The sequence below is a fragment of the Lithobates pipiens genome, unplaced genomic scaffold (genome assembly GCF_037356315.1).
Source record: "Lithobates pipiens isolate NorthernLeopardFrog02 unplaced genomic scaffold, aLitPip1_a1.2 Scaffold_16, whole genome shotgun sequence".
Lineage (NCBI taxonomy): Eukaryota > Metazoa > Chordata > Amphibia > Anura > Ranidae > Lithobates > Lithobates pipiens.
Genome location: NW_027507748.1, coordinates 41,945,066 through 42,084,330, shown reverse-complemented (window position 1 = coordinate 42,084,330; position 139,265 = coordinate 41,945,066). Strand labels below are relative to the sequence as shown.

Here is a 139,265-nt window from a genome sequence, read left to right as displayed (position 1 = left end):
GCGCAGTCCATTGTGGGCCGTTCTTATCACACGAATTTGATGCGAACGGCTCACAAAGTTCTGGTTTTTCGACGAACGGACGAACGGCCGATGTTCGATTCGAACATGGGTTCGAATCGAACACCGGGCTCATCCCTAATTGCTATATTGATGATATCTTCATGATAAGGACTGAAGGAGAAGAAAATCTAAACCAATTCTTTTCATTGATCAACACTTTTCACCCATCTATCAAACTAAAAATGGATTATTCAAACACACATGTCAACTTCCTAGACACTACAGTATACATCAGGGATCACAAGCTTCATACGTCGATATACAAAAAACCGACTGACCGATGCAGCTATCTTCACAGTTCCAGTTTTAACCCCCAACACACTAAACGGGCCATCATACACAGCCAGGCTATCAGATACCACCGAATTTGTTCAGACCCAGAAGACAGAGATAAACATCTCAGAACACTGGCAGACTTCTTCCACAAGAAAGGTTACAAAGACAAAACCATCAACAACAGCATAAACACAGCCTTGAAAACCCGAAGAGAAAATCTCCTCCAATACACAGAGAAAAAAACAAATAACCGAGTACCTCTAGTCACCAACCCAGCACTAGAAGGGATCAATAAGATAATCAAAGATTTACAACCCATTATAACAGAGGATGAAAGTCTAAGCCCTTGTACACACGGTCAGACATTCCGACAACCAAATCCGTTGGATTTTGTCCGACTGATTTTGTCCGACGGATTTTGGCCGAAACTGTTGCATACACACAGTCGGTCAAAGTTGTCAGAAAATCCCATCATACTTAACGTGATGGCGTTATTTCGTTAGGACGGGACTACGTTCAGGCTAGTAGCCAATAGCTTTGGTCTAGGAATTTGATCTGAGCATGCGTGGCACTTTGTCCGATCGGAATTCTCTACACATGATCGGACAAAGTCCGATCGGATCATGTTGTCGGAAAATTTTATAGCCCAGCTGAAAAACTTGGTCCGTCGGAAACTCAGACGGAAACAGTCCGATGGAGCCCACACACAGTCGGATTATCTGACAACATGGTCCGATCGGACATTGTCCATCGGAATGTCTGACCGTGTGTACAAGGGCTTAAAGGAATATTCCAACAACCCCCATTATTGGCTTTCAGACAACCACCCAACCTCAGACACAAACCAATCAGCAGGAAACTTCACTCTGATTATGAAGTCACAAATAATGGAAGCAAACCCTGCAATAAAAAGCGCTGCAAACTATGCAACCAGATGAATCTATCCAAAAGTGTCACACACACACACATGGGACCTTCAATATCATGGGATATTACAACTGTACCTCCAGTAATGTTGTGTACCTCATCCAATGCAAGAGGTGCAGCAAAGGATCTTATGTTGGTGAAACAGGACAGAAGTTGCAAGCGAGGGTGAATTTACACAGACATACCATCAAGGAACATAAAGAAGACAATTTATAGACACCTGTGGGACATTACTTCTCACTTCTCACAACCGAACCACACTATAGAAGACCTCAATGTTTTAGTTCTTGAAGGGAATTTCAGAACTATCCAGGAAAGGAAAATCTTTGAACTAAAGGCCCATACACACGATCAGACTTTTTGACAACAAACATGCAAATTAGCTGTTTTGGAGCAACATCCGACCGTGTGTACGCTCCATCGGACAAACTTTTTTGGTTTTCATCTGACTTTTGTTGGCTGTGCGAACGGACAAACTTTCTGGCAACAAAAGTCCGATGGAGCAAAGTCTGATCATGTGTAGAGAAAACCATAGGACTTTTGTACAAAGTGCAAACAGGCATGCTCAGAACCAATGCAAAAGATCAGACAACAATACAGAAGTTGACCAAAGGTGGCAGTAAAGAGCAGAAAAACCACGTGATTTGGTGAAAGTTGGCTGAAAAAGTCCTGCTGTGTGTATGCAATACAAGTTCAGGGCCGACGCCCTTTGTACAAAAATCCAAGGGAAAGTTTGTACAAAGTCCTATCGTGTGTATGAGGCTTAAGAATGATAATTCTTTTTGACACAAAAAATAATGGCCTGAATGTAGATATAGGTTTCCTTACCCATTATACTAAAGTTTTACAACCCCCTTTGTGACTAGCACCCCCTCTCCATTCCATAGCTCTCCCTCTGTCTTATCTCATTAACTCTGCTGTTATCTTTATAACCATTGATTTGTATGTATTTTTTTTCTCTCCTTTCCCTCAGAGGTGGTTTTTTTTTTGTTTGTTTGTTTTTTGTGTTTTGTTTTATACATTATGCTTAAAAATGTGTAAATCAGTACTGCTTTGACCTTGAAGAAGGGGACATACCCCGCAAGCTTGTCCTGAAAAATTGTATGTTAGTGCAAATAAAAAAAGTATCACGGACAGTACTCAATTTTCTCTGAGCTTTGCATCTAAAATTTGGAATTTGGGAAACCCCCACTCTATGTTTGTTATGTATTCCCATTACAGGCATACCCCACTTTTAGATACGCCAATGGGGTTTATTTACTAAAGCTGGAAAGTGCAAAATCAGGGTCACTTCTGAATGGAAACCAATGAGCTTCTAACCCCAGCTTGTTCAATTAAGCTTTGGTAATAAAACCTGGGCGTTCATTGGTTTCTATGCAGAAGGAAGCCTGATTTTGCACTTTACAGCTTTAATAAATAAACCCCCATTGTTTACTTAAAAGTGGGGTATACTGTTATTATTATTCAGGATTTATATAGCGCCAACAGTTTGCGCAGAGCTTTACAACATGGGGGAAGACAGTACAGTTACAATACAAATCAATACAGGAGGGATCAGAGGGCCCTGCTCATTAGAGCTTACAATCTAGAAGGAGGAGTCAAGTGGAAGAAAAGGTAATAGCTGTGGGGGGCTATCAGATGGAGAAACTGAAAATACAGTTGTTAGGTGTGGGTAGGACAGGCTTCTCCGAAGAGAAGGGTTTTCAGGGATCGTCTAAAAGCTAATAGAGTAGGAGATAATCGGACAGTTTGGGGTAAGGAGTTCCATAGGATTGGAGATGCTCTTGAAAAGACCTGGGGTATGTCTCTATCAGTTTTGCACATCGAGAGACTGAAATTCTTGCCCGTTCTTCCTTGCAAAACAGCTCGAGTTCAGTGAGGTTGGATGGAGAGCGTTTGTGAACAGCAGTTTTCAGCTCTTTCCACAGATTCTCGATTGGATTCAGGTCTGGACTTTGACTTGGCCATTCTAACACCTGGATATGTTTATTTGTGAACCATTCCTTTGTAGATTTTGCTGTATGTTTGGGATCATTGTCTTGTTGGAAGATAAATCTCCGTCCCAGTTTTAGGTCTTTTGCAGACTCCAACAGGTTTTCATCCAGAATGGTCCTGTATTTGGCTGCATCCATCTTCCCCTCAATTCTAACCATCTTCCCTGTCCCTGCTGAAGAAAAGCAGGCCCAAACCATGATGCTGCCACCACCATGTTTGACAGTGGGGATGGTGCGTTGAGGGTGATGAGCTGTGTTGCTTTTACGCCAAACATATCGTTTTGCATTGTGGGCAAAAAGTTCGATTTTGGTTTCATCTGACCAGAACACCTTCTTCCACGTTTGGTGTGTCTCCCAGGTGGCTTGTGGCAAACTTTAGACGAGACTTTTTATGGATATCTTTGAGAAATGGCTTTCTTCTTGCCACTCTTCCATAAAGGCCAGATTTGTGCAGTGTACTACTGATTGTTGTCCTATGGACAGACTCTCCCACCTCAGCTGTAGTTCTCTGCAATTCATCCAGAGTGATCATGGGCCTCTTGGCTGCATCTCTGATCAGTCTTCTCCTTGTCTGAGCTGAAAGTTTAGAGGGACGGCCAGGTCTTGGTAGATTTGCAGTGGTCTGATACTCCTTCCCTTTCAAAATGATCGCTTGCACAGTGCTCCTTGGGATGTTTAAAGCTTGGGAAATCTTTTTGTATCCAAATCCGGCTTTAAACTTCTCCACAACAGTATTACGGATCTGCCTGGTGTGTTCCTTGGTCTTCATGATGCTCTCTGCGCTTTCAACAGAACCCTGAGACTATCACAAAGCAGGTGCATTTATACAAAGACTTGATTACACACAGGTGGATTCTATTTATCACCATCAGTCATTTAGGACAACATTGGATCATTCAGAGATCCTCGCTGAACTTCTGGAGTGAGTTTGCTGCACTGAAAGTAAAGGGGCCGAATAATTTTGCACGCACCACTTTTCTGTTTTTTATTTGCTAAAAAAGTTTAAAATATCCAATAGATTTCGTTCCACTTCACAATTGTGTCCCACTTGTTGGTGATTCTTCACAAAAAATTAAAATTTTATATCTTTATGTTTGAAGCCTGAAATGTGGCAAAAGGTTGAAAAGTTCAAGGGGGCCGAATACTTTCGCAAGGCACTGTATATATATATATATATTTAAAAAAAAACAGGTGATCAAATACCACCAAAAGAAAGCTTTATTTGTGGGGAAAAAATTATAAAAATGTAATTTGGGTACAGTGTTGTAAGACGGCGCAATTGTCATTCAAAGTGCATCAGCGCTGAAAGCTGAAAATTGGTCTGGATAGGAGGGGGGTTTAAGTGCCCGGTAAACAAGTGGTTAAGGAGGGAGCTGGGCAGTTATGTTTACCATAATTAACCTTGTCTGTACTGTGCTGGCAGATGTTCAAAACAGGACAGGGGTGTGTCTACCCATGCACCAACAGCCACTAGGTTAAATTTAACCTTTATTAAAAATGTACAGTGGGTATAGAAACGAATCACTCCCTTTAAAATAATCACATTTTGTTGCTCTGCAGCCTGAAATGAAGACAGACACTTTTCTGTTTTATACAGTTGTATTTACTCTGCAACTTATAACATCCAAGTGAAAGATATAACACCAACATATCAGAAACAAATTCAAAAACACAGAAACAGTTGAAAAAAGGATCTCCCCCTCCTAACAATGACTAATAAACTCAACCAGGTGCAGCTAATAAACTTCTCAATGGCACACAAAGCCATTTGACTTTCAACTGTGATCAGCTGTGGTCATTTTGAGTAGCTCAGCATGAAAAGAGCTTTCCTGGAGCATGTCAGGTAGTGCAACTGAAGCAAACAATCAACTAAGGGTGGCAAGACACTGTCACCGGGATCGAGTTGTGGACAGTCACAAGTAAGGAGATGGTTACAAAAAAAAAATTCAAAGGCTTTATCCATGCCTAGAAGCAGAGTGAAAGGGGTTGTAAAGGTAAATGTTTTTTCACCTTAATGCATTCTATGCATTAAGGTGAAAAAACATCTGACAGTCCCCGCGCCCCCAGCCCCCCCCCCGTTTTACTTACCTCACCCCTCGAAAGTCCCGCGCTCATCCCCTGATGTCCTTTCCACCGTTCAGCCTGGCCGCTGATTGGCTGGAGTGGATGGATGGAAAGCAGCGCAGCCATTGGCTTGCGCTGCTGTCAATCACATCCACTGACGCGGAGCGCCGGGGGCGGGGCCGTGTGATACAGAGAGCGGCTATAGCCATCAGCTGTATCACGGGAGCGCACCCGCAGATGCTTCTTACCATGTGAGGGAGCTCGCATGAACGTGAGAAAAACCTGCAGCCGCCGAGGGACCCCAGAAGAGCAGGTTCGGGGCCACTCTGTGCAAAACGAGCTGCACAGTGGAGGTAAGTATAACATGTTTGTTATTTATATTTATTTTTTTAAATTCACTTTACAATCACTTGAAGTCTATTATTAAGAAGTGGAAGGTATTTGGTAGAACACAGACCTTCCCTGGATCAGGACGTCACTCCAAACTGGATGAAAGAGCCGGGAGGAAACTGGTCAGAGAGGCCACCAAGAGGCCTACAGCAACTCTGTGAGTAATCACAGCAGAATTGGCACCCCCCCAGGGGGAAGTGGGGAATCACATATATATATATATATATATATATATATATATATATATATATACATGATTCTGCACAGGTGGGCCACTCTGTAGCAGCAAATCTTCTATAGGGTGGTCCTTAATTGGTTAAAGTGTAATTTAAGCATACCTCCCAGCAGTCCCGGATTTGCAGGGATCATCCCGAGATTTCAAGTAAATCCAGATGTCCCGCGAATCTGAGCTGAATACCACAGCGGAGCCCGGTGCCAGAGCATGTTCTAGCACTAGACTCCACAAATCCACCTGGGAGGCGTGCAGCTGTCAAGGCTGAGAATCGGTGACATGCTCAATGCCCACCCAGCACAGCCCCCCTCCCCCCACCCTCGCCTACCTGCTCACTTGCTACACAGCCTGCATGAATGGAAGAGAAGGAAGGCTAGACATGCTCCACCTCCTCCTCATGTCACCCTGTTTCCACCTACACTCCAACCCCCAGCATGCAGCTAGTGCTGTGCCTGTGAAGGGGTTGTGTGAGTGCAGGGGTGGACTGACAATTCGTGGGGCCCCCGGGCAACAGGAGAAGATTATGGATCCCCCGGGCAACAGGAGAAGATTATGGATCCCCCGGGCAACAGGAGAAGATTATGGATCCCCCGGGCAATAGGAGAAGATTATGGGGCCCCCGGGCAATAGGAGAAGTTTATGGGGCCCCCGGGCAAAAGGAGATTATGGGGCCACACAGTATACACACACACATACATACAGCAGGGGTGGACTGACCAGTCGGTCACTTGTGCGCCGCCGAGGGCCTGAGGACATTAGGGGCCCGGACTTGGCCACATGAGAGGCCACTTGCAGCGGCTGAATTACATGCCGCGATGCCGAAAATAACACAGCTAACTGTGCGCTGCTCTCCGCCGGCCCCTCCTTTCCTCCCGTCCGTCCCAGGTGCTTGTACTGTATGCGTCGTGACATCACCTGGGACGGACGAGAAGAGTGGAGCGGCTGGCGGGGAGCAGCGCGCTGTTAGAAGTACTATTATCGGCATCCGGTGACTCGGTGAGTGAAGCCGAGACACCAGGGCCGCTACACGTGATGGGGGGGACACGGGGAGTGTCCCCCTGTGTGCGTGTCCCCCTGTGTGCGTGTCCCCCTGTGTGCGTGTCCCCCTGTGTGCATGTCCTATTGTGTGAGTGTCCCCTGTGTGCATGTCCCCCTGTGTGCGTGTCCCCCCTGTGTGCGTATCCTCCTGTATGCGTGTCCCCCTGTGTGTGCGTTCTCCCTCCAGTGTCCCCCTGTGTGTGCGTTTTCCCTCCAGTGTCCCCCTGTGTGTGCGTTTTCCCTCCAGTGTCCCCTGTGTGTGCGTTTTCCCTCCAGTGTCCCCCTGTGTGTGTGTGCGTTTTCCCTCCAGTGTCCCCCTGTGTGTGTGTGTGTGTGCTTTCTCCCTCCAGTGTCCCCCCGTGTGTGTGTGTGTGTGTGTGTGTGTGTGTGTGTGTGTGTGTGTGTATGTGTGTGTGTGTGTGTGCATTCTCCCTCCAGTGTCCCCCTGTGTGTGTGTGTGTGCGTTCTCCCTCCAGTGTCCCCCTGTGTGTATTCTCCCTCCAGTGTCCCCCTGTTTGTGCGTTCTCCCTCTAGTGTCCCCTTGTGTGTGCGTTCTCCCTCCAATGTCCCCCTGTAAGTGTGTTCTCCCTCCAATGTCCCCCTGTGTGTGCGTTCTCCCTTCAGTGTCCCCCTGTGTGTGCGTTTTCTCCCCCCAGTGTCCCCCTGTGTGTGTGTGTGCTTTCTCCCTCCAGTGTCCCCCTGTGTATGTGTGTGTGTGTGTGTGTGTGTGTGTGTGTGTGTGTGTGTGTGTGTGTGTGCGTTCTCCCTCCAGTGTCCCCCTGTGTGTGCGTTCTCCCCCCAGTGTCCCCCTGTGTGTGCGCGTTCTCCCTCCAGTGTCCCCCTGTGTGTGCGTTCTCCCTCCAGTGTCCCCCTGTGTGTGCGTTCTCCTTCCAGTGTCTCCCTGTGTGTGCGTTCTCCCTCCAGTGTCCCCCTGTGTGTGTGTTCTCCCTCCAGTGTCCCCCTGTGTGTGCGTTCTCCCCCCAGTGTTCCCCTGTGTGTGCGTTCTCCCTCCAGTGTCCCCCTGTGTGTGCGTTCTCCCCCCAGTGTCCCCCTGCGTGTGCGTTTTCCCTCCAGTGTCCCCCTGTGTGTGTGTGCGTTTTCCCTCCAGTGTCCCCCTGTGTGTGTGTGTGTGTGTGCGTTTTCCCTCCAGTGTCCCCCTGTGTGTGTGTGTGTGTGTGCTTTCTCCCTCCAGTGTCCCCGTGTGTGTGTGTGTGTGTGTATGTGTGTGTGTGTGTGCATTCTCCCTCCAGTGTCCCCCTGTGTGTGTGTGTGTGTGTGCTTTCTCCCTCCAGTGTCCCCGTGTGTGTGTGTGTGTGTGTATGTGTGTGTGCATTCTCCCTCCAGTGTCCCCCTGTGTGTGTGTGTGTGTGCGTTCTCCCTCCAGTGTCCCCCTGTGTGTATTCTCCCTCCAGTGTCCCCCTGTTTGTGCGTTCTCCCTCTAGTGTCCCCTTGTGTGTGCGTTCTCCCTCCAATGTCCCCCTGTAAGTACGTTCTCCCTCCAATGTCCCCCTGTGTGTGCGTTCTCCCTTCAGTGTCCCCCTGTGTGTGCGTTTTCTCCCCCCAGTGTCCCCCTGTGTGCGTGTGTGTGCTTTCTCCCTCCAGTGTCCCCCTGTGTATGTGTGTGTGTGTGTGTGTGTGTGTGTTCTCCCTCCAGTGTCCCCCTGTGTGTGCGTTCTCCCCCCAGTGTCCCCCTGTGTGTGCGCGTTCTCCCTCCAGTGTCCCCCTGTGTGTGCGTTCTCCCTCCAGTGTCCCCCTGTGTGTGCGTTCTCCTTCCAGTGTCTCCCTGTGTGTGCGTTCTCCCTCCAGTGTCCCCCTGTGTGTGTGTTCTCCCTCCAGTGTCCCCCTGTGTGTGCGTTCTCCCCCCAGTGTTCCCCTGTGTGTGCGTTCTCCCTCCAGTGTCCCCCTGTGTGTGCGTTCTCCCTCCAGTGTCCCCCTGTGTGTGCGTTCTCCCCCCAGTGTCCCCCTGCGTGTGCGTTCTCCCCCCAGTGTCCCCCTGCGTGTGCGTTCTCCCCCCAGTGTCCCCCTGTGTGTGTGTTCTCCCAGTGTCCCCCTGTGTGTGCGTTCTCCCCCCAGTGTCCCCCTGTGTGTGCGCGTTCTCCCTCCAGTGTCCCCCTGTGTGTGCGTTCTCCCTCCAGGGTCCCCCTGTGTGTGTGTGTGTGTGCGTTCTCCCTCCAGTGTCCCCCTGTGTGTGCGTTCTCCTTCCAGTGTCTCCCTGTGTGTGCGTTCTCCCTCCAGTGTCCCCCTGTGTGTGTGTTCTCCCTCCAGTGTCCCCCTGTGTGTGCGTTCTCCCCCCAGTGTTCCCCTGTGTGTGCGTTCTCCCTCCAGTGTCCCCCTGTGTGTGCGTTCTCCCTCCAGTGTCCCCCTGTGTGTGCGTTCTCCCCCCAGTGTCCCCCTGCGTGTGCGTTCTCCCCCCAGTGTCCCCCTGTGTGTGTGTTCTCCCAGTGTCCCCCTGTGTGTGCGTTCTCCCTCCAGTGCCCCCTATGTGTGTGTGTGCGTTCTCCCTCCAGTGTTCCTGTGTGTGTGCGTTCTCCCTCCAGTGTCCCCCTGTGTGTGTGCGTTCTCCCTCCAGTGTCCCCCTGTGTGTGGGCGTTCTCCCTCCAGTGTCCCCTTGTGTGTGCATTTTCTCCCCCCAGTGTCCCCCTGTGTGTGCGTTCTCCCTCCAGAGTCCCCCTGTGTGTGTGTGTGTATTCTCCCTCCAGTGTTCCTGTGTGTGTGCATTCTCCCTCCAGTGTCCCCCTGTGTGTGTGTTCTCCCTCCAGTGTCCCCCTGTGTGTGCGTTCTCCCCCCAGTGTCCCCCTGTGTGTGCGTTCTCCCCCCAGTGTCCCCCTGTGTGTGCGTTCTCCCCCCGGTGTCCCCCTGTGTGTGTGTTCTCCCCCCGGTGTCCCCCTGTGTGTGCGTTCTCCCCCCAGTGTCCCCCTGTGTGTGTGTTCTCCCAGTGTCCCCCTGTGTGTGCGTTCTCCCTCCAGTGTCCCCCTGTGTGTGTGCGTTTTCTCCCCCCAGTGTCCCCCTGTGTGTGCGTTCTCCCCCCAGTGTCCCCCTATGTGTGTGTGTGCGTTCTCCCTCCAGTGTTCCTGTGTGTGTGTGCGTTCTCCCTCCAGTGTCCCCCTGTGTGTGCGTGTTCTCCCTCCAGTGTCCCCATGTGTGTGCGTTTTCTCCCCCCAGTGTCCCCCTGTGTGTGCGTTCTCCCTCCAGAGTCCCCCTGTGTGTGTGTGTGTGCATTCTCCCTCCAGTGTTCCTGTGTGTATGCATTCTCCCTCCAGTGTCCCCCTGGGTGTGCGTTCTCCCCCCAGTGTCCCCCTGTGTGTGCGTTCTCCCCCCAGTGTCCCCCTGTGTGTGTGTTCTCCCCCTAGTGTCCCCCTGTGTGTGCGTTCTCCCCCCAGTGTCCCCCTGTGTGTGCATTCTCCCCCAAGTGTCCCCCTGTGTGTGCGTTCTCCCCCCCAGTGTCCCCCTGTGTGTGCGTTCTCCCCCCCAGTGTCCCCCTGTGTGTGCGTTCTCCCCCCCAGTGTCCCCCTGTGTGTGCGTTCTCCCCCCAGTGTCCCCCTGTGTGTGCGTTCTCCCCCCCAGTGTCCCCCTGTGTGTGCGTTCTCCCTCCAGTGTCCCCCTGTGTGTGTGCGTTTTCTCCCCCCAGTGTCCCCCTGTGTGTGCGTTCTCCCCCCAGTGTCCCCCTATGTGTGTGTGTGCGTTCTCCCTCCAGTGTTCCTGTGTGTGTGTGCGTTCTCCCTCCAGTGTCCCCCTGTGTGTGCGTGTTCTCCCTCCAGTGTCCCCATGTGTGTGCGTTTTCTCCCCCCAGTGTCCCCCTGTGTGTGCGTTCTCCCTCCAGAGTCCCCCTGTGTGTGTGTGTGTGCATTCTCCCTCCAGTGTTCCTGTGTGTATGCATTCTCCCTCCAGTGTCCCCCTGGGTGTGCGTTCTCCCCCCAGTGTCCCCCTGTGTGTGCGTTCTCCCCCCAGTGTCCCCCTGTGTGTGCGTTCTCCCCCTAGTGTCCACCTGTGTGTGCGTTCTCCCCCCAGTGTCCCCCTGTGTGTGCATTCTCCCCCCAGTGTCCCCCTGTGTGTGCGTTCTCCCCCCCAGTGTCCCCCTGTGTGTGCGTTCTCCCCCCCAGTGTCCCCCTGTGTGTGCGTTCTCTCCCCCCCCCCAGTGTACCCCTGTGCAGGTGTAGCTTGAGTGTTGGGATCAAGGGGGCCCCCATGATCTTCTATTGCCCGGGGGCCCCTTGAGTTGTCAGTCCGCCCCTGACATACAGTATACACACACACACAATATACACACACAGTATACACACACAGAATACACATACACACACTGAAAAGGTACTGGAGAGGTGGGGCAGCTATAATCTTGGGATTTTTTTAAAAACACAGATTTTTACATAATGTTCCTGGTTTTATTGAGGCTGGCAACCCTGATGGGGCCCCTTAGTGGCATGGGGCCCTCGAACAGTGCCCAAATGGTCTATCCACCCCGTGTGGGTGGGAAATTTTGAAACAATGAGCATGTCGCTGCCTGAGCCTCTGGAGACAGTCAGACTTGGGTGAGTGAACAATCTATGACTGATCTCCCCCCCCCTCTCTCTCTTCCTACCATATAACATAATGATTGATCCTTCCTGTCTTCCATGTACCATAGTGATCCTTCCTGCCTTCCATGTGTAACATTGTGTATTGTTAATGTGAATGCAGATTTATATTTAACCACAAGATGGCAGTGCTTAGCATTTCTATTCATCACAGCCTCGATACAGGTGCTCAGAGACTGCCAGTGTTCTGCCGAGAAAGTTCCCCCTGGGTGAATATGACCCCCCTGTACCGCGCAGGCACAGCGCTTGCGCAGTACTGACCACAACGGAGCCACCAAAAATAGCCAAAGCTGAACACCTGTGAGTCAGCTGTACACGGTGCCTGTAACAGGGCCCCACTCGGGCTCACTTCACTGGCCGTGCTTTGGGCACGGCCTCGCTGTGCATGGCATATTAATATTCTAACTCTATGTCCACTTGGATGGTGGGGCTTGAACCTGGACATAGGAATAGAATGTAGTGCGCAGGCACCGTGTAGAGCTGATAATCAGCTGTTCGTCTTCAGAGAGTTTCGGTGGCTCCGTAGTCGTTCGTAACTGCGCAAGCGCATGCGCAGTACAGGGGGATCCTTATCTGCCGGGGGAACTTTCTCGGCAAGACACCGGAAGTTGTATGCTGGAAGCTGAATTTTAGCTACACAGTAAAGCTGAAACTAAACTACATAGCCCAGGAGCAATTACTGGGGGGGGGGGGGCAGGATCATATAAAAAAAAGCCCAGGAAGGCAGCAAGAGTTGGAGAGAGACTTTGTAAGAGGAAGGAGTATATGAGAGTTCATACTAAGCCCGCTGTCCTGGACAGAACCGGATTGGGCTGAAGCATACAGAGCTGTTGGGGAAGCCGAAGACATCACTGTTAAGCCAAGCATCAAGTGTAATAGGCTGCTCTGTGGAGACCCATCAGCTGAGAAGTGAAGAAGTCGCTGCCATCGGAGCCGCCTCTCCAAAGAAAAAAGGGGCCCCCCCATCGCCAGAGGCTCATTGCTTCGCTGATTGCTACATAAGGACCACTTGAGAGGGTCCCTGAGGACCCTGACCCACACATCGCCATATTCAGGTACAAACAGTTGCTGCCATTCAGGTTCGAATACATTATTGTCACATTACTAGTGACACATTTGTCAGTGCCTTTTATTGTTGCAGACTGGAATCCTTCATCTACCATCATGCTCACTGCTTGCAGGTTACTAAACTGGGTTAACCCCTCTGCTCCCTGCTAGGCAGAACCATGTCTCTGTAGCTGCATCCATTTTTGTCCATCTAAAGCCGCATACACACGGGCGGACTGTCTGGCCAACTTAGTCCGTCGAAACACATTTCAGCGGACAGTCCGCTCGTGTGTGGGCTTCAGCGGACTTTTTCAGCATGCAGTCTGGCGGACTAAGTATTTCGGAATTTCCGTAATATTGTCCGTCATACTTTGGTTTCAGTGGACAATCCGCTCGTGAGTAGGCTAGTTGGAAGGACTAAGTATGGCGCATGCTCAGAAAGGATTTACACGGCGGAAGGTTGCATTGCTGTGTATTGGACTTCCTATTTCTAGTCCCGTCGTACGTGCTGTACACATCATCACGCAAGCTTTCAACGGACTGTTTGTGCATCCGTGTGTGGTCAAGTCCGTTCATTCGAAAGTATGAGGGACTGTCCGTCGGATTGTCTGACGGACTAAGTTGGCCAGACAGTCCGCCCGTGTGTACGCGGCTTAAGAAGGGTGTTTTGCCACTTAGAGAAGTATGGCCAAAGCTATTTTGGCTATACTTTTCGTATGGATCACAGGAGTGCAGTTCGTTCTGCAGTCCTGTGACTAGGGATGAGCCGAACACTCCCCGGGTCGGTTCGCACCAGAACTTTCGAACGGACCCCAAATTCGTACGAACATTAGAACCCCATTGAAGTCTATGGGACTCGAACGTTCGAAATGAAAAGTGTTAATTTTAACGGCTAATATGCAAGATACTGTCCTAAAAAGGGTTTGGGGACCTGGCTCCTGCCCCAGGGGACATGGGTCAATGCAAAAAAAACGTTTAAAAACAGCCGTTTTGGCGGGAGCACTGATTTTAATGACGATTAAAGTGAAAAAAAAAAGTGAAATATTCCTTTAAATATGGTGCCTGGGGGGTGTCTGTAGTATGTCTGTGAAGTTTCCCGTGTTTAGAACAGTCCCTGCACAAAATGACATTTAACGGAAATAACGTAATTTAAAGCTGCTTGCGGTTTTAATGTTATATCTGGTTCCTGCAATATGGTTTAAAATCATTGAGAAAAATGGCATGGGTAGCCCTCCCTGCCCATTACCAGCCCCTTTGGGTCTTGTACGCATATTAAGGGGAACCCCGTACCCATATTAAAAAAAGGAAATACGTGTGGCCCCCAGGCCCTATATACTCAGAACAGCAGCATACAGGCGGTGCAAACAAGACAGGGACTGTGTAGGTTTGTTGTGTTAAGTTGAATCTGTTTGTAATTTTCAACTGGTACATTTTTAAAGTGTAGCTCCAGTCAAAAAAAACGATTTTTAAGCTTTTTGGAAAACATAGGGAAGGGTTATCACCCCTGTATAATTTGTTTTGCCGTCCGTCTTTTTTAGAGCATGCAGACAGCACGCACAATCTCCTACCGCTGACTGAAAGCTCTATTTAAAATGAGCAAGATATTTAGCTATATAGGTGGATATAGCGGTGTATACTGCGTTCAGAGCACGCAGACAGCATGCACAATCTCCTAACAGTGACTGAAAGCTCTATTTAAAACGAGCAAGATATTTAGCTATATAGGTGGATATAGCGGTGTATACTGCGTTCAGAGCACGCAGACAGCACGCACAATCTCCTAACACTGACTGACAGCTCTATTATAAAAGATAGATCTATCGCTATATATATAGGTGAATATAGCGGTGTATACTGCGGTCAGGGCACGCAGACAACAACCACTACAGAAGAGCAAGAACGAAAAATCGGCTGATAACGATCGGTGTATACTGTGTTGAAGGTACACAGAACACCCACTAACTGCTACAGATGCCAACACACTACACAAGGCCGCCACGCTGGTGGCCTTATATAGTGTGGGGCGTGTACTACACAGCCTGAGCTATGATTGGCCACAGGCATCCTGCCTGTGGCCAATCATGGCTCTCCTCGCTGCCGGCACTGTGATTGGCCAAGCATGTGGGGTCACAGTGCATGCTTGGCCAATCATGAGCCAGCAATGCACTGCGCCATCGCAGTGCACACGAATTTGGTGCGAACGGCCCATAACGTTCGGAATTCGCCGAACGGGCGAACAGCCGATGTTCGAGTCGAACGTATGTTCGACTCGAACACGAAGCTCATCCCCCCTACCTGTGACCCATTTTCATTCAACAGTGAGCTGAAGCCCGCTGTCTGCTGAGGTCACAGAGCCTGGATCGGCACCTGGCTCAGCCTCTCAGTAATCCTACAGACCTTCTAGTCCCCTCCATAGCCCAGCATTCCAGTGAGCGCTGGATGGCATACTTGCCAACTGTCCCAAATTTCTCGGGACATTCCCAGGATTTAGACCCTTTTTCCCAATTTTATTGTGTCCCGGGAAATCCGTTTTTTTCGGCCCCGCTAGGGGTCCGCAGCCAGCAGAGACAATGTCTCCAATGGCAACCATTTTTAAGAAGACCAGAAGAAGAACACGGGTGGCTACAATAGAAATTAAGCTGCGGCGCCACCGACCCCCGCCCAGCTGCCGGTCCATCTCTGACCTGTTATGGAAAGCTTAATTTCTATTGTAGTCACGTGGCCAGATCCACTTCTATTTTGTTCCCCCTCTGGGAACAGGGAAGCAATAATGGCGGCGGAGACACCGCTTTACCTGATGTAAGGGGGCTCCAATGGGGGGACACCCAATGTAAGGGGGCTCCAATTGGGGGATGCCTGATTAAGGGGGGCTCCAATGGGGGGACACCCAATGTAAGGGGGCTCATATGGGAGGACGCCTGATGTAAGGGGGCTCCAATGGGGGACACCTGATGTAAGGGGGGCTCCAATAGGGGGATGCCGTATGTAAGGGGGGCTCCAATAGGGGGGTGCCTGATTAAGGGGGGCTCCAATGGGGGGACACCCGATGTAAGGGGGCTCCAATGGGGGGACATCTGATATAAGGAGGGACTCCTCTGGGGATGCCTGATATAAGGAGGGACTCCACTGGGGACGCCTGATGTAAGGGGGGACTCTGCTGAGAACACCTGATGTAAGGAGGGACTCCGCTGGGAACACCTGATGTAAGGAGGGACTCCGTTGGGAACACCTGATGTAAGGAGGGACTCCGCTGGGGACGCCTGATGTAAGAAGGGACTCTGCTGGGAATGCCTGATACAAGGGGGGACTTTGCTGGGCGCACCTGTTGTAAGGACGGACTCTGCTGGGGGCACCTGATGCAAGGATGTACAATGCTGGGGGCACCTGATGCAAGGATGTACAATGCTGGGGGCACCTGATGCAAGGACGGACTCTGTTGGGGGCACCTGATGGCATCTGGTGGCAGGCAACGTGGCAGGTGACACGCTCAGGGGTTCCACTGATTCTGAATTATGGTGAATTGAATGACTTCATTCTATATTACAATGTAATAATAGTAATAATGCACTTTAATCATCCTGACACCACAACAACCATGGTGCTGGGATGATTGAAGCGCTAACACCAGGTGTTTGGAGTATCTTTATCTGCTGATTTGTTAAACGCTAGAATACACATTTCTATTGTGGTGTAGGATCTGGGGCTGCTGTCCCTCCATCCCTCTTTCCTTCCTTCAATCTTCTTCCCTCCTTCTTGCCTTCTTTCTCTCTCCCTCTCTCATTCATCTCAGACTCTAACCACACCCCCATTTGAACCACGCTCATATAAACCAACCTCACATACTGATCCTTCCTGCCTTCCATGTGCAATAGTAATCCTTTCTTGCAGCTTTCCGTGCACCACAGTGACCCTTCCTTGTTGCTTTCCATGTACCACAATGGTCCTTCCTTGCTGCTTTCCATTTACCACAGTGATCCTTCCTTGCTGCCTTCCATGTATTAGTGATACTTTCTTTCTGCCTTCCATATACCATAGTGATCCCTCCTTCCATGTGCCATAATTAGCCTTCCTTCCTGCTTTCCATGTACCATAGTGATCCTTTCTGCCTTCCATGTATGCTAGTGACCGTTGCTGTCTTCCATGTACCATAGTGATCCTTCTTGCCTTTCATATTTCATAGTGATCCCTTTTTCCTGCCTTCCATGTACCATAGTGATTCTTCCTTCCTGCTTTTCATGTACCATAGTGATCCTTCCTGCCTTTAATGTACCAGAGTAATACTTCCTTCCTGCCTTCCATATACAATAGTGATTCTTCCTTCCTTTCTTCCATACACCATAGTGACCCTTCCTGCCTTCTTTGAACTATAGCCTTCCATGTGCCATAGTGGTCCTCCCTGCCTTCCATGTGCCATAGCGATCCTTCCTGTCTTTCATGTACCATAGGGATCATTCCTGCCCTATCCCATTGGAACACAGTGCAGGAAAGGCATGGTCCATGTGCATTTCCCACACCACATGCAACCATGCTTCCCGTGTGAGATGCAAGTGGGTGCCATAAACTGTTATGCCCCATACACACGGTCGGAAATTCTGACGGAAAAAGTCAGATTGGATTATTTTGTCGGAAAATCTGATCGTGTGTGGGCTCTATCGGAAAAAGTTTGAGAGCTGGATCTAAAATTTTCTGACAACAAAATCCGATCTGACTTTTTCCGATCATGTGTAGAGAATTCCAAGGCACAAAGTGCCACGAAAAAATTTGGAGATGAAATCTATTGGCTACTGGCCTCTACATAGTCCCATCATACGTTTTATACGTCACCTCATTCCGAACGATTGGATTTTCCGACAACTTTGTGTGACCGTGTGTATGCAACACAAGTTTCGGCCAAAATCCATCAGAAAAAATCTGATGGATTTTGTGGTCGAAAAGTCTGATCGTGTGTACAGGGCATAAGCCATTCATGACAGCTAAAACTATTGCTTATAACAGTGATCATCGCTGTTATAAGCAATAATAATGTAAAAAAAAATCCCTGATCACCCTCCCAAAGTAGTACAGTGTCACTATGGTGACACTGAACTACTCTGATTAGATTTAAAAAATCTTAAAAAAGTAAAACGAATCTTAAAAAAAAAGACAGAAATGTTTAAAAACTCCCAGAACCGTGCCCCCAACATGGCCATTGTGGCGTGCATCTGGTGCGCTCTACGATCGCTATGTCCGAAGGACACAGCTGATCACAGATCAGGGTAATGGCCAATCACAGCAGCCCTTTAGCATGTGATCAGCTGTGTCCAATCACAGCTGATCACAATGTAAACACACTTGCTGGTTATCAGTATTCCTTTCCTCACGTGCTGCCACAGCGTTGGGAAAGGAGAGCCGATAACTGGCAAGTGTGACAGGGGAAATCTACACTCATAATCAGGGCACTGATCATCAGTGTGCTGATCATCAGTGCAGCCAAAACAGTGCCCATCAGTGCTGTCTATCAGTGCCTATCATTGCTGCCTATCAGTGCCCATTAGTGCTGCAAATCAGTGCCACCTATCATTGCACATCAGTGCCGCATATCAGAGCAGCCTCATCCATGCCCATCAGTGCCGCCTCATCAATGTTTATCAGGACAAGAAAAAGCGGCTCCCACTGTGTCAGAAATAGCAGTATGGCAGTCCCAGACTTTGGCAGACCACCAACACATGCAATGAAAACTGTTAAATGTAATGTTTATTGATACAAAAAAGTAAAAACAGACAACTAGCATCTGAGCAACATACAATACAATGCAGGAAAAAATTAGAACATCACAACAACACTGTGCTCTCATAGGGGTAGGACACCCCGAAATCCGACGCGTTTCCAGTTTTGCTTGAAAACATTCATCAGGGGTAGAGAGTAGGATGAGATGCAGTGTAGTTAAAGCTCATGATGGAGCTGATCCTAAATGGGATGTGAATGTATAAAATGTAGCTGCAGCTGGGCCCCCGGATACAAGGTCCTTAGTGAATCGCACCGAGAACGGGTTATGGGGGTGGTAAAGTAAAACCCCCGCCAACGTGGATCCACACCAAAAATATGGCTCCCAGGAGGTCTCCTGTTTGTTTGGATCCCTAGTCGGAAGCACCAGAAAGGAGGTCCTATAAAGCGTCAAATGCAGCTCAAATGCATATCAGAGCAGCCTCATCAGTGCACATCGGAGTGAAGGAAAGAAAAATGACATATTTGCAAAATTTTATAACTAAAACTAAGAAAAACATTTGTTTTTGTTCATTAAATGTTTGGCCTTTGTTTCATTTGTTTAAGAAAAAAAAGAAAAAACCCAGTGGTTATTAAATAACACCAAAACAAAAGTCCTATTTGTGTAAAAAAAAAAATCAAAAAAGTTCAAATGGATACAGCGATGCATGACCGCGCATTTGTCATTCGACATCACTAAAAGCTGAAAAAAAAATTGGCCTGGGCAGGAAGGGGGTTAAAGTACCCAGTAGGAAAGTGGTTAAAGTCATGTAGTGCCGAATAGCAAAAAATACCTTGGTCATGAAGGGGGTAAAACCTTCTGGAGGTAAGTGTAATAAAATCATAATTTATCAATAAATATACTTGTGTCTTTTGAAGCAGCCACGTCCTTCGTGCTTGGCTGATTTCAGTCGAAACTTCATTATTGAATTTGATCCCTCAGTTGTGAAATGTGATATATACAGCAGTAGCGCACTACAGGACTCGCCTTGTTTGCTCGTCACTTTTTTTTTTTAATCTTCATTTGAAGTTAAGGATCCTATGGAGCCACCCTTGTGCCTTGTTGTCATGGTGCGGGCAGGGGTGAGGGCATACGTGGGATGAGATTAAGGTGCGCACTCTTTAACCGCTTACCGACCAAGCTTTTTCTGGCACTTTTTGTTTAGCAGCTTTCATCAGTATTTCTTGCTAGAAAATCGCTTATACTGTAACCCCCAAACATGATATGTTTTTTTTTTTTTTTTAGCAGAGACCCTAGGGAATAAAATGGCAATTGTTGTAACTTTTTATATCACATGGTATTTACGCATGCCGTTTTGCAAACTCAATTTATTTGGAAAAAAATACACTTTAATGAATTTAAAAAGAATAAAACGCAACATGTACCTCACTTTTTAGTTAAATGTGAAAGATGATGTTACGCCGAGTAAATAGATATCTAACTTGTCACGCTTTAAAATTGCGCACGCTCGTGGAATGGCTACAAACTACGATACTCAAAAATCTCCATAAATGCTTTTATTACCTGTTTAGAGTTACAGAAGAGGTCTAGTGCAAGAATTATTGCTCTCGCTATAACGTTCGCAACGATACCTCACATGTGTGGTACGAGTACCGTTTACATATGCGTGCCCGACTTACGTATGCGTTCGCTTCTGCGTTCTGTATCAATCCAGCGCTGTGCCCGTCTGCAGTTCTCTCCTCTCTCTCTCTCTCTCTCTCTCTCTCTCTCTCTCTCTCTCTGCTCTCCCAAGCTTGGCTGAGAGCAAGGGGAGACATTAGTTCCTGCTGCTGTCAATCAAAACCATTGAGATGGGGGGGGGGGGGGGGGCAAGGCTGCAAGAATGCCCCCAGAGGATGCAGCTTCCTTTGTTGGCACACAGAGAAGAGGAGAAGCGGAGATAGCCAGCGGAGGATCCTGGGAGAGGAGGTTCGGGGGCCACTCTACTAATACCCATGCACAAAGCAGGTTAGTAGATATAAAAAAAACTTTAACCCTATACTGTCATACTACTGTGCTGCAATGGCATGCCATGCATGCGGTTGTGCTACAGCCCCATTGAACTCAGTGGGTGAGTTTGACAATCAGTGCCACTTATCAAACTCTGCATAGCAAGTTGAACAAGGATGTTCGCAAAATTTCTGGCAGGATCAAGTATTTTTGAACATAACAAACAAATGCAGTACTACCATACCTTCCAACTTTTTGAGATGGGAATGAGGGACACCTATCAGCAAAAGTATGCAGGCATAGGACACACCCCTGGCCACGCCCCCCTTAAAGGAGAATCGTACAAAATAAAAATTGGTCAAACCCACAAGTGCTTTTTATTTTACCACTACTATTCCTATATATTGGCTTTTGTAATTTCCAAATACAGCAATTTAGAAATCAGATGAAAGGTTTAGCGCTGGGAAACACTTTTTGATAGATTAAAAGTGCATTTTATATTCATCTATAATGATCAGACCAAAATGAGGGACAAATGAGGAGGAATGAGGGACAGGGGGACATTGCTCCAAATCAGGGACAGTCCCTTCAAATCAGGGACAGTTGGGAGCTATGGCACTACCCCCGTAGGGTCCCTGAGGTCAGGGTTCCCCACTGATGCACAGCCAGTCACACAGCATTTCCATCTTGCATCCAGACACAGAAATCAGTCCTCTGGCTTGTTTTTGTTATTTTATTAGGGGATGATAACTTGGATGGAGTAAGGGATTATGGGATGCCCAACTTGAAAATGTCCAACAATCAAAACCAGGGACAACCTCCTCCCTATTTACAAATTCCTCTTCTTCCTTCCACAAGCACAAACTTGGTTCCCTTTGTACAGCTTCTGCTGGATGACTCCTGAAAGAACTAACAGTCTCTTGCTAGATCAGGAACAGCCCATTAAGACTAGGTAAAGGAGCACATGTGGAGTGAATACAACCTTGTGCTTCTCCTGTAGACAGGATCGTCTTTAACATTGATTGGACCCTGGGCAAAAAAAAATTTCCCCCTCCCCTCCATGCAGTTTTACTCTCCACCTGCTCTGAGACATACATTAAATAGCAGCTAGACTCAACATCCATTTACTGAATCAGAACAGTCAGTGATTGGTAGCCAGAGGTTACAGTGTATCATTGCAGCTCACTTTCTGGTTGCTAGAGGTTACAGCACACATTCTGGCTCACTGATTAGTTGCTAGACGTTAGAGCACATGATTTCTGCTTGTTGATTGGTACTGTACCTCAACACTGCTCACTGGTTGCTAGAGGTTACTGCATATCATTACTGCTTACTGATTGGTTGCTAGAGGTTACAGCACATCATCTCCTCACTGCCTGCACACCATGGACTGCAGAAGTGAGGGGACCCATTAATAGACAGAAAACTCCTAGGGATCCTAGGACTCCTGGGATCCATGGCAGTGCTGGGGGAGGAGAGGGTGTGATCAATGGCGATGCAGATTTTTTTTTTTTACCGACTACCAATATAAAGAGGAGTTTCAACACTGGCCATTAATGTAATATGGGTTTACACTGCCATTAAAGTGGTTTTATAGTCATTTTTATGACTTTTACCTACAGGAAAGCTTATAATAAGGCTTACGTGTAGGTAAAAAAAATATCTCCTAAACCTGTACGGTTTAGGAGATATTCCCCTGACTGCAGCGGCGCATACGCACAGGGGATTCTCGGCTGAAAGTCTGGCTGACGCTGGACCCTGCCGGAAAGAAATCTCCCGCGCGCGTGCGCGGAATGACGATATTGCGGCTCCGGCCACTCACAGCGCCGGAGCTGCGGTACCCAGAAGAAATGCTGAGGGAACATGCCAGCTCCCTCGGCGTGGATCAGGCCAGATGTCGGGGCCTCGTTCTAAGGTAAGTATTTCATAATGAGCTAGTATGCGATGCATACTAGCTCATTATGCCTTTTCCTTTGCAGGTGAGGAAAAAAATAAAAAACTTCAGCGGGTATACAACCGCTTTAATGTAATATGGGTTTACACTGACCACTAATGTAATAGAAGCATTCACTTTAATCACCAATGTAAGGAGGGATTTACAATGACCACCAGGGCAGGAAATGGCCTAGGCAGGAAGGGGGTAAAAGTACCCAGTAGGAAAGTGGTTAAAGTCATGTAGTGCCGAATAGCAAAAAATACCTTGGTCGTGAAGGGGGTAAAACCTTCTGAAGGTAAGTGTAATAAAATCATAATTTATCAATAAATATACTTGTGTCTTTTGAAGCAGCCATGTCCTTCGTGCTTGGCTGATTTCAGTCGAAACTTCATTATTGTTAAAGTGAATTTGATCCTTCAGTTGTGAAATGTGATATATACAGCAGTAGCGCACTACAGGACTCGCCTTGTTTGCTCGTCACTTTTTTTTTTTAATCTTCATTTGAAGTTAAGGATCCTATGGAGCCACCCTTGTGCCTTGTTGTCATGGTGCGGGCAGGGGTGAGGGCATACGTGGGATGAGATTAAGGTGCGCACTCTTTAACCGCTTGCCGACCAAGCTTTTTCTGGCACTTTTTGTTTAGCAGCTTTCATCAGTATTTCTTGCTAGAAAATCGCTTATACTGTAACCCCCAAACATGATATGCTTTTTTTTTTTTTTTTAGCAGAAACCCTAGGGAATAAAATGGCAATTGTTGTAACTTTTTATATCACATGGTATTTACGCATGCCGTTTTGCAAACTCAATTTATTTGGAAAAAAATACACTTTAATGAATTAAAAAGCATAAAACGCAACATGTACCTCACTTTTTAGTTAAATGTGAAAGATGATGTTACGCCGAGTAAATAGATACCTAACTTGTCACGCTTTAAATTTGCGCACGCCCGTGGAATGGCTAACTACGATACTCAAAAATCTCCATAAATGCCTTTATTACCTGTTTAGAGTTACAGAGGAGGTCTAGCGCTAGAATTATTGCTCTCGCTATAACGTTCGCAACGATACCTCACATGTGTGGTACGAGTACCGTTTACATATGCGTGCCCGACTTACGTATGCGTTCGCTTCTGCGTTCTGTATAAATCCAGCGCTGTGCCCGTCTGCAGTTCTCTCCACTCTCTCTCTCTCTCTCTCTCTCTCTCTCTCTCTGCTCTCCCAAGCTTGGCTGAGAGCAAGGGGAGACATTAGTTCCTGCTGCTGTCAATCAAAACCATTGAGATGGGGGGGGGGGGGCAAGCCTGCAAGAATGCCCCCAGAGGATGCAGCTTCCTTTGTTGGCACACAGAGAAGAGGAGAAGCGGAGATAGCCAGCGGAGGATCCTGGGAGAGGAGGTTCGGGGGCCACTCTACTAATACCCATGCACAAAGCAGGTTAGTAGATATAAAAAAAACTTTAACCCTATACTGTCATACTACTGTGCTGCAATGGCATGCCATGCATGCGGTTGTGCTACAGCCCCATTGAACTCAGTGGGTGAGTTTGACAATCAGTGCCACTTATCAAACTCTGCATTGAACAAGGATGTTCGCAAAATTTCTGGCAGGATCAAGTGTTTTTGAACATAACAAACAAATGCAGTACTACCATACCTTCCAACTTTTGAGATGGGAATGAGGGACACCTATCAGCAAAAGTATACAGGCATAGGACACACCCCTGGCCACGCCCCCCTTAAAGGAGAATCGTACAAAATAAAATTGGTCAAACCCACAAGTGCTTTTTATTTTACCACTACTATTCCTATATATTGGCTTTTGGAATTTACAAATGCAGCAATTTAGAAATCAGATGAAAGGTTTAGCGCTGGGAAACACTTTTTGATAGATTAAAAGTGCATTTTATATTCATCTATAATGATCAGACCAAAATGAGGGACAAATGAGGAGGAATGAGGGACAGGGGGACATTGCTCCAAATCAGGGACAGTCCCTCCAAATCAGGGACAGTTGGGAGCTACGGTGCTACCCCCGTAGGGGTCCCTGAGGTCAGGGTTCCCCACTGATGCACAGCCAGTCACACAGCATTTCCATCTTGCATCCAGACACAGAAATCAGTCCTCTGGCTTGTTTTTGTTATTTTATTAGGGGATGATAACTTGGATGGAGTAAGGGATTATGGGATGCCCAACTTGAAAATGTCCAACAATCAAAACCAGGGACAACCTCCTCCCTATTTACAAATTCCTCTTCTTCCTTCCACAAGCACAAACTTGGTTCCCTTTGTAGAGCTTCTGCTGGATGACTCCTGAAAGAACTAATGCCCCGTACACACAAGAGGACTTATGTCCGACAGACTTCCAAAGGAGTTCCGCCGGAATTCCGCCGGAGTTCTGACAGACTTTTCGGCCGAACGGACTTGGCCACACACGATCACACTAAACTCCGACGGATTCGAACGTGATGACGTACGACCCGACTCGAATAAGGAAGTTCATAGCCAGTAGCCAATAGCTGCCCTAGCGTCGGTTTTAGTCCGTCGGAGTAGCATACACACGAGCGGATTTTTCGAAGGGGACCGGGTCCGGCGGAGTTCCGTCGGGAAAATTTGAAGCATGCTTCATTTCTAAAGTCCGTCAGACTTTTGCGAAGCTAAAGTCCGTTGCAGCCCACACACGATCGGATAGTCTGACGGACTCGGTCTGACGGACTTTGGATGTTGAAAAGTCCGCTCGTGTGTACGGGGCATAACAGTCTCTTGCTAGATCAGGAACAGCCCATTAAGACTAGGTAAAGGAGCACATGTGGAGTGAATACAACCTTGTGCTTCTCCTGTAGACAGGACCGTCTTTAATGTTGATTGGACCCTGGGCAAAAAAATGTTTCCCCCCCCCCCCAGGCAGTTTAAGGCCGCGTACACACGGGCGGATTGTCTGCCTAACTTAGTCCGCTGAACCGTGTTTCAGTGGACAATCCGCTCGTGTGTGGGCTTCAGCGGACTGTTTCAGCGGACAGTCTGACGGACTTAGTCTTTCGGAATTTCCGTAATTTTGTCCGTCCAAACTTGGTTTCAGCGGACAGTCCGCTCGTGAGTAGGCAAGTTGGACGGACTAAGTATGGCGCATGCTCAGAAAGGATTTACACGCCGAAGGTTGCATTGCAGTGTATTGGACGTCGTATTTCTAGTCCCGTCGTACGTGCTGTACACGTCATCGCGCAAGCTTTCAGCGGACTGTCTGTTCATCGTGTGTGGTCAAGTCCGTTCATTCAAAAGTTGAACGGACTGTCTGTCGGATTGTCTGACGAACTTAGTTGGGCAGACAATCCGCCCGTGTGTACGCGGCCTTACTCTCCACCTGCTCTGAGACATACATTAAATAGCAGCTAGACTCAAAATCCATTTACAGAATCAGAACAGGCAGTGATTGGTAGCCAGAGGTTGCAGTGTATCATTACAGCTCACTGACTGGTTGCTAGAGGTTACAGCACACATTCTGGCTCACTGATTAGTTGCTAGACGTTACAGCACATGATTTCTGCTTGTTGATTGGTACTGTACATCAACACTGCTCACTGGTTGCTAGAGGTTACTGCATATCATTACTGCTTACTGATTGGTTGCTAGAGGTTACAACACATCATCTCCTCACTGCCTGCACACCATGGACTGCAGAAGTGAGGGGACCCATTAATAGACAGAAAACTCCTAGGGATCCTAGGACTCGTGGGATCCATGACAGTGCTGGGGGAGGAGAGGGTGTGATCAATTCCGATGCTGATTTTTTTTTTTACTGACTACCAATATAAAGAGGAGTTTCAACACTGGCCATTAATGTAATATGGGTTTACACTGCCATTAATGTAATATGGGTTTACAATGACCACTAATGTAATAGAAGCATTCACAGTAATCACCAATGTAAGGAGGGATGTGCACCCCAAACTGTAATTCCTTCTCTGTCTACCTCTTCATACCCCACACTACCCTCCCCCCACTAATTTGCTTACCCTTGCAGAACAGGTTGATGGTAGGCTTAATGACCACAGTTGTAGGCAGGACTTTCAAGCATGCCCCTTTACCTCTCCAGTGGGCAGCATTCAGTATAGGAGATGGTGAATATGACCTCAAGGTGGCATGATATCCACATAAATGTTCCCCAAGGGCCACTGACAGCCTCTCCTCAGCACTGCTTCTCCATCTTTCACCCACTCCCTGACTGGCATTGTTCATGCCTATTTAAGGGCTCCTAAGTCCCCTGCCAGACCCAGGCCTGGGCATTAGCTAAGGGCACCTAAATATTCAAAGCAACCCCTCCTAACTTCTGTCCACTATCTTCCAGAATGTTCTCCAACATTCTAGAAACAGGGAGAGGCACCAAAGAGCTGCCAGGGTGAGTCATCCAGTGCTAACCTCTGATAGCCCTGACTCAGATTCCATGCCTCAGGTTTATCCCTGGGCCAGATAAATGTTCCTGTACTAACAATAGTAGAGGGTGCTAGACAAATATAGAAAAACACTTTAAATGGCACATGTAACAGACCAAAGGGACCAACTAAGAGAAGTTCATTCACTGCGACTTGTTATATATTTTGAAAAAGCACCGTTCCAAGTCCCAGCAAAGCTGCTCGGGTGATCCACTATTGAAGGGGTGCTGGCTTCAGAAATTAACATCCAAACAGCATAATGAAGTATGCAATGTATAGGCGCCGCACATGACAGCTCAGTGTGTGGTAAACTGTGAAGAGCACTCTCAATTTCTTCTGAAACCACGCCCCTCTGCTGCATTTTGGCCATCCCTGGCGCTTAGTCAAATGAGTAAGCACCAGGGGCGGGGTGAAACAAATCGAGGGGCGGGGTCTTAGAAGGACAAAAAAACGTTCCCTGTGACACTGCGCTATCCAAAAAACAGAAAAAAGCTGCTAACACAATCACAAGGATAAAACAGTGAATAATTAACAAATAACAAATCGTAGTGTAGCGCTTAACAAAATTATGAATGACCTAGTTAGTGCATCATCATACAGTAATTAACCCAAAACACCTTAAGTGTGAAGATTCATAAAAAAATATATATATATAGAAATAAAATTACAATTCCAAAAAATATAAATAAAAAAAGTCTCTATGTAAGATGTTGATCCAATCCAAACGTGAAATACGGGTCACCATCCACCTTCTCAAGATGAAGCTAGCATGCAGACACCCTGTGATAATCCCGTCACCTTTAGAAATAAAGGCTTACCGGATAATATGGATCCAAACGAATATATATTCGAAGGATCATGCAAGCTTGTACACTTAGAAGGCGAGATTACAGATGTAAAATGTCCAGGGAAGTAACAAGTCAGACTCCTCATATAGATGTCCCAACTAGTTGTTAAATCCTCATCGGTACACTCCAGCTCAGAATGTTGAACTCATACAAAGGAAAATAAGGAGCCACAATAGTGTAAATCCATTTAAAAGAAAAAATTTAATAAAAAAGTAATGAACTCACATGTAACCAAAGAAATCAAGCGCTTATTCCATAAAAACAGTGCTACAGCAGTAGTCCCAGTAGGGACTACTGCTGTAGCACTGTTTTTATGGAATAAGCGCTTGATTTCTTTGGTTACATGTGAGTTCATTACTTTTTTATTAAATTTTTTCTTTTAAATGGATTTACACTATTGTGGCTCCTTATTTTCCTTTGTATGAGTTCAACATTCTGAGCTGGAGTGTACCGATGAGGATTTAACAACTAGTTGGGACATCTATATGAGGAGTCTGACTTGTTACTTCCCTGGACATTTTACATCTGTAATCTCGCCTTCTAAGTGTACAAGCTTGCATGATCCTTCGAATATATATTCGTTTGGATCCATATTATCCGGTAAGCCTTTATTTCTAAAGGTGACGGGATTATCACAGGGTGTCTGCATGCTAGCTTCATCTAGGGGTCTTAGAAGGAGCTGACCATGAGGCCGCTCTTCAGGGTTGTGCGGCGCCCGACAGCTCAGTAATAATAGAACAAAGAGGTGAGAAGTTTGAACCCAATTGCTGTCTGCCTCCCTGTTCAGGAGATTCAGATGGTCTTTCTACAAAGGAGTCTCCTCTTACCGCAGAGTCCCTTCTTACATCAGTCCCCTCTTCAATTAGAGTGCCCACTTACATCAGACTCCCTTACATCAAAGTCCCCCTTTTATTAGTTCCCCCTTAGATCAGAGTTGCCCCATAGATATAGATTCCCACTTTACATCAAAGACATTCCTTAGATTAGAATGTCCCTTAACATTGGAGTCCCCCAAAGATCAGGAATCCCCCTGTAGGTCAGAGTCCCTCCTTAGATCAGAAGACCCAATTAGATCAGAATCCCCCCTTTGGTCATAGTCCACTTTTGGATAAGAAATCCCACCTTAGATCACAAGTCCACCTTAAGATCAGTCCCCCCCCCCCCTTAGATTGAAGCCCCCCCTTAAATAAGGAGTCTTGCCTTAGATTGAAATCCAGAATGTGGAGTAATAGGGGATGCAGGGGTGCAGAGTGATGTGTAATGGAGCATGCAGAGTTTGATGTAATAGGAGATGCAGGTTGTGGAGAAATGGGGGATGTACAGAGTGCAGAATTTGGAATAATGGGGAATACAGAGGATACAGAGTTTGGAGCAATAGGGGATTTGGGGGTACAGAACATGGAGTAATGGGGGATTTAGGATGTTGAGTAATGGGGGATACAGGGGGTACAATGTGTGGAGTAATGGTGGATAGAGAGTGTGGAGTAATGGGGGATACAGGGGGTACAATTTGTGGAGTAATGGAGGATGCAGGGAGTGAAGTGATAGGGGATTGTGGAGTAAAGGGATGTGTACAGGGTACAGAATGCAGAATAATGGAAGCTATAGAGTATAGCGTAATGTGGGTGCAGAGGTACAATCAGGGTACAGATAGAGTAATGGGAGATTGCAGGTGATGCAGAGTTCTCAGTAATGGGGAATGCAGGGGGGTGCAGAGTGCAGAGTATTGAGGGTTGCAGGGGGTACAGAGGTACAATAAGGGTACAGATAGAGTGATGGGAGATGCAGATTGTGTGCTGGATAATGTGGAATGTGGGGAGAGCAGAGTAAGGTATAAGGGGGGTGTAGCGGCACAGAGTGCAGCGTAGTGGGGTGTGCAGGGGGTACAGATTGCAGGGTAGGGGGGTACAGAATGGGGGGTATAGGAAGTGCAGGGCAGTGGGGGAGGGGTGCAGAGAAGGGTGTAATGGTATGTAGTGGGGAGTAGAAAGTGTAGGGTAGTGGGGAGGGGTGCAGGGGGTACAGAGTGTAGGGTAGTAGGGAGTTCATCTAGAGGGGTGGGGGGCATAGGAAGTTCAGAGTGTGTAGTATTGAGGGTTTCAGGGGGTACAGAGGTGCAATGAGGGCACAGATAGAGTGATGGGAGATGCAGATTGTGTGCTGGGTAATGTGGAATGCGGGGAGAGCAGAGTAAGGTATAAGGGGGATGCAGGGGCACAGAGTGCAGGGTAGTGGGGGGTGCAGGGTGTACAGAGTTCAGGGTAGTGGGGGTATAGGAAGTGCAGGGCAGTGGGGGGGGGGGTGCAGAGAAGGGTGTAAGGGGTTGTAGTGGGGAGTGCAAAGTGTAGGGTAGTGGGGTGGGGTGCAGGGGGTACAGAGTATAGGGTAGTAGGGAGTTCAACTAGAGGGCTTGAGTGCAGAGTGGGGGGTATAGGAAATACAGAGTGCAGGGCAGTGAAGAGAGGGGGTACAGGGATACACAGTGTGGGGTAATGTGGAATTCAAGGGGTGCATAAAAGAGTGTAAAGGCGTATATAGGGAGTACAGAGTTCAGGGTAGTGGAGGATGCAGGGGGTACAGAGTGTAGCAAAGTGGGGAGTACAGAGTGAAGGGTAGTGGGGAGGGGTGCAGGGGGTACAGAGTTGAGGGTAGTAGGGGGTGCAGGGGGTACAGCTTGTAGGGTAGTGGGGGGTGCAGGATATACAGATTTAAGGGTAGTAATGGGTGCAGGGGGTACAAAATGTAGAGTAGTTGGGGTGCAGAGTTTAGGGTAGTAGTGGGGACAGAGTGTGGGGTAGCAGGGGATACAACAACATGTAGGGTAGTGGGGGGTTCAGGGGGTGCAGAGTGTAGGGTAGTGGCAGTTTCAGGGGATACAAAGTGTAGGGTAGGGTAGTGGGAGGTTCAGGGGATACAGAGTGTAGGGTATTAGGGGGTTCATGGGGTACAGAGTGTAGGGTAGTGGGGAATGCAGGGGATAGAAAGTGTAGGGTAGTAGGGGGTTCAGGGGATACAAAGTGTAGAGTAGTAGGGGATGCAGGGGTTACAGAGTGTAGGGTAATGGGAGGTGCAGGGGATACAAAGTGTAGGGTAGTAAGTGATGCAGGGGGTACAGAGTGTAGGGTAGTAGGGGGTTCAGGGGATACAAAGTGTAGAGTAGTAGGTGATGCAGGGGGTACAGAGTGTAGGGTAGTAGGGGGTTCAGGGGATACAAAGTGTAGAGTAGTAGGGGATGCAGGGGGTACAGAGTGTAGGGTAGTAGGTGATGCAGGGGGTACAGAGTGTAGGGTAGCCCCCTGTATTTTTCCAGCTGCATACTTGGCTGTGTGCCTGGAGTTGAGGTTCTGTATTTCCTGTGATTGGTATTTGCGGTCAGCATGCTGTGTTTGTCAATGGAAGGGTTACAAAGACGATCGGTGTGGTGATTGTGAAGCACAGTGGAGGGGGGGAGCGGTGTTGCTGATGCTGCTTTGGTCCAGCACACATTCAGTTTCATTTCTCGGGAAGGGATGAATTCTCCATCCTCTGCCATCTGAGGTTTCACTTTCCTTTATCTAGAATAGCAGATGGAGGGGGGGGGAGGAGGAAGCAAGGAACATAAATGAGCAGAACAGGTGAGAGATTCTTCATTCTGCACTGAGATCTGCGAGGTGACGGAGTGCGGTGAGTACGTCTCCCATTGAGATGACACATTATATTTAAAAAGCAGCCATACACCATACAACCTGATTGTACAATCTCCTATAGGATTTGCCATCAACCATGTAGTGCAGGGAACTGCCTGATTGGATACAATTTGTATGGATTGTTTTTCCTTATATTACTTTGTGCTCATACATTCTTCAATTTTATTATCCGATGGATAATGCATTTCAATCAAAACGGCAAACAATCGAATAGCCATAGCTTTCCTTCCAATTGATTTCAATCGGGATTGGTCAGCCAGGGCAGAAAATTATCAATTGTGTTGCTTTGACAGGCAGAACCGACGTGCTTTTTATGTGGATTCAATCGTATTTCACTCACCAGATAGATGAGATCGCATACTAGCAGCAGAGATGCGACCGCTTACTTGTGATCGTAGTTTTCAACTATTGATCAAAATCCACTTCCATGTTTGGATTTATATTTATCACATTGGGGATGGGGGGGGGGGGGGAGGTAGGACTATAGATTGATTATTCTTATCAAGAGAAATCAATTGGAATATAAATTGATCATTAATCAAAATGTACAATCAGATTGTATAGTGTATGGCCGGCTTAAGGCTGACTACCTAACCTGCAGTACAAATCAAATGAGTTTCCATAGTTCCCTGTAGGCACTGTTTGTAGATGTTACTGTGAGCTACACTGTGCACGAATGGGCGTGACCCTTGAGCTTGCCCACCCACAACCCGGAACGTCGGAGGGAAGAGGAGAACACCAGCTACCAGGGGGAGAGAGAGGGGTAAGGTAAGCAGGGGCGGCCTGTCCATCCATGCATCTGGCCCCTTGCAGGACACATGGGTTCCAATGGGCGGGGCTGTTTTTTGAAGCACCTGATTAGAGCCGGAGGCTATAACAGGCTTCAAAATAGGGTGGGCTCAGGGAATGCGAACCAAGCCCACTCAGGTGTGTTACAATACCGAATGAACATTTGCTATTGTAACACTGATACTCCTCTCGACCAATCAGGGAAGCGGTCACCTAATTAGCTGAAAGGGCAGGCAATCCTATTGGACTCCTATGCGGAGGGGTGGAGCCGTACGGCGGAAGTCGCTGTGATGGAGGAGAAGACACCGGAGCCGCTGCCCGCCACCTAGATGGGGCATAAATGCCTGGCCAGCTGGAACACAGCGAGATGGGGGGGGGGGGGGTGCAGCTGGCTGCTCGGGGGTTTGGAGTTGTTTTATAGCCCTGCTCAAAAGAAAAAACACCATGTTTGACCATTGTTACAGAATCACATTTGTGAGGTCAGGCACTGATGTGGATGAGAAGGCCTGGCTCGCAGTCTCTGCTCTAATTCCCAAAGGCGTTCTATCAGGTTGAGGTCAGGACTCTGTGCAGGACAGTCAAGTTCCTCCACCCCAAACTCGCTCATCCATGTCTTTATGAACCTTGCTTTGTACACTAGTCCATATCATTTGGTGGAAGGGGGATTATGGTGCGGGGTTGTTTTTCAGGGGTTGGGCTTGGCCCCTTAATCCCAGTGAAGGAAACTGTTGAGGCATCAGCATACCAAGACATTTTGGACAATGCCATGCTCCCAACTTTGTGGGAACAGTTTGGGGATGGCCCCTTCTTGTTCCAACATGACTGCGCACCAGTGCACAAAGCAAGGTCCATAAACACATGGATGAGTGAGTCTGGGGTGGAAGAACTTGACTGGCCTACACAGAGTCCTGACCTCAACCCAAAAGAACATCTTTGGGAGACTGCGATCCAGGCCTTTTCATCCAACATCAGTGCCTGACCTCACAAATGTGCTTCTGGAAGAATGGTCAAATCTTCCCATAGACACACTCCTAAACCTTGTGGACGGCCTTCCCAGAAGAGTTGAAGCTGGTATAGCTGCAGAGGGTCGGCCAACTCAATATTGAACCCTACGGACTAAGACTGGGATGTAATTAAAGTTCATGTGTGTAAAGACAGGTGTCCCAATACTTTTGGCAATATCGTGTACTTTTGTACCATGCAATGGCTTTACAGTGCATTTTAAAAAGTAGCGCTAGCACTACTTTTGGTGTGGTGCGATTTCAATATGAATGGGCTGAAACTGCACGCCGCACAGAACTGCATGTGAATCGCAGAGGAACGCATAGTTCTCAACTGTCCCTGATTTGGAGCAATGTCCCTCTGTCCCTCATCCCCCCTCATTTGTCCCTCATTTAGGTCTGATCTATATAGTTGTATATAAAATTTACTTTTTATCTTTCTAAAAATGTTTTCCACCCCTAAACCTTTCATCCGATTCCTAAATTGCCGCATTTGTACATTTTAACCACTTCAGCTCCGGACCAATAAACACCTTAAGGACCAGAGGTCTTTTTGCAATTTCGCACTGCGCTGCTTGAACTGGTAATTGCGCGGTCATGCAATATTGCACCCAAACGAAATTTGCGTCCTTTTCTTCCCACAAATAGAGCTTTCTTTTGATGGTATTTGATTGCCTCTGCGATTTTTTTTTTTTGCGATATAAATGGAAAAAGAGCGAAAATTTTGAAAAAAAAAGATATTTTCTTCTTTTTGTTATAAGAAAAATCGAATAAACTAAATTTTAGTCATACATTGAGGGCAAAATTTATTTAGCCACATGTCTTTAGTAAAAAAAATGTCAATAAGCGTATATTTTTTGGTTTGCGCAAAAGTTATAGCGTCTACAAACTAGAGTACATTTTCTGGAATTTACACAGCTTTTAATTTATGACTGCCGATCTCATTTCTTGAGGTGCTAAAATGGCAGGGCAGTACAAATCCCCCCCAAATGACCCCATTTTGGAAAGTAGACACCCCAAGGAAATTGCTGATGGGTATGTTGAGCCCATTGAATATTTATTTTTTTTGTCCTAAGGGATTGAATAATGACAAAAAAAAAAAAAAAAAGATTTTTTTACAAAAAGTTGTCACTAAATGATATATTGCTCACACATGCCATGGTTATATGTGGAATTGCACCCCAAAATATATTCCGCTACTTCTCCCGAGTATGGCGATACCACGTGTGTGGGACTTTTTGGGAGTCTAGTCGCGCAGGGCACCCCGAAAACCAATCACCACCTTCAGGATTTCTAAGGGTGCAAATTTTTGATTTAACTCCTCACTACCTATCACAGTTTCGAAGGCCATAAAATGCCAAAATAGCACAAAACCCCCCAAAATGACCCCATTTTGGAAAGTAGACACCCCAAGCTATTTACTGAGAGGCATGTTGAGTCCATGGAATATTTTATATTTTGCCACAAGTTGCGGGAATATTACAAACTTTTTTTTTTTTGCACCAAGTTGTCACTAAATGATATATTGCTCACACATGCTATGGGCATATGTGAAATGACACCCCAAAATACATTCTGCTGCTTCTCCCGAGTACGGGGATACCACATGTGTGGGACTTTTTGGGAGTCTAGTCGTGCACGGCACCCCGAAAACCAATCACCACCTTCAGGATTTCTAAGGGTGCAAATTTTTGATTTAACTCCTCACTACCTATCACAGTTTTGAAGGCCATAAAATGCCAAAATAGCACAAAACCCCCCCAAATGACCCCATTTTGGAAAGTAGACACCCCAAGCTATTTACTGAGAGGCATGTTGAGTCCATGGAATATTTTATATTTTGCCAAAAGTTGCGGGAATATTACAAACTTTTTTTTTTTTTGCACAAAGTTGTCACTAAATGATATATTGCTCACACATGCTATGTGCAGAAGTCAAATTACACCCCAAAATAAATTCTGCTGCTTCTCCCGAGTACGGGGATACCACATGTGGGGGACTTTTTGGGAGCCTAGCCACGTACGGGACCCCGAAAACCAAGCACTGCCTTCCGGATTTGAATATAAAATGCTATAAAAAACAAACTAACCAGAGTCACCCGTAACACTTATACGGTGATCAGTGGTGAAAGGGTTAACTAGGGGCAATCAGGGGGTTCAAATTTTTATTAGGTAGTATATGGGGGTCCCTGGCGCTATATAAAAACCTGACGGGGAACCTAAATAACTAACTGGCTAACCAGCGTCACCAGTGACACTTATACTGTGATCGCTGGTGAAAGGGGGTGAAAGGGTTAACTAGCAGCAATCAGGGGGTTAAAACCATTATTGGGTAGTATATCGGGGTACCTAGCGCTATAAAAACCTGGCGGTGAACCTAAAAAAATAACTAGCTACCTAGCGACACTAGCGACACTGATGCAGCGTTCAGAAAAATTATCGCTTAGTGACACTGGCAAAAGGGGGTGAAAGGGTTAACTAGCGGAAATCAGGGGGTTAAAACCATTATTGGGTAGTATATCGGGGTACCTAGCGCTATAAAAACCTGGCGGTGAACCTAAAAAAATAACTAGCTACCTAGCGACTGTAGCGACACTAATGCAGCGATCAGAAAAACGATCGCTTAGTGACACTGGCAAAAGGGGGTGAAAGGGTTAACTAGCGGCAATCAGGGGGTTAAAACCATTATTGGGTAGTATATCGGGGTACCTAGCGATATAAAAACCTGGCGGTGAACCTAAAAAAATAACTAGCTACCTAGCGACACATGCAGCGATCAGAAAAATGATCGCTTAGTGACACTGGCAAAAGGGGGTGAAAGGGTTAACTAGCGGCAATCAGGGGGTTAAAAACATTATTGGGTAGTATATCGGGGTACTTAGCGCTATAAAAACCTGGCGGTGAACCTAAAAAAATAACTAGCTACCTAGCGACTGTAGCGACACTAATGCAGCGATCAGAAAAACGATCGCTTAGTGACACTGGCAAAAGGGGGTGAAAGGGTTAACTAGCGGCAATCAGGGGGTTAAAAACATTATTGGGTAGTATATCGGGGTACCTAGCGCTATAAAAACTTGGCGGTGAACCTAAAAAAATAACTAGCTACCTAGCGACACTAGCGACACATGCAGCGATCAGAAAAATGATCGCTTAGTGACACTGGCAAAAGGGGGTGAAAGGGTTAACTCTAGGGGCAATCAGGGGGTTAAATCTTTATTGGGGGGTGATAGGGGGCTACCCTGGACCTAACACTAACTGTCCTGACAGTTTTTACTGTCACAACTGACACTGAATGCATTGATCAGTAAAGAAATGATCAATGCAATCAGTGACACTGTGACTGGGGGGGGAGGGGGGGCGGGGGGGGGATCGGGGGGCGATCGGGGGGGGATCGGGGGGGGTTTGTGTGCCTGTGTGTACCTACATGTCAGTGTAGTGTTGGTGCACACTTACTTTTACTGTTCTCCTCGTAGTCCGGTCAAAAAGACCGCCCCGAGGAGAATGACATCACTTCCTCCTTCCTGTGTAAACAATACACAGGGGAGGAAGCTTCTCATTGGCCAGGAGCGATCCAGAGGGGGTGGCCGAAAACCAACGGCCATCCCCTCATCACGGAGCACTCCTGGACCGAATCGGACCGCCGTAACCAGCGGGAGGGGGTCCGATCGGACCCCCCACCCGCTGGAAGGCAATCACGTAGATGTACGTGATTGTGCCTGCCTGTGCCATTGTGCTGACGTACAATGGCAATACGGCGGTCCTCAAGTGGTTAAAAGCCAATATAAAGGAATAGTAGTGGTAAAAAAAAAATAGTCCTTGTGGATTTAATGGACCTTTTTTTTTGGGGGGGTTAATTCTCCTTTAGGGGGTGTGGCAGGGGGCGTGTCCTATGCCAACATACGTTTGCTGGTAGGTGTCCCTCATTCCCATCTCAAAATGTTGGGAGGTATTGGGAACGCCCAGTGCATTCCCATGCGATGCGGATGCAGGCATGGTGTGACCCGACCCATAATGGGTAGACAGCTTGAGAAGAGACGGAGCAGTCAAGCACAACCACTGCAATAAAGGAAGCAGAACCTGCCAGTGTAATGATCAGCCATGGCCACCAGGAGTAGCATTGTTCACATCAAGCTTTTCTCCTTCACCCTCTGAGTATAATCGGGGTGTATAGAGAACTCTACTATACAGTGGATATAGATCCACTCCCATTGCTCAGAATGGTGAATGCAGAGACAATGATATGTCTTAAACCTTCCTTCCCTGCAGGTACCAGAATCCAGACATCTTATTTTGCCCCATACTCTGTGCCATGTCTAGTCAACCTCCATGCCCCCCTGTGGAGCAGGTCCTTGTGCCCCCCATGAAGGTGAAACTGCCATCTGTCGTTGGTGAAGTGAATCCAGTGAAGCTACACTTTAATGGAGGTAGGATTGTCAATCTACTAGTTAATAATAATAATAATTATGGATACCGTTGATAGGAGGGGGGGACCACCAATCCTCCTGTAGGGGGCCCAGCACACATTGGGGCCCGGACAGGGAGGGGGGATTGGTGCGGCGGCAGAACCAGGCCCTGTGCAGCTCTCTGCAGCAGCTGAAAGCCTGTCTCTACCCCTCCCACCAGCTTTCAGCTGCTACAGGGAGAGAAACACAAGGCGTTGTTCTGTAATTAGGGTCAGCATGTAAAGCGCCCGCTATTTATATCTAAATCTTATGGGCATTTATATGTAAATTAGGTCGGCAACCCGCTGCAATTCATATGCAAATCAGGGCCCCTCCTCTGCATGCCCCCCACCTAGAGGATGTAAACAGCCACTTCTATGCCCATCAAGCCTGCTACCAGATACTACACTTGCAGAGTGGGCTCAGCCCTGCAGAGGAGGTAAGTAGAGAGGAGGGGGGGTTTTGCTTGGGAAACTAAGAAGAACAGGTAGGGTGCAGAGATAGACACACTGAAGGGATCACAATGGGTACAAAGATATTGGGGGGGGGGGCGGGTTGTGTGCAAAGGTGAGCATAGGGAGCATGTAGAGGTAAACAGGTGGGGGGGGTTGAGGTGCAGAGGTTAGCAGAGGAGGTGTTTGAGGTGCAGAGTTGAATGAGAAGGGGGAGGGGTTGGAGTGCAGAGGAGGGTTTTGGAGGGCATGGGTTAGCAGAAGAGGGATTTGAGGGGGCAGGGGTTAGTAAAGGTGGAATTTGGGGGGCAGAGTTTAGTAGAGGGGGAATTTGGGGTGCAGAGGCTAGACGTGAAGGGGTTTGGGGGGGCAAAGGTTAGCAGAGGGGGGATTGGGGGGCAGGGGTTAGTAAAGGTGGAATTTGGGGGGCTGAGGTTAGCAGAGGGGGGATTTTGGGTGCAGAGGCTAGACATGAAGGGGTTTGGGGGGGCAAAGGTTAGCAGAGGGGGATTGGGGGGGCAGGGGTTAGTAAAGGTGGAATTTGGGGAGCAGAGAGGGGATTTGGGGTGCAGAGGCTAGACGTGAAGGGGTTTGGGGGGGCAAAGGTTAGCAGAGGGGGGATTGGGGGGCAGGGGTTAGTAAAGGTGGAATTTGGGGGGCAGAGGTTAGCAGAGGGGGGATTTGGGGTGTAGAGGCTAGACGTGAAGGGGTTTGGGGGGCAGAGGTTATCAGAGGGGAGATTTGAGGTGCAGAGGGTAGACATGAAGGGGTTTGGGGGCAAAGGTTAGCAGAGGGGGGATTGGGGGGGCAGGGGTTAGTAAAGTTGGAATTTGGGGGGCAGAGGTTAGCAGAGGGGGGATTTGGGGTGCAGAGGCTAGACATGAAGAGGTTTGGGGCAAAGGTTAGCAGAGGGGGGATTGGGGGGCAGGGGTTAGTGAAGGTGGAATTTGGGGGGCAGAAGTTATCAGAGGGGGGATTTGAGGTGCAGAGGCTAGACGTGAAGGGGTTTGGGGGGGCAAAGGTTAGCAGAGGGGGGATTAGGGGGCAGGGGTTAGTAAAGGTGGAATTTGGGGGGCAGAGGTTAGCAGAGGGGGATTTGGGGTGTAGAGGCTAGACGTGAAGGGGTTTGGGGGGCAGAGTTTAGCAGAGGGGGATTTGGGGTGCAGAGGCTAGACGTGAAGGGGTTTGGGGGGCAAAGGTTAGCAGAGGGGGGATTGGGGGGGAAGGGGTTAGTAAAGGTGGAATTTGGGGGGCAGAGGTTAGCAGAGGGGGGATTTGGGGTGCAGAGGCTAGACGTGAAGGGGTTTGAGGGGGCAAAGGTTAGTAGAGTGGGGATTGGGGGGACAGGGGTTAGTAAAGGTGGAATTTGGGGGGCAGAGGTTAGCAGAGGGGGGATTTGGGGTGCAGAGGCTAGACGTGAAGGGGTTTGGGGGAAGAGGTTAGTAAAGGTGGAATTTGGGGGGCAGAGGTTAGCAGAGGGGGGATTTGGGGTGTAGAGGCTAGACGTGAAGGGGTTTGGGGGGCAGAGGTTAGTAGAGAGGGGATTTTGGGTGCAGAGGCTAGACGTGAAGGGGTTTTGGGCGGCAAAGGTTAGCAGAGGGGGGATTGGGGGGCAGGGGTTAGTAAAGGTGGAATTTGGGGGACAGAGGTTAGCAGAGGGGGGATTTGGGGTGCAGAGGCTAGACATGAAGGGGTTTGGGGGGGCAAAGGTTAGCAGAGGGGGGCTTGGGGGGGCAGAGGTTAGTAAAGGTGTAATTTGGGGGGCAGAGGTTAGCAGAGGGGGGATTTGGGGTGCAGAGGCTAGACGTGAAGGGGTTTGAGGGGGCAAAGGTTAGCAGAGGGGGGATTGGGGGGGCAGGGGTTAGTAAAGGTGGAATTTGGGGGGCAGAGGTTAGCAGAGGGGGGGATTTGGGGTGTAGAGGCTAGACTTGAAGGGGTTTGCGGGGCAGAGGTTAGCAGAGGGGGGGATTTGGGGTGCAGAGGCTAGACGTGAATGGGTTTGGGGGGCAGAGGTTAGTAGAGAGGGGATTTTGGGTGCAGAGGCTAGACGTGAAGGGGTTTTGGGCGGCAAAGGTTAGCAGAGGGGGGATTGGGGAGGAAGGGGTTAGTAAAGGTGGAATTTGGGGGGCAGAGGTTAGCAGAGGGGGGATTTGGGGTGCAGAGGCTAGACGTGAAGGGGTTTGAGGGGGCAAAGGTTAGCAGAGGGGGGATTGGGGGGGCAGGGGTTAGTAAAGGTGGAATTTGGGGGGCAGAGGTTAGCAGAGGGGGGGATTTGGGGTGTAGAGGCTAGACTTGAAGGGGTTTGCGGGGCAGAGGTTAGCAGAGGGGGGATTTGGGGTGCAGAGGCTAGACATGAAGGGGTTTGGGGGGGCAAAGGTTAGCAGAGGGGGGCTTGGGGGGGCAGAGGTTAGTAAAGGTGTAATTTGGGGGGCAGAGGTTAGCAGAGGGGGGATTTGGGGTGCAGAGGCTAGACGTGAAGGGGTTTGAGGGGGCAAAGGTTAGCAGAGGGGGGATTGGGGGGGCAGGGGTTAGTAAAGGTGGAATTTGGGGTGCAGAGGCTAGACGTGAAGGGGTTTGAGGGGGCAAAGGTTAGCAGAGGGGGGATTGGGGGGGCAGGGGTTAGTAAAGGTGGAATTTGGGGGGCAGAGGTTAGCAGAGGGGGGGATTTGGGGTGTAGAGGCTAGACTTGAAGGGGTTTGTGGGGCAGAGGTTAGCAGAGGGGGGATTTGGGGTGCAGAGGCTAGACGTGAATGGGTTTGGGGGGCAGAGGTTAGTAGAGAGGGGATTTTGGGTGCAGAGGCTAGACGTGAAGGGGTTTTGGGCGGCAAAGGTTAGCAGATGGGGGATTGGGGGGCAGGGGTTAGTAAAGGTGGAATTTGGGGGACAGAGGTTAGCAGAGGGGGGATTTGGGGTGCAGAGGCTAGACATGAAGGGGTTTGGGGGGGCAAAGGTTAGCAGAGGGGGGCTTGGGGGGGCAGAGGTTAGTAAAGGTGTAATTTGGGGGGCAGAGGTTAGCAGAGGGGGGATTTGGGGTGCAGAGGCTAGACGTGAAGGGGTTTGAGGGGGCAAAGGTTAGCAGAGGGGGGATTGGGGGGGCAGGGGTTAGTAAAGGTGGAATTTGGGGGGCAGAGGTTAGCAGAGGGGGGGATTTGGGGTGTAGAGGCTAGACTTGAAGGGGTTTGCGGGGCAGAGGTTAGCAGAGGGGGGGATTTGGGGTGCAGAGGCTAGACGTGAATGGGTTTGGGGGGCAGAGGTTAGTAGAGAGGGGATTTTGGGTGCAGAGGCTAGACGTGAAGGGGTTTTGGGCGGCAAAGGTTAGCAGAGGGGGGATTGGGGAGGAAGGGGTTAGTAAAGGTGGAATTTGGGGGACAGAGGTTAGCAGAGGGGGGATTTGGGGTGCAGAGGCTAGACGTGAAGGGGTTTGAGGGGGCAAAGGTTAGCAGAGGGGGGATTGGGGGGGCAGGGGTTAGTAAAGGTGGAATTTGGGGGGCAGAGGTTAGCAGAGGGGGGGATTTGGGGTGTAGAGGCTAGACTTGAAGGGGTTTGCGGGGCAGAGGTTAGCAGAGGGGGGATTTGGGGTGCAGAGGCTGGACATGAAGGGGTTTGGGGGGGCAAAGGTTAGCAGAGGGGGGCTTGGGGGGGCAGAGGTTAGTAAAGGTGTAATTTGGGGGGCAGAGGTTAGCAGAGGGGGGATTTGGGGTGCAGAGGCTAGACGTGAAGGGGTTTGAGGGGGCAAAGGTTAGCAGAGGGGGGATTGGGGGGGCAGGGGTTAGTAAAGGTGGAATTCGGGGGGCAGAGGTTAGCAGAGGGGGGGATTTGGGGTGTAGAGGCTAGACTTGAAGGGGTTTGCGGGGCAGAGGTTAGCAGAGGGGGGGATTTGGGGTGCAGAGGCTAGACGTGAAGGGGTTTGGGGGGCAGAGGTTAGTAGAGAGGGGATTTTGGGTGCAGAGGCTAGACGTGAAGGGGTTTTGGGCGGCAAAGGTTAGCAGAGGGGGGATTGGGGGGGAAGGGGTTAGTAAAGGTGGAATTTGGGGGGCAGAGGTTAGCAGTGGGGGAATTTGGGGTGCAGAGGCTAGACGTGAAGGGGTTTGAGGGGGCAAAGGTTAGCAGAGGGGGGATTGGGGGGGCAGGGGTTAGTAAAGGTGGAATTTGGGGGGCAGAGGTTAGCAGAGGGGGGGATTTGGGGTGTAGAGGCTAGACTTGAAGGGGTTTGCGGGGCAGAGGTTAGCAGAGGGGGGATTTGGGGTGCAGAGGCTAGACATGAAGGGGTTTGGGGGGGCAAAGGTTAGCAGAGGGGGGCTTGGGGGGGCAGAGGTTAGTAAAGGTGTAATTTGGGGGGCAGAGGTTAGCAGAGGGGAGATTTGGGGTGCAGAGGCTAGACGTGAAGGGGTTGAGGGGGCAAAGGTTAGCAGAGGGGGGATTGGGGGGGCAGGGGATAGTAAAGGTGGAATTTGGGGGGCAGAGGTTAGCAGAGGGGGGATTTGGGGTGTAGAGGCTAGACTTGAAGGGGTTTGCGGGGCAGAGGTTAGCAGAGGGGGGGATTTGGGGTGCAGAGGCTAGACGTGAAGGGGTTTGGGGGGCAGAGGTAAGCAGACATAGGATTTGGGGAGCAAAGGTTAGTAGAGGAGCCTGTCCTGTCAGATAGGCTGTGCGGGGGCCCATTATTTATAACAGCAGCCCTGGATACAGCAATACTAAGCATTTGCGTGAGGATGGATTACAACCTGCAGACCACATTTCAGGGCTTGTTCACACCAGGTGCAGTGTGGCAACACATGCAAAATCACGTCTTTTCCTGTACTGCACAAAAATGCACATGGGTGTCGCTAATTCTTAATTACACTCGCATGCATTAAAAATGTATTCAATTAAATAAAAAATTTAAAATTAAAATATGCAATTGCATGTGTGGGAGTGTGTAAAAGAAGTTTGGCTGCACCTTCTAGTATCAGTCCTCAGACTGATGCGCCCCGGGGGCCGCGCACAATTCTAAAGGGTGCCTTGACTGAAATAAGGTTGATTAATTCACTTTATTACGCCACACGCTGATATACGTGCTAACTTTGAAGAGGGATATTGTTGTTAGCAGGTAGCTGCCATAACCCCGGTATCCTCTTCTTCGGCCGGCGGCAAGCTTTCCGATAATAGTGGTCTCTGTGGCAGATTCGCCGCAAGATCACTTTTATGGACGGTGGGAGAGGGCCCTCCGCCGCTTACCGGAGCCGTTGGCAGCGGTGGAGACGATCGGATGCTTCTCCTTTCTGGGTATGGAGACAAGTGAGAGGAAGATGACCCCCACCCGACTCCATACCATTGACGTCAAAACATCACATCCGCCCATAGCTTTTTAGAGAGCCTTTTTTTTTTTTAAATGATAATTTTTTTTTTTTATTTATTGCATTTTAGTGTAAATATGAGATCTGAGGTCTTTTTGACCCCCACATCTCATATTTAAGAGGTCCTGTCATGCTTTTTTTCTATTACAAGGGATGTTTACATCTCTTGTAATAGGAATAAAAGCGACACGATATTTGATTGTTTTTTAAAGAACAGTGTAAAAATAAAAGGTAAACTATTTTAAACGTGCCCCGTCCCGCTGAGCTCGCTCCTCTGTAACTTAAAACCTGCAACCTGTAGAATTTTTTAAACGTCTCCTATGGAGATTTTTAAGGGTAAAAGTTTGTCGCCATTCCACGAGCGGGCGCAATTTTGAAGCGTGACACGTTGGGTATCAATTTACTCGGCGTAACATCATCTTTCACAGTATAAAAAAAATAATTGGGCTAATTTTACTGTTGTCTTATTTTTTAATTCAAAAAAGTGTATTTTTTCACAAAAAAGTGCTCTTATAAGACCGCTGCGCAAATACGGTGTGACAGAAAGTATTGCAATGACCACCATTTTATTCTCTAGGGTGTTAGAAAAAAAAAATTATAATGTTTAGGGGCTCTAAGTAATTTTCTAGCAAAAAAAAAAATATGTTTTTAGCTTGTAAACAACAAATCTCAGAAAGAGGCCCGGTCCTTAAGTGGTTAATAAAAGGTCTGCTGTGGCCATTTAAACCCATGTCACCCAGTGTGGGGTCTTTATTTAGAATGGTTGACGAATCGTAAGGCCCGTACACACGATCTGACTTTTTGACAACAAACATGCAAATTACCTGTTTTAAGACAACATCCGATGGCGTGTACGCTCCATCGGACAAACTTTTTCACTTTTCATCTGACTTTTGTTGGCTGTGCGAACGGACACATTTTTTCGACAACATAAGTCCGATGGAGCAAAGTCCGATCGTGTGTACAGAAAACCATCGGACTACAAACACATATGCTCAGAACCAAAGCAAAAGATCAAACAACAATACAGAAGTTGACCAAAGGTGGCGGTAAAGAGCAGAAAAAAACACGTGATTTGGTGAAAGTTGTGTATGCTTAACAAGTTCACGGCCAACGCCCTTTGTACAGAAATCCACGGGAAAGTTTGTAGAAACTCCGATCACGTGTAAGAGGCTTTAAAGTCATGTTGGGACATCAAGATAGAGATCTGTATTGTGCCCATAGACCTGTTTTTCAGGAAAGATTGGTTTATTTTTACCCAATGTCCTCAGAACACTTCAGGTAGAATGATGGCCAAAGAATGAGGAACTACGAGCTCTTGAGTCTAAACATTCCACAGATCACTCCACTTGAATGTATAGCAGGTGAAGTGGATGGGGGTGGAGGGGGGAGTGAAGTTCCAAAGCCCTATTTCTGTATAGTTGAGTGCAGGATGTTTTTTTAACCATTTCAGCTCCGGAAGATTTTACCCCATCATGATCAGGCCATTTTTGCTATTTAGCACTATGCTATTTTAACCACTTTAATACCGGGCCTATTCTGGCACTCCTCTCCTACACGTAAAAATCATAATTTGTTTGCTAGAAAATTACTCAGAACCCCCAAACATTATATATATATATTTTTTTTAGCAGACACCCTAGGGAATAAAATGGCGGTCATTGCAACTTTTTATCTCGCACAGTATTTGCACAACAAGTTTTCAAACGCATTTTTTTTGGAAAAAAAAAACGTTTCATGATTTAAAAAATAACAAAACAGTAATGTTAGCCCAATTTTTTATAGAATCTGAAAGATGATGTTATGCCGAGTAAATAGATACCTAACATGTCACACTTTAAAATTGCGCACACTCATGGAATGACGCCAAACTTCAGTACTTAAAAATCTCCATAGGCGACACTTTACAATTTTTTACAGGTTACACATTGAGAGTTACAGAGGAGGTCTAGAGCTAGAATTGTTGCTTGCGCTCTAATGCACGTGGCGATACCTCACATGTGTAGTTTGAATGGCGTTTACATATGTGGGCGGGACTAACGTGTGCGTTCGCTTCTGAGCGCAAGCTACTGGGGACAGGGGCATTTTAAAAAACAAATTTTTTTATGTTATTTTTTATTTTACTTAATTTTTTTTATTTTTACTTTATTTTTCCAACTTTTTTTTTTTTTTTGATCACTTTTATTCCTATTACAAGGAATGTAAACATCCCTTGTAATAGGAATCATTCATGACAGGTCCTCTTTATGGAGAGATGTGGGGTCAATAAGACAACACATCTCTCCTCCAGGCTGGAAAGCATAAGATCGTGAAAAAAATTTCACCGATCCCACGCTGACACGCGTCTGATCGCGGCTTTGTTTACTTACGGGAACCCAAGTGGTTAAATGGGTGCCGAACAATGTGTAATGGGTGCTGGATTTTACCACAAATCACTTTGTTTCTTATCCCTGCTTTGCATAGAAAAGAAACAGAGAGATGGTTCCCTCTGTACAGAGCCCTGCGTTCATTGTCAAAAGGTTGAGCACCTCTGACGTAAATCAACTGAACTACACAGCAGGTGATTCCTTTTGTACCAGGCCCTATTAGCTCAAAAGGGGGGCACGGTCACCTTTACAATTCTTTTCTGCAAGATAAACAGGGCTTTCTAAAAAATGCGTGGGGGTCCCCCGAAATTCCATACCAGGCCCTTCAGGTCTGGTATGGATATTAAGGGTAACCCCGTGCCAAAAAAAAAATGGCGTGGGGGTCCCCCTCAAAATCCATACCAGACCCTTATCCGAGCACGCAACCTGGCAGGCCGCAGGAAAAGAGCGGGGGACGAGAGAGCGCCCCCCCCTGAACTATACCAGGCCACATGCCCTCAACATTGGGAAGGTGCTTTGGCGGGGACCGCGACTTGAGGCGACTTACAACGCGACTTTAAGTCGCCCCCAGGCCAGGTGACTTTAATTTTAAAAAAAACGGCATGGTTTCCCCTCCAAGAGCATACCAGGCCCTTCAGGTCTGGTATGGATATTAAGGGGAACCCTGCGCCAAAAAAAAATGGCGTGAGGGTCCCCCTCAAAATCCATACCAGACCCTTCAGGTCTGGCATGGATTTTAAGGGGAACCCCGCGCCCAAAAAAATGGCGTGGGGGTCCCCCTCAAAATCTATACCCTGACCCTTATCCTAACACACAACCTGGCAGACCGCAAGAAAAGAGGGGGGGGACGAGAGCGTGCCCCCCTCCTTAACCATACCTGGCCACATGCCCTCAACATTGGGAGGATGCTTAGGGGTCCCCCCCAAAGCACCTTGTCCCCATGTTGATGAGGACAAGGGCCTCATCCCCACAACACTGGCCGGTGGTTGTGGTGGTCTGCGGGCGGGGGGCTTATCGTAATCTGGAAGCCCCCTTTAACAAGGGGAACCCCAGATCCGGCCCTGTGTGAAATGGTAAGGAGGTACAAAAGTACCCCTACCATTTCACCAAAAAAGTGACAAAAGTGTTAAAAATGACAAGAGACAGTTTTTGACAATTCCTTTATTAAAGTCTTCTTTCTTCTTTCTTCTGGTCTTCTTCCTTCTTCCTTTCTTCATCCTTCGGTTTCTTCCTCCATCTTCTTCTTCCTCCGATCTTCTTCTTCTTGCTCCGGTGTTCTCATCCGGCATCTTCCTCCACGGCGTCTCTTCTTTGTTCTCGGACCGCTCTGCGCAATGGGAGGCTCCCGCTGTGTGACACTTCTCTTCTTCTGACAGGTCTTATATAACGGAACCGTGCGTCAGAGGGGGCGGGGTCACCGGGTGGCCCCACCCTCCGTTATATAAAAACTGTCAATAGAAGAGAAGCGTCACACAGTGGGAGCCTCCCATTGCTCAGAGCGGCCCGAGAATGAAGAAGAGACGCTGTGGAGGAGGATGCCGGACCAGAACCATGAAGCAAGAATAAGAGGATCGGAGGAAGAAGAAGATGGAGGAAGAAGAAGATGGAGGAAGAAACCAAAGGATGAAGAAAGGAAGAAGGAAGAAGACCAGAAGAAAGAAGATGAAAGAAGACTTTAATAAAGGAATTGTCAAAAACTGTCTTTTGTCATTTTTAACACTTTTGTCACTTTTTTGGTGAAATGGTAAGGTACCCCCTTACCATTTCACACAGGGGGGGAGGCCGGGATCTGGGGGTCCCCTTGCTAAAGGGGGCTTCCAGATTCCGATAAGCCCCCCCACCTGCAGACCCCCACAACCACAGGCCAGGCTTGTGGGGATGAGGCCCTTGTCCTCATCAACATGGGGACAAGGTGTTTTTGGGGGGACCCCAAAGCATTCTCCCAATGTTGAGGGCATGTGGCCGGTATGGTTCAGAAGGGGGCGGCGCTCTCTTGTCCCCCCAACTCTTTTCTTTCAGCCTGCCAGGTTGCGTGCTCGGATAAGAGTCAGGGTATGGATTTTGAGGGGGACCCCAATGCCATTTTAAAAACAAATTTGGCGCGGGGTTCCCCTTAAAATCCATGCCAGACCTAAAGGGTCTGGTATGGATTTTGAGGGGGACCCTCACGCCATTTTTTTTGGTGCAGGGTTCCCCTTAATATCCATACCAGACCTGAAGGGCCTGGTATGCTCTTGGAGGGGAAATCATGCCTTTTTTTTTTTTATTAAAGTTGCCTGGCCTGGGGGCGACTTAAAGTCGAGTTGTAAGTCGCCCCAAGTCGCGCCGTGATTCACACTCAAGTTGTGTCCAAGTTGCCTCCCAAAGTCGCGCTGGAAGTCGTGTTGCCCCTGTGTGAATGGACTGTTAATGATACGGCGTGCGCTATTATCAATTGCACCGGCATATTATGTGTTGCGCTTATGCGTACACCGGTTCATACGCTCACTTGATAATTTATCTGGCGCACAAATGGAGGTATAAACCGGCGCAGCGCATTCATCTTAGTAAATCAGCCCCAAAGTGTATGCAAATGTATTTTGTAACTGAGTACTATTAATGTTGAGATTTTTTTTAAACATCTTCAATTTCAGGAGTTATCGCAACAGAAGATGTAGAAGGAGCAGGCACAGCAGCTGAAGTGGTATGTAGACGTTTAGTTCTGTATGTTGTTCTTCTTTTCAATAAATTCTTTTATTGTGTTCCGCAAAGTAGAAAATACAAATTGTGGGGTGAAGTGTAAAAAGGAAAAAACAAATCTAGGCCAAATGTATAGAAAGGACATGTTCCCATCTTTTCGAGATGGGAAAGAGGAACACCTATTAGCAAAAATACGTAGGCATAGAACACACCCCCGTGCTACGCCCCCCTAATGGAGAATTATAAAAAAAAAAGATTATTTAAGCACTTCAGCTCCGGAAGGTTTACACCCCCCCCCCCTTTCATGACCAGACCATTTTTTGCGATACGGCACTGCGTTACTTAAACTGACAATTGCCCGGTCGTGCGGCGCTGTATCCAAATAAAATTGATGTCTTTTTTTCCCCACAAATAGAGCTTTCTTTTGGTGCTATTTGATCACTTTTTTTTTTTTTAAAGTGGTTCTGCACCTTAAAAAAAAATATTTAAAGCCAGCAGCTACAAATATTGCAGCTGCTGACTTTTAATAAATGGACACTTACCTGTCCCAGGGTCCAGCGATGTTGGCGGCAGATGACGAGTGATCGCTCGTCTTTCTGCTGCCTCCGCCACCATCCTCTGTCAGGGAATCGGGAAGTGAAGCGTTGCGGCTTCACTGCCCGGTTCCCTACTGCGCATGTGCGAGTCGGGGGGTGGGGCATCTGCGGCGGTCTGCGGTGGTCTGTCTCAGAAGTGGGTGCAGATACCTGGATTATCCAGGTAACTGTACCCCCCTCCCCCCTAAAAGGTGCCTATTGTGGCACCGGAGGTGGGGAGGGATCAGATGAGCGGAACTTCCCCTTTAGGGTGGAGAACCGCTTTAACAGAAAAAGACTGACAATTTTGAGAAAAAAAAAACAATATTTTTTACTTTCTGCTATAAAACACATCCAATAAACAAATATGTATTCTGCTACGTGTTTTTGTTAAAAATAAAATCCCAATAAGCGTCTATTAATTGTTTTGCGCACAAGTTATAGTGTCTACAAACTATGGGATATATTTTTGGATTTTTAAAAAATTTTTTTTACTAATAATGGTGGCGATCAGTAACTTATAGCGGGACTGCAACATTGCGGCGGACAAATTGGACACTAAGGCCGCGTACACACGGGCGGACTGTTCGCCCAACTTTGTCCGCTGAACAGTGTTTCAGCGGACAATCCGCTCGTGTGTGGGCTTCAGCGGACTGTTTCAGCGGACAGTCTGACGAACAAAGTTTTTCGGAATTTCCGTAAGACAGTCCGCTGAAACTTGGTTTTGTCCGTCCAAACTTGGTTTCAGCGGACAGTCCGCTCGTGTGTAGGCAAGTTGGACGGACTAAGTATCGCGCATACTCAGAAAGGATTTACACGGCCGAAGGTTGCATTGCAGTGTATAGGACGTTGTTTTCCTAGTCCCGTCGTACGTGCTGTAGACGTCATCGCGCACGGTTTCAGCGGACTGTCTGCTCATCGTGTGTGGTCAAGTCCGTTCATGCAAATGAGCGGACTGTTTGTCGGATTGTTTGACGAACAAAGTTGGGCGAACAGTCCGCCCGTGTGTACGCGGCCTAAGTGACACTTTTGAAACTTTAATACAGTAATCAGTGCTAAATAATATGCACGGTCACTGTACAATATTCCCTATGCACGCGTTCGTGGAAATGGCTATAATAATGCTGGGTGCTGAAATGATGACATGCTAGAAACCACTGACAATTCCTTAGGAGGGTCCAAAGCTTTATTTACATGGTCACACAATACACATATGGCAATTTTTCGGAACCATGCAGGGGCCCTACGTTGGCGTATTTGTACCGTATGACCATGTAAATAAAGCTTTGGACCCTCCTAAGGAATCCTTGGTGTGCTGATGAAATTGCTCTTATCAGATTGTCACTGTACTAATGACACTGGCAGGGAAGGGGTTAACATCAGGGGTGATCAAAAGGCCAAATGTGTGCCTAGGGAGTGCTTACTAACTGTGTGGGGGAGGTGCTTGTACTGTGGGACGGCAGAGATCTGTGTTCCTGCTTAGCAGGAAGACAGGATCACAGCCTTCCCTTCTAAAAGAACAACAATCTGCCTTTGCCTTTTTTAAATAGGCAGATCGCCATTCTGCCTGTCTCCTGAACGATTGGCGGGTCCCAGCGGATATCGCGTCTTCTGCACCCACTGATTGGCTCCCACTGTGTCCAATCACAGTGGGAGCAGGTCGTCGGCGGCACGCATGCGTGTCCCAGACCCAGAGGTGCAGAATCACGTACAGGTATGTGATTCAGCCCATCGCGCCCGCTGGGAGGTCAGCAGCTTGTTAAACCCGCAAGTGCTTTTTTTTTCTAACCTCTACTATTCCTTTATATCGGCTTTTGCGATTTACAAATGCAGCAATTTAGAAATTGGATGAAAGGTTTAGGACTGGAAAACACTTTTTGAAAGACAAAAAGTGAATTTTATATCCAATTATATAGATCAGTCCAAAATGAGGGACAAATGAGGAGGAAAGAGGGACAGAGGAACTTTGTTTGAAATCAGGGACAGTCCCTCGAAATCAGAGACAGTTGGAAGCTATGGAAGGGTGTCCGTACTAGGGCGATACTGTGTAACATGCACACCCTTGCGTACAACTGTACAACCCAACCTTAAGGCCCCATTCACACCTGAACGTAGCGTTTTCAGGCAGAAAATTTAGCGATTTTGCCGCGATTTTGTCCAGGGCAAAAGGTCACTAATGTAAAAAGAAGAAAAACACCCAAATCTGCCCTTTTTGAGCGTCAAAAAAGGGTCCAGAACTTGTTTGAGCTTCAGGCGTTTAGCTTCAGGAAACATGGAGTGGAGATGTGAACCATCTCCATTGAGAATAATAGTTTTTTTGCCCCTCCAGCGTTTTGTAGCTTCAGGCTTCAAGCTACAAAACGCTCAGGTGTAAATGGGGTCAAAGGGAACAAACAGGGAATAACTAGAAATTTTGAAGAGAATGTTATGAAAGATTAAAAGGTACAGTAGAGAGTATCGCAAACAAACCAAAATGTCCAGCACACTTAGTTGGGAAGAGGGTTGGTCCACACATTTGCATATGTGTAAGCCACAGTGCCCACGTCAAGGTAACATTTTGTCAAAACTGGTCATTCTAACAAGCGGTTTTATCATGCTTTCATATATCAGGGTCTCCATAATCTGATCCTTAAGCTTGTCAAAATTAATGGTTGGGGATTTCCAGGATTGGTTGTTATTGATACCCCTGTGCAAGCTAAGGGAAGGAGTACATGACAAGTGGTGCCGGAAGGGACAGGGTCATATTAAAGTTAGAAGGAGTATGATTGGTCAGTTTAGGAGAAAGGCAATGTGACGGATCCCGTGCTCAAAGGAGTATGTCCGCAGTATAAGCTTCCCTTGTCTGGTACCAGCACGATCCATGGTCCCTTAGCCCACCCAGTCCCTTATCGAGGCATCAGTGTAGGGTGGTAAGAAGCATAAGATTGTCTATTCAAACACAGGTACAAAGAGATATACACTCAGGGGACAATCCCCCCTCTTTGCATAATGACACATAGCGGGGTAAACTTTACTTCCTCCAGTAACATGACACACGGGTGTATTCAACATTCCAATAGTAGACTGTCTTTAAGAGGGGCTGCTGGAGAACCCGTCCCGTCTAGCATCTAATCCACATATAGATCCCATAGTACTTTGCTCCCAAGGCAGACAGAAACAATAGAACAATTTGATACAGGCACTTAACAAACACATAACAACCCCCACCCCAGCTGATGAAAGTGATAAAAGTTCAGTTACTTGGAGGCGTGATAGGCTTCCTTGAAGAGATGAGTTTTCAGGGAACCCCTAAAGGCAGCCAGAGTAGGAGATACCTGGACAGATTGAGGTAGAGAGTTCCAGAGGATGGGAGAGGCTCTGGAGAAGTCCTGAGGAGGAGCATGTGAGGAGGAGACAAGGGAGCTAGAGAGCAGGAGGTCTTGAGAGGAGCGGAAAGGACAGTTTGGGTGATATTTGGAGACAAGTTTAAATTTAATTTACGAAGCCGGTGGAGGGATTGGCAGAGAGGGGTGGCAAACACTGAACAGGTTAAGTAATGTAGACTTTTTCTCTACCAATTAGATATAACACTTATTTAAGAATGTAGGGGGAGGGGGGGTTACAATCTGTCAGGTTTTCATTTCAGTCTTTGACTCCATTGGGGGGTTCCCCATTTCATGTGATGTCCACACTTTGAAAGGAGGAGTGGGGGCTGTCACCAAAGCAGGAAAGCATGGACAGTAATACAAACATCGTCAGATGTTCTAATCCTTTCACACCCTACTAAAAATTTGTTTTTGGCTATGTTCCCTTGGAGAGATTTTCCTTCACAGAGTGAGTCTTCTTGAAAACTATTATTGGAACAATTCTCTCCTGAGCCTTTTATTCAGAACCACAGATCAGATCTGGCACGTACACTATATTACCAAAAGTATTGGGACACCTGCTTTTACACGCACATGAACTTAAATGGCATCCCAGTCTTAGTCCGTAGGGTTCAATATGGAGTTGGCCCACCTTTTGCAGCTATAACAGCTTCAACTCTTCTTGGAAGCCTGTCTATAAGGTTTAGGAGAGTGTCTGAGGGAAGTTCCATCTCAAACGCCTTCCTCCATATCTTTATCACAAATCATTTGGTGGAGGGGGGATTATGGTGTGGGGTTGTTTTTCAGGTGTTGGGTTTGGCCCCTTAGTTCCAGTGAAGGGAACTCTTAAGGCGTCAGCATGTCAAGACATTTTGGACAATTTCATGCTCCCAACTTTGTGGGAACAGTTTAGAGATGGCCCCTTCCTGTTCCAACATGACTGCGCACCAGTACACAAAGCAATGTCCTTAATCACCTCAATACTGGGCACTTACACCCGCTTCCTGCCCAGGCCATTTTTTCAGCTTTCAGCGCTGTCACATTTTGAAAGGCAATTGCGTGGTCATACAACACTGTAACCATGTGAAATTGTTATCATTTTCTTCACACAAATAGTGCTTACTTTTGGTGGTGTTTAATCACTCCTGGGTTTTTTATTTTTTCCTAACAAAAAAAAAAGACAAAATTGTGAAGAAAATGTATTTTCTTTGTTTCTGTCAGTAAATATTGTTAATAAGTAATTTTTCTCCTTCACTGATGGGCGCTGATGAGGCGGCACTGATAGCCTAGACATGTGCATTTTGTTTCGTTCCGATTCAAAATTCGGACGAATTTTCATTATTCGGACATTCGAATGCATCCGAATTACCGAATTACAATGCTAACGAATTCAACTGAATTCGGACGAAATTCAAATCAAATTAGAAAAATTACATTTTGCGACCCGAATTTGGGGCCACGTATCTCGGGGCCACTTGTAGCTAGAAACCCCGAATTTGGTATACAAACACAGTAGACCTAGCACTACAACATTTCCATATTTGGGGTTTCTATCTCCAAGTATCTCCAAGTGACCCAGAGTTATGGGGCCCCAAATTCGGGTCACAAAATGTCAAGCATTAGCAGCAGAGAATGACATTTTGCGACCCGACTTTGGGGCCACGTATCTCGGGGTCACTTATAGCTAGAAACACCAAATTAGGTATGCAAACACAGTAGAACTAGCACTACAACATCTCCAAATTGGCCATAAATTTGGGTTGCAAAATATTTTCAAATCTGGTTGAAATCGTTTAGAATGCGGTTGAAATCATTTCGAATCCGGTAGAAATATTTTCGAATTTGGTTGGAGTATTTTCAAATGCGACAGATTTTTCGTATTCAGTAGAAAACAAAACGAAATCCGAAAACGAATTTAACGAACATAACTAAACTAAATTAATTAACGGATTAAAATGAAACAAAACTAATGTTTTCCTTTTGCACATGTCTATGATAGGCTGCACTGATGAGGCTGCACTGATGAGGTGCCACTTATGGGCACAGATTAGGTGGCACTCATGAGGAAGCACGAATATGCCGCACTTATGGGCACTGATAGGTGGCACTGATAGGCAGCACTGGTGGGCACTGGGCACAGATAGGTGGCACTGGTGGGCACAGATAGGCAGCACAGATAGGCAGCACTGATGGGCATTGATGGGTGGCATTGATGGGCAGCATTGATAGCCAGCACTGACTTGCATCACTAATGGCCACTGATTTCCGGCACTTGTGCGCACTGAGTGCTGGCACTTGTGGGCACAGATTGGTGGCAATTGTGGGCACAGGTTGGCACTGATTGATGGCAGTGGTGGACAATCACTGCTGGCACTGGTGGACACTTAATTGTAATCAGGGCACTGATGATCAGTGCCCTGATTAAATACTTAGCTGTCCCCTGTGAGGAGATGCTACTGATCGGCTCTCCTCACCTCACACTCTTTCAATGTGAGGCGAGGAGCTCCGATTACCAATATCTCCGTGTTTACATGTGACCGGCTGTGGTTGGACACAGCCAATCACATGGTTAAAGAGCCATGTCTGTGGCTCTTTACACAGATTTGGGTCACGCCCTGTCCTAGCAGCAAGGAGAGGCCGTGATCCCCGCAATGCGCCCCTTCGGATCGCAGAAGAGCAGTCGTTCTGGGAAGCCATCATATGACGTCCACCCAGAACGAGAGCCGCACCGCCCAGCCATCATTTGATGGTGGGCGGGCGGCAAGTGGTTAAAGACATGGATGAGTGAGTTTGGGGTGGAGGAACTTGACTGGCCTCCACAGACTCCTGACCTCAACCCCCATAAAACACCTTTGGGTTGAATTAGAAAGGAGACTGTGAGCCAGGCCTTCTCGTCCACATCAGTGCCTGACCTCACTAATGTGTTTCTCAAAGAATGATCAAACATTCCCATAGACACACCCCTAAAACTTGTGGACAGCCTTTCCAGAAGAGTTTGATCTGTTATAGCTGCAAAGGGTGGGCCAACTCAATATTGAACCCTATGGACTAAGACTGGAATGCCATTAAAGTTTATGTGCGTGTAAAGGCAGAGGTTCCAATACTTTTGGTAATATACTGTATTTAACCATACAAAGCCCTGAAATGTGTTGTCAATGTGGATGAATGTTTCTTTACCAATAAATACAAATCTTGTCCTTTAACTGGATACAAGTTTGAAGACCTTCTCACCAACCTCCACAACACTCCTGAGAGGAAGTAAGGGGAAATCTCCCAATAAATCCATGGATGGCAAAGAAATACTTCAAAGGGGTATTTCTTTGCCATCCAACCTATTTATACTCTGTCCAAAAACAAAGTAAACCATATTGGCTGGAGCTGGGCTTGATAGTAATATTTAGAGATCTACAGAGCTCATTAGAAAATAGAGATAGTTTTCTTTTTTACGGGTGGTCTTTCTCTAATGGAGGTAGACAACACTAACATAGTGTAAGGTTGGCATAGGCCAACCATACATTTTATCTCCTATGTAGAGTTAAATCATCCAATTTATGTCTGTCTTTTCTCCAGCCCTCTACACAAGCCATTCTTTCTCACGATTATGCGGAGATTGCAGTCAAGACCGACCCAGAGAATGTCCTAAACCAACAATATGAGTTCAAGATCCGACCTTGCATAGACCTCATTGACTCCCTGCGGTCACTGGGGGTGGAGAAGGACTTGGGATTGCCGGCCATTGCTGTAATTGGTGACCAGAGTTCGGGGAAAAGTTCCGTACTGGAGGCCCTTTCCGGTGTATGTCTACCCAGGGGAAGTGGTAAGAATTATTTTAGCAATCCACATCCACATAGTGAAACTAGATCATATATATTTAGAATAAGAATATACTGTAGTATGCTTTTAAAATTGAAAATTGTGCCATTAAAAAAAACTGATAAATGACTCGACATATTGTTGCCCCCTTACGCTAACATCATTAGCTACAATGCAGGACAATTGGCCACCACTGGTCCCGCTTTGTAAGTGATGATATTGAAGTGCCCGCCCACATTCCAGGGCAGAAACGAAGAGTGCCTGCTACCACAACACCTAGGAGTCGGATGCATTTTACTCTTTTAGATCACCCCCAAGACCAAACCAGGATTATACTCTGCCTAAAATATGAAAATGGCAGCATAGTTTTCAAATATATTAAGAACTCAGAGTTTCATCTGATGATCCTGGAACACATCTGCTTCTGATTCTGGAACACATCTGCTTCTGATTCTGGAACACATCTGCTTCTGGACCTTGCTTTGTGCACTAGCCCAAATCATTTGGTGGAGGGGGGATTATGGTGGGGGGTTGTTTTTCAGGGGTTGGGTTTGGCCCTTTAGTTCCAGTGAAGGGAACTCTTAGCCCCTGTACACACGGTCGGAGATTTACACAACCAAATCCGTCGCATTTTGCCCATCGGATTTTGTCCGTCGGATTGTGTCCAAAACTGTTGCATACACACGGTCGGACTAAGTTGTCGCAAAATCCGATCTTTCAGAACGTGATGACGTAATTTCGTTACGATGGGACTACATTCAGGCTAGTAGCCAATAGCTTTGATGTAGGAATTTGATCTGAGCATGCGTGGCACTTGGTCCGATCAAAATTCTCTACACATGATCGGAGTATGTCCGATCGGCCCAGTTGGTCAGGAAATATTTCCAACATGTTGGAAAATTGGTTCCGACGGATATTCCGACGGAATCAGTCCGATGCATACCACACACAGTCGGATTATCCGACGACACGGTCCGATAGGACACATTCCGACGGATTCTCTGACCGTGTGTACAAGGGCTTAAAGTGGTTGTAAACCCTTACAAACCACTTTGACCTACAGGTAAGCCTAGATTAAGGTCCAAGAAATATCTCCTAAACCTACACGGTTTAGGAGATATTTGCCAAAAGACAGGCACCACTTTCTATGGCGCATGCGCCATAGACAGCGGCAAGCAGGCGCACTGAGTGCGCCCCGCTGTTAACGGCGATATGTCGCGAGTGGCGGATCCTATGCATAGGAGTGACGTCACCGCGGCTCCGTGGAATGACAGCGCTGGAGCAGCGAGACCCACCGAGAAGATGGATGCTCCGGACTACAGGGGACAGCGGTGACTTTGCTGGCTCCTGTGTCAGGTAAGTGACACATAATGGACTACTATGCGATGCATAGTAGTCCATTATGCTTTACCTTTGCAGAGAATCAAAGAGGAAGTAACACCCATCAGGGTTTACTTCCGCTTTAAGGCATCAGCATACGGTACCAAGACAATTTCCTGCTCCCAACTTTGTGGGAACAGTTTGGGGATGACCCCTTCCTGTCCCAACATGACTGCGCACCAGTGCACAAAGCAAGGTACATAAAGACATGGATGAGCGAATTTGGAGTGGAGGAACTTGACTGGCCTGCACAGAGTCCTAACTTCAACCCGATAAAACACCTTTGGGGTGAAAAAAGTGGAGACTTCGAGCCAGGTTTTCTCGACATCAGTGCCTGACCTCACAAATGCGCTTCTGGAAGAATGGTCAAACGTTCCCATCGACGCACTCCTAAACCTTGTGGACGGCCTTCCCAGAAGAGTTGAAGCTGTTATAGCTGCAAAGGGTGGGCCAACACAATATTGAACCCTATGGACTAAGACTGGGATGCCATTAAAGCTCATGTGCTTGTAAAGGCAGGTGTCCCAATACTTTAGGCAATATAGTGTATGTGTATATATATATATATATATATATATATATATATATGGGCAAATCAGTCATAGAGCTATTGTTGGGTAACCAAGGACGCTACGTTTTTTTTCTGGACGTCTGTGCATCAATGGTCCATGGTCGTGAAAGGGTTAAGTATTTTTTTATGTAATGTTCAAATTTATGCATGTCCGCTACACCGGATTTTCATTATTATTGTATAATATACTGTAAATTCTTCCTTTAAGGATTGTATGTGTAGAGAAGAGGAATTATATCCTTGGTAGCATAACTGTTGAGATAAGACCCTCTCATAAGCAATACATTGCTTTTTATAATGCAGATCTGACTGGTGGACCTGCATATATAATGAACAAAAATTGCTATCTACATTAAAAATAATAGCTACATTCATTTGTTTTGTGAGCAGTGGTCATTGATTCTTAGATGTCTAGGCCAAGTGTTGCAGCGTCTGACATGCATCAGGTCAACTTAAAGGCTAAGTTCACTTTTTATACTATATATTTTATCACCCTTTGTTTAGGGTGTAACATGGTGCCAAGCCACCCCCAAACAGAGTTTGGGGGCTCTTCTCCCTCCTGGTTCATGTGACCTTTTAAAAAATGTTGATGGCCATGTGTGGCTCTGTCCACAAAGCCACTTCATTCATTCACAGGAATCAGAGGGACATTTAGTAATAAATGGAACAGAAGTGTGGTGAGTACCGCATACGTAGTCCATTGATACTTCCTCCAGCTCCATAATCGACTATCTGTACCTCGGTATGGACCTCGGCTGGAGCAGCAGTAAGCAGGAGCCTGTGCATTGCTCCTGAGATCTACTGATCACAGTTGCAATGCTAGACAGGCTCATATGGGAAAAAAAAATGATAAATGCACCTTGTTTTTCTGAAAATGGGAATGCATTTATTATTTCTTTGCAACACATTTTTTGAACAAACTAAGAAGAGTGATGATGGGAGGGAAATGGCTTATTCACATATGTGTATAAATTTCACCTTGAGCTATTGAGCACTGTAAACAGCAGGTCATTTTTTTTTTTAACAGAGCTAAGAACAGATAAGTAAGCATGTGAAATGGAGGCAATGGCAATACGTAACTCCACCCGCTTTCTAAAAATATATAAACTATAAGAAATATAAAATATTTAAAAAACATCAAATATTTCTAATTCTTGTCAAAAATATAACTTTTTGAGTGAAATTACCCCTTTAATAAATCTAGAAATGTATTAATCATTCTATGTGGTGATTTTATTAATTTTTTTTTTGCTTCCTAAAGGTATTGTCACTCGTTGTCCCCTGGAACTTAGGTTAAAAAAGTCTTCAAAGGGCTCGAAGTGGACTGGTGAAATCAAGTACCGTGACCAAAAAGTAAAACTTAAAAACCCAGGCAAAGTGGAGCATGAGGTCAGAAAAGGTAAAGCAATCCTGAAATTCCAGAGAGGGCAGAGCAGAGAGTTTGCCCTGTATTCACCACGGTTTGTGGACGCTGAGCTAGCATGTGTACAGTTGCCCCCCTTCCTCCACCACTGTTTGACCACGCTGTTTGGTAGGGGATGAATACCTAATTAGATGTTACTGACAGCGCTTGTCTCGGGCACCAGGTGCTAGCCCAAGGACCCATGCCATCATTACTTATGCATAGCGAGTGTCAGCGAGACTGTAAACACATACCCAGGACTTTCTTACAGACATGCTCACAGCAAAGGGGAATGTAGCAGGAGACCTCTGCTTGAGCGCCACAAAAGGAAACTCCACAAATTGGGCTTCCTACAGGGGTGGAGCTGACAGGCAATACTAGCAGCAATAAAGACATGATATACTGAAGAATCATTAAACATTTTTTTTAGGAAACAAAGATAAGCATTTAAAAATGAATCAACCGACCTACCGTTTTTATTGCTCATGAGACTGCTCTTTTAATGAGTCTGTATCATGGTGGGTGGGCTCTTGCCATAATATTCACAGCATACTTTCACATTTTACCACACTTACCTTCCAAAGCTTCCTCCCTCCAGTAATGTGATGTCAGCAATCTCCTTTTGCTGCAATCCAGGTCTTCCAGTTTCAATATTGTCGACCATCTTGAGCATGCACATGGGAGTTAATTCATCCTGGCACCCAAGGCATGCCGAAATTGTATAGTAAGCTGACTATGTACGGCTCATTGTACTAATAACCCACAGAAAATTTCTAGCAGGCAAGGCGGAAGATTTTAGAGCAGAAGAGACATACAGAGCGGTGACCAGCGTTGCCTGTCCCCACAGCCACTGGTCCACACCAACCAGGGAGGGGGCCCACGTGCAAATCAGTCATCAAACACTGATGGGCCCTCTCTGTCCAAAACAAGGGGGCTGGGAATACAGGTAATGCCGCGTACACCCAATCGAATTGTCCGGTGTACTTAGTCCGCCAAACAATCTGGCGGATAGTCCGGCGGACTTTCTACCGAACGGACTTGGCCACACACGGACACACGGAAAGTCCGGCGATTGCTAGCGCGATGACGTACAGCACGTACGACGGGACTAGAAAAAGGAAGTTCAATAGCCAGTAGCCAATAGCTTCCTTTTCATACTTGCTTCTGAGCATGCGTCATTCTTAGTCCGCCGGACTAGCATACTGACGAACGGATTGTCCGCTGAAACCCAAGTCCGGAAAGATTGGACTGCAAAACTACTTTCTAAGTCCGCCGGACTTTACGCTGAAAAAGTCAGCTGAAGCCCACACACGATCGGATTGTCTGGTGAAATGCGGTCCGGCGGACTAAGTACGCCAGACAATTTGATTGTGTGTACGCGGCATTAGAAAACCCATGGAAGCACCGCGGCCCCAGAGAAATCCCTCCAGCCCAGCCACGTGGGGAGGGGGGTAAGGTACAGGAGCCCAGGCCTGCAGGGGAGGAGGAGAAACCCATAGGGACTATCCACCCCAGGAAGCACCCACACCACACACCGCGCCCCATGAGAGACAGGGGGCATCTACTTACGAGACCACACAGGTGATGTTCCCAAAGGGGGGGTGGTGGTGCTGTCGGTCAGGGTAACACTGTGACACAGACTCAGTTAGTTATGGGACAGCACTGTATCTAATGGTGACCCTGCCAGATACGATGCTTAGGATGCAATCAGTATAGTTGCCAATTGATCGCTATGATATCATCATATCAGGCATTGGACCACTACTATCTGACACTTCTGGTCCTCTCAGCGGCAGCTATATCACTACAAAACACAATAGTGATGTAGTGACCGGCAGGAGGAACCACAGCGCCCAGTGCAGGAACATGCCACAGACCTAGACGCAATTACATTCATCACCCATCCCACTTTGTGTCCCTCCTCCTGCAGCCTCCTGAGATAAGTGATGTGGATATCCCAGGAGGCCGCGGGAAAAGGGACATGTCATTCTTGCCTAGGTGAAAACGGCAGTGGTGGGGGGTTCAGGTAATAAATAAAGTAAACAAAGCCCAAAAAATGCAGTTCATATTGCAGAAGGGGAGAAGTGAAGGGACCTAAAGTCACTCAGAAGAGTGAAGCATACCTCCCAACATTCTGAGATGGGAATGAGGGACACCTACCAGCAAACACATGTAGGCATAGGACACACCCCCTGCCATACCCCCTTAAAGGAGAATTAACCTGAAAAAAGGTTTATAAAATCTAGGGCTTTTTTTTAACTACTATTCCTTTATATTGGCTTTTAAAATTTACAAATGCAGCATTTAGAATTTGGATGAAAAGTTTAGCACTGGGAAACACTTTTTGAAAGATAAAAAGTTAATTTTATATACAATTATATAGATCAGACCAAAATGAGGGACAAATGAGGAGGAAAGAGGGACAGAGGAACATTGCTCCAAATCAGGGACAGTCCCTCCAAATCAGGGACAGTTGGGAGCTATGACAATATGGACGTGTACTGTGGACAAGGGCAAAGCAAACAATAAAGCAACAAGTAAAGAACAAGCCTAGTGCAAAGGAAAAATCAAGCCAGAATAGAAGTTTTGTACAACCATATACCAAATAACAAACAACGGGGTCGATCAGGGTTGGGTAGGTCTGGATCAGGGACCACCAAAGGATAACAACAAATTTCAAAATGAAACTCAATGTATTTTATCGCCTCCATCTGCTGCACTCAGATGACGCCCTCCACTGTGTGAGCTTTTAAAGTGGTTGTAAACTCTCCCCCACAACTTTGTCCCATGTAAATGAGCATAAAAAAACCCTAATGAACATTGCTTGTAGATATCTCCTTAATTGCTTAGTATTGTTGTAATCCTTTTTTTCTTTAGAAAGACGTCACTGAGCATGCCCAGATCTCCCCTGATTTACAGCACACTTTCTATGTGCTTATCTAACTGTTATCAGGACTTCCTACGGCACGCGACACTGAAATCCCAGAAGGCTGCAGAATCATACAGAGCTTCCTCCTACACACCATGTAACATCACATGCAGTATAAACCTGGCAATTACTGCAGTCTTATCAGTTGAAGCTGATAAGACTGACAAAGGCAAACGTTAGACAATCGGTAGTAAAGTAAATACTATGAAATAAAACAAGTCAGCTATGAACAGGGAAGCAGGGTTGCCATACAAACGTTGGATTGGGAAGGAGGCTTGGTTAACAGTACAGGAAGTGCTCAATGTAAGGGCGGAAATACACTCCACTGTGGACTCAGAAAACAATACTTAAGATGGCGCTGCCTAACCCCTGGAAAAAAGTTTTTTTTTTAAACATTAAATAATATGCAATTTGGGCTGGATTACAGTGGCTATAGTTTGATAATTATTATAATGGACTAAATGAAAAGAAGCATCAGAGTGGGAGAGTTTACTACCTCTTTAATACACCTACTTTTGGCTACTAAAATCACAGGCTGATATGCATTAGAACTTACTGCCACCTGCATGTAGAACAAGCTCCAAATCAGGGACAGTCCCTCGAAATCAGGGACCATTGGGAGCTATGCATATAGTACACGTTAAGAGATGGCAGGAGACATTTAGTAGAAGTGACTCTCCTTAGATAAGGTAATTATTCTTTGCGCTTGCAGTCATTTTCTACAGTCATTTGTAGGGTCTTCCATAATAACCAGTTAGCTTTGGTTTTCCATTCAGAAAATCAGAGCTAACTTCTTCCACCTCGTTCAGTAATGGTCTTACCTGAACAGAGGGCTCCCCGGAGCATTAACATCAGATCAAGCAGAAAGCAGATTGATTGTATGGTGAAGGTCTATGGTGAAGGTCTATGGTGAAGGTCTACTTAAAAATCACCTGAACCTGTAAATTGTAGCGTGAGAAATTAGTTGCCGTGAAAAGTGTCAATCCCAAAAGCAACCACACCAGTTTTACTTTGTTAAAAACCATTATACTATTACAAAATTATGCAACGCTGAGTTGAATAACAGATTTAAGGTAGTTTCCATTTGTACACAAAATGAGTGGGTGGTGGAAATGTGAGGGTTGGTACTGCTGATGATGCTACAGATCGTTTTGTAGCATAGAGGAAAATGAGCATTTTGTAGGCATGCCAATCGTCAAAACTTGTTGTCGGCTCAATACAGGCATCTCTCCTAAAGTAAAGTTTTGTGTTGTTTGCCAATTCCTTCTTTTTCTCTCCTAGCTCAAGACTTCATTGCTGGTGCAGGGAGCGGGGTCAGTGATGAACTTATAACCCTGGAAGTAATATCTCCGAATGTTCCAGACCTGACTCTGATTGATCTCCCGGGGATCACACGGGTCGCCATAGGCAATCAACAGGCAGATACTGGACATAAGGTTTGCTTGTTACGTATACTGTATCATATGGCCTCACATAGGATAGGCAGATGGATGCATTTTAGATGCAGGTCAACTTCAGGTCAGAAGGAAGTCAATTGCAAGCCAAATACACTTGTGATCCAAACATCTCAAACTGATCCATTAAGGCCTGATTCACACCTATGCATTTTTAGTGCTTTTTGCATTTTGCAGATTTGCACTACAGTCCATTTAACATGGTTTCCTACGGAACACTTTCTGTAGTGCAAATCTGCAAAATGCAAAAAGCACTAAAAATGCATACGTGTGAATCCAGCCTGAAGGAGAATTATACAAAACAAAAAAAAAGAGTTCAATTCACGAGTCTTTTTTTTTTTTTTTTTTTACCACTACTATCCCTTTAGGCCTGATTCACACCTATGCATTTTTAGTGCTTTTTGCATTTTACAGATTTGCACTACAGTCCATTCAACATGGTTTCCTATGGAACACGTTCTGTAGTGCAAATATGCAAAATGCAAAAAGCACTAAAAATGCATAGGTGTGAATCCAGCCTTGGACTTGAGTCACACCTATGCATTTTAAGTGCTTTTTGCATTTTGCAGATTTGCACTACAGCCTATTTAACATAGTTTCCTATGGAACACATTCTGTAGAGCAAATCTGCAAAATGCACTAAAAATGCATAGGTGTGAATCAAGCCTCTGGGCTGGTTCACACGGTTGTCTGAGATGACATGTGATTCACACCGCACTGCAGTGCAAATCGCATGTGATCTCTGTTGCGATGCGATTTCAGCCGTATGGCTGAATTTGCATCACATTCGGACGAAACTCGCACAGGACCCTTTTTTTGGTCCACGGCAGAATCGGATCGCAAGGGTATTCACACTCATGCTTTCTGATTCCTGGCTGAGTTTGCAGATCACACTGCGATATGCGAAACTGAGTTGGGGGTGTCATTAACTTTTAACTGACACTCCTAGCAGTTCTCCTAGGGCAGTGTGAACAGCCGTCGGGAGACAAGCCATGCGGGAACCCGCAGTGGATTTGCAGGGTTCCCGCATCGCAGCAGTGTGAATCGGTCCTTATACTGGCTTTTGGAATTTAAAAATGCAGCAATTTAGAAATTGGATGAAAGATTTAGCAATAGGAAACACTTCTTGCAAGATAAAAAAAGTGCATTTTATATACAACTATATAGATCAGACCAAAATGAGGGACAAATGAGGAGGAAAGAAGAACAGAGGGACTATGTTCCAAATCAGGTACAGTCCCTCGAAATCAGGGACAGTTGGGAGCTATGAACTGATCTCAATTGCATGGTAAAGGCCCCGGCAAGCAAACTGCAACTGCTGACCGAGTGCTAAAGCCTCATTAAAACGGTCAGGTTGCTGTAAAAAGCAGGCAGTTGAGACTTTTTTTTTTTTTTTTTTTACCTCCCACCTTAACCTAACATTGTGTTTGGCAGGCAGGCCACCACCAAACATGACCCATTCTAGTAATTTCACCTGCATAACCCAATTACTTTTGGTCACATTTTCAATACCGCAAACAGCTAACTGAAAAATGTCATGGTTCTTCTAGATCAAACAGATGATCAGCAAGTACATTAAGAAGCAGGAGACCATAAATTTGGTTGTGGTCCCCAGTAACGTGGATATTGCAACAACGGAGGCTCTGGAAATGGCCAAAACTGTGGACCCCAGCGGACAGAGGACGTTAGGTAAAAAATAACTGTTATTGAAAATCAACTTGCTTTGATACCTTGCCAAGAGATATGAAGATCAATGAAGACAAATGCAGACTGTCCTAGAGCAGTGATGGCGAACCTTGGCACCCCAGATGTTTTGGAACTACATTTCCCATGATGCTCATGTACTCTGCAGTGTAGTGGAGCATCATGGGAAATGTTGTTCCAAAATATCTGGATTGCCAAGGTTCGCCATCACTGCCCTAGATGTTAGATGCAGTTCTTGACCTGGCTATGACTTGACGTTTTTGTAGACTGCCCCTTGGGGTTAGATACAGCACTTGAGCTTCCAATGACTTGAAGTTTTCGTATCTTGCCTCTAGTGATTACAAGCAGCATTTGACTTGCAGTTTATATATTTTTTCTTGTAGACTGCCCCAAGATCAGAGGTCCCCAACTTTTTTGGGACAGGCTGCATAAAATACAATTATGCCAAGACCCTGGGGAGGCGCAATGCGGGATGCAGGTTTTCGTGGACAATTTGTCGTTGGTATTTGCTGGTGTTGGTGCTTCAGTTATCACGCCACCATGGTTGATATGGTGTCAGGAGGATTGAAGCGCATTATTTCTATTATTACATTGTAATATAGAATGAAATAGTTCAACTCACCATAATGTAACATCAGAATCAGAGGAAGACCTGATCATGTTAGTTGCCACCGTCGCCTACCACCAGATGCGGATTGTTCCTTGCCATGTCGCATGCCACCAGATTCAGCTTGTCACTTGCCACATCACCTGCTACCAGAGGTGGATTTTCCCTTGCCACGTCACCTGCCACCAGATTCAGCTTGTCACTTGACACGTCACCTGCCACCAGATTCAGCTTGCCACCAGATCCAGCTTGTCACTTCCCAGGTCACCTGCCACCAGATTCAGCTTGCCACTTGCCACCAGATTCAGCGTGTCACTTGCCAGGTCACCTGCCACCAGATTCAGCTTGTCACCAGATTAAGCTTGTCACTTCCCAGGTCACCTGCCACCGGATTCAGCTTGTCACTTGCCAGGTCACCTGCCACCAGATTCAGCTTGCCACTTGCCACGTAAACTTCCACCAGATTCAGCCTATCACTTGCCACCAGATTCAGCTTGCCACTTCCAAAGTCACCTGCCACAAGATTCAGCTTGTCACTGTTACTTGCCACCAGATGTGAATTGTCAATATTACCTGCCACCAAATAGCAGCTTGTCATTAATTTATTTAAAAGTAAAAATCATGTTGCCCCCCCCCCCCCCCCCAAAATGTAATAAAAAAATATATTAAAAAAAAGTCCCTTTAAGAGCTATGGGTGGAAGTGACATTTTGACTTTGCTTCCTCCCTGCAATGTCATGGAGACGGGTGGGTGCCATCTTCCCCTCACTCATCTCCATGCCTAACACGAGAGAAGACCCGATCGCCTCCGCCACTACCAAAGGCTCCGGTAAACGGTGGAGGACACCAAAGCACGGCAGGAGGGTGGGCCCTCTCCCACCACCGATAAAAGTGATCTTGCGATGAATCTGCCACAGAGACCACTTTTATTTTGTAGCGGACCACCCGCTGAAGAAGAGGATACCGGGGTTATAGCAGCTAGCTGCTGCCATAACAACGATATCCTCCTTCAAAGTACTGATGTAAAACTGCGGCTGGCGGTCCATAGGTGGTTAAGGGCCAGTTCACACCACATGCAGTCCAGCGCCTTTTTTTTCTTCTGCATCAAAAACGCATGGAAAGTAGCTTATATGGTTTTCAATGGCATAGTTCACACCAGTGCTTGCAGTTCGAGGAATAAAGAAGTAGAACACGCTGCATTTTTCCTGCACTAGACTGTACTGGAATGCGGTACAACACATAAAAAGTGCACTGGAACACGCATGTCCTTATTTAAGGTTAAGAAAAAAGAGGGGGGAGGAAATGCACTGGACCGCATCAAAAACGCACTAAAACACATCAAAAATGCGTCAAAAAACGTGCATGCAGAAAAGCATCTGGAACACATCCAGACTGCGTTTCTATGGTGTGAACTGACCCTTGGGTTTTTCCTTATAACTAAGGGAAAAATTATTTCTATTTTTTTATATTTGGATAGAGTGGAGAGGGAATGGAACAGCAGTCATTTTTTTAATGCTTTCTGTGTCCCTGTTAGGCCGCGTACACACGCGGGGACTGTTCGGCCAACTTTGTCCGTCAAACAGTTTCAGCGAACAGTCCGCTCAAAATTAGAATGGACGGACTTGCCCACACACGATGAACGAACAGTTTGCTGAAACCGTGCGCGATGACGTGAACGGCACGTACGACGGGACTAGAAAACGACGTCCTATACACTGCAATGCAACCTTCGGCGTATAAATTCTTTCTGAGCATGCGCGGAACTTTGTTTGACGAACAAGCCTACACACGAGGGGACTGTTCGCTGAAACAAGGTTTCAGCGGGCAGTTTTTCAGAAATTCCGAAAAACCTTGTTCAGCAGACTGTTCGCTGAAACTGTCCGCTGAAAGCCCACACACGGGCGGACTGTCCGCTGAAACACTGTTCAGCGGACAAAGTTGGCCGAACAGTCCCCGCGTGTACGCGGCCTTAGGGAAATTCCCCCTCTCTATTTGACCCTGTGATAATTATAATCAAGAAGGAGAGTAAAAGAAAATCTCCCCAACGGGACACAGATGGGCAAAAAAACAAAAAACAAACAAGAGATCTGACCCTTTTTACTGTATCAGAAATGAAAAAAAAAGTTTTGCCTTCTTTACTTCATTAACCGATTCAGTACCGGGCACTTTCACCCCCTTCCTGCTCAGGCCAACTTTTATCAGCTTTCATCACTTTGAATGACAATTGCGCCGTCATGCAACACTGTACCCGAATGAGATTCTTATAATTCTTTTCACATAAATAGAGCTTTATTTTGCTGCTATTTAATCACTATTTGGGTTTTAATTTTTTGCTAAAAAAAGACCGAAAAAAGTTTTTTCTTATGCTGCGTACACACGATCGGAATTGCCGCCAGCAAAAGACCGATGTGAGATTTTGGTCATAAAATGCGATCGTGTGTATGCTCCTTCGGACTTTTGCTGGCGGCATTTCCGCCAGCAAAAGATTGAGAGCAGGTTCTCGATTTTTTCCGACGGAAAAAGTTCAGATCGGAAATTCCGATCGCCTGTAGCAATTCCGATGCGCAAAATTCCTACCCATGCTCGGAAACAATTCGATGCATGCTCGGAAGCATTGAACGTCATTTTCTCGGCTTGCCGTAGTGTTGTACGTCACCGCGATCTTGACGGTTGAAAGTTCAGCGAACTTTTGTGTGACCGTGTGTATGCAAGCCAAACTTGAGTGGAATTCCGTTGGAAAAAAAACATCCAAGATTTTTCCAAGAGAAATTCTGCTCGTGTGTATGGGGCATTCGTTTCTGTCAGTAGATTTTGCAAATAAGTCATTTTTCATTCACCGATGTGTGCTCATGAGGCAGCACTGGAGGGCACTGATTAGGTGGCACTGACGAGGAGGCACTAATATGCCTCAATGATGGGCATTGATGAGCACTGATAGGTGGCACTGATGAGCGGCACTGATGAGCACTGAAAGGCAGCACTGATTGGTGTCACTGATGGGCACTGATTGGTGTCATTGATAGGCCCTGCTGGGGCTGCACTGATTATTAGGTCACTGATGATCAGTGCCCTGATTAACTTTACAGGTCTCCCCTGAGAGGAGATGCCACTGATTGGCTCTCCTCGCACTCTGTCAGTGTGAGGTGATGAAAGCCAAAAAAAAAGTCACTTCCACATTTACATGTGATCGGCTGTGATTGGACACAGCCGATCACATGGGTAAAGAGCTACGTCATTATGAAAGCGGATCCTGCCCACCATCATTTTACTATACGGCAGGTGGGAGCTAGTTAACGTGGTTGTAAACCCTTAGCATTTGTACACACGGTCGGAGATTCCGACGGAATGTGTCCGATCGGACCGTATTGTCGGATAATCCGACTGTGTGTGGTCTCCATTGGACTGTTTCCGTCGGAATATCCGAAGGACCAAGTTTTCCAACTTGTCTATAAAATTTTCCGACAAAATGCTCCAATCGGACATACTCCGATCATGTGTAGCCTACTCCGACGGACAAAGTGCCACGCATGCTCAGATCAAATTCCTAGACCAAAGCTATTGGCTACTAGCCTGAACGTAGTCCCGTCGTAATGAAATAACGTCATCACGTTATGTACAATCGGATTTTCCGAGAACTTTGTCCGACCGTGTGTATGCAACAGTTTCGGACAAAATACAACGGATTTGGTTGTCAGAATGTCCGACCGTGTGTACAAGGGCTTAGATATACCCAGTGAAGTGACTGGTCTCAGGTGATACACAGAGATGAAACAAATCCTCCTATGTAGGTTATACCTTGTTATCTGCAGTCTTCTCTTCACTACAGCTGGGCAAAGTTCAGAATTTATAAATCTTGTCTGAGAGGTAAAAAAAAAAAATGGGGGGACAGAGAGCCGGAATTACACTCTGCAGAGCTCAGTGAGGAGAGCTCTGAGAACTGATTAGCGGTAAAAGATACCACCTCCCCCTTCATACAGCTCACAAGAACAGAGCTGAGACTGTCAATCAGCTGGAGCTCCCTCCCCTGTCACCATTATCCTCTTGGTGTCAGGAAAACTTGTCAGAAGTGACTCAGAGGAAGGATAGTGATAGCAGAGGAAGGAGGCAGCAGGCAGAAAATCACACTTCATGCTCTGGCTTGAGACAAGTACACACTATAGAGGGATATGCTTTGTTCAGATTACATGTCTGAGGTTTACAACCACTTTAGCTATCAGAAGCCGTTCCAATAAATATTTTTCATATGCTGCACCTTGGCATGAAATAACTGCTGGGTGCCATTGGATATCTTTAGACAGGGAAGGAAGGCTTCATGGCTTTGATAATGCTGAACATTTCCTGTAACTTCTCTCGCAGGGATCTTGACCAAGCCTGACCTGGTTGACAAAGGAGCAGAAGAAGAGGTTGTCAACATTGTGAGAAACCTGGTCTACACACTCCGGAAAGGTTATATGATTGTCAAGTGTCGCGGACAGAAAGAGATCATGGATAACGTTTGTCTAGAAGATGCCATAAGGAACGAGAGAGATTTCTTTGAAAACCATGAACACTTTGGGTAGAGTAACAATCATTTTGGTCTTCTTAGTAACAGACGATGTTTGATTATATGCCCTGCTGTATTTAATAAGAGCAAAAATATATATTCAGGTGTATATTAGCTGCCGGGACACATCACCAGTTGGCTTGATGGCAAATTTGGACTGGGAATACTATCTACTGTTCTTGCAACACTTGCATTATATCTCCCCACTATTACCGAAGACAACATGGTTTGGCCAACCTGGTTTGGCCTTAATTCACAACTGCCAAATGCCTTTCATTTTCAGAGAGATTTAGGTTTAGTTCTCACCATCTGTTTAAATGAAACTGAACTCAAAAAGTGAAGATTTGTAAAGAGAGCATCTTAGCATGTTAACTGCACCTAACTGAACCATACCCTGAAAAATCATCCCTTTTTTATCGAATCCCTAAAGAGCGGTGCACTTCCTGGTGTGCGAGTGTGCCTATAGTCTCATAGCTGTATACACAATATTGTCAAAAGTATCGGGACGCCTGCCTTTACACGCACATGAACTTTAATGCCATCCCAGTCTTAAGCCGCGTACACACGGGCGGACTGTCTGGCCAACTTAGTCCGTCGAAACACATTTCAGCGGACAGTCCGCTCGTGTGTGGGCTTCAGCGGACTTTTTCAGCCTGCAGTCTGGCGTACTAAGTATTTCGGAATTTTCGAAATACTGTCCGTCCTACTTTGGTTTCAGCGGACAATCCGCTCGTCAGTAGGCTAGTTCGACGGACTAAGTATGGCGCATGCTCAGAAAGGATTTACACGGCGAAAGGTTGCATTGCTGTGTATTGGACTTCCTATTTCTAGTCCCGTCGTACGTGCTGTACACGTCATCGCGCAAGCTTTCGACGGACTGTTTGTTCATCCGTGTGTGGTCAAGTCCGTTCATTCGAAAGTAGGACGGACTGTCCGTCGGATTGTCTGACGGACTAAGTTGGCCATACAGTCCGCCCGTGTGTACGCGGCTTAAGTCTATAGGGTTCAATATTGGATTGGCCCACCTAGAACTATGAATTTGAGCAGAAACGGCGAGCCAGGTCTTCTTGTCCAACAAGAGGCCTGACCTCAAACAAAAGTTATTCTCTTGTCTTGTCCGAATCATTTGGTGGAGGGGGGTTATGGTGGGGGGTTGTCTTTCGGGGTGGGGCATAGCCCCTTAGTTCCAGTGAAGGGAACTCTTAAGCCGAGTACACACGATCTGACTTTCCGCCGGGAAATGTTCGATAACAGGCTGTTGGTGGTAAATCCAACCGTGTGTACGCTTCATCGGACAATTGTTGTCGGACTTTCCGCAAACAAATGTTGTATGGCAGGTTTTAAAATTTTACGTGGACAAATGTCTATTGTCGGATTTTCCGAGCGTGTGTACACAAGTCCATCAGACACAAGTTCAAAGTACAAACACGCATGCTCAGAAGCAAAGACAAGCCAGAAGCGGTCGGTCTTGTAAACTAGCATTCGTAAAGGAGAATCAACATTCATGACGTGGCAAATTATGAAATCTCCAAATGCAGCGCACAATTCTCTTCTTCTTTAATGGGATAATAACAAAGCTGCTTTGCTGGTGATACTGATGGAGTTACTGCAAACAATTTTTCAAAGGCTTTTTTTTTTTTCTAGCGATTTCAAGAATAATATTATTATGCTTCTTTTTTTTTTTTTTTTGCTTTTTTTGGGCAAGTTACCACAACACTATTATCCCGTAGTTTTTAAGATCAAAGATACAAATGTTTTGGTGTCCCTTGTCAATTTTACATTGTATTTTTTTAAAAGTAACTGCCTACTCCCAAACTGTCATTTGAAGTAAAACACACAGCCAAGTATTATTCTACACAATGTTTTTTATTGTGCATTAAAAAAAGAAAACAAATAAAATTAGACATGTATGTGCCAATAGAACTTAACCTAAAAGTGCATTCTATGCATCCAAAAATTATAGAAAATATAACAAATCAAATCATTATTATTCAACCAAAAAATAAAATAAAAGCCTCATGCATGTGTCCTGCTCCTTAATATAGGGGGTCAACAATGGCAATAGTTGGTGAAAGCAGGGGTCCATCATCCAGAGATAATTCTGAAAATCATCCAGATTATTCTCCTGGAGCTTCCGCAGCAAAGGCATATGACATAATTGGTCACGATTATTAAAGCAACCGATTTTTGGTCCAGAAATCCTCCTCCTATTCCTGGACTGGACTTGGGTCAAAGCAATAACTCCAAGGCTAATAATAAATAACATGTTATCTCCTCCGATTCCGCAACATGTCTGGTTGACGAACGGCCGTTCAGAAACATACTGAAAAGCACGAACTGATAAGCGCTAAATGAAAAGCACTAAATGAAAAGCGCTAAATGAAAAGTTGGAAATGAAAAGCGTGAAATGAAAAGCGCGAATCAACACTCACCAAACTTCTACTAACACGAAATTAGCAGAAGGAGCCCAAAAAGTCAGAGGTTTTGTCTGCGGAAAATCCGATCGTGTGTACGAGGTTTTAGAAATAAGAAAATTTTATACAATTCACACTTGGATGAACGAAAGACTACAAAGCTCCCCAAAGGAATTAATGCCATATTTTGTTTTTATTTTTTCAGTGTTCTGTTAAATGAAGGCTATGCTACAATCCCATCACTTGCAGAAAAACTGACCATTGAACTTGTTGATCATATCAGTGTAAGTAATTTACAAACCATCATTTCAGCTGTGGCTGTATCAGTGAAAAGGAATGGGGTTACTGAATGAGAATACTGATGAGAATACTAAATGAGAATACTGAAGGTGAAAGTACCCCCCCCCCCCCTTTCTGAATCACCTCTTGTCTCAGCCCCCCACCCATGTCCAAGCTCCATCCCTAGGTTCCACCCCCTACCCGCATCTCCCAGTGCTACCCTTTTTACAGAACCAGGTATCATTTTGTGGTGCTAAGTAATTTTGTATGGAATTTGTTAATGAGAACAAGAAAACCAGTAAAATAAATCCCCTGCAGCCAGCAATAATAGACCTCCCCAGCAACAATAGATCCCCTCAACAACAACAATAGACCCCCTCTTTCCCCAGCAACAAAATACAAACTCCAGTAATAATAGATCTACCACAGCAACATTAGACCCCCCACCAGCAACAATAGATCTCCCAGCATCAATAGCATTTCCCACAGCCAGCAACAATAGCCCCCTCCCTCAACAGTAGATCCTTCCCAGCATCATAGGCCCCCCACCCTACAGAAACAAACCCTCCCAGGAACTTGAAGTGCTGGCTCTCGAGTGGATTACCTCTCCTGACGGGAACCCACCCCTGTCACCTAATGGGAGTACACCTGTCTCCTGGATGGGGCGCACGCCTGTCTCCTGGATGGGGCGCACACCTGTCTCCTGGATGGGGTGCACACCTGTCTCCTGGATGGGGCGCACACCTGTCTCCTGGATGGGGCGCACACCTGTCTCCTGGATGGGGCGCACACCTGTCTCCTGGATGGGGCACACACCTGTCCCCTGGATGGAGCGCACGTCTGTCTCCTGGATGGAGCGCACGTCTGTCTCCTGGATGGAGCGCACGTCTGTCTCCTGGATGGAGCGCACTTCTGTCTCCTGGATGGGGCGCACGTCTGTCTCCTGGATGGGGCACACGTCTGTCTCCTGGATGGGGCGCACGCCTGTCTCCTGGATGGAGCGCACGCCTGTCTCCTGGATGGAGCGCACGCCTGTCTCCTGGATGGAGCGCACGCCTGTCTCCTGGATGGAGCGCACGCCTGTCTCCTGGATGGAGCGCACGCCTGTCTCCTGGATGGAGCGCACGCCCGTCTCCTGGATGGAGCGCACGTCTGTCTCCTGGATGGGGCGCACGCCTGTTTCCTGGATGGAGAACACGCCTGTCTCCTGGATGGAGAACACGCCTGTCTCCTGGATGGAGAACACGCCTGTCTCCTGGATGGAGAACACGCCTGTCTCCTGGATGGGGCGCACACGCGTGTCTCCTGGATGGGGCGCACACGCGTGTCTCCTGGATGGGGCGCACACGTGTGTCTCCTGGATGGGGCGCACACGTGTGTCTCCTGGATGGGGCGCACACCTGTCTCCTGTATGGGGCGCACACCTGAATGGGGCACACGTCTGTCTCCTGGATGGGGCACACGCCTGTCTCCTGGATGGAGCGCACGCCTGTCTCCTGGATGGAGCGCACGCCTGCCTCCTGGATGGAGCGCACGCCTGTCTCCTGGATGGAGCGCACGCCTGTCTCCTGGATGGAGCGCACGCCTGTCTCCTGGATGGGGCGCACGCCTGTTTCCTGGATGGAGAACACGCCTGTCTCCTGGATGGAGAACACGCCTGTCTCCTGGATGGAGAACACGCCTGTCTCCTGGATGGAGAACACGCCTGTCTCCTGGATGGAGAACACGCCTGTCTCCTGGATGGGGCGCACACGTGTGTCTCCTGGATGGGGCGCACACGTGTGTGTCCTGGATGGGGCGCACACGTGTGTCTCCTGGATGGGGCGCACACGTGTGTCTCCTGGATGGGGCGCACACGTGTGTCTCCTGGATGGAGCACACCTGTCTCTAAGCTCTATCTGTAAATATAAATATAGCGCTCGCAAACACAATAAGTGAATGAACAACAATAAAAATATGTAAACCACACAAAGTCCAGAAAAGTGACTGCAAGTGATCCAATCCTGAAGTGAAGAAAGACAACAAAATTCTCCAGAGATATTCAGATGTCCCCACTCACCAGATTGCGACGACCCCCAGATTTTCCAGAATCACTGTGGTGCCGGAATTGATGCCCGGAATGCAATTTCCGGAATCACTGATGTCACTTCCAGTCACGTGGAACGCATGCCAGTAATGGCGTTTTTATACTCACAGCTCCATGTTTGAGGCTTGTTTTGATCGTACTTGTTGTAAGTACCCACTCCCTTGTACAATAAACCTTTTTTAAATGGTACCTCACAATTAGTTCTATCCTTTTTACTTCTGGGTACCTGTTTGCTGAGAACTTCATAAACAAATTCTGGATCTGATGATTTGACACCACATCCACTATCCCTGAATACCATTACAAAGCTTAAAGTGACCCACCAGACTGAAAAGCTGGGGGTTGTCACAATCTGGTGAGTGGGGACACATGAGGGGGTGCTGTACACCTGAATATCTCTGAAGCATTTTGTTGTCTTTCTTCACTTCAGGATTGGATCACTTGCAGTCACTTTTCTGGACTTTGGTTTACTTATTTTTATTGTTGTTCATTCACTTATTGTGTTTGAGAGTGCTATATTTATATTTACATGTTTTTCAAGTGTCTAGCACAGGGGTAGGGAACCTTTTTGGTCGAGAGAGCCATGAACGCCACATATTTTAAAATGTAATTCCGTGAGAGCCATACAATATGTTTAAAACAAATTATTTATTTTTTTAATCGATTAATTCGACTAATTTCAATTATAACTGTAATATCCACATCATCTACCCCACTGTAATATCCACATCTCCCCTACGATTGTTTGCTTGCTTACCACTACACAGGCAGGCAGATCCACGAGCAGTTGAGGCGGGTGATGATGATGTCAGCGCGCCGCTCACCTAGGCCGCCGCCGGGTGTACCAAGATGGCCACAGCTCCGGAGCTAGGCCGAAGCTGCGGCCTTTCCTATGGGCTCAATCCACGGATCGGCACACCACGCAATCCACGGGTTGAGAGGTGAGAGCCAGATGCAGCCATCAAAAGAGCCGCATCTGGCTCGAGAGCTATAGGTTCCCTACCCCTGGTCTAGCACTTTGTGTATAGCAGCTGCTTTTTTATTCATTTATAATTTTTTCACTTTTTGTTTGTACCACTAGCGTGAGCTGATATATTTAGAATATATTTCTAAGCTCTATCTGTCTCTGGTAAAAATGTATTTTGGGTACAGTGTTGTATGACCGCGCAATTGTCATTCAAAGTGAGACAGCACTGAAAGCTGAAAATTGGCCTGGGCAGGAACTGAAAGTGCCCGGTAGGCAAGTGGTTAAAAGATTTTTTTTTATATACTTACCTAAAAAAAAAAAAGTTACAAAGCATCAGTCTTGCAGTCCATAGCAGAGCTCAGAATGGTAAATGGGGAAACAGCACAAAAAGCCAATCAGCTTTGCAGTAGTGTAAGGAGCATCCTGAAAGCAGGAGAGAGCAAGAGCTCATCAATCTGCTGCTTCTCCTTTCACTGTCCAGGCATAGGATGGATCTCCTGGATGGCACCAAATACAAATCCTTTGGCTGGTAAAATAGTTTCCTTATGTGCTTTTCATCTGTGCCTTGACCTGTTTGCCTGGAGTTCAATTAGGTTATGCACTAGGCTTCTGATCTAAACATAATTTTCTGTTTTGTAACTATATTTTTTATTTTTTTTTACTTTTAGAGAAGTTTACCCACTTTGGAGAATCAGATCAAAGAGAAACGCAAGGAGGCAATAGAAAGGCTGAGAATGATTGGCACAGGGGTCCCAGAGTCTGAAATGGAAAAAGTTACCTGTCTCATTAATGTAAGTGCAGGTTCACAGGTCCATAAATCCCCGACCACAAGGTGCCTGTTCAGATATTCAATTTCGCTACAGAGTGATACATCCATGGTTAAAATTTGCCAAACCTCCTCCTACAAGCCTGTGCTTTCCTGTTGGCCAGAAAATGATCTGGTAACCTTAATGCCAATGCTGAATTTGTATTTACTTTAATCTAACACATACTGTATGAACTTTTGCAGCAACACGTGAAATCCAATAAAGGGCATCAGCTTGGCAAAGATATAAAACAGACTGTCATTCATATTATAGAGAAAGAAAACACTGGAAGCTATGCCAAAACAAAGGACTAGTGATCAGGTTAATCTGGAGGCTCCGTGCAGCAAATCTTTCATTATTAACTTACCCATGCCTTGTTTTGTGCTCTGTCTAGGTATGGATGTGGCCATCTTGGTAGAGGCAGTGCTTTGCTTTCTCATATCAGAGCCAGACCTGGCATTGACCACATGAGTGATTCCCACTGCTATCACAATATTTCTGCCCTTTGCTCCCAGCACTTTGTACCGTGACCATCACTCATTTCCACCACCACAGCATCTCTTTTATTTCTAACTACTAGAGGCTTGGGGAAGTGGGCCTTTTTTCACAAACAGTCTTTATTATGGTCTCAGAAACCTACTTGCAGATGCTTGACCTACTCTTCCTGACACCAGCTGCCATTCTCCTTTCATGTAGCATCCTACTGTAGCTTCCTTACTTAGGTTGAGCGATAGTCTTTAGTTTGGCAACTAGGAGTCTCCAAGTAGTGGAGTTGTGAGGAGTGAGGTTGATCAGCAGTAGGGAGCAGAGAGAGTACAAGTGTTCTTGACTAAACCCCTCATGGGTATTGAAGGTTCAGACAACAAATATTGGGTAGTATACCAAACACTTTTCTCGTCTGGGGAATGCCAGAATTCTCCTTCCCCCTAAGTGGACCAGACCAGGATACCTGGAGGGCTATTTAATAGAGACTGTGCATAGTGGGCAGAGAATGGGATGCTGTGAAACTGAGTAGTTTGCTGTGTGTTCAAAAAAGTTGGCTTATGCAAGCTCATATTCAGTAATGTAGGAAGAAAAACAATGAGTCAGTCTCTTCCTTGACAGTTAAAATGAGTGGCCCATACCTGGGGACTCTTTAGTGAAATATGGCTCACATGGAGATCGTGGTGCTCTGGTGGGTTAGATTGGCCAGCGTTTTGGTGGAGGCGGGTCTCTTGTTTGCACCAAAAATCCAGTAGCTTGGCAGCCTTGAGGCTAAGTAGTTGGCATGAACATGTAAGACCGGGCTGGCAACCCCAGGAGATGGGATGCAGTTAACAATGTAAATCTTGTAGACTAGGGGTTTCCTGATGGGCTCTTAGGCCATAACTAGTGAGCCAACGCTTGGGGGTTAGGCCTCCGATGTCCTTAGCAGAATAGCTCCTGATGTAGACTCCTAGTATAGGATCTTGCTTTTCAGCCGCTGATAAGCAGTTAGCAAATGTGAAAAAAAACTTTTGTACCCACCCAAAGGAACTGCTAGGGTTCATGTAGATATTCGTCTACTATATTAATAATGAACTACAGATAGAAGCTCTTCATGCAGAACAAGAACCAAAAGCTCCCACTGAAAAAACTTCACAATACGGCATCACAGAGCCAGGTGGAAAGGAAAAGCAAGAATTGGTGATTTGCTCATAGAAGATGTGTCCATAGAGTTCCATGTAGCAGAAATCTCCAAGCAGGCTAGATGAAGCTCCTGATTATCAGTAAACAGGGTAGAGTACTAGAGGTGGACTCTCATGTGGAATATGAAAGATACTAGCAGCCATTGTCATCACCCTTGTCAGAAAAACAGTTTAGGTAGGCAAATGAAGTACACTAACTATCTAATACTAATCTAGCTGTAAAAAACGGATTTCTTAGTTGTGCGAATAGATGGATATTAGGAATTATGCTTCCAGTCAAGCCTGTAAGCAGGCAACTCAATCACCGTATCTTGAAGTCCATGGTCTGTGCAAGTCTATTTAATCACCTCTATCTCCTCTCTGCTCAAAACATCTGGTTGATAGAATATGCTATATGGACAACATTTTTGAACACCTAACTATCACACCTACCACTCTGGCCAAAAGTAAGTGAAATTCCCTTCCAAATTGAACTCTAAGAAAGGGGCACTGTTAATGCTTCAGCATACAAATTACATTGTAGACAACTGTACTTCCAACCTTGTGGGAACAGTTTGGGGAAGGCCCTTTTCTTTTCCAGCATAATGGTGTCCCTGTGTACAAAGCCAACTCCATAATGAGCTTAATGAATACGTTTAGTGTGGAGAAACCTGAGTGGCCTGCACAGAGTCATGACCTCAAGCCTACCGCACACCTTAGGGATGAATTGGAACACCAATTATGAGCCAGGTCTTCTTGTTTACCTTAGGACTTTTCCTTAAAAATTTTGAATGAGAAAAATTCCCGGAGGCAGACTTTGAAATATTGTGGAAAGCCCCCCCCCCTCTGGAGAGTACAAGCTGTTATAGCCACAATGAGAGGCCAACTCTGTGTTAATGCCGATGGTTTTGGAATGGGATGTCCAACAATCTAATACAGGTGTAATAGTCAGGTGTCCACAAACATTTGGCTATATAGTTGGGAAGCTTACCTTTCTTTTTTTAAATGGTGAAAGTGAAGGGCGGCCTCAGTTTATACTTGACATGAGGGTCCTGTGACTTGTTAGCTCCACTTCTGCTCTCCTGTATATATTATATTAGAACATCTGCAAAGTCAATGCCATTTGATATGTTTCTATCTATCCTTTTTCTAACAGAAAATTAATCACTTTGGAGAGGAACTTAAAAAATCCGTTCATGGGGAGGATGAGGTCAGCAAAGGAAATTTAAAGCTTTTCACCAGCATGCGAAGGCTCTTTAATACCTGGGAAAGAAGTCTCAAAGACTCAGCTGAACTATGTAAGCGCACAAAAACAACATTATTTAAAGAAAAAAATGTTTTTCATTTGTTATTGTTTGCCTGAAAATAATTTTTGATAGCATTTATGCTTATAGGATTATACATTACAGATTTGTGTGTCAAATTGGCATTCTAGCAGGACATTTGCTGCAAGACACTAATTTAGAGCCACCTACCTGTATATTATTAAAGCATATTCTATAATAATATATAGTATGATATATAAAATGGTATAAAAGCAACAAAACTGTTGGAACAGAGTGTAGGTTCCTTGTGGTGCCGGTGTTGGCCTTCCAACTGATTCCTGTAGAACCCCTTGGATCCTTATCCAGGGCTGTTCCTCCAATTCTTAAAAAAAAACAAAAAACTCCACTTTGTTAAAAACTTCAGCTTTTTGGCCACACCCCTTCATCTGCCACCCTCTGCCTCTCAAAGCCCCCTCCTTCTCCAGCATGTATTATTAACCTCCTCACGTCTGCGCTATAGCCGAATGACGGCTACAGTGCGGACCTACATTGCCGGGACGCCATCATATGACGTCCTCCAGTGCAAGAGCTGCGTGCGTGCCCCCTGAATCAATGAGACTCGGCTGATCAGAGTAAGGGGCTGGAGGAAGAGCCACAGACACCTCATCTGTAAACAACCAGTACCGCCTGCCAGTGCCCACCAGTGCATATCAGAGCCACCAATCAGTGCCCACCAGTGCCACCGCCACCTATCAATGCCCATCAGTGCCTCATCATCAGTGTCACCTACCAGTGCCCATTGCTACCACCCATAAAAAACCCAGCAGTGATTAAATGCCACCAAAAGAAAGCTCTATTTGTGGAGAAAAAAATGATAACAATTAAATTTGGATACAGTGTTGCATGACCACTCAATTGTCATTTAAAGTGTGACAGCGCTGAAAATTGGTCTGGGCAGGTAGGGGGTTTAAGTGCCCGGTAAGCATGGGCGTCCGCAGGTAGGGGCAAGGGGGGTCAAGTGCCCCCCCCTGGAATCAGGGATCAGATCTTAAATTCAACATAGTTCCATCGCTATTGGAGTGCGGGCAGCCCCCACCCATGTGCAACCCACCAGTGGGGTGACACCATCAAGGTTTTTTCAAGCCCCCCTATCAGTGTAGTGTGACTGCGGGCTCTTTACCCTGCTCAGTCCAGCAGAGAACTCGACGACGCTGTGACAGGAGAAAGGCGAGCTGCGGGATATCAGAGGTTTCCCCTGGTCGCCCCCCCTTTCTCCTGTCTGGGAGAAGAGATGATGGCTCTCACCAGATTCCCCTGCCAGCTTCCTGCCTGTGACGTTCCTTCCCTGTTGGCCATAACTGAGGGCCAATCAGAGGCGACTAGGAGAGGAGAGCATCATGGGACATGTAATCCCAAAGATTGGCGGCCCCATTTTCCACGGGGAGGAGGCTACAGCTCGATCAAGAGAGAGATTTAGAGACTGCAACTGGAAAAAAGCTGAGGGAGAGAGTGCTACAGGAAAAAGGACGAGGAGTGTGCTGGGCAAAAGCCAGAGACAGAGCCACGCTGCCCAGCGCCACCAGAGCGAGAGCTACACTGCCCCGTGCGAACAGAGAGCACCATGCTGTCCAGCGCCACCAGAGAGAGCCACGCTGCCCAGCACCGCCAGAAAGAGAAAGATTGGGCCACTGCCAGGGTACAGACATGCTAGACTACTGGCCAGAGTCGCCCCCGGAGAACCCAGAGTGAGCGATCGTCCAGCCAGAGGGATCACTGCTGTAGTTTGGCTGGGTCTGGTAAGAGGTTCTGTTGGCTATTATGCATTACTTATCCTAGGGATTGTACTACGTCAGCAACCTCTGACCACGATAATGTGATAATGACATTGTCGAAAATGGGTGACCCTAAAATTATGCCCCCCCCTGAAAAAAGTTCTGCGGACGCCCATGCCGGTAAGGAAGTGGTTAAAAAAATGCTTTTGCTGCTGCAGTATTTTAGCTTGTCCAATAACATCACCAGTAAGGATGAGCACAGGCGTGTTTGCGACCGCACGTGCAGAGCGCTTATCACAAGCAGTGAGTCATTTTCCCGATCCGCGGATGTAGAGATTGGGAAATGTCCCACTGCCTGGGATTAGCGCTGTGCAGTGCCGACATCCTGGAAGGCTCTGCATGTGTGGTTGCAAACCAGCCTGAGCTCATCCTTAATCACCAGTACTTCCTCCTTCTCAGTGTCTCTCTCTCTCAACCTGTGTCTGAATCCTCTGAGGTCACCAGTTCTAGGCGCCCTCAGAAAGTCCCAACCTGTTAAAACTTTTGTTACTGAAGGCTGTATTGTATGGTCACTGGTGTAATCAGGACAAATTGGTTACCCCTCCTAAGCATTTTGCTTAGCAGTAGCCTGTTGAGGAGGAGTTTCTTTAGAAAATGGGCCATTCCAGTTGTGGATCCAACCATTGTTTGGCCATAGCAGGGGATGGCTTGGTGGATCCTGTTTGATCAGTTCAACTCAAACTACACATTTCCACTTCTGAGACCCCTTCCTCATCTGTTTCACAGAATCAAAATGGAGGTCTTTTCGATGCTACTCGTGGCACCGAACAGGCTCAGGTGAGTGTGGTACTCAGATCTCATCAGACTCGGCAAACTGTACATGGGATCTTTTGTTCCAAAGATCAACTTACCACTGTGCTTCACGGTCACTCATTTTATCTGATTGGATGTTGAAACTGAGGTCCCACAAGATAGGAGACTATCTAGCATCTCACTTGCAAAGAGTACTTTGTATGGTGCTAGGCAAGGAATTTATGGTTGAATATCATTTTTAATCAGAAACCACATAATATATAACAAAGGCACAATAGACATAAGGTGAAAAAGAAATGCACAATTCCCCACTTATAAGAAGGGGAGAAAAACATCAGGCCAGGCAAAGTCCCAAAAGAAAATACAATGTGTGACAACGAAAGCTAGAGTATAAACGACATAGCATAATTCTCATGAGACTCAAACATGAAGCTTCAGGTGAACTATACTTCTAGAAGAATCCAGTAAAATGCAGGAATGATACGTAAAATCAGACTGCCTACCCCTTTGCATGGAGAGGCTCAGTAAGGACGGGTCACTCAAATGCCTCTTGTACTTTAAACATGTACCTAATGAATTATGGATAAAAAAAAAGGAAGAAGGGAAACATAGGAAATAGAGGAGAAAGGTAGGCTAGGAACCTACATCCCAAAAATGAAATTCCTTGACTAGGAACATGCAAAGTCTGCTCTGGATCAACCTTTGGCTTTTAGTACCACCAGATCTCTGCCCTTCCAATTCACAGACCGCTTGCATCTCCTTTAGTGAAAGCATTCATCCAGGGTGTCACTCGCATAGATCCACCTATACACAGGGCTGTTTTTAAGGCAGGGCAAAAGGGGCAGCTGCCCTGGGCCCTGTCATTGTTGTGGGGCCCAAAGCAGCTGCTTTATACTTGCCAACTATCCTGGTTTAAATTCCCTCGCCCCTTGAGGTTTTAGTCCTGTCCTGTGTCCCAGATGACTCACATGGAGACCCTGTGTTTACATGTAAATTACCAGCATTCATATGTAAGTAGAGGCGGCCGGCGGCACTGATATGTATATCATGCCCCCCTGAGGTCATATCCACAGTAATCTCTAGCACAACCAATCAACAAGCAGAATTCATGTGCTGTAACCTCTAGCAACTAACCAGTGAGCTGTAATGTGTTCTGTAACCTCTAGCAACCAGTCAGTGAGCGGTAATGATACACTGAGACCTCTGGCAACCAATCGCAATAGCTGCCTGATCTGATTCAGTAAATTGATTTCAAGTCTAGCTGCTTTTTATTGTATGTCTCAGAGCAGGTGGAGAGCGAAACTGCATGGGGAGAGGGCCCCCAAGAAAAATTTTGCCCAGGGTCCAATCAATATTAAAGATGGCCCTGCCTATACATAGAATCTCAACTTGGCTCTGTTGGCTCTCTTCAAAAGCCACTTTGAATCTATAGGAGAGATTCCTCTGTCTACTCTCACTCACAAGCTAGCTTTCCTTGTTGCCATCACATCTGCGAGGTGAGTGTCTGAGCTAGTGGCCTAATCATGTAAGAACTTTTTCTGGTCCTACACATGCCAGAGAAAAGGTCTTCAAGTCTTAGGCCTCCTTTCTATATAAAGTGGATCCTTCCTTTCTTCTTCATCAGGGCATCATCCTTCCATTTCTCTACCCTGCACTGGTTCATCGCTGATATCGGGGATATCAGTCTATTGTTTGTATGTGCTGTGAGCTGTTCGAGTTTATTTCTTGGTTATGGCTTTTTTCCAATGGAATGACTCCCTTTTGGTCATTTATGAAGGTCCCTGTAAGAGGCAGTATGCCTCTCCTTTCCCTATTGCTAGGTGGCTTAGATCAGTGGTTCTCAACCCTGTCCTCGCGTATCCCCAACAGGCCATGTTTGCAGGTTTTTCTTTATCTTGCACAGGTGCTTTAAATCAGAGTCAAAGGCTTGGTATTTTATCAGGAAGTCAAGGCCTGTGTTCATCCTAGGGGCTTCACAGGGACAACGGGATAGGTCTAAGCCCTTGTACACACGGTCGGAGATTCCGACGGAATGCGTCCTATCGGGCCGTTTTGTCGGATAATCCGACTGTGTGTCGTCTCCATCGGACTGTTTCCGTCGGAATATCCGACGGATCAAGTTTTCCAACTTGTCCGTAAAATTTTCCGACAACATGATCCGATCGGACATACTCCGATCATGCTCAGATCAAATTCCTAGACCAAAGCTATTGGCTACTAGCCTGAATGTAGTCCCGTCGTAACGAAATAACTTCATCATGTTATGTACAATTGGATTTTCCAACAACTTTGTCCGACCGTGTGTATGCAACAGTTTCGGACAAAATCCGTCAGACAAAATCCAACGGATTTGGTTGTCAGAATGTCTGACCGTGTGTACAAGGGCTTAAAGTGGTTCTAAAGGCTGAAGGTTTTTTTTTCCTTAATGCATTCTCTATATTAAAGGAGTTGTAAACCCTCAAGGTTTTTCACCCTAATACATTCTATGCTTTAAGGTGAAAAACCTTCTGTGCTGCATCTGCCCCCAGAGCCCCCCCTTTTTCTTACCTGAACCTGATCATCCAGCAACGAGCATGAACCCAGCAACTTCAGTCGCTGTCTTCATTGGATAGATTGATAGCAGCAGGAGCCATTGGCTGTCAATCAAATCCAGTAACACAAGAGCGGGGGGCAGGGCTGAGTCCTGCTGTCTGTGTCTATGGATGCAGCAGCGGGACTCGTGAGCTCGCCCACACAGGTGCCCCCAGGGAAAGCGGCTCTCTGTGGGGGCACCCGATAAAGAGGAGGAGCCAGGAGCGCTGCCGGGGCGCCTCAGAAGAAGAGGATGGGGGCTGCTCTGTCTAAAACCCTTGCACAGAGCAGGCAAGTATGACATGTTTGTTATTTAAAAAAAAAAAAAAAAAAAACTTTACAATCACTTTAGGGTAAAAAAAAACTTCTGAGTACAGCACCCCCCACTCCTTATACTTACCTGAGCCCGATTTTGATCCAGCGATGTGCACAAGAGCAACGTCTCTCTCTGCTCTCTCCCTCCTAATAGGCTCAGAGACAGCAGCAGGGAGTGGGGCCAAGCCACACTCTGTATGTCAATGGACACACAGAGCGTGGCCGCAGGAGTGTCACCATAGCAAGCAGCTTGCTATGGTGGGCACTCAGCAGAGTGGGTCCCAAGAAGACCATTGCACAGAGCAGATAAGTATGACATGTTTGTTATTTAAAAAAAAAAAATATATATATATACAATCATTTGACAACGTGGTTACCTTTGTAATATTTTACTGCACATGATACATATTATTTACATTAATAAGATTCTAAAATCTTGTTCAATGATTTTTAATTGAGTTTAAGAGAAGAAAAATCTGCAACTGTTTTTCATTTTCAGATGCTGAGGACCTGAGAGATGACATAAAGGTCTATGAGGAGCAGCACCGAGGCCGAGAGATGACAGGCTTTGTAAATTTCAGAACATTTGAAAATATTGCCAAGAAGCAAATCCAGACATACGAAGAGCCAGCGATTATGAAGCTGAATGAAGTAACTGGTAAGAACACAGTCCTGTTTACTGATGGGAAAGAGACCTTTGATCTCACAATAAATGTGTTACTTGGTGAAGTAGGAAATTAAAGAGGAAGTAAACCCTGATGGGTTTACTTCCTCTTTCATTCCCTGCAAACGCAAAGCATAATGGACTACTATGCATCGCATAGTAGTCCATTATGTGTCACTTACCTGACACAGGAGCCAGCGAAGTCACCGCTGTCCCCTGTAGTCCGGCGCATCCATCTTCTCGGTGGGTCTCGCCGCTCCGCTGCTGTCATTTGGCAAAGCCGCGATGACGTCACTCCCGCGCATGCGCACGGGAGCCGACACTCGCGCCATATCGCCGTTGACCGCGGGGTGCTCAGTGCGCCTGCGTGCCGCTGTCTACGGCGCATGCGCCATAGACAGTGGTGCCTGTCTTTCGGCACATATCTCCTAAACCGTGTACTGTAGGTTTAGGAGATATTCCTTGGACCTACAGGTAAGCCTTAATCTAGGCTTACCTGTAGGTCAAAGTTGGTTGTAAGGGTTTACAACCACTTTAATCGCTTTTCTCAAAAACCTTTCCTTCAAAGGGCCATTTCACACTAGTGATCCTGTTGTTGATGCATTCTCCTTATAGAGGGAAAACAAGAAAATACTCTTCTGTTTCCATGTGTTGCTTTCTTGCTAGCTGGATGAGCGAGAAGTCAGTCCCTTTCTGGGAAGTGCATCCGGAATGTATCCACGGCGCTCCACTTTTTTCACATTTTGTTATATTACAGCCTTATTCCAAAATGGAATAAATTCATTATTTTCCTCAAAATTCTACAAACAATACCTCATGATGACAACGTGAAAGAAGTTTGTTCCCCATGTACATAATTATTCACAGCCTTTGCCATGACTCTCAGAATTTATCTCGGGTGCATCCTGTTTCCACTGATCATCCTTGAGATGTTTCTACAACTTGATTGGAGTCCACCTGTGGTAAATTTAGTTGATTAGACATGATTTAGAAAGGTACAAACCGATTTACATAAGGTCCCACAGTTAACAGCCCATGTCAGAGCACAAACCAAGCCATAAAATCTAAGCCCTTGTACACACGGTTGGACATTCCGACAACCAAATCCGTTGGATATTGTCCGGCGGATTTTGTCCAAAACTGTTGCATACACACAGTCGGACAAAGTTGTCAGAAAATCCGATCATACTTAACGCGATGACGTTATTTCGTTAGGACGGGACTACGTTCAGGCTAGTAGCCAATAGCTTTGGTCTAGGAATTTGATCTGAGCATGAGTGGCACTTTGTCCAATTGGAATTCTCTACACATGATTGGACAAAGTCCGATCGGATCATGTTGTCGGAAAATTTTATAGCCCAGCTAGAAAACTTGGTCCGTCGGATACTCCGACGGAAACAGTCTGAAGGAGCCCACACACTGTCGGATTAGCCAACAACACGGTCCTATCGGACATTGTCCATCGAAATGTCCAACCGTGTGTACAAGGGCTAAGGATTCATCTGTAGACCTCCGAGACAGAATTGTATTGAGGCAAAGATCTGGGGAAGGGTAAAGAAACATTTCTGCTGCATTGAAGGTCCCAATGAGCACAGTGGCCTCCATCATCCATAAATGGAAGAAGTTTGGAAACATTAGGACTCTTCCTATAGCTAGCCGCCTGGCGAAACTGAGGGAGTAAGGAAGGTGACCAAAAACCCGATGGTCACTCTGACAGAGCTCCAGCATTTCTCTGTGGAGAGAGGAGAACATTCCAGAAGAACAACCATCTCTGCAGCACTCCACCAATCCGGCTTGTATGGTAGAGTGGCCAGATGGAAGCCACTCCTTAGTAAAAGGCACATGACAGTCCATCTGGAGTTTTCAAAAAAGCACCTAAAGCACTCAGACCATGAGAAACAAAAGTTCTGGTCTGATGAAACAGATTGAACTATTTGGCCTGCATGACGGGCATCATGTCTGGAGGAAACCAGGCGCCGCTCATCACCTGGCCAATACCATCCCTAAAGTGAAACATGATGGTGGCAGCATCATGCTTTGGGGATGTTTTTCAGTGACTAGTCAGGATCAAGGGAAAGATGAATGTAGCAATATACAGAGACCTCATTGATGAAAACTTCCTCCAGAGCGCTCTGGACCTCATTCTGGGGTGAAGGTTCATCTTTCAACAGGACAACAACCCTAAGCACACAGCCAAGATAACAAAGGAGTGGCTACGGGACAACTCTGTAAATGTCCTTGGGTGGCTCAGCCAGAGCTCAGACTTGAACCCGATTGAACATCTCTAGAGAGAGCTGAAAATGGCTGGGCACCGATGCGCCCCATCCAACCTGATGGAGCTTGAGAGGTCCTGAAAAGAATAGGTGTGCCAAGCTTGTAGCATCATAGTCAAGACCTGAGGTTGTAACTGGTGCCAAAGGTGCTTCAACAAAGTATTGAGCAAAGGCTGTGAATACTTATGTATGTGGGATGTTTTTATTTTTAATAAATTTGCAAAGATAACAAACTTCTTTCACGTTGTCATTATAGGGTATTGTTTGTAGAATTTTGAGGAAAATAATGAATTTAGTCCATTTTGGATTAAGGCTGTAACATAACAAAATGTGGAAATAGTGAAGCGCTGTGAATACTTTCTGGATGCACTGTACATTCTTACAGCATTTCCGTCAACAAGGAGCAATGGCTCACTCATCTAGCCAGCAAAGGATTAACCCATGGAGGTAGGTGAGAATATTTTCTCCAATTTTTAGGGATCCTATTGCTGGGAGTCCTAGTGGCCATAATGCGGTATTTTTAAGCAAAATGCTGTATTATGGCCACTAGATAGAGCTGATGCTCATAGAAATACACATATTAGACACATTACAGGGATTATTTGTAATGGATGTACAAAAGCTGATGCATTCACACAGTGATATATATATATATATATATATGTTTTTTAATTAATAAATCCTTTAACCACTTGACCTTGGCAGATTTACCTCCCTTCATGACCAACCCATTTTTTTTGCGATACGGCACAGCGTTGTTTTAACTGACAATTGCGCAGTTGTACGACACTGTACCCAAATAAAATTGATGTCCTTTTTTCCCACAAGTAGAGCTTTCTTTTGGTTGTATTTAACAACCTCTGCATTTTTTATTTTTTGCACTATAAACAAAAAAAGACTGACAATTTTGGAGAAAAAAAACAATATTTTTTACTTTCTGCTATAAAACATATCCAATAAAATGTCTTCATCAATTCAGGTCAATATATATTCTGCTACATATTTTTGGTAAAAAAATCCCAATAAGTGTATATTGATTGGTGTACGCAAACATTATAGCGCCTACCAACTATGGGATATATTTATGGAATTTTTACTTAATTTTATACTAGTAATAGTGGCGATCAGCGACTTATAGTGGGACTCCAATATTGTGGCGGTTAATCGGACATGAACTGACACGTTTGACACTTTGTAGGAACCAGAGCCCTCTTCCGCCGCCGATCACTTTAAGGCCGGGTTCACACTGCTGCGGGGGGAGATCCGGATGTGATTCGCACCGCACTGCAGTGCAAATCACATCCGATCTCCGTAGCGATGCGAGTTCAGCCATACAGATAGTATGGCTGAATTCGCATCGCTCCCGCAGCAAACTCGCACGGGTCCCTTTTTTTGGTCCGCAACAGAATCGGATCGCATGGGTGTTCACACCATGCGATCCGATTCCTGTGCGAGTCTGCAGATCGCACTGCGATATGCGGACGGATCTGGGGGTGTCATTAACATTTCATTGACACTCCCAGCCGTTCGCATAGGGCAGTGTGAACTGCCGGCGGGAGTCATGCGATGCGGGAAAACGCCGCGGATTCGCGGCGTTCCCGCATCGCTGTGGTGTGAACCCAGCCTTATCGGCGGTGGAAGAGGACCCCCCTCCCGGCACACTCTCCGGTGCCCTCCGTCACTTACCAGAGCCGCCAGTAGCGGCGGAGGCGATCGGATCCTTTCTTTAGCCTGACATGGAGACGAGTGAGGAGAAGATGGCCCCCACTTCTCTCCATATCACTGCAGGGCGGAAGCGACATATTTTTTAAAATGACAACATTTTGTTTTTTTTATTGCATTTTAGTGTAAATATGAGATCTGAGGTCTTTTTGACCCCCAGATCTCATATTTAGGTCCTGTCATTCTTTTTTTTCTATTACAAGGGATGTTTTTTTTTCAAAAAACAACAAGTTTATTGGTGGACAAAATCAGCAAGTCATACAGCATACAAAACATTTTGAGAATAACATGGTTTTCAGAATACACAGACAGATGTCATACAGAGCAACGATAAACATTACAGCTACGGCGGTCAAACTCACTTCAGAATCACCCCAACTACCCACCCACCACCCACCGGCCAGTTCCGCCAATAGACTGGGAACTTAGAGCACATATAATTGCTAGATTGCAATTGTAAACAAGGTGCCTACCGTACACCCTTAATCAGGCTCCACACATGTGTCTGGATTGGCAAGCCACCTATCCCATATCTTATTATATTTATTGGGACAGCCCCTATGCACATATATAACCTTCTTCAAAGGCAGTGACAGATTCACCTCAAGTATCCACGCTCTAACTGTAAGTGGTACTGTGCGCAACCACAGCTTAGCGATCAGCTTTCTAGCACTGAACAGAGTCTCGTGTAGAAAGGCAGCATGACAGCGGTTGGTCTGAGCGTCAGGAAGAAGGCCTAGTAGGCAAAGTTTGGGATCAGCCTGTATCGGATAACCCATGTGGTCGTGTAGAAAGCGGATGACATGCAACCAAAAGGCTTGAACGTCCGGGCAGGCCCATAGTAAATGATAAAATGTGCACGGGTGAACCCCACAACGCGGACACCCTGGGTCATATGCCGTGCGAAACTTGCTCAGTCTTAGCGGAGTGAGGTAGGCCCTGTGCACAATGTAAAGTTGGGTTAGCCGGTCAGACAGCCTGGGGGAAACCAGTCCAACATTGGTGAGGATGTCCTCCCAGTCTTCAGTGTCTAATGGGCCCACATCCTCCTCCCACCTATGTTTAGCTACCTCCGCAATCCCAGTCACCGTGCGCGATCTAAGTAAGGTGTATATATGTGAAATAAGCTTGGCGGGGTCCTCCCCAACTACAACCCCCACCAGAGGCATTTCTTGAGTACTAGGGAACCCGTCCACAAACTGGGCTCGGAGGGCGTGCGAGAGTTGTGCATAACAAAAAGCCATGTGCGAGGGGAGTCTGAATTCCGCTTGTAATACTGGAAAACTGCGGACTCCCAGCGGGGAGACCACCTGATGTAAATATAGCACCCCCCTAGAGGCCCATTGCCGTACTCCTGGTAACGATCTGAGCTCCCCCAACTGGGGGTTATGCCACAGTGGCGTATGTGAATGCATCCCGTCAGCCCCAACCATCTCCTGAGCAACATTCCAGACGCGCCGGTGCTGATCCAGCAGAGGTGTGCCGCCCTTCCCCCTCCCACCCCGCGCACGACCACGAAACAGAACCTGTAGGGGAGCATGTGTAGGGTCAAGAACTTTTCCACATATCAGCGCATGATACCGGGGGCCATCCGACTTGTGCAGGTGGTGGAAATGGGACAGCTGGGCCGCAATATAATACGAACGCAGGTCAGGAAGCGCCGCCCCCCCTAAGTCCGTGGGATTTTTAAGTATGTTCCACGCCAGTTTATGGCGACCTGAACCCCATACGAAAGTGTTAAGGATGGTGTCTATTGTTTTGAAGATTTTAAGGGGTATAAAAGTGGGCGAATGCCACATTTTATATAGGACCTTGGGTAAGACGATCATTTTTATAAGGTTAATTCTGCCCATTACCCTCAAAGGTAATCTGGCCCATATTTGCGTCTTTGCCTTGATGTATGGGATTAGCGGTAAGATATTATGGTTCAAATAATCAAGAGGGTCCCTAGTAATCTGGACTCCCAAATATTGGATGGACGATACACGACGGAGAGGGAGGGAGGCCGCGTCGCAGGCGGGGGGAAACATGTCTATGGGTAGGATCTGGGATTTTGACCAATTAACCCGTAGGCCGGAGTGAACCCCAAAGTCCTCAATAATCTGCAGGGCAGCCCGCAGCGACGCCCCCTCATCAGCCAAATAAAGGAGCATGTCGTCCGCGTACAAGCTTACCTTCTCGGTAATGGGACCCGACCGAAGCCCCTGGACATGATCACTAGCGCGGAGAGAGGCCGCGAGCGGCTCCACCGCCAAAGCATAAAGGAGTGGAGACAGTGGGCAGCCCTGCCTAGTCCCCCGGCCCAAGACCAAGGACTCCGACATCTGCCCGTTCACCGCCACCCTGGCCTCCGGGGAGGAGTATAGCACCCTAACCCACTGAATAAAGTTAGGGCCAAACCCAAACCGGCCAAGGCATTCCCACAAATATTCCCACTCCACTGAATCGAATGCCTTGGCCGCATCCAATGCCACCACGACCCGGGCACCTGTCCCCTCATGACATGCCTGGAGATTCATGTGTAATCTGCGGACATTCATGGCCGTGTTTTTACCCGGCATAAACCCGGTCTGGTCCGGATGAATCAGAGAGAGGATATGCGGGTTCAGCCGGGACGCCAAAATTTTTGCCATGATCTTGGTGTCAACCTGGAGCAGGGAAATTGGCCTGTAAGAATCAGGAAGGGCGGGATCCTTCCCCTGCTTCGGAAGAACCACAATCGTCGCCTGTCGAAGGGATTCGGGAAGGGATCCGGTTTCAAATAAAAAATTGTATAGACGAAGAAGTTCAGGGGCGAGCACCTCTATATATGCCACATAAAAGTCCAGCGGTAGACCATCCTGCCCAGGGGCCTTAGAGGCCGCCAGAGACATAATCGCAGCCTCCACCTCCTCCTTAGTAAAGGGGAGTTCCAACTCAGCGGTCTGAGCCGCAGACAGTTGCGCAAATGGGACAGTCTGCAAAAAGGCCTGGGTCTCCTGCGCCGTGGCCGACGTTCTGGACGTATATAGGTCTGCATAGTACCGGCGAAACAGGTCCGCCACCGCCAGTGGGTCAGACGTCAGGGCAGCATTGCGGTCCAGGAGCGAGACCACCACCGGAGGCCTGGCATCTTGATGGGCCAAGTAGGCCAACAGTTTCCCAGCTCTTTCGCCCTGTTCGAAAATGCGCTGTCTCGAGAAAAAATGTTTACGCCGAGCCCGCTCAAAGTGTAGTTGCTCCACCACGCGCGTTTGAAGTTTAAGTGCCGAGGCGTTGGCGTGGGTGGGAATAGACACAAACGCATCAGTCGTCGATTCTAGCTGTGCTAGCGCCTGTCGCAAGGTCTCCTGGGATGCCCGCTTTAGTCTATTTATCCGGCTAGTTAAAACCGCACGAGCATGCAGCTTGAACGCCTCCCACACTGTCCCCACCGCGGCTGTGCCCCTATTAATCTCAAAAAAATACCGCCACTCCCCCGCCAGGCCCTCACCCTCCTCCCCCAACGCCGTCAGCCAAAAGGGGTTGAGGCGCCAGGAACGGGGTCCCACCTGAGGGGCCAGGCATATAGTTGCCCAGCAGGGGGCATGGTCCGAAAGAGATCTAGCATGGTATCCCGCGTCCTCCACCCGTGAGAGAAGGACATCAGACACCAGGATATAATCAATCCGAGACATAGTGGTGTGCGAGGCTGAGAAACAGGAATATGCAGTGGCTTCAGGGTTCCTATGCCGCCATACCTCAGTCAAGGAGAACTCATCAAGAGTGCGGGACAATCTAGTTTCCGTCGGAGTGGTCGGGTCCATGTCGCTACGTAACCTATCCCTACGGGGATTTAGAGTCATATTGAAGTCCCCGAGCCAAATGGCCGGGGTTCCCGGGTATTGGGCCATGTATAGCAATCCCTCATTGACCAGGCATGCAGAGTACGGGGGCGGTATATATAGGGCAATAATCAGACACGGTTTGCCATAGATATTACAGTGCATAAAAATATAGCGACCCAGTGGATCTGTCCGCAGGGAGATCAGACCAAAGTGCAACGTCTTAGCCACAAGGATCGAGACACCCCGAGAGTAGGGAGAATGAGTCGCGTGATACGACCAGCCAACCCAGGGCCGCCGAAGCGCGAGCCGAAGCTGGCCGGTCACATGCGTCTCAGTCAGCACGATGACGTCAGCCCTGTATGCCTTCAGGCAACCAAAAACAGCAGTACGCTTAAGTTTGTCTCTGATCCCGCGGACATTCCACGTCAAGAATTTAACAGCCGACATTTACCCACGTAATTACAGCCATGGACCAGAGCATACAATTTGACCACCATAACAAGCCCTCCCCCCCTCCCCTTGTATGACATTGCAGAAAAAATATAGAAAAACAAAAGACATATAAGCAATCCCAGGCTACAGGGATAACCACTTGTACCACCAAAAACACAACCTTGAACAGAACTACAACCAAATTCCCCCCCTCCCACCCCCACCCAGCCCTCAGCCTCCCCAACATAGCCGGAGCATTTATCCCCAACCTAATAGATCCCCGACCCCCTGACATGTGCCCAGGGGCCGCCGATCAGCCGCCACCGGTCAGCCCGCACAGTCCCCTGCACACACGGCCCAGGCGGTATCCACCCTAACAGAGGACGACCACTCGCTGAGGCGGCGACTGTGGCTATACTAGAAGCCCATAGGAGCAATAGAGCCGACCACCCCCGCCCCCAGCCCATTAAAAAAAAAATGTAGAAATAAGGATACCAACAAAAGGAAAAGAATACAAAGCAGCATAAATGAGTCCAGAGTCATTGTGCGCTGTCCGGGAACCATACAAACCGCCATCCCAAAAATGTATCATAGCAGTTAGTACCAGCAACAACAGAGCAATAGTAAAATAAGAAAAGAGAACAGAGGATCAAGGCATACTTCCTAACCCCCCCCCCTCCTCCCCCAGCCAGAAAAAGCAAAGTCACCTCACTTCTTGCAATAGTCCTGGTGCCTCACGAAAAGATGGAGCCGTCAGTAGTCCACATGGCGTCACATAACAGGTAGCAGGAGGCGTGAGGCCCATAGGCACCAATGGCGAGAGAAGAAATAAAAAAAAATAGATAGATGCAAAAAGGGGAAAAACAGAAGAACTTGTGGGCTAAATAAACAAGCAGAGAAGGAGCAGCCGTGGGTGCAATAAACCCGCACTAGTGCAGGCGACAACATCAAGTGGCAGTACGGAGAATCCCGGAGGAGAAAAAACAGTCAAAAGGTAGGCTCACCTCCCCAATACACCGAACAGGCCTCCGCTACTCAGGCCGGGCGGTTCCTAGCAGCCTCCCGTCTGTCCAGCCAGTCCGCCGCCTGCGCAGCATCATCGAAAAAATGTGCACGATCCTCCCCAACAATACGAAGCCTTGCAGGGTACATCATCGCATACTTCAGATGATGGGTCCTCAGCCGACGCTTCACCTCCACAAAACGAGCCCTCTGCTTCTGCACCTCCGCCGAAAAATCCGGGAAGACCATCAGTCGGCCAGCCTGAAAGGGTATATTACCCTTCTCCCTGCTCAAACGTAGGATAGCATCACGGTCTCGAAAATTCAGCAGCTTGGCTATGAATGTGCGGGGAGGCGCACCATCCGGAGGCCTCTTGGCCGGCATGCGATGCGCCCTCTCCACTACAAATGACGTGGAGAAGGCCTCCCTTCCATACGTTGAAATCAGGAGGTTCTCTAGGAAAGAGGGGGGATCCGAGCCCTCCGCGCCCTCCGGAAGGCCCACGAAGCGGAGATTCGATCGGCGGACCCTGTTCTCCAGATCGTCATGCTTCATGGCGAGGAGCTGCAATTGGCGCTGTACCTCCGCGTGGGAATGTTGGAGTGGATGCAGCGCATCCTCTGCTGTGCTAATCCGGTCCTCCGCTTCCTTAACACGGTCCCTTAACTTAGTCATGTCCTGCCGGATCAGGGATATGTCCACCCGAATTTCCTCGATCTTGGAGGTTAGGGATGTTTGGCATGCGGAAATAGCATCAAGCACCTTGGCGGTGTCACTTGCAGGCTGCTGGTCCGCACGCTGTGTGGAAGCGCCATCTTGGACCCCCTCCCTGTCTGCTCTCCGGAATTTCTCGAGGGAAGAAGCAGCTGAATTACTGCCCTTCTTCGGCGGAGACATCACAAGGGCTCCGGGCAGTGCGTCCACGAGTCTTCCGGGTATACACTAACGGTTCCCAGTCGGGTGCAGAGAACAGGATGTCTGGGCAGGATAGGCCGGGAGCGGAGCTCAGCTCACTTGCGACCTACACCATCGCCGTCCAGGCCACGCCCCCTACAAGGGATGTTTACATAGGAATAAAAGTGACACTTTTTTTTTTTAAATGACAGTGTAAAAATAAAAAATGAAAAGTAAAAAAATAATAAATAAGACATTTTTTATTTTTTTTAAATGCGCCCCATCCCGCTGAGCTCGTGTGCAGAAGTGAATGCATACGTGAGTAGCACCTGCATATGAAAACGGTGTTCAAACCACACGTGAGGTATTGCCGCGATCGGTAGAGCGAGAGCAATAATTCTAGCCCTAGACCTGCTCTGTAACTCAAAGCATGCAACCTGTAGAATTTTTTAAATGTCGCCTATGGAGATTTTTAAGGGTAAAAGTTTGTCGCCATTCCACGAGCGGGCGGAATTTTGAAGCGTGACATGTTGGGTATCAATTTACTCGGCATAACATTATCTTTCACAATTTAAAAAAAAATTAGGCTAACTTTACTGTTTTCTTATTTTTTAATTCAAAAAAGTGTATTTTTTCCCAAAAAGTGCACTTGTAAGACCGCTGCGCAAATACGGTGTGACACAAAGTATTGCCACTACCGCCATTTTATTCTCTAGGGTCTTAGGAAAAAAATTATAATGTTTGGGGGTTCTAAATAATTTTCTTGCAAAAAAAAGTTTTTAACTGTAAACAACAAATCTCATAAAGAGGCTCGGTCCTTAACCAGTTCCCAACCAGCGCACGATGATGTACGTCGGCAGAATGGCATGGGCAGCGTCCCGGTCGGAACCCCTGTGAGCTCAGTCACGGGTCCTGTGGACTCGATTGCCACAGGGATACCCGCGATCGTCTCACGGGGAGATGCCGATGTAAACAGCATCTCCCTGTTCTGCCTAGCAACAAGTGACACTGATCTCTGCTCCATGTGATTGAAACAGAGATCAGTGTTCACTAACACAAAGCCCAGCCCCCCCACAGTTAGTAACACGCCCCTAGGACACACTTAACCCCTACACTGCCTCCTAGTGGTTAACTCCTTCACTGCCAGTGTCATTTACACAGGAATCAGTGCATTTGTATAGCACTGATTGCTGTATAAATGACAATGGTCCCAAAAATGTGTCAAAAATGTCCGATGTGTCGGCCATAATGTCATAGTCACAATAAAAATCGCTGATCGCCGCCATTTCTAGTAAAAAAAAAATTATTAATAAAAATGCCATAAAACTATCCCCTATTTTGTAAACGCCATAAACTTTGCGCAAACCAATCAATAATTGCTTATTGCGATTTTTTTACCAAAAATATGTAGAAGAATACGTTTTTTTTGAGTGGAAACAATAAAGGCATTACTTATTTTACCTGATCCGGAGTGCGGCTATCCAGAGTTTTTCTGTTCCTCTACATTTTGTAGAAGAATACGTATCGGCCTATACTGAGGAAAATATATTATTTTTTGATAGTTTTGGGGGATATTTATTATAGCAAAAAGTTAAAAATAATGCGTTTTTTTCAAAATTGTCGCTCTTTTTTTGTTTATAGCGCAAAAACTAAAAACCACAGGGGTGATCAAATACCACCAAAAGAAAGCTCTATTTGTGGGGAAAAAAGGACGTCAATTTTGTTTGGCAGCAATGTCGCATGACCGCGCAATTGTCAGTTAAAGCGATGCAGTGCCGAATCGCAAAAAGTGGTCTGGTCTTAAGCCAGCAAAATGGTCCGGTCTGAAAGTGGTTAAGTGGTTAAAAAAACAGAGGCATCGACAACAGGAATGAAGAGACTCTGCCATTTTCATTAAAACAGTATCATAGCTCCCAACTATGCCTAATTTCGAGGGACTGTCCTTGATTTGGAACAAAGTCCCTCTGTTCCCCATTCCTCCTCATTTTGGTCTGATCTATATAGTATAGGTTGTATATAAAATGCATTATTTATCTTTCATAAGTGTTTCCCAGTGTAAAACCTTTCATCCAATTTCAAAATTGCTGCATTTGTAAATTTCAAAAGCCAATATAAAGGAAAAGTAGTGGTAAAGGAGTAGTGGTAAAAAAGCACTTGTGGGTTTAACCAATAGTTTATTTTGTATAATTCTCCTTTAAGGGGGTGTGGCAGGGGGTGTGTCCTATACCTACATACTTTTGCTAATAGGTGTCCCTTATGTCCATCTAAAAAAGTTGGGAGTTATACTGTATCGCACTAAAGTTACAATTTTCTTTTATTCACAGTTCTCTTTTCTGTTTTTTGTTTCTTTTTTCTTAGAGCTGGTCCAAAAATATTTCGACAACATTGCTTTGAGGCATTTTGAGCAGTTCCCCAATCTTTACAGAAGTGCGAAGGTAAGCCTGATTGTAAATTCAACTATTGAATCTTCACCTTTTACAAACGGGTTATATAACAAATTATTATTCCCAGCGCTCTCCTTAAAGTGTAACTCCTCTTTTGTGGACAAAAAATAAAAATATCCCCCCCCCCACCCGGCTGATCTATATACATTGTTAGGATTTAAACAATCATTGTGGCAGATTCCTAACTTTTTCTGTTCCACTACGTCCTTCAAAGAATGATTCCTGAATGGGAGTGTCCGTGTTCATTATAACAACCTGAGCAGTGGTGGCAAGTCCATTATGGGTGCTCTAGCGCCGCCCCCTCTATCTATGCGACCGGCCCCATGACCTACATGCAGGGCACCGGACGATGGATTCTAATTGGGGTGGGGGGTTTAAGCACGTGATTAGACTTCAAAAAAGGGTGGGCTCAGGGCACAGAGCACTGTGTGTCAAGCCCACCCAGTTGTGTAAGAATGGAGAATGAATATTCGCTATTCTCACACTGATCCTCCGTTCGGGCCAATCGGGAAGTGGGTGGTGAGACCCATCACCTGATTGGCTGAAAGGACAGGCGATTCTATCTGATGCCTACCCTTTTAGAATTACCCAAAAAATTATATTCCTGTTCCAGGGGGTGCCTAAAATTCTACTTGTATCTCTGTAGTGCAGATATGCACTATATTGCCAAAAGTATTGGGACACGTCTGCCTGTACACGCACATTAACTTTTTGGGCATCCCAGTAACTTACATAAATAACTTTATATAACAGTATGCCCTTGTACACAAGATCGGAGATTCCGACAGAATGTGTCCGATCGGAGCGTTTTGTCGGATATTCCGGCTGTGTGTGGTCTGCATCGGACTGTTTCCGTCGGAATATCTGTCGGACCCAATTTTCCAACTTGCCGGAAATATTTTCCGACAAAATGCTCCGATCAGACATACTCCGATCATATGTAGAGAATTCCAGTCGGACAAAGTGCCACGCATGCTCAGATCAAATTCCTACATCAAAGCTATTGGCTACTAGCGTGAACGTAGTCCCATCATAACGAAATTACGTCATCACGTTCTGAACGATCGGATTTTCCGACAACTTCGTCCGACCGTGTGTATACAACAGTTTCGGACAAAATCCGACGGACAAAATCCGACGGATTTGGTTGTCGGAATCTCCGACCGTGTGTACAAGGGCTATGACTGTATGTAAAAAGAAAAATTGTGAAAACAAAAACAAATTTTATTTAATTTCTTAATTTTCTAAAAAAATGTGAGAAAAAATTACAACGAAAAAACTCGCCATGCCTCTAATGCCTTGTACACATGGTCGGACATTCTGACAACAAAATCCATCAGATTTTTTCCGACGGATTTTGTGCCAAACTTGTCTTGCATACACACGTTAGGACAAAGTTGTCGGAAAATTTGATCGAGGTGACGTACAACACATACGTCGGGACTATAAACAGGCCAGTAGCCAATAGCTGTGGTCTCTTAATTTATTCTGAGCATGCGTGGCACTTTGTCCATCGGAATTGTCTACACATTATTCTGCTCTCAAACTTTGTGTGTCGGAAATTTTGACGGAAAAAGTCAGATGGAGCCCACGCATGATTGGATTTTCCGACAACACGATCCAATCGCACATTTTCTGTTGGAAAGTCCGACCATGTGTACAGGGCATAACTGAATACCTTGGACTGTCTACTTTCCAAAAAGCAGTCGTTTAGGGGGTATTTGTATTGTCCTGGCATTTTAGGCCTCAAAAAATTAGGTTGTCAGTACATCAGGACTGATCAATTCCCATATATATATATATATATATATACACAGTATCTCACAAAAGTGAGTACACCCCTCACATTTTTGTAAATATTTTATTATATCTTTTCATGTGACAACACTGAAGAAATGACACTTTGCTACAATGTAAAGTAGTGAGTGTACAGCTTGTATAACAGAGTACATTTGCTGTCCCCTCAAAAAAATTCAACACACAGCCATTAACCACTTAACAACCAGCCCATAGCCGAATGACGGCTTCAGGGCGGTTGCTTAACTCACTGTACGCCCTCCCAGAACCGCGCTTTCGTGTGCCCCCTGGGGGGGGCGCACACGAGAACATTCGTGACTGCCGGGTCCAGAGGTAAAATGACGGAGCGATCACATGTAAACAAACCGGCGTGATTTCCGTTTCCTCCCTCCCCTCTCCAAACAGTGTGAGCGTAGAGGGGAGAGATCTGTGGCAGCAGCACTGTGGGCTGCATGTGTAGTGCCCACAGCGCTGCTCAGTGACAGATCCAGTAGACATACGAGTGCTGCCAGCATTGTTGCAGAGGTTGAAGGGGTGGGGGGTCAGCCTGTCAGTGCTCAGACCATACGCCGCACACTGCATCAAATTGGTCTGCATGGCTGTCATTCCAGAAGGAAGCCTCTTCTAAAGATGATGCACAAAAAAGCCTGCAAACAGTTTGCTGAAGACAAGCAGACTAATTACATGCATTACTGGACCCATGTCCTGTGGTCTGATGAGACCAAGATAAACTTATTTGGTTCAGATGGTGTGAAGCGTGTGTGGTGGCAATCAGGGGAGGAGTACAAAGACAAGTGTGTCTTGCCTACAGTCAAGCATGGTGGTGGGAGTGTCATGGTCTGGGGCTGCATGAGTGCTGCCGGCACTGGGGAGCTACAGTTCACTGAGGGAACCATGAATGCCAACATGTACTGTGACATACTGAAGCAGAGCATGATCCCCTCCCTTCAGAGACTGGGCCGCAGGGAAGTATTCCAACATAACGACCCCAAACACACCTCCAGGACGACCACTGTCTTGCTAAAGAAGCTGAGGGTAAAGGTGATGGACTGGCCAAACATGTCTCCAGACCTAAACCCTATTGAGCATCTGTGGGGTATCCTCAAACGGAAGGTGGAGGAGCGCAATGTCTCAGCATCCACCAGCTCCTTGATGTCGTCATGGAGGAGTGGAAGAGGACTCCAGTGCCAACCTGTGAAGCTCTAGTGAACTCCATGCCCAAGAGGGTTAGGGTCCGTTCACACAGGGGCAAGTCAGTTTCGACTTCAGGTCGCCCCTAGTCGGACAACATTTGAAAATAAATGTAAGTGAATGAGAGCCGTCTTAATGCACACTACTGAAGTCGCTCCGACTTCAGAAAAGGTTCCTGTACTACTTGAATCCGACTTGTAGGCGACCGGTACCCATTGATTTCAATGGAGGCCGCCTCCAAGTCGGATCTTCGTCTATACGAAGGCAACTCTGACAGAATTATAAGCTCTCAAGAGGGAACTCCACGCCAAATTTATGAAAAAAAATTGGCGTGGGTTCCCCCACCGAGAGCATACTAGGCTCTTAGGTCTGGTATGGATATTAAGGGGAACCCCCTACGCCGAAAAAACGGCGTGGGGGTCCCCCCCAGATCCATACCAGACCCTTATCCGAGCACGCTACCCGGCCGGCCAGGAAAGGGGGTGGGGACGAGCGTGCGCCCCCCCTCCTGAGCCGTACCAGGCCGCGTGCCCTCAACATGGGGGGTGCCTTGGGGAAGGGGGGGGGTCACGCGCCCCCCCCACCCCAAAGCACCTTGTCCCCATGTTGATGAGGACAAGGGCCTCTTCCTGACAACCCTGGCCGTTGGTTGTCGGGGTCTGCGGGCGGGGGAATCCGGGAGCCCCCTTTAATAAGGGGGCCCCCGGATCCCGGCCCCCCACCCTATGTGAATGAGTATGGGGTACAACGTACCCCTACCCATTCACCTGTGAAAAAAATGTAAAAAAAAACAACACAGGGTTAAAATAGTTTATTGCACAGCTCCGGGGGTCTTCCGTCTTTGGGGGTCTTCTCGCCGGACTCCTCCACTATCTTCTGCTAGCTCTTTTGCTAGCGGAGGAGCCCGGCTTTCTTCTTCGTCGCCGCCCTCTACTTCCGACTTCAGGGGGTCTTGTCCCCCTCTTCGGTTCTTCTTGCCGGGCCACCGCGCCTTCTTCTGTGGCCCGGTCTTCTGTCGTCGTCGCCGCCGCCGCCTTCCGTTCTTCTTCTTCTTCTTCTTCTCCTGGAGATGTTGACTCGACGCTCTCTCCGGCCGCAATGCCAGGGACGCGGTGCGCGGCGACATATATAGGTGACCCCGCCCCCTTACGATGTCACAGTCCCAGAATCCTCTGGGACTGTGACATCGTGACACCATGTGACATCAACCGGCGACCCCGCCCCTTGTCCCTATATAATTCGCCGTGCACCGCGTCCCTGGCATTGCGGCCGGAGAGAGCGTTGAGTCAACATCTCCAGGAGAAGAAGAAGAACGGAAGGCGGCGGCGAAGGCGGCGACAGAAGACCGGGCCACCGCTAGTAAAAGAGCTGAAAGAAGAAGCGGTGGCCCGGCAAGAAGAACCGAAGAGGGGGACAAGACCCCCGAAGTCGGAAGAAGAGGGCGGCGACGAAGAAGAAAGCCGGGCTCCTCCGCTAGCAAAAGAGCTAGCAGAAGATAGTGGAGGAGTCCGGCGAGAAGACCCCCGAAGACGGAAGACCCCCGGAGCTGTGCAATAAACTATTTTAACCCCGTGTTGTGTTTTTTTTTACATTTTTTTCATAGGTGAATGGGTAGGGGTACATTGTACCCCATACTCCTTCACATAGGGTGGGGGGCCCCCTTATTAAAGGGGGCTCCCGGATTCCGATAAGCCCCTCGCCCGCAGACCCCGACAACCAACGGCCAGGGTTGTCGGGAAGATGCCATTGTCCTCATCAACATGGGGACAAGGTGCTTTGAGGTGGGGGGGCCGCACGCTCGTCCCCACCCCCTTTCCTGGCCGGCCGGGTAGCGTGCTCGGATAAGGGTCTGGTATGGATCTGGGGGGGACCCCCACGCCGTTTTTTCGGCGTAGAGGGTTCCCCTTACTATCCATACCAGACCTAAGGGCCTGGTATGCTCTCGGAGGGGGAATCCACGCCAAATTTTTTAATTTGGCGTGGAGTTCCCTCTTCAGAGCTCATTCTCTGATTGGCCGCGGCAAAAGTCACCTGGCCTGGGGCGACTTAAAGTCGTGTTGTAAGTCGCCCCAAGTCGTGTCCAAGTTGCCTCCAAAAGTCGTGTTGAAAGTCGTGTTGCCCCTGTGTGAACAGACCCTAAAGGCAGTGCTGGAAAATAATGGTGACCACACAAAATATTGACACTTTGGGCCCAATTTGGACATTTTCACTTAGGGGTGTACTCACTTTTGTTGCCAGCGGTTTAGACATTAATGGCTGTGTGTTGAGTTATTTTGAGGGGACAGCAAATTTACACTGTTATACAAGCTGTACACTCACTACTTTACATTGTAGCAAAGTGTCATTTCTTCAGTGTTGTTACATGAAAAGATAGAAGAAAATATTTACAAAAATGTGAGGGGTGTACTCGCATATACTGTATATACCAGGGGTAGGCAACCCGCGGCACGCAAAGCCTCTTTTGCTGGCACCCGACTCCCTCCCCAACAGCAGAGCAGTGCAGGGAAGTGTCAGTGAGTTGTTAATGCATTCCAATCTCACAATTCCCTACCTGCACTGGGAAGGCACTGCGCCCCCACACAGTGTAAACAATGGGAAACATTGATTGGTTATCCAACCATGTTGTAGCTGCAATTGTCAGCTCTTGTGATGAGGAAGAGAATTTATTTGTGTACCGTGTTGCATTACTGTGCAATTACCAGTTAAAGTAGCACAGTGCAGAATAGCAAACAAATGCAGTGTTCTGGAGGTCAAGTGCAAATGAAAGCTGACTTAGCTATAAAGTCAGGGCAAGTCAGTAATAAACGATATCACAGAAACAGAAGAGGCATGTCTGCAAAATAAGCATAGCAGAAAGCATCTATATATATTCACATATATGCAAATCGGATGCGCTTTGAACCACATCAGATTTGCATGGCGTGTGAATCAAACCGGTTTTCTATGGGAACGCATCTAAATCATAAATCTGATCAGTTTTGAACACAAATTTGATCCAAAAAAATAAAAAACTGTGCGTTTGTCCCCCCAAACCATACCATGCCCTTTTGGGTCTGGTATGAGTTTTAAGAGGAACCCCATGCAAAAATATATAACAAAGAAAAAAAAATCTGTGAGCCCCCCCCCCCCCAAATCTATACCAGACCCTTAGATCTGGTATGGATTTGGAGGGAAACCCCTATGCTAAAATTAAAAGGAAAAATATGGCATGGGGCCCCCCCAAGATCCATACCAGACCCTTATCCGAGCATGCAGCCTGGCAGGCCAGGAAAGGGGGGGGCGAGTTCCCCACCCCAAAGCACCTTGTTCCCATGTTGATGGGGAAAAGGGCCTCCTCCCCACAACCCTGGCCTTTAGTTGTAGAGGTCTGCAGGCAGGGGGCTTATCGGAATCCTGCCCCCAGATCCTGCCCCCCCCCCCCATGTGAATGAGTATCGAAAGATGTGTAAAAAAAAAAAAAAAAACAGTAAAACACAGCGACAGCATGACAATTCCTTAACTTAAAAAAACCATAAACAATGTCCCTCGGTGTAGATCCATTGTCAATCACGCTGCCCGCTGCCCAAAAAAGCTCAGTTTGTGCCGAAGGCTCTCACCGCCTGCCTGCTCCGCTGTCTGACAGCTCTTAAGTAGCTAAGGGGCGGGGCCACCTGACAATGTCTCCCGGTGGCACCGCCTCCTTATCACGTTATCGACCGCTGCATGCTGGGTCGGTGACGTCACAAGGGGGCAGTACAAATCTACAGGCTCATAACACTCTAAAGAGGATTAGATCTCTGACATCATAGTGCTGAGGTTTAAAGTGGAACTTAACTTTTAAATATTCAAAGCAAACTCCCCCATCCCTCCATGTCTCCATGCTTTATTTTGCTGAGAAATCACTTTGGAACCCCCCTCCCCCCCTAGCATTTGTAGCCGTGCCCATCTTGAGTAAGATCATATGATTCATGTAGCATTTACTTCCTGGAATCCATTTGCCCTTAACTCAGGCATGCAGGCAGGAGGATGTGTTTAGCTGAGAGAGCCTGTCCTCCCCTCTTCCAGGAAAAAAAATGCCCTTGAAGACTCCTAGGGAATATGACATCAGTGGCGGCTGGTGAAGTTTTTGGATGGGGGGGCGCCAGACCCCGCCCATCATGACCCCGCCCACCATTTTGGCCCCTCCCACTTCTCATAAAACACGCCCCTTATGTAATCGGAAAAAAAAATTGACGTGGGTTCCCCCTCCGAGAGCATACCAGGCCCTTAGGTCTGGTATGGATTCCAAGGGGAACCCCCTACGCCGAAAAAACGGCGTGGGGGTCCCCCCCAGATCCACACCAGACCCTTATCCGAGCACGCTACCCGGCCGGCCAGGAAAGGGGGTGGGGACGAGCGGGCGGCCCCCCCTCCTGAGCCGTACCAGGCCGCGTGCCCTCAACATGGGGGGGTGCCTTGGGGGAGGGGGGGCGTGCGGCCCCCCCACCCCAAAGCACCTTGTCCCCATGTTGATGAGGACAAGGGCCTCTTCCCGACAACCCTGGCCGTTGGTTGTCGGGGTCTGCGGGCGGGGGGCTTATCGGAATCCGGGAGCCCCCTTTAATAAGGGGGCCCCGGATACCGGCCCCCCACCCTATGTGAATGAGTATGTGGTACAATGTACCCCTACCCATTCACCTGTGAAAAAAAGTACAAAAAAAAAACACAACACAGGGTTAAAATATTTTATTGCACAGCTCCGGGGGTCTTCCGTCTTCGGGGGTCTTCTCGCCGGACTCCTCCGCTATCTTCTTGTAGCTCTTTTGCTAGCGGAGGAGTCCGGCTTTCTTCCTCGCCGCCGGCCTCTTCTCCCGACTTCGGGGGTCTTGTCCCCCTCTTCGGTTCTTCTGCCGGGCCACCGCGCCTTCTTATAGCTCTTTTAGAGGCGGTGGCCCGGTCTTCTGCTGCCGCCGCCGCCGCCGCCGCCCGTTCTTCTTCTTCTTCTTCTTCTCCTTCTTCTCCAGGAGATGTTGCCTCGACGATCTCCCTGGCCGGAATGCCAGGGACGCGCTGCGCTGCCACTTATATAGGGACAATGGGGCGGTGTCACATGGGTTGATGTCACATGGGTTGGTCACATGGGTTGATGTCACAGTCGCCATGTGACATCAACCCATGTGACCAACCCATGTGACATCAACCCATGTGACACCGCCCCATTGTCCCTATATAAGTGGCAGCACAGCGCGTCCCTGGCATTCCGGCCAGGGAGATCGTCGAGGCAACATCTCCTGGAGAAGAAGGAGAAGAAGAAGAAGAAGAAGAACGGGCGGCGGCGGCGGCGGCGGCAGCAGAAGACCGGGCCACCGCCTCTAAAAGAGCTATAAGAAGGCGCGGTGGCCCGGCAGAAGAACCGAAGAGGGGGACAAGACCCCCGAAGTCGGGAGAAGAGGCCGGCGGCGAGGAAGAAAGCCGGACTCCTCCGCTAGCAAAAGAGCTACAAGAAGATAGCGGAGGAGTCCGGCGAGAAGACCCCCGAAGACGGAAGACCCCCGGAGCTGTGCAATAAAATATTTTAACCCTGTGTTGTGTTTTTTTTTTGTACTTTTTTTCACAGGTGAATGGGTAGGGGTACATTGTACCCCATACTCATTCACATAGGGTGGGGGGCCGGTATCCGGGGCCCCCTTATTAAAGGGGCTCTCGGATTCCGATAAGCCCCCCGCCCGCAGACCCCGACAACCAACGGCCAGGGTTGTCGGGAAGAGGCCCTTGTCCTCATCAACATGGGGACAAGGTGCTTTGGGGTGGGGGGGCCGCACGCCCCCCCTCCCCCAAGGCACCCCCCCATGTTGAGGGCACGCGGCCTGGTACGGCTCAGGAGGGGGGGGGCGCCCGCTCGTCCCCACCCCCTTTCCTGGCCGGCCGGGTAGCGTGCTCGGATAAGGGTCTGGTGTGGATCTGGGGGGGACCCCCACGCCGTTTTTTCGGCGTAGGGGGTTCCCCTTGGAATCCATACCAGACCTAAGGGCCTGGTATGCTCTCGGAGGGGGAACCCACGTCAAATTTTTTTTCAGAAATTTGGCGTGGAGTTCCCCCTTCAGAGCTCATTCTCTGATTGGCCATGGCAAAAGTCGCCTGGCCTGGGGAAACCTTTCTGGCTGTGAAAGCTTTTTGCATTCATTCAGCTAAATGCACGAACATTCTCCACAAAGTAGAGGCTAGAAAGCCTTTATGCGGTGACTCACCTCTCACTGTCTGGCAGCTCCGCTCAGGCTAAGGAACGGAGCTGCCTACGTCACTTCCGGGTTTCGTGAAGCAGCCGAAAGCCGGAAGTGACTGCCTGTCTAAGAATGACAATGCTCCCGCCCGTAGAATCACAGTGATTTTACGGGCGGAAGCTAGTCGGCGTTCTGCAGTGCGCCGCAAGGCGGGTTTTTAACCCGCAAATGAAGCGCCATGGATGCAATCTTGTGATTGCATGGACGTGGCGCTTCTCATAGTGCACTGTGACCGGCGCCACAGTACACTATGTTAAATTGTTAAATGACATTTTTTTATTTTTTTTTTTAATGTCTTAAAGGGCCCGTTTTTTTTTTTTTTTTTTTTACACCTAGGGAGAGGGGGGGGCGGCGCCCGGGCGCCCCCTATGGGCGGGCCGCCACTGTATGACATCGTTTTTGGCCTAGGCCAAAAACCAGGAAGCAACAATAGAAATGTAAAAAAAAAACAAGTTTAAAACAAGTAAATATAATATACCTTCTTATTTATATACTAAGGCTAGGGATGAACAATAGCTTTAAGCTCTCCTCTTCGTTTTTTCAAAAGGGTAAGCTGGAAAATATTTGTGGCGACCAACAAAAAGAAGCTGAGAGCGTAATCCAAAACCAGTTCAGGATGGAGGATATCATCTACTGCCAGGACTCACTATACGGGCGCTACCTAAAGGCTGCCCGCGAGTTTTGTTTCCAGAAAAAACCACAAGGCGACATGTACTTATCCATCGTGGAAATGAGTTACCATCTCCAAGCCTATTTCAAGGTGAGCATTCTATATGGGTCAGAAAAAGGCAAGGCTGGAGTCATTGATGGCAATGTTTCTCAACTCCAGTCCTCAAGGCGCCCCAACAGGTCATGTTTTCAGGATTTCCCCCAGATGAAACAGCCGGTGTAATTACTAAAGCAGTGAAGCTGATCAAATCACATGTGCAAAATAATGGAAAGCCTGAGAATATGACCTGTTGGGGCGCCTTGAGGACTGGGGTTGAGAAACACTGGTCTATGGATTGGTGGGACCAGAGTTATAGAGAGATAGTGAGACTGGTGGTATGTGCAATATCATACCACCCAACATTCTGAGATGGGAATGAGGGACACCTACCAGCAAACGTATGCAGGCATAGGACACACCTCCTGCCACACCCACTTAAAGGAGAATTAACCAAAATAAAAATAAAAAATGTAATTCAATCCACAAGGGCTTTTTTTTTACCACTACTATTCTTTTATATTGGCTTTTACAATTTACAAATGCAGCAATTTAGAAATCAGATGAAAGGTTTAGCGCTGGAAAACACTTTGAAAGATAAAAAGTGCATTTTATATTCAACTATAAAGATCAGACCAAAATGAGGGATAAATAAGGAGGAATGAGGGACATTGCTCCAAATCAGGGACAGTCCCTCCAAATCAGGGACAGTTGGGAGCTATGACAATATGGACGTGTACTGTGGACAAGGGCAAAGCAAACAATAAAGCAACAAGTAAAGAACAAGCCTAGTGCAAAGGAACAATCAAGCCAGAATTAATGTTTTGTACAACCATATACCAAATAACAAATGATCGGGTCAAGCAGGGTTGGGTAGGTCTGGATCAGGGACCACCAAGGGATAACAACAAATTACAAAATGAAAGCCAATGTATTTTGCCGCCTCCGTCTGCTGCACTCAGATGGCGCCCTCCACTGTGTGAGTTGTTAATACACCTACTGATGGGTATTAAAATTACAGGCTGATATGACTTAGAACTTACTGCCACCTGCAGGTAGAAAAAAAGAATGGCAGGTTCTTGACTGTATTCATTCTAACTAGGAATTCAATAAAGCAAAACACTAATTGCATGGGTAAAGTGCAGTTATTCAAACTCTATTATCTCCCAAAGGATTTATAATTCTTTGCAGCCATGCCTGTTGTTACTTCTTTGCAATACCCTGCAGGCAGAGCGGTGAAACTATTTATTTTTTCCTTTTTTGATTTGCTTTGTGGCCTTTCTTATGACTGGAGAGTCAGCACTATGACGCTCTTAAGAAAAGCACCAGAAAGCCACAAAGCTGACATAGTAAACAATGGTGTCACCTAAGTCTTGTGGTAGAGATGAATAAGTCCTGACAAGACTGGCCTATCAGAATTATAAATCATGTGGCAGGTAGACATGTGCACTGACAAAAAATGTGTTCGTTTTATTCGTTTTTTTGCTTTTTTCGGAAATCCGAAGCTTAAAATTTCCAAATTTCAAATTTATGAATTTTCGGAATTCAGAAATTCTAAAATACGAAAAATTTAAAAAATCTGAAAGAAAGAAATTCAGTACAATTCCTAATGATAACTTACTAAATAATAGCTAACCAATAATAACTATTACATTATAGGTACTGGAATTTCCTTTCAAATTTGACTGTTTGTGAATGTAACAAATACAAATTTATCTGAATTTCCTAATTTTGAACTTCCGAATTTCCAAAATTCGTAAATTTTCGGAATTAACGAATTTGTCAAAATTCATTAAACAACGAATTTGGAACTGAACGAATTGCACATGCCTAGTGTCAGGTAACACAGTTCTTTGGAGAGCTTAATTACCATGTCTAAAGTCAAATGTTTACTGCTGTATGTGTCTCTATTGGGGAGATTTTCCAGCACTTCCTGTCCCATTGACACCCTGTGTATTACAATGTGATAATAACGGCTCTGTGTACAACTCCTTAAAGCGGCTCTTCAGTCATTTTTTCAACTTTCCATCTATTAAATCTTCTGCTCTTGTTGTTGTTTCACCTTTGGATAGTAAAACTTTTTTTATGCCAGTAAATCCCTTATACAGCCCACTTCCTGTTTCTGGTCTGGTCATTAGCCTAGGATTATGACATCATGAACAGCTCTCTCTCTCCCTCTCACTCTCTGGTGAGAGTTTGAGAGGAAGGGAGGGGGTGTGTCATAAGAGGGCCAATGAGAGCTGCAGAGCTGGAGGTGTGTCTGTGTAAATCTAGGAAGTGAACAGGTATTACCTTCAGCTGCCCACAGTTAAAATGGCTGCTGGCAGACTCAATGGACGGAGATTTCTGCAGCATATTTGGCAAGTACAGAATCACAGTATATATAAAATAATATGTAAAGTGGTTGGAGAGAGGCTTCAGAATGGCAAGGGTGGAAAAAGAGCAAGGGGACGAGATTTGATATAACGTAAAAGGTAATTATAAAATTAGTTGGTAAATGTATAAGGGTTTAAATGATTGTAACAGTAGTACATACGGTACATAAAAAGGAAATACAAAAATGTAACATTGGTAACAAAAAATAAGGATTTTTAGGGACTTTATTGGAATCATGTCCTGGTAAAGGACCTTTACCAGGACATGATTCCAATAAAGTCCCTAAAAATCCTTATTTTTTGTTACCAATGTTACATTTTTGTATTTCCTTTTTATGTATGTACTACTGTTACAATCATTTAAACCCTTATACATTTACCAACTAATTTTATAATTACCTTTTACGTTATATCAAATCTCGTCCCCTTGCTCTTTTTCCTCTCAATGAACTGGGATGGAAACGCATGACCTTACCAGGTCATGGTTTCACTCAAAGTCCCCAGGGATAGAACTACATGATCCTTACCAGGACATGATTTCGCTTAAGTCCCTAAAAACCCCTATTTTTTGTTTATTTAACTAATCAGGAATTATTTATTTACACTTTATCTGTTTACCCCTAATATTTTGCAATCTATTGACTTCTGGCTTAGCCTCCCTTTCCTTATCTAATTATAATATTTCTTGACTTCAAAGCAATTTTTTTTAAATTCTCCAACTTGTTTTATACAATTATTTATATATAATTAGGTCCCCTGTGAACATGTGTTCTTGGTCTGTCTACACTGTTGGTATGTGGGGTGGCCGGATTGCTGCGCCGCCCGGTTTTGTCCTCACTTCCGGGAGTTGCGTTGCGCTCTGCGGACCTCCCCCTGCCCCCGCGTCGTCTTACGCCTGGGGGGGGTGGAGATTCCGCACAGCGCGTCGACGTCACGATTCCCGCGCTGAACGCGTGACGCCAGTCATGGCGTCACTGCATTCCTGCACGTGGAGCTTACATCCGCAGGCGGACTGGGGGGATGTTTAGTCAGTCGGCCGGTGACTTAGCTAGCCCGACTGCTGGCCCATCCTCCCCGTTTTTCCACCATGCGTCGTGGCGTTGGCGGGCTATCCCTGGCGACACGCTTGCAGGTATTTCCCTGGGAAGTGGCTGGCATTCTAGGCTACCTGCACTTGGGTTTACACACAATTAGGGCTTTTTCTTGTCCTTTCTTCAATACATCTTTCTCAACACAGGTATCGGTGCACCTTAAATTCCTATTCACGGTATGTCTTTTTTCCTTGGACAACAAGCCTCTTATTCATCTTTCTCATGCATGTTACACTTACTTTTTTATTTTATTTGGGATATTTTCACTGTCCCATTCTGTTAACTTCGTAATAGCACAGGCTCTTTGCCCATTATTTATTTTCTTTTCACCTTCCTCTTTGAGCAATTTTTTCTTGCTCACTTCTCACATCCTTAATTGTTCTCCCTCAGGAGTGCCTAGTTGGTTCCATGCCCGCCCTGGGTGAAGCCTATGTGGGTTATGTTTCCGGGGCTGCCTACCACAGCTCCCGGCAAGGGGTGTCCCTGGACGGTTTGCGTTGTCCGGTCATCCTATTGTCAATTTGTGTATTTGAGCAAGTAGACATATACTCGGGGTAAGGCCCATTCATTCTTTCCATACTTATGTAATCTATTATTTTTTATTAGATTACTCATTCATTATTATTTTACTATAGATTCATCACGCCTTGCTCCTGATGAGTGGCTCAAAAGCCACGAAACGCGTAGAGCTACAAACTGCCGTGTCCCTACCATCACTTATTTGAGTCTCAATTTATTATTGTATCATTTTTAATTACTGACCCAGGGAGGCAATAGGTCTTGCAGGTTTTACTGTGTCAAACATTTTACTTAATCCTTTCTTTGGTGAATTTTGGAATTTGATTGTTAATTCAGTATGAGTAATTGATGTTATCAATAAGCTTAAATATTGTACCTTATGATATTGATGTTACATCTCTGTACCTGGTTTCTATGTGTGTTTTATTGTTACAATCAATTAAATTCCTATATACTCACCAATTAACTTTACAACTATTTCTTATTCCATACGAAGTCTCGCCCCTTTTTCTCCTCTCTTTTTTCAGAATGGCAAGGGTGCTTTTATTATAAATTATGTGAGCAGACTGCAGTTCCTCTTTAATCTGTGTTTTGGGGGGCCTGGATAAGAGGTGGAAGATCGATGTCAGTCTGCAGCAGACAGGAGGAAGCGCTTCCGCCCCCCCCCCCCCCCCAGTGATCAGACTAAATATTGTAACTTTGTATCAAATGACAAGGTGAGAGAGGCTTCAGCAGAGGCTGATCTGTGTACAACAACATTTATACAGAGACCAATACATACACGCTACTTCAAAGCCATCAAAGTTATTTACTTTGTGATTTGGTATCTCCCTCTGTCTCCCCCTCCTGTTTGCTGCCAATTAGTTTGGTCCTAGCTGGACCATGTCTGTTTCTTCCATGCTCCCTCAAGTGGTGTTAGTTCTTTGTATGGTCAGAGCTTAGGAAAGTCATTGCCTTTTGACCAGGGCTTTTTTTTCTCAGACAATAGGTGCAAAAGAGCGAATCCCTTCTGAGTAACCCTTTGTTTCTTCTCTCTAGCCACCTCCGAGCACCCTTGGGCCCACCTCCCAGGATCACCACTAGAGAATACACAAACAAGTATCATTTTGTGCTGCTAAGTGATTTGCATGGAATTTGTTAATAACAAGACAGACAGTAAAATAGATCCCCTGCAGTGAGCAACAACAGACCCCACCCCAGTAACATAGACCCCCTCCAGCAATGATAGACCTCACCCCAGCAACAATAGATCCCCCATACAGCACTAGACTTCCCCCAGCAACAATGGACCCCCTGCAACAAAATACCACCCCAGCAACAATAGACCCCCAGCAGCAACAACAGATCTCCCAGCAGCAACCACAGATCTCCCAGCAGCCAGCATCAATAGACCCTCCAGGAGTTAGCAACAAGAAACCTCTCTCTCAACAGTAGATTCCTCCTAGCAATAATTGACCCACCAGAAACATAAGACCCCCCCCAACTAGCAACAATAGATCTACCCAGCAACAATAAATCTCTATCCAAAAATGGATCCCTACCAGCGACAATAGATCCCGCAGCAGTCAGAAGTAATAGACCCTCCAGCACACCCCAGCACTCCTTGCCATTATATACATTTCATTTCTGGAGGTGCCGGAACTGCGTTCCCTCACGTTCCCGCTGAAAAAAAGCTCTGCTTCTTAGACCCCATACACACTATTAGATTCTCTGCAGATTTTTGTCTTCAGACTTCAGACCAGAACCATATAATGTCAAAAATCAGGCAGGCCCTTGCATTACATGGTTTTGGTAAATCTGAGGACAAAAATCTGCAGAAAATCTAATAGTGTGTATGGGGTCTTACCCTTTAAAAGACTAGAGAAAAAAAAAACATCCTCTGTACTGCAATTAGCTGAAGTAAAATTGCATTGCATTCAACTCCTGTGTCCTATTGAAGAGTTAAGCTGCCTGTGGATGGTGCCAAGTCAGCAGATGACCATATTGTGTGGACAGACTGGGGTTGATTTACTAAAACTGGAGAGTGCAAAATCTGGTGTAGCTATGCATAGAAACCAATCAGCCTCCAGGGTTTTTTGTTTTTTTTGTCCAAGCTTAATAGAACAAGCTGAAGTTAGAAGCTGATTGGCTACCATGCACAGCTGCACCATATTTTGCAATCTCCATTTTTAGTAAATGGACCCCAATTTGTTTATTTCCTATCATCATCAGCTCTATCAGGTGAATAATGTGGTATATTTCTGATCAAGGCATTTCAGGAAAATACCACATTATGGCCAGTAGATGGAGCTAATGATCATAGGAAAAAAAATGAAATTACAAGCTGATCGGCTACCATGCACAGCTGCAATAGATTTTGCACTCTCCTGTTTTAGTAACTCAACCTCACTGAGTCTGTGGAGGTATATCAATGCATTCAGCCATGTTTGAAACAACAGTTGTAGCCCAGGAAATAGATGCTACCCGTTGGCAGATGCCGGTACATAAATGGTGCCACCCTTCTGGGGTAGAAAGGAAGGTGAATGCACTGTCAGGGGGGAGTACTGTGATCTCTTTATAGATTACATTTTATTTTAACCCATATTTTTTTTTTTTCTCTCCTAGAACACAATAGCCCGCCTAGCTAGTCAGATCCCACTCATCATCCAGCACTATGTCCTCCGCGGGTCTGCCGATCAGCTTCACACACAGATGGTTCTCCTTATTCAAGACAAACAGAATTTGGATCGGATTCTGCAGGAGAGGCAGGACCTCTCCACCGAGAGGAAGAGCTTAAAGGGCCGGATCGACCGGCTGGAAAAAGCCCAGCGCCGCCTGGCGAGGTTCCCCAACTAAGTTGTCTTTTTTCTTGGCTGATGGGGCCACTCTGATGTGAAGGGGGGTGCTGATGGGGCCACTTTGATGTAGGGGATGCTGATGGGGAAACTCTTATTTAAAGGGGGTGCTGATGGGGACACTCTGATGTAAGGGGGTGCTGATGGGGACACTCTGATGTAAAGGGGTGCTGATGGGGACACTCTGATGTGAAGGGGGGTGCTGATGGGGCCACTTTGATGTAGGGGGTGCTGATGGGGACACTCTTATTTGAAGGGTGTGCTGATGGGGACACTCTGATGTAAGGGGTTGCTGATGGGGACACTCTGATGTAAGGGGTTGCTGATGGGGACACTCTGATGTAAGGGGGTGCTAATGGGGACACTGATGTGAATGGGGGTCGCTGACGGGGACTCTCAAAATTAAAGTGGGCTGGTCTGAATGAAGTCCAGGGCCACTATGCCTCACAACCCCCTACATATTGAAGGATGTCACCAATCTTTGGCCTTGGAGGTCCTCATTAGACTGGAAGAGGCTAAAGACTTTGCTGCATGTACATTTTTGATACTAGAAAATATTGCTATATTTTCTTCTTTTTGTGTAAAAAAAAATAAAAAGGATTAAACAGCACTTCCCAGAATCCTTTAATACCCAATCTCAGGCTTAGCTGGCAGTGGACCCCACCTTTACCCCAATGCAAAGGACTGTTTCCAAGAGGTGTGCCCATATAGAATAGAGGAAGGAGCAATCCACAGAAGGATGTATCTTTTCAAGAGTGTATTAAAGGAGCGTTCCGGACAAGATTTTTTTTTTTTTTTTTTAAAGTCAGCAGCTACAAACACTGTAGCTGCTGACTTTTAATAAGGACACTTACCTGTCCAGCGATCCCGCGATGTCGGCCGCCCCGAGGCCGATCCGTCCCTCGAATCGGCTGCCGGCTCCTCCATCTTAACGAAGGGAAACAGGCAGTGGAGCCTTGCAGCTTCACTGCCCGTTTCCTACTTTGCATTCGTGAGTCGCGCAGCGCTTTGTGAATGGCCCCATTGTTTTCTGGGACAAACACATGTCCCAGAAGGCAACGGGGCCGCTCAGGAGGAAGCGCTGCGGAATAGGAAGAGGCAGATTAGGAAGACTGCCTAGCAACAGCGGTTTCAGGTAAGTTAAAAAAATATATATTTTTTTATTTTTATTTTTTTAAGATTATTAATGCTTTATTTTTTTGGGTGGCCCTCCACTTTAAGTTGAGATATGTAAAGTACAATGGTCCAGAGTCCAGCATCCCTCCCTTCTGGAATGTGTGTAGTCATGATGGCTGCAAGACAAGCGGCTTCCTCCCTTTAGGGGAAGCAACATAATATAAGCTGCCTCCCTACATGCTGGTCCATGCGGTTGCACCCACATGGAAAAACCAGTAATCTCTCTCCTTGCGAAATCTAACAAACTAGCCACCTTTCTACCTTCCTAATAGAACCTTATCCAGGGTACCCCTCAGGGGCGGGGCTGGCACTTAACCCAGGAGGCTCCTAAGCGGAGTCTTATGCCCTGTACACACGATCGGAAATTCGACCAGCAAAAGACCGATGAGAGCTTTTGGTCGGAAAATGCGACCGTGTGTATGCTCCATCGGACTTTTGCATGTTTTAAATTTTTTGGTCGGAAAAAGTTCTGAAAATTCCGATCGTCTGAACCAATTCCAACGCGCAAAATTCCTATGCATGCTCGGAAACAATTTGATGCATGCTCAGAAGCATTGAACTTCATTTTCTCGGCTTGTCGTAGTGTTTTATGTCACCGTGTTCTTGACGGTCGAAAGTTCAGCAAACTTTTGTGTGACTGTGTGTCTGCAAGCCAAGCTTGAGCGGAATTCCGTCAGAAGAACCATCCAAGATTTTTCCGACGGAAATTCCGCTTGTGTGTATGTGGCATTACTCTCAAGCTATGGCAGCATCTAGTGGTCAACCAAGAGGACTATAACAGCCTACATATGTGCCTCACCCTACAGCGTATACAAATGACCCCAGATCCCAATGCAAAATAGAAAAGAAGGTTTCTCGGCATCTTCTTATTATTAATGATGCTCCACATATCTTTCATCTGTCTGTGTCCTGTTGGGGAGACAAATAAAAGGGAAATCTCACTAAGATGATTGGAGATCCCCTTTTAGACAGCTGTTCCTGGAAGCGTTGGCCCCCTTGGAATACTTCTCCTCTATTCTTCTTCTGGTGGCAACTGTAGAATTCAGGATTTCTCATCAGTTTCTGTGCCAATGGTCATCAGGACAAATAGACAAGGTGAATCTCCCCAGTTGGACAGCAATAAAAACCAGATAGAGGTTCCAAATCTTCCCTATTGTAAGAGTAGAGTTGAAACCTATACTAAAAGCTTCTTCTAGTTACTATATAGGTCACATTAATGCTCACTTTGGTACAGTAAAATGGAAAGAGGCCAAAATTTCGAAACTGAGGTGAGAGGTGGACCTCATGAAGTCCACCCTGCTACCCTGTTGCTAGGTCAGTGTTAAAGGTATATTTTGAATCTATGTCAATTTATCTGCTGTGATGTCCCATGTTTCCACAACTGCAAGGTATAATTTTATTTATTGTTACTTGTAAGTAATCTACTATATATATATATAGAGAGAGAGAAAATACCTTTAATAAAAATTTGTGAAACCAGTTTGTGTTTTTTTTTTTTTTTACAATTAATTTAAATGATAGTATTCATTAAAAAATATATTAAATGTGGTCCTGATCTGAAGAAAATTGGAATCCCTACCCAGTCCTTTTTCAAACAAATCTGCCTTCATCGTTACCACCCGTGTACGGTGCAGTATGCATGAAAAGATTCTGCAGAGCTATTATTCTTGTGAAACTTCTGGAACTTTGAAATAGGGGAAAATCAAATGTTTTCAAGCTATTTCCTCTACAGGTTGAATGTAGTGGTTGGGGAAAATGGACCGTTATGGCCTCTAGAAGGAGGTGAGGATCATAGGAAATAAGTATCATCAGCTCCATCTATCCTACAGGTTGAAGCCGATCTTGATTATTACGCTATGATGGCTGGTCAGGAGAGTGGCGTCTCTTTCACTTGATGCTGGACTAGGAAAGTTACTAGCCAGCAGCATCTGCATGAGCAATGAAGATAAGCGATATGCCGATGCTGCTGTCCAGCAATTAAAAAGACACTCCCTCGGGAAAGCCCTACTGTATGTTGAGTCCATTCAAGTTCCTTATTGTAACTGAAGCCCCGATTGAGGAGGAGTATATGCTGGCCCCCTGAAATAGGTTGATTTTTTTAATGCAAACCATCAAATTAACCTGGACTTATTATTTGATCTGGCATTGTTTTCATTGGTCCCCTTTTTTGCTGACGTGCCATAGGCAACCTTCAGCTACCTTTTTTTTTTTTAAATACTATTCAGACGTATTACTCTATTCAATACTGGTTTTGAACTCGCATGTTTTAACTAACGTTTTTTAATATGGCCATTCTTTTATATCTGGGTGGTGACCAGCGACGGACTGACAACACTCAGGGCCCCCGGACCAAATAAAGCAAGGGACCTCTGTCAGGCCCTGCCCATGGTCTGCCCCTGACCCCGCCTATGGTCCACCCCCGATCATGCCTCTACATTTTGCACAAAGTACAACAGCTGCCTTTTTTTTTTTAATGGGACCTGGAGGGGGGTCTCTCTCTAACATTGGCCATTAGACAGTTTGTTAGAAAGCATCCCATCCCACAACCGAGTCTAATCAGACCTGGAGGGGGGTCTCTCTCTAATAGTGTAAATTAGAAACCCCCCTCCAGGACTCATTAGGGACTACAAATGAGTAAAATGGAACCTGGAGGGGGGCCTCTTTCTAACAGAGAGTGTACAGTAAACACATTTATTCACTCTGGTCCTCACGGGAACCCCTCCTTGTGCCATGACTCTCACCCCTGCCCCAACCAGTAGAAATAAAATTGGCACTGAGTAGCTCTCCTCTCCCCTGTCCTCTGTGGCTGGCTAGCCCCCCATCAATGCAGCCTCTCTGGTCTACCCTCCATGCAACTTCACCAGTGTCCCCTCCGTGCAGCCTCACCAGTGTCCCCTCCATGCAGCCTCACCATTGTTCCCCTCCATGCAGCCTCACCAGTGTCCCCTCCATGCAGCCTCAGTCACCAGATTCCCCTCTATGCAGCCTCCCCAGTGTCCCCTCCATGCAGCCTCAACATTGTTCCCCTCCATGCAGCCCCTCCGTGCAGCCTTGCCGGTGTCCCCTCCATGCAGCCTTGCCAGTGTCCCCTCCATGCAGCCCCTCTGTGCAGTCTTGTTAGGGTCTCCTCCATGCAGCCTCACCAGTTTCCCCTCCATGCAGCCCCTTTGTGCAGCCTTGCTAGTGTCGCCTCCATGCAGCCTCACCAGTGTCCCCTCCATGCAGCCTCATCAGTGTCCTTTCCATGCAGCCTCGCCAGTGTCCCCTCCATGCAGGCTTACCAGTGTCCCTCCATGCAGCCTCACCAGTGTCCCATCCATGCAGCCTGATCAGTGTCCCCTCTATGCAGCCTGATCAGTGTCCCCTCCATGCAGCCTGATCAGTGTTCCCTCCTTGCAGCCTCGCCAGTGTCCCCTCCATGCAGTCTTGCCAGTGTCCCCTCCATGCAACCTCACCAGTGTCCCCTTCATACAGCCTCATCAGTGTCCCCTCCATGCAGCCTGATTAGTGTTCCCGCCATGCAGCCTCACCAGTGTCCCCTCCGTGCAGCCTGATCAGTGTCTCCTCCATGCAGCCTGATCAGGGTATGGGGGTTAGAGAGGAGAGCCACAGAATCACACAGAGAGGGGATCTCCCTTTTATCCAGCAACCGGTGTCATCGGATGTCCCGCCTCCAGTGTGACATCTATCAAAAGAGCAGGTGCAGGAGGCAGGAGATCTGATGACAGCTGTCGCTGGGTAAAAGGGAGATCCCTGCTCTATGTGATCCAGCGGTGTTTCCCCTCACTACTTACCCTCCGAGGCAGCGCTGGGGCCTGGGCGTGCCTGAAAAGATTGTCCCTGGGGGCATGCGACCGCAAGTTTTTTGTCCCTGGACCCCAGACCGGTTTCAGCAGGTGGCGCTGTCGGGCCACCTTCAGCAGCCAGGCCCTCGGAACACGGCTGAATAGATCGACAAGTCAGTCCGCCCCTGGTTGTGACCACCTGCAAGTAGCATGCAGCGGGTAAAATAAGTATTGAACATGTCACCATTTTTCAGGTAAATATATTTCTAAAGGTACTATTGACACAAAATGTTCACCTCATCTCAGTAACAACCCATACAACCCATACATACAAAGGCACCAAAACAAATAATGTTATAAATTAAGTTATGTGTAATAAAATTGAATGACACAGGGAAAAAGTATTGAAGTATATGAAGAAAGGGAGGTGCAAAAAGGCATTGAAAGCCAATACACCAGCTGAAATCTATCAGTAATTACAAAGCAACCCTGCCCCTTGTCAGTACAAATTAATATCAGCAAAGAGCTCTCTCAAGACCTTCACAACCCTATTGTTGAAAAACATATTGATGGCATTGGTTACAAAAGGATTTCTAAACTTCTTAATGTTCCAGTGAGCACTGTTGGGGCCATAATCCAAAAGTGGAAAGAACATCATTTCACCATAAACCAAGATTTCTGACAGAGGAGTTAAAAGAATTCTCAGAAGAGTTGTCCAAGAGCCAAGGACCACTTGTGGAGAGCCTCAGGAAGACCTGGAATTAGCAGGTACAATTGTTTCAGAGAAAACAATAAGTAGTGCACTCAAACCCAATGGTCTCTATGCATGCTCACCATGCAAGACTCTATTGCTGAAGAAAAAGCATGTTGAAGCTCATTTAACCACTTGCCGACCAGCGCACGCCGATGTACGTCGACGGAATGGCACGGGCAGGCAAATGGGCGTACATGTACATGAAATAAAAGTATCCCCGCGCTATCATAAATACAATCTACCTATAAATTAAGAGTGGGTTGCAGCAGAACACCGACAGAGGTATAAACCCTACCACTGAAAAGCATAAAACAACATCAAATAAATGGTGCTGCGCTCCCTTGAACAATATAAAATAAGTGAATAAATTAATCTGTATCTAGTGCTAACAATTAATTATACATATAGTACCAGTGAATTAAAATCTAATTGCCGTGACCAATCGTGATCAGTGATTAAAGTGTCTTGTGCTAAAATACAGTAAACATATAATATATATGTGCAATATTAAAATATCTAATGTGCATAAAAAACACATACAGAATCGCATAAAAAACAGTGGAGGTATCCAAAAATCTTCCTATTCCGACGCGTATCGTCATGTGTCACATGACTTCATCAGGGAAGTGACACATGACGATACGTGTCGGAATAGGAAGATTTTTGGATACCGGAAGTCACGTCCGAGACACGAACGGAACGCTCGGCTGTGTGTTTTGCGAATTATTGACTTACTGTTTATTCTACCATTGTGACATATTGATGTGGGGATAAGACCCTTAATTTGGAATTGGGGGTACACCGCTTAGACTGCCTGAGACCTTGTCCTCTATGTGCTGTTTGCCTTACAGCAGTAAGGTAAGGGGCCACCTTATTCGATGTGTGTGGGACACTGAAGAGACACAAGAGTGTGTACACATTGTGTGGTTTTGCTGGCACCTGCTATTTGGAGAAGCACTTTACGGATCACATGTCACTTTATATTATGTTGCATTTTAAGAGACTTATCTATTTTGTTTGAATTGCACCGTGTGATTCACATTTATGTTAATATAGTTTGCTATACTAATTACACTTTGTGAGGTATTGACTTGCCTGCATTATATACCTCCACTGTTTTTTATGCGATTCTGTATGTGTTTTTTATGCGACTCTGTATGCACTATTAGATATTTTAATATTGCACATGTATATTATATGTTTACTGTATGTTAGCACAAGACACTTTAATCACTGATCACGATTGGTCACGGCAATTAGATTTTAATTCACTGGTACTATATGTATAATTAATTGTTAGCACTAGATACAGATTAATTTATTCACTTATTTTATATTGTTCAAGGGAGCGCAGCACCATTTATTTGATGTTCTTTGGGCGTACATGTACGTCCCTTTAAATTTGCCGCCCTGCCATCGGGAGCGTGTCGGTCGGGACCCCCGTGAGTCCAGTCGTGGGACCCGCGGACTCGATCGCCCCGGGCATACCCGTCTCATATTGTCTCACGGAGCGGCCGAATGAAGAAATGCCGTTGTAAACAGCATTTCTCCATTCTGCCTAGCAACTAGTGAAGCTGATCTCTGCTCCATGTGATTGGAGCAGAGATCAGTGTTCACTAAATGAAAGCCCAACCCCCCACAGTTAGTAACACACCCCTAGGAACACTTAACCCCTACACTGCCACCCACTGGTTAACCCCTTCACTGCCAGTGTCATTTACACAGGAATCACTGCATTTATATAGCAGTGATTACTGTATAAATGACAATGGTCCCAAAAATGTGTCAAAATGTCCGATGGGTCCCCCACAATGTCGCAGTCACAATAAAAATCGCTGATCGCCACAATTACTAGTAAAAAAAAATAATAAAAAATTAATAGAAATGCTATAAAACTATCCCTATTTTGTAAACGCTATAACTTTTGCGCAAACCAATCAATAATCGCTTATTGCGATTTTTTTACCAAAAATATGTAGAAGAATACATATCGGCCTAAACTGAGGGAAAAAAATGTTTTTTTATATATTTTTGGGGGATATTTATTATAACAAAAAGTAAAAAATAATGCGTTTTTTTCAAAATTGTCGCTCTATTTTTGTTTATAGCGCAAAAAATAAAAACCGCAGGGGTGATCAAATACCACCAAACGAAAGCTCTATTTGTGGGAAAAAAAGGACGTCAATTTTGTTTGGGAGCCACGTCGCACGACCGCGCAATTGTCAGTTAAAGCGACGCAGTGCCGAATCGCAAAAAGTGGTCTGGTCTTTGACCAGCAAAATGGTCCGGTCTGAAAGTGGTTAAAGTTTGCTGCACAACATTTAGACAAGCCTGTGAAATACAGGGAGCGTATAGTCTGGTCACTCTTTGGATGCCATAATACACACCATGTTTGGAGGTCAAATGCAATGCACATCACCCCAAAAAACACCCCCATACCAACAGTGAAGTTTGGAGGTGGGAACATCATAGTGTGGGGCTGTTTTTCAGTATACGGTAATGGCAAACTTCATGTCATTGAAGGAAGGATGAATGGAAAAATGTACCAAGACATTCTTGATAAAAATCTGCTGCCATCTACCAGGATGATGATGATGAAACGAGGGTGGACATTTCAGGAAGACAATGATCCCAAACACAAGGCCAAGAAGACTCTTAATTGGTTTCAAAGAAAGAAAATAAAGCTGCTAGAATGAACCAGCCAATCACCTGATTGAAGCCAATAGAAAATCTATGGAAAGAACTAAAGATCAGAGTTCATAGAAGAGGCCCACTGAACCATCAAGATTTGGAGACTCTGTAGAAGAATGAGCGAAATCACACCTGAGCAACGCATGCGATTAAGTTTCTCCATACAGGAGGCATCTTGAAGCCGTCATTACCAACCAAGGATTTTGTGTATTAAATACATTTCAGTAAGCATGTTCAATACTTTTTCCCTGTGTCATTCCATTTCATTACACATAACTTAATTTCTGAACTTATTTGTTTTGGTGTCTTTGTATGTATGGATTGCATGGGTTGTTACCGACATGTGGGGAACATTTCGTGTCAATGGCACCTTTAGAAATAGATTTACCTAGAATAATGGTGATGTGCTCTATACTTATTTTACCTTATTCAGTATAACTACTCATTTCTGCCAGTGGTCTGATAGTAACCACAACAGGAAAAGTCATTCAGGAAGTCTCATCACACCTCATAAACACATAAAACTTTGCAAAAGCAAAACTGATCTGTTAGGGCCGGTTCACACAGCGGGCGATGCGAGGCGACACGACTCGCCTCGCCTCGCTCCCGCAAGTCGCCCCCGTTCTGTACAATGGAACCGTTCTGAGAGGAGCGACTCGAGTCGCTCCGACTCAGAAAAAAGGTTCCTGTACTACTTTCGGGCGACCTCGGGGCGACTTGCATTGACTTCTATACAGAAGTCATTTGCAAGTCGCCGCCGAGGCCGCTGCAGGTCGCGGCGAGGCAAGTCGGAGTCGCCTCGCCTCGCCTGCAGTGTGAACCGGCCCTTACCTTGTCTTGGATATTTTTTGTCATCATGCATGATCTACACTTAATCTGCTTTCTGCTTGATCTGATCTTAATGCTCCGGGGAGCCCTCTGTTCAGGTAAGACCATTACTGAACGAGGTGGAAGAAGTTAGCTCTGATTTTCTGAATGGAAAACCAAAGCTAACTGATTATTATGGAAGACCCTACAAATGACTATAGAAAATTACTGCAAGCGCAAAGAATAATTACTTTATCTAAGGGGAGTCACTTCTACTAAATGTCTCCTGCCATCTCTTAACGTGTACTATATGCATAGCTCCCAACTGTTCCTGATTTCGAGGGATTGTCCCTGATTTGGAACAAAGTCCCTCTGTCCCTTTTTCCTCCTCATTTTGGTCTGATGCCTATACCTTTATAGAAAATGCACTATTAACCACTTACAGACCGGACCATTTTGCTGGTCAAAGACCAGACCACTTTTTGCGGTTCGGCACTGCGTCGCTTTAACTGACAATTGCGCGGTCATGCGACGTGGCTCCCAAACAAAATTGACATCCTTTTTTTCCCACAAATAGAGCTTTCTTTTGGTGGTATTTGATCACCCCTGCGGTTTTTATTTTTTGCGCTATAAACAAAAATAGAGCGACAATTTTGAAAAAAACACATTATTTTTTACTTTTTATTTCAACCGCTCCCTGTCCTTCTCCCTCCTCCTCTTTACAGGTTTTTCTTTTTCTTGAGTCCACTGGTGGTTGGTTCGCTGTTTGGTTCCCCTTATTTTTAAATTTGCACTCAGGGCTATCCCAGTCCTGGTTTCACCTTTCTATCATCACTTTCACTACTCCCTACACTTCTACGTTCTGCCTATTTCTTGGTGATCCTCCTCACCTAGTCACTCTCACTCCCCATACAGGTTTGCCTCGTGGGTACTTACCTGCCTTGGACAGCGCCCTGTAGATTGCCCCCGCTGACCCGTCTACCTCAGCTCCCGCGGAGGGTTGGCGACTCCGGATGGCTGGTGGAGCCCGACGGTCAGCCACCATGAAGCGAGCCCCAATGCGTAAGTATGTACCCCGTGTGGGGTCTTTTTTTTGCCCCACCTTTGTTCCATGTCTGCAACTATTATTTTATTATAATTACACCCTTTTTATTTTAGCTATCGCACACGCTTGCTCCTGATGAGTGGCGGTTTAGCCACGAAACGCGTAGAGCTACCAAAGTCGTGTCTTTTTATAATTATACTCAAGTTCTTACAGCTGTTATATACAATCAATTCTACAGAATATTGAGGCTACCCGTCATGCAGGCTCTATTTCATGTTTTATGGTTTTACATAAACTCCAATTTGGTGTACTGTGGAATTTTATGGTGTTCATATTACTGTATATGTATCTATGTTAATATCATGTATTGTTAGTATCCTCTATCAATTGTAACTGATCCAACTATGTATATGCTATATGTATTTTTTATGAACTCAATACATTTTCCCAAATGTTCACCAATTTACTCTATTGCAATTTCGCACCTCATTTAAAGTCCCGCCCTCATTGCTCTCCCTCTTTGACTAATACAGGGATGGAAATACATGACCTCACTAGGCCAAGTTTTCATATAAAGTCCCTAGGGATGGAAATAGATGGCCTTACCAGGCCATACTTTCATTTAAAGTCCCTAAATCCTCTTCATATTTAACATTGCGGCGGAGACATCGGACATTTTTGACACGTTTTTGGGACCATTGTCATTTATACAGAAATCACTGCTATATAAATGCAGTGATTCCTGTATAAATGACACTGGCAGTGAGGGGGTTAACCAGTATGTGGCAGTGTAGGGGTTAAGTGTTCCTAGGGGCGTGTTACTAACTGTGGGGGGCTGGGCTTTCATTTAGTGAACACTGATCTCTGCTCCAATCACATGGAGCAGAGATTAACTTCACTAGTTGCTAGACAGAATGGGGAAATGCTGTTTACACTGCATTTCCTCCATTCAGCCGCCCGTGAGACGATCGCAGGTATGCCCGCGGCGATCGAGTCCGCGGGAACCGCGACCGGACTCACGGGGGTCCCAACCGGCGGTGCGCTCGCGATGGCAGGGCGGCATTGAAGATTGGACATACCTGTACGCCAATATGCCTGCCCCTGCCATTCTGCTGACGTACATAGGCGTGCGCCGGTCGGGAACCGGTTAAAGCAGAGTTCCACCCAAAAGTGGAACTTCCGCTTTAAGCACTCCTCGCCCCCTGACATGCCACACTTGCCATGTCATTTTTTTTTGGGGGGGGGGGAGTGTGTACCCTTTTTTTTCGTGGGACTTCCTGTCCCACTTCCTATCTTCGGTTGTCTAGGCAACTCCTCCTCTCGCCCTAGGCGGCCCCTCCCTGCGAGCAATCTTCTGGGACACAACTCAGATCCCAGAAGATCAGTTGGCCAATAGGAGGGTGCAGCGCGACTCGCACATGCGCATTGCATGCCTGGCCATCAAGCCGTAAGCTGTCATGGCTGGGTGCCCACAGTTACCATGATGGCGCCAAGGACAGGAGGGGGAGAGGAGCTAGCCTCAAGGTGGCCACATTGCTGGACCGTGGGGCAGGTAAGTGTTGGTTTATTAAAAGTAAGCAGCTACACTTTTTGTAGCTGCTGACTTTTAATAAACTAAAAAAAGGGTGGAACTCCACTTTAATCTATCAAAAAGTGTTTTTGCAATGTCAAAACTTTCATCCAATTTCTAATTTGTTGCATTTGTACATTTCACAAGCCAATATGAAGGAATAGAAGTGGTAAAGAAAAGCACTTGTGGTTTTAACTTTTATTTTTTTTGCATAATTCTCCTTTATTCACTTCCTGACCGGCTCACATCGGCTCCTTTAGGAGCCTTAGCAGGCGCACGCGGGGACCCGATGCACATGGCCGACTGTTGTGGGTACAAGAGACAGAATGGGGATTTGTATGTGTAAACACACAAATCTTGGTTCTGTCAGGAGAGGAGAGACAGATTGTGTGTTCCTATTAGTTAGGAACAGTGATATGTCTCCTCCTCTAGTTACTGCCATCCCCCCACAGTTAGCACACACTGAGGAAACAGAGTTAACCCCTTGATCACCCCTTGGTATTAACCCCTTCCCTGCTAGTGACATTTATACAGTAATCAGTGGCTATTTTTAGCTGTGTATAAATGTCAATGGTCCCCAAAAAGTGTCAAAGGTGTCCGATCTTCTCACCGCAATGTCGCAGTCCTGATAAAAATAGCTGATCACCAGCATTACTAGTAAAATAAATAAATAAAAATGGCATACATTTATCCCCTATTAGTAGACACTATAACTTTTGCACAAACCATTTAATATACGATTATTTTTACAAAAATTACATAGAATAATATATATCAGCCTAAACTGATTTAACTGATTTACTTTTTTAATTTGGGATATTTATTATAGCAAAAACTAAAAAAATGTTTTATTTTTTTTTCAAAATTATCCTCTTTTTTGTTTATAGTGCAAAAAATAAAAACCACAAAGGTTCTCAAATACCACCAAAAGAAAGCTCTATTTGTGGGAAAAAAAGAACGTCAATTTTGTTTGAGGATCACGTCGCATGACCGCACAATTGTCAGTTAAAGCGAAGCAAGTGCCGAATCGCAAAAAATTAGCCTGGTCAGGAAGGGGGCAAATCCTTCTGTGGCTAAAGTGGTTAAGGGGGCGTGGCAGTGGGCGTGTCCTATGCCTGCATACTTTTGCTAATAGGTGTCCCTCGTTCCCATCTCAAAAAGTTGGGAGGTATGCTGTATGTAAACCCAAAATCTTTTTTTTTTATATTTCACAAACCCAAAATCTATTGGATCATGCCTCCCTGTATACAGTTTTTTTTTAAGAAAATCATTATTTGTGTTATATTCTGACTCCAACTGTTGTAATAGTGACTTATCACAGGCTTCATCATGGCCCTCCAGCTTGTGTCTTAGAATAAGAAGGAAGTGAACCCTCACTTAATCTACTGTACATGTAATGTCCCATCCCCATTGTGTTTAGCTGGTTAGTGGGCTGGGAGGAGGAGGGAGCAGTGGGCTGTCATTTACCACCGTGTATACGCCCACATGTATGGTCATATGGGCTGCTCAGATGGGATAGGGAGGAAATGCACAGCATAGAAACTGAAAACTGAGCATGTGCAGAGCTGCCACCACAGCTGCAAAAACCCTAGCTGAACTGGGGACCTGGACAGAAGGGGGGGGATAGCAAGCCGGGAAGCCAGCCGCTGTGTCCTTAACAACGGATGAGTTATCAGCTGTCAATGAGCTTCACTGCTGGCAACTGAATGAAATGTATTTTTGCTGGCAATAGAAAAAAGCGAAAAACAGCAGCATGCCCCCCCCCAATCCATGTCTGGTATGAATTTTAAGGAGAACCCCACACCAAAAAAAAACAACAACAACATTGTGGGCCCTGAAAAATCCATACCAAACCCTTATCTGAGCATGCAGTCTGGCAGAACAGGAAAGGGGGGGACAAGCATGTGCCCCCCTCCTTAGCCATGCCCTCAAAATGGGGGGTGCATTGGGGCAGGGGGGCTATGCCTCCCCCCTGCCCCAAAGAGCCTTGTCCATATATTGGTGGGGACAAGGGCCTCTTCCCGACAACCCTGGCCGGTGATTGTGGGGGTCTGCAGGCAGAGGGCTTATCGGAATCTCCACATCCAGGCCCCCCCATGTGAATGAGTATGGGGTACATTGTACCCCTGTCCATTCGCCAAAAAAAGTGTCAAAAATAAAAAAAATAAAGGCAGTTTTTTAAAACATTTTTGTATTTGTATTGCAAGCAATGGTATTGTATTGCCGACAATTTAAATGTAATTTTTAATCTTTATAAATGTCAGTTTTGCTGCAGCAAGTTCTATACACGATACAGATGTGCCACTTTATAGGCAGACTAAGGGGACCCCCAGGCACTATATTTATAGGCATTTTTCATTTTTATTGCTTCAGCATCATTAACCACTTGCAGACCGGACCATTTTGCTGGTCAAAGACCAGACCACTTTTTGCGATTCGGCACTGTGTCGCTTTAACTGACAATTGCGCGGTCATGCGACGTGGCTCCCAAACAAAATTGACGTCCTTTTTTTCCCACAAATAGAGCTTTCTTTTGGTGGTATTTGATCACCCCTGCGGTTTTTATTTTTTGCGCTATAAACAAAAATAGAGCGACAATTTTGAAAAAAACGCATTATTTTTAACTTTTTGTTATAATAAATATCCCCCAAAAATATATATAAAAAAAAAGTTTTCCCTCAGTTTAGGCCGATACGTATTCTTCTACATATTTTTGGTAAAAAAAAATCGCAATAAGCGATTATTGATTGGTTTGCGCAAAAGTTATAGCATTTACAAAATAGGGATAGTTTTATAGCGTTTTTATTAATAATTTTTTATTATTTTTTTTTTTTACTAGTAATGGCGGCGATCAGCGATTTTTATTGTGACTGCGACATTATGGCGGACACATCGGACATTTTTGGGACCATTGTCATTTATACAGTAATCACTGCTATATAAATTCAGTGATTCCTGTGTAAATGACACTGGCAGTGAAAGGGTTAACCAGTGGGTGGCAGTGTAGGGGTTAAGTGTTCCTAGGGGTGTGTTACTAACTGTGGGGGGGTTGGGCTTTAATTTAGTGAACACTGATCTCTGCTCCAATCACATGGAGCAGAGATCAGGGTCACTAGTTGCTAGGCAGAATGGAGAAATGCTGTTTACATGGCATTTCCTCCATTCAGCCGTCCCGTGAGACGATCGCGGGTATGCCCGCGGCGATCGAGTCCGCGGGTCCCGCGACCGGACTCACGGGGGCCCCGACCAGCGCGGGAGCGCGCCGCCAGAGGCGTGCTCCCGATGGCAGGGCGGCATTGAAGATTGGACGTACATGTACGCCAACATGCCTGCCCGTGCCATTCTGTCGACGTACATCGGCGTGTGCTGGTCGGGAACCGGTTAATACATGTCCCCCAGGGCAGCACCCAGGCCCCCATAACGTTTTTATGGCCAATAACTTGCATGTAAGCCTTCAAAATGGGGACTATTGGTTTTTCAATGGAGTCTGGGTTTGAACTTTTGTGATGTTCGAGAGTTCTGACACAAACCAAACCAGTGAATGTTTGGCCCAACTCATAGAGAACAGAAGAATACAAAATGCTTTAATGACTGTCCCGCCACCCTACAAATAAAAAGCCCTTACAAAAGGCTGCCACAAATAAAGCATTGTAGAAAAAAATGAAAAAAAACACTTACCTCAGATCATGGCTTTTGTCGACGAATGGGCCAATGCTTCCTGGGAAACATGGGCGTCCGCAGGTAGGGGCAAGGGGGGTCAAGTGCCCCCCCCTGGAATCAGGGATGAGATCTTAAATTCAACACAGTTCCATCGCTATCGGGGTGCGGGTAGCCCACACCCATGTGCAACCCGCCAGTGGGGTGACGCCATCAAGGTTCTGCCAAGCCCCCCTATCAGTGTAGTGTGACTGCGGGCTCTTTTCCGTGCTCAGTCCAGCAGAGAACTCGGCGGCGGTGCTATCAGGTTTCCCCCGGTCACCACCCCCCCTTTCTCCTGTCAGGGAGAAGAGACGACGGCTCTCACCAGGTTCCTAGCCCAGCTTCCTGCCAGCTCTGTTCCTTCCCTATTGGCCATAACTGAGGGCCAATCAAAGGAGACTAGGGGAGGAGAGAATCATGGGACATGTAGTCCCAATGATTGGAGGCCCCATTTTTCACAGGGAGGAGGATACAGCTCGATCAAGAGAGAGATTGAGAGACTGTAGCCTGGGAAAAAAGCTGAGGGAGAGAGTACTACAGGAAAAAGAACAAGGATTGTGCTGGGCAGAAGCCAGAGAGAGAGAGAGAGAGAGAGAGCCACACTGCCCAGCACCGCCAGAGAGCCATGCTGCCCAGCACCGCCAGAGAGAGCCATGCTGCCCAGCACCGCCAGAGAGAGAAAGAATGAGTCATGAGTCACTGCTACACTACTGACCAGAGTCACCCCTGGGGCCAGTGAGCGATCGTCCAGCCGGAGGGATCACTGGTGTTGTTTAGCTAGGTCTGGTAAGAGGGCCTGTTGGCCATTATCCATTACTTATCCTAGGGATTGTACTATGTCTGCAGTCTCTGACCATGATAATCTGATTATGACATTGTCGAAAAAGGGCGGCACATGGGAGACCCTAAAATTATGCCCCCCCTTGAAAAAAGTTCTGCGGACGCCCATGAATGGATCCATAGTTGGCACAACACCCAAACCGGCTTTCTGTCCATCCTGCCATATGATCCACCCAAGGGTTAACTAGGCAGCGATGTACATTCCATTTTCCTATGAAAACAAAACAATTTACCGTGTTTGACTGGCACCTAGTGTTACAGACAATCAGGCAACGGTGTGAATCAGACAATTAGACAATACCTCAACTTAGATTCCTTTAACAAAAAAATTCAGTACTGTCCTTGATACTTTTTTATACCAATACAGCTACAATCACTTCAGGACTGTAACAGAATAAATTTGGAACAAGTGCAAGAGTATTTCAGATACAATAAACACACAATCTTGCTCATGGAGCTGCTGTTTTGTTTCAGACAAATTTAAATCTTCTATGAAATTAACTTGCAATGTACATTAATCTGTTTACCTTTCACAAAATAACTTTACCCAAATTGTAACTTTATAACCTCCGGGAATACTACTCACCAAGTATGCCTTTTGGTTCTTGAAAACAAAATAGCAGTCCACATATACACACTCAGCGCAATTCATTCAGCGTGATACATTTAAAGCAAAGCAGTTATACAATCATACACAAAGTTTACACAATACATTGATCATCAGTCACCAGTTCTGTCCCAAACAGAACTAAAACTCTAGAGTACTCTGTAAATTTTTCTAAGGTCACCAAAACCTATTCTTCTAAGGTCACCAAGACCTTTTCAAGTGTCCCCAAAACACTATATGACCCCTAAGGTCATGACCGGTCAACTTATCTATACTTATGAGAGGTTCTATAACCCAACAGCAATCTCTGTGGGATGGAAGCCAAGTCACACACCTGACACCTGGACCCCGGCAAGTCAATTTCACTCAATAAGAATAGAATTCACTTACCGAGCCATTAAAAAGTGGCTTTCCAAGTCCGTTAAGGGTAAATAAACATCCATCCCGGGACAAGTCCCCAGTGCTGAAAGGGTTAATCTTGTGTCTAGGGTGGTCCCTTCAACCTCTCAGACCTTAGATCCAATGTATTGTATAAATTCAGAGTACTCTGGAATCAATTCTCAAAAGACAAATAAAACCACACACACACCGTGGCGTCCCTCGAGAACTAATTGTATTGAGTTATTACAAAGCGATTGATATAGTAAATTTCACGTCACACAGAATAAGACATGCGCAGTAGACATCAAGACGATTACAGCTGGTCAAGACAAAACGCTATTGTTCTTTGTTCTTCTAAGCTAGCTGAATTAATATAAGAAAAAGATAAGAGACGATACATAATTTCTTCTGTAGCTAAAGGAATGCTGAGAAACTGTGTGAAAGTTATAGATAAGTGTGTGAGAACAAATGAGTTAGAAGAATCTCATGTTGAGACAGTTATCTGAGAAGTTAAAGGGGTGTTCAAACTGTACATATTGTAAAATGGAAGTTTGTGAATATTAAGATGGCTGACAGAAACAAGATGGATGCTTAACATAACCTTTCAGTATTTACGCATGCCGTTTTGCAAACGCAATTTATTTGGAAAAAAATACACTTTAATGAATTAAAAAGAACAAAACGCAACATGCACCTCACTTTTTTGTTAAATGTGAAAGATGATGTTACGCATAGTAAATAGATATCTAACTTGTCACGCTTTAAAATTGCGCACGCCCATGGAATAGCTACAAACTACGATACTCAATACTCTCCATAAATGCCTTTATTACCTGTTTAGAGTTATAGAGGGGGTCTAGCGCTAGAATTATTGCTCTCGCTCTAACGTTCGCAACGATACCTCACATGTGTGGTACGAATACAGTCTACATATGCCTGCCCGACTTACGTATGCGTTCGCTTCTGCGTTCTATATCAATCCAGCGCTGTGCCCGTCTGCAGTTCTCTCCACTCTCTCTCTCGCTCTCCCAAGCTTGGCTAAGAGCAAGGGGAGACATTATTTCCTGCTGCTGTCAATCAAAACCTGTGAGATGGGGGGGTGGGGCCAAGCCTGCAAGAATGCCCCCAGAGGATGCAGCTTCCTTTGTTGGCACACAGAGAAGAGGAGAAGCGGAGATAGCCAGCGGAGGATCCTGGGAGAGGAGGTTCGGGGGGCCACTCTACTAATACCCATGCACAAAGCAGGTTAGTAGATATAAAAAAAACTTTAACCCTATACTGTCATACTACTGTGCTGCAATGGCGTGCCATGCATGCGGTTGTGCTACAGCCCCATTGAACTCAGTGGGTGAGTTTGACAATCAGTGCCACTTATCAAACTCTGCATAACAAGTTGAACAAGGATGTTCACAAAATTTCTGGCAGGATCAAGTATTTTTGAACATAACAAACAAATGCAGCACTACCATACCTCCCAACTTTTTGAGATGGGAATGAGGGACACCTATCAGCAAAAGTATGTAGGCATAGGACACACCCCTGGCCACGCCCCCCTTAAAGGAGAATCGTACAAAATAAAATTAGTCAAACCCACAAGTGCTTTTTATTTTACCACTACTATTCCTATATATTGGCTTTTGGAATTTACAAATACAGCAATTTAGAAATCAGATGAAAGGTTTAGCGCTGGGAAACACTTTTTGATAGATTAAAAGTGCATTTTATATACATCTATATAGATCAGACCAAAATGAGGGACAAATGAGGAGGAATGAGGGACAGGGGGACATTGCTCCAAATCAGGGACAGTCCCTCGAAATCAGGGACAGTTGGGAGCTATGGCACTACCCCTGTAGGGGTCCCTGAGGTCAGGGTTCCCCACTGATGCACAGCCAGTCACACAGCCTTTCCATTTGGCATCCAGACACAGAAATCAGTCCTGGGCAAAAAAATGTTTGCCCCCCCCCCCCATGCAGTTTTACTCTCCACCTGCTCTGAGACATACATTAAATAGCAGCTAGACTCAAAATCCATTTACAGAATCAGAACAGTCAGTGATTGGTAGCCAGAGGTTGCAGTGTATCATTACAGCTCACTGACTGGTTGCTAGAGGTTACAGCACACATTCTGGCTCACTGATTAGTTGCTAGTAGTTACAGCACATGATTTCTGCTTGTTGATTGGTACTGTACATCAACACTGCTCACTGGTTGCTAGAGGTTACTGCATATCATTACTGCTTATTGATTGGTTGCTAGAGGTTACAGCACACATTCTGGCTCACTGATTAGTTGCTAGACGTTACAGCACATGATTTCTGCTTGTTGATTGGTACTGTACATCAACACTGCTCACTGGTTGCTAGAGGTTACTGCATATCATTACTGCTTATTGATTGGTTGCTAGAGGTTACAGCACATCATCTCCTCACTGCCTGCACACCATGGACTGCAGAAGTGAGGGGACCCATTAATAGACATAAAACTCCTAGGGATCCTAGGACTCCTGGGATCCATGACAGTGCTGGGGGAGGAGAGGGTGTGATCAATGGCGATGCTGATTTTTTTTTTACTGACTACCAATATAAAGAGGAGTTTCAACACTGGCCATTAATGTAATATGGGTTTACACTGCCATTAATGTAATAGGGGTTTACAATGGCCACTAATGTAATAGAAGCATTCACAGTAATCACCAATGTAAGGAGGGATGTGCACCCCAAACTGTAATTCCTTCTCTGTCTACCTCTTCATACCCCACACTACCCTCCCCCCACTAATTTGCTTACCCTTGCAGAACAGGTTGATGGTAGGCTTAATGACCACAGTTGTAGGCAGGACTTTCAAGCATGCCCCTTTACCTCTCCAGTGGGCAGCATTCAGTATAGGAGATGGTGAATATGACCTCAGGGTGGCATGATATCCACATGAATGTTCCCCAAGAGCCACTGACAGCCTCTCCTCTGCACTGCTTCTCCATCTTTCACCCACTCCCTGACTGGCATTGTTCATGCCTATTTAAGGGCTCCTAAGTCCCCTGCCAGACCCAGGCCTGGGCATTAGCTAAGGGCGCCTAAATATTCAAAGCAACCCCTCCTAACTTCTGTCCACTATCTTCCAGAATGTTCTCCAACATTCTAGAAACAGGGAGAGGCACCAAAGAGCTGCCAGGGTGAGTCATCCAGTGCTAACCTCTGATAGCCCTGACTCAGATTCCATGCCTCAGGTTTATCCCTGGGCCAGATAAATGTTCCTGTACTAACAATAGTAGAGGGTGCTAGACAAATATAGAAAAACACTTTAAATGGCACATGTAACAGACCAAAAGGGACCAACTAAGAGAAGTTCATTCACTGCAACTTGTTATATATTTTGAAAAAGCACCGTTCCAAGTCCCAGCAAAGCTGCTCGGGTGATCCACTATTGAAGGGGTGCTGGCTTCAGAAATTCACATCCAAACAGCATAATGAAGTATGCAATGTATAGGCGCCGCACATGACAGCTCAGTGTGTGGTAAACTGTGAAGAGCACTCTCAATTTCTTCTGAAACCACGCCCCCCTGCTGCATTTTGGCCGTCCCTGGGGCTTAGTCAAATGAGTAAGCACCAGGGGCGGGGTGAAACACATCGAGGGGCGGGGCTCTTAGAAGGAGCTGACCATGAGACCATCAGGGTTGTGCGGCGCCCGACAGCTCAGTAATAATAGAACAAAGAGGTGATAAGTTTGAACCCAATTGCTGTCTGCCTCCCTGTTCAGGAGATTCAGATGGTCTTTCTACAAAGGAGTCTCCTCTTACCGCAGAGTCCCTTCTTACATCAGTCCCCTCTTCAATTAGAGTGCCCACTTACATCAGACTCCCTTACATCAAAGTCCCCCTTTTATTAGTTCCCCCTTAGATCAGAGTTGCCCCATAGATATAGATTCCCACTTTACATCAAAGACATTCCTTAGATTAGAATGTCCCTTAATATTGGAGTCCCCCAAAGATCAGGAATCCCCCTGTAGGTCAGAGTCCCTCCTTAGATCAGAAGACCCAATTAGATCAGAATCCCCCCTTTGGTCATAGTCCACTTTTGGATAAGAAATCCCACCTTAGATCAGAAGTCCACCTTAAGATCAGTCCCCCCCCTTAGATTAAAGCCCCCCCCCTTAAATAAGGAGTCTTGCCTTAGATTGAAATCCAGAATGTGGAGTAATAGGGGATGCAGGGGTGCAGAGTGATGTGTAATGGCGCATGCAGAGTGTGATGTAATAGGAGATGCAGGTTGTGGAGAAATGGGGGATGTACAGAGTGCAGAATTTGGAAAAATGGGGGATACAGAGGATACAGAGTTTGGAGCAATAGGGGATTTGGGGGTGCAGAACATGGGGTAATGGGGGATACAGGGGGTACAATGTGTGGAGTAATGGTGGATAGAGAGTGTGGCGTAATGGGGGATACAGGGGGTACAATGTGTGGAGTAATGGTGGATAGAGAGTGTGGAGTAATGGTGGTTAGAGAGTGTGGCGTAATGGGGGATATAGAGTGTGGAGTAATGGGGGCTACAGGGGGTACAATGTGTGGAGTAATGGAGGATGCAGGGAGTGAAGTGATAGGGGATGCAGATTGTGGAGTAATGGGATGTGTACAGAGTACAGAATGCAGAATAATGGAAGCTATAGAGTATAGCGTAATGTGGGTGCAGAGGTACAATCAGGGTACAGATAGAGTAATGGGAGATTGCAGGTGATGCAGAGTTCTGAGTAATGGGGAATGCAGGGGGGTGCAGAGTGCAGAGTATTGAGGGTTGCAGGGGGTACAGAGGTACAATAAGGGTACAGATAGAGTGATGGGAGATGCAGATTGTGTGCTGGATAATGTGGAATGTGGGGAGAGCAGAGTAAGGTATAAGGGGGGTGTAGCGGCACAGATTGCAGCGTAGTGGGGTGTGCAGGGGGTACAGATTGCAGGGTAGGGGGGTACAGAATGGGGGGTATAGGAAGTGCAGGGCAGTGGGGGAGGGGTGCAGAGAAGGGTGTAATGGTATGTAGTGGGGAGTAGAAAGTGTAGGGTAGTGGGGAGGGGTGCAGGGGGTACAGAGTGTAGGGTAGTAGGGAGTTCATCTAGAGGGGTGGGGGGCATAGGAAGTTCAGAGTGTGTAGTATTGAGGGTTTCAGGGGGTACAGAGGTGCAATGAGGGCACAGATAGAGTGATGGGAGATGCAGATTGTGTGCTGGGTAATGTGGAATGCGGGGAGAGCAGAGTAAGGTATAAGGGGGATGCAGGGGCACAGAGTGCAGGGTAGTGGGGGGTGCAGGGTGTACAGAGTTCAGGGTAGTGGGGGTATAGGAAGTGCAGGGCAGTGGGGGGGGGGGTGCAGAGAAGGGTGTAAGGGGTTGTAGTGGGGAGTGCAAAGTGTAGGGTAGTGGGGTGGGGTGAAGAGGGTACAGAGTATAGGGTAGTAGGGAGTTCAACTAGTGGGATGGGGTGCAGAGTGGGGGGTATAGGAAGTACAGAGTGCAGGGCAGTGAAGAGAGGGGCGTACAGGGATACACAGTGTGGGGTAATGTGGAATTCAAGGGGTGCATAAAAGAGTGTAAAGGCGTATGTAGGGAGTACAAAGTTCAGGGTAGTGGAGGATGCAGGGGGTACAGAGTGTAGCAAAGTGGGGAGTACAGAGTGAAGGGTAGTGGGGAGGGGTGCAGGGGATACAGAGTTGAGGGTAGTAGGGGGTGCAGGGGGTAAAGCTTGTAGGGTAGTGGGGGGGGTGCAGGATATACAGAGTTAAGGGTAGTAAGGGGTGCAGGGGGTACAAAATGTAGAGTAGTTGGGGTGCAGAGTTTAGGGTAGTAGCGTGTACAGAGTGTGGGGTAGCAGGGGGTACAACATGTAGGGTAGTGGGGGGTTCAGGGGGTACAGAGTGTAGGGTAGTGGCAGTTTCAGGGGATACAAAGTGTAGGGTAGGGTAGTGGGAGGTTCATGGGGTACAGAGTGTAGGGTAGTGGGGGATGCAGGGGGTACAGAGTGTAGGGTAATGGGAGGTGCAGGGGATACAAAGTGTAGGGTAGTAGGGGGTTCAGGGGATAGAAAGTGTAGAGTATTAGGGGATGCAGGGGGTACAGAGTGTAGGGTAATGGGAGGTGCAGGGGATACAAAGTGTAGGGTAGTAGGTGATGCAGGGGGTACAGAGTGTAGGGTAGTAGGGGGTTCAGGGGATACAAAGTGTAGAGTAGTAGGTGATGCAGGGGGTACAGAGTGTAGGGTAGTAGGTGATGCAGGGGGTACAGAGTGTAGGGTAGTAGGGGGTTCAGGGGGTACAGAGTGTAGGGTAGTAGGTGATGCAGGGGGTACAGAGTGTAGGGTAGCCCCCTGTATTTTTCCAGCTGCATACTTGGCTGTGTGCCTGGAGTTGAGGTTCTGTATTTCCTGTGATT

At 46.6% G+C, this 139,265-nt stretch overlaps 1 protein-coding gene across 1 annotated transcript; it reads left to right on the top strand.

The window, feature by feature from the left end:
* The first annotated feature begins 31,023 nt into the window (after window positions 1-31,023).
* On the top strand, window positions 31,024-118,151 carry LOC143981733 (interferon-induced GTP-binding protein Mx2-like). Its single transcript, XM_077479783.1, has 15 exons — window positions 31,024-31,166; window positions 37,245-37,402; window positions 48,208-48,257; window positions 55,743-55,989; window positions 59,198-59,335; window positions 63,549-63,703; window positions 65,272-65,410; window positions 70,387-70,585; window positions 73,193-73,271; window positions 76,988-77,110; window positions 79,928-80,069; window positions 86,007-86,165; window positions 98,659-98,735; window positions 108,519-108,731; window positions 115,267-118,151. The coding sequence occupies exons 2-15, from the start codon at window positions 37,288-37,290 to the stop codon at window positions 115,495-115,497; spliced, it is 2,067 nt and encodes a 688-aa protein (XP_077335909.1). The 5' UTR covers window positions 31,024-31,166; window positions 37,245-37,287; the 3' UTR covers window positions 115,498-118,151.
* Window positions 118,152-139,265: the final 21,114 nt, after the last annotated feature.

Excerpts from the sequence above, each read along its gene's own strand:
- LOC143981733 (XM_077479783.1), top strand. The coding sequence starts at position 37,288 with ATGTCTAGTCAACCTCCATGCCCCCCTGTGGAGCAGGTCCTTGTGCCC. Across the intron at positions 37,403-48,207 it reads GAAGCTACACTTTAATGGAG|GAGTTATCGCAACAGAAGAT; the intron begins GTAGGATTGTCA and ends CTTCAATTTCAG. Across the intron at positions 70,586-73,192 it reads GAAAACCATGAACACTTTGG|TGTTCTGTTAAATGAAGGCT; the intron begins GTAGAGTAACAA and ends TTATTTTTTCAG.